This window comes from Tinamus guttatus, unplaced genomic scaffold (genome assembly GCF_059628265.1).
Source record: "Tinamus guttatus ecotype Peru unplaced genomic scaffold, ASM5962826v1 Tinamus_guttatus_pri_ptg000202l, whole genome shotgun sequence".
In the NCBI taxonomy this organism is placed as follows: domain Eukaryota; kingdom Metazoa; phylum Chordata; class Aves; order Tinamiformes; family Tinamidae; genus Tinamus; species Tinamus guttatus.
Window position 1 is genome coordinate 2,550,304 of NW_028288736.1, and position 144,179 is coordinate 2,694,482.

The window sequence follows — 144,179 nt, forward strand, 5'->3', positions numbered from 1 at the left end:
ACTCCCATATGGTTGTCTGAGTTCCCTCACCTGTTTGACCAGATGGTGGGGTTAACAACATAATACTGAATAAAGCAAATCTTTTAACTGTGGCTTGAAACTTTGCCACCTAACTTTAAAGCAAGATAAAATAATTTAGCAAATGTGTAGCAAATGTAACACTTCAACTGCTTATTAATCACATACTAATAATGTCGCTATAATCCAGGCAGGCCTCAATTATTTTAAATACTGCACTACTATCTATTTTGATTAATTGTATACGCTTCTCGAATTAGTTCTGCTTTAGGAGCAGCAGAACTCCTTGTTGTGGAAGCTGTAATTAAAGATGTGGAAAGCCAGGCATCTAACTTGGATTCTAATCTGGTATTGCACTAGCATATGTGATATAGCAAAAATTCTATGCAAGGTATCTGAGTTGCAAAGCAGTAGAAATATGAACGAGCAACAGAAGAGAGAGAAAAGTAGCTAATAACCGATCTAAGCTTAGTGAAAATTTGTTGGAAAACTGTAGCAGTTGTATACCCAGGCTGCATTATGGGAGGTGAACTCTGGCTTGGGGGACTATATTAGCCAAGAGATTGCCTGAGCCAGTTGTGAAGGCTTTTGGTGAGGACTTCTGTTTGTATTTCAGATTCATAATTACAAATCAAGGCTTTACCGACCATAATTGACACTTTTTTTTTGACAGCTACCTTTTCTTTTTCCCTGCAGAAAGGAAGCATTTTTCTCAGATTTTTTTGATCCAAAGCATCATTTTCTGTTCAATAGCAGTTTTAGCCGTTTATTTAGCCATAGGATTTATGCTCACTCAGCTTAAGTGCTTAAGTTACAGCCCTGCTGTAACATTTCCTGACACCCTCCCTGCAAGATGCTGGACTCTGTTTAACTATATTATGTGGGTAGTTCAAATGATACTTGAAATGACCAACCTACGATAGTACACATGTTTCCCAGTAGACTGCTGATGTGTGGCCTACACAGAGAAATACCTGTGGCCTCTCTGTTGCTGGGTGCCAATGAAGAGACGGAACTTTTGTGAGGCACTCTTGCTTTGAATGGTCCCTTCAGAGGAGCTGATGTTGTGATGTGAGCCCGTGGTCTGCTTCAGAGTTGATGTTGACTTGTGCTGACTTGTGTTAATATTCATGTCCTTTCTTTCTGGATTTGGAAGCCCAGCTCCCACGTTTCAGCCCCTTGGAGAGTGTCTCTTGCTTAATTCGTGTGAACAGTATCTCTGGAGCTTCTGTCCCCTACATACTGTGAACTGAGGTAGCTGTAATAGCTGTAGGCAAAATGAGGTGGTAGTCCTTAGTGTTGAGTTTTCAGAGCAGAAAGGCAGAGAAATCGTTATGATTGTTAAGAGAAGTGCAAAGAATAAGAAAAACCTTCTAAAAATGCCTAGGAAGCTCTTATCACCTTCTGTGTGCCCTGGATTATTAAGATAATAATTACAAGGTAGTATAACTATATACCCTCAAGATTTAGGATGAGTATTTCTACATCTAAAATTCAATAGTTCCTCCTAGTGAAAATCGTCATCTCTTTGCCATTGTTGTTGTTTTGTTGTTTTTCATTCTAAGCACATTTGCCATTATTCTTAATACTGCCTTTTCATTGTTTTTTAATTCAAAATGCTCTTTTCGTGGTAGCAGGATATGTACTTATTTAGTTGTCTTGACTGCCTGATTGAGTCCAGAAATAATTTCTGGAAATATGCAGATGAGGAAATCATGATGGCATGAGCTGCTGAGGGAAGAGCTCAGCTCTGGACTAAGATGCCTCAACATAGATGTTTGGGTATGGATGTTGATATGTGAGGTCTAAGCACTCCTCACAGTCAGTGAAGGCCAGCTCAAGATGCAGTGCCCCTAGAAAGCTTTTACAGCTCACTGGAGTCTCGTAGGGCTCAATTTCATTGTCCACACGTAAGCATCTGTTGCTGTACGAGGTGATCCAGGGCCGGGCCTCTGGCTGCCACTTGTACAAGGGTTTGAGCCTCCCATTGGTCCATTGTTGTATCTGTCAGTCGTGTGCAGCTGTCCTGGATGTCCTGTGAACCTCTCAAATGACACTAATTGTATACATTCATGCCACCAGGAATTGCAGTTCCTGATTATAAGCAGCTACTAAACCTGATAAATAACCAGTCTATTCAATCGCTCCCTACGTTATACTAACGTCTGAATATCTTACGCATCTGTGTGTAGACTGTACTTTTTTGAACTGAAACCCAGATGCAGATAGTTTCCCCAGAACAACATTTAGAATATTTTCTTGAAAGCTTTAGCTGAAAAACCTCAACATTCTCTGACTTCTTGTTCTTTGAAGATTTTTAAAGTCTTAACAGAAAACAGAAGCTGTTCACATACAAGTAGAATAAATTAAAATTCCCAGTTTCCCATTAAAAAAATGTGGAAATTTCAATCAGCCATGATAGTAAGTAATCTTTCCAGTCTTGACTATGCCCATGAAAAATCCAAAATGAAAAATACTGTATGTTTTGGCTGAAGTAATGGCTTCCTGGTTTCAAAGAACGAAATTTCCATGCTGACAAAAGAAGCACTTAGAAAGCTTCTTATATCATGTAGCTTCTGATAGCCATGTAAGTCCATGCTAAGATCAAAGCACAATTATAATTCTTTTTGCACTAAGTCTTCCATTAACACCTGTTCTTTTTTACAGTGATATTCACGAAGTACTCCATTTTACTCAACTTGTACGTCATTACTGCATAGAAGTATATTTGTAACAGATCAGTAACCCCTCCTATCTTTTTATCTTTGAATTGACTGACCATTTTCTTCAAAAATACAATGTGAAAGATAATTTCATCTTATGTTTTATTATTTTAAGTAAAAAAGAAGCTTTATTATTGCTGGTCATATTGCTGGTATTCATGGTATTTGATATTCACTTGATATTTGAATTCTAATATTTTTGGTTCTACATATGTGTGACAGCAGAGAACATGATCAAAACTATAAAATTTCTAGCATAACCTTTAAAAGATAGAGTTCTTCATTATTATGTTTTTCTCCTTAAAACAGTATCAAATATTATGTTAGCTAAGTTTCTGTATAAAACAATAGGTGTTCCAATATTAAATATTTTTATAAAATTCAGATTCTTGCTCCTGGGTGACCCTAAAATACCTAATGTACCTATGTTTTCTTATTTGGAATGCCTGTATGTATTTAGAGTGACCTGTATCAGAAGGTTTTCTTATCCTTGCAGCAGTTCTGTACAAACAAATTCTGACCATACATCTCCTATTTAACGTAGTGAAAGTATAAATGTTTGTCAAAGAACAGAAGTTAGTTCCTACTCTAAAATTAATTCCATGGGGCATGCAGTCCTTGTGTAGAGAGAAAAGGCTTTTTACTTACAGTATTTTTCTTTAGAAATAAAACTCATAAAGTATTAGACAGCTGCATTTAGTATTATAGGGGAGGAAGGCAAAATGCTCCTCTAGGAAATCCTCCTTCAGTAAAATTACTAACAACATGCAAGATCATTTTGGAATAGGGGTTCAGTGCAACTTTATCTCAATCTAGCAACTGCTTTCTTCCTGTGGTCCTGTGTGCTCGCTGACCTCTCTCTGTTACAACATGATTTCTCTCTCATGTCAGCATACTGACCACTCTTGCCTGCGAGGCTTTGACACATAGCAGCCCCTTCTCTTGGCAGCCATTCAAATCTTCATTAGAAGTGGGTGGTATATGATAGATATTTATTTTCGTGAGATTCTTATTTTTCTGTGTGTGAAATTACTGTGAAAGTAATGCTATTTCAATGTGAAATTTTCCAGTGTTGTCTATGTGATAAAGGGTTACTATAGCAATTCTGGTGACAAGTATTTGCATGTGTCATTTTAAACTTCAAGTTTCAAGGTCTGTGATGAGTATTTCTAAACTTTCATGGCAAATACTCTGATTTATATGGGAATGGACTATTACTGGCCTGTTGGTGGGAATTGTTTTAACTTTTGTTTACTATACATACCCCTGTATAGCACTGTTCTTTGTAAAGACATGAGAGAAATAGTCATCATGACATAGACCATAGTTTTGTGCTAGCAGCAACATACGTAAAAGATCTGTTTATTATTTCTTAAAGAACATTGTGATGGAGGGAGAATCCTGGACCCTAGAAAGACATGAAAATCTGAGAGCAGGACTGGAAGGCAATTGTTAAAAAGTTTGCTTAAGGTCTTGTTGTATTTCCCCTGGAGTTCTGGCAGTTTGGATAGCTGTCTAAACCCCAGGATTTCTAAAGTATTCCTCTCAGTAAATACGTGTCATTCAGTTACAGAGAGGTTGATACAGTCAAGTGATGTGATGAACTTAAAAGTCCTAATGGTCTTTAAAGCTGTGGTCAGATTACCTGATAACATGCTATTGCCTAATGCTACATTTAAGTGAGGATAGGAGGTAGCCTGGCTTCTCCAAAACAACAGAGAACTTGAGCCTTGACAAAATCTGAAGCTATGAAGGCAGTGCATTTACAAAGTTAAAGTCAAAATGCTTTTCGGCCGTTAGACCCTTAGTTTTGGACTTACTTTTGTTCTGGTCACCATAAATAGAAGTTTAAGTTCCACAACCTTGTTCCTGACGGTTTCACCTGAGATACACCTAGAGCCTCTCCACATAGAGAAGGAAAGAGGCAAACTTATCAAGGGCAGTAAGAGTAGAAGACTGGAGAAGTAGTTCAGGATTATTCAGTCTAGAAGAGATGACCTTACTATGGCCTTTTTCCCTGTGGGTATCTTGCTTGGGCGGCATGCTAGGTTTGAGGAGGTTAGCAGATTTTGTCTGCGCATCACCTTGAGATACTCTGTGCTCTACAGCTGCTGCTCCTGAAAGAAGCCCAGGCCATCAGCTGTTCTCACCCCAAAGAATGATCTCATGGGGTGTTTTTTTTCTTGTAGCAGCTGGTGCCCTAAGCTTCTTTGTAAAATCCTGTTCCTGCTGAAGGACGGAATGACTTAATTTAGATATGAAAAGGCCTGTTTGCTCTTTATGCGTTCCAGGTCACATTTAGCTGTCAAACTCTGAAGATTTGATAGTTAGCAAAAAATATGTACAGTCACTGAGATTTTGGCCTTATAGGCAGATATGGAATAAGGTTGTTTATAGCACACACACACATATATATATATATATATATATATATGTTTTTAGGATTACATTAGGCCATTATTTCCTTGGGGTTTATGAAATTGCTCCAATACATTGTGTGCATCTTAGTTTCTTTGCAATTCCTTACGTAAAACTCCACTTACGAGGGAATCCAAATTTGAATTAGAATGCAGTGTAAACTCTTGGGATGCACCATATTAAGCTTTTCTTTCATTTAAAGAGACTCGGCTCTCATTTTTCATATAAAGACTTAAATTCATTTTTTAATTTCTCACAAAGTGACTTCACTAACATGTAAACAGTACGGTGTTTCTAACCAGACTAACACTGAAAGATAGACAAATATGTGAAAGTCTGTTTCTTATTTGTGTCAGGTAACAAGGTTAAGTACTTGCTCTCAGTGCAGCTAACAACATTTTGTTATCAATTTGAAGATCTGAAATCAGTCTTAACTGAGACTATCTCATAAATAAGTTTGCACCAAGTCTCATATGTATTTAACAAGCAGAGCTTTACTATTTATTTGCCATTGATTAGTCAACTTCCTTTTAATTCTAAGCTACAATATAATGCTTAAGCATATTGAATTGAAATTCAGTGTGATTTTTTTTTTCCCCAGGAAACACTAAGCCCACATTCTCTTGTATACCCGAGGAACAAAATGACGCTGTCATGGCCTTTCATTTTACTTTAGTTCCCACACAGAAGCAAGGATCTAGCCCTCTTCTCTCATCAGTTTTATAGCTGTATAGCTCTGAGTCATTTTGAACCATGTCAGAGGATGTTTGAGGTGGAATCATGCTCAGGACTCCCTGTTGGCTGAGTCTGATGTGTACAGAAATACATAACAACCCCAAAAATGCAAGAAATGTGTCTTTCCAGAGAAATGAATGTACTTAACTGACTTGATGTGTCACTTTCTCTGCTTTCTATATCATAAAGCAGAATTTAATTTTGCTGAAAAGAATTGACTACAATCATAAGCACTTTGAAAGCATAAAGCACTTCAGTTTCCTCTGGTAGGCTTACATGCACGTGTTGTAAACTAGGATAGCTGTGAATGCCTGATGCTAAATGCCTGTTCAGTTAAGCAGATGGCATTGATGCAATTCTTTGTGCAGAAGGGAGAGCACAGAAGTGGCAGTTCAGGGACAAATGAGGCTGGGCTATCACTTGTGTCAAGGCTGGAGAAGCACCACACGTGATTTTAAAGGTCTGAGCAGAATAAATTAGACATTGACAGGCAAAACTACTGCATCATGGGATGTTGTGGCTCTACTTCCAGCATGTTGTTTTACTCGTCTTTTCCCCCGCTTTGCCAGGATGTGCAAAGCAGCCTCTAATAGCAGATTAATGACTTCCCTAGAGTACCCTACTAAGGGAATCTATTTGGAGACAAATGAAGCCTTGTAAAAACCTGGTTGATCTAATGTCAAATGGCAGAAGTAGAGGTCAGACTCTCATCCTAGCTGGTCCTCTGTGATGTTACCCAGCCTCGATAGGCACACTTTGGCATTGCAGTTTGAGAAGTTATCTCTAAAAGGCTTGTGCTGAAAAAAATAGGATGTTCCACAGTATTTCCAGGAACTGGTAGTTTATTTCATATTTATTTACCTTACTCAGAAAAGTACATGATTTGAAATTGATTAATAAAGCAATTATGTATTCAAACTAGATTTTGATTTTCCACAAACAGAACCATAAGAATATGCAACAAGAGAAAAGACCATTTGTTGTTCACAATTCTGTAGAGACGGCTCTTCATGCAGCTCTCAGCTCTCCGTGTCTTTCTAAAATGGGCTCTGTTGCTAGGGATGTTTCTTCTTTTTCTAGACCTGATGAGCTCTACCCAGAGTATCCATTTAACAGATTGGAGAGCAGTTCTTGGAACATTCTCTGTTGCTTGTCCCAGTGCTTTTAGATGTTCATTCCCTCATCTCTTGGTTCACACAGTGACCATTTATGGTACTGTTATTCTGAAAAGCCAAGTCCTAGAAAAAAAACAGAAAAGCCTTGCTTATATTTAGTCTTATCTATTTATGAGGTATTACGATCTTTTCTGTATGGTAGCTTCATTTGTTCCTGAGATTAGTTGGTTTTGTCTTTTTTAATAAAATGAAACTGGAGGCCTAATTCTCTCAAATACATTAGCATAAATGTTAAGGTAAATTACACATTAACATTACACCTGTTCATCTAGGAATTGCACCATTCATCTAGGAATTGCACCTGTCGTCTGAATTCTAGTTCTCACAGTGAAGGAAAAATGACTTGTAATCCTTAATTTGGTATAACATTCCTTAGTTTAACAGAGTACATAGGAGTACAGCAAAGCAATTGGAAGCCTTGCAAGCAATTCCATGTGCTACAGTTACAATGCGAGATGTACAAATACTTCTTTTGAGGTGTTCTTGAACTATATTTTTGAAGTATAATTAAGAACTATGAAATAGTTCTTGCATTTCTAAATCATCTCCTTATCAAATGAATTTTTTGTTTTCTTCATCCTGTTTTACAGATGGCAAAAATACAGTAGTCTATTTTGTTAGGAATTATCTCAGAGTATTGCACTATATTCAGGAATATTATATAGTATTTTACTATCCTGCTGCACTTGTTTTTAATTCAATGTTGACCTGTTACTAGCTAGTAAGCTATTAGTCTTCCTGATCCTCATGCTGTATTTCAGCTTTGAATTTCAGTTATTTGTTGCAACTTCCAGTAATGTCACTGATCTTAATTAAATGAAAAATTATAAAAATGTGCATTTGTAAAGCTTACAGTGATTTAGAGATAATGCTATCTCAATGATATGATGACATCTAGGACCTTATTGTGAATGCACTAGGAAACACTGTCAGACATTCCCTGATCCCCTGTTGTCAGTTCAGAGCCTTGTTGATTTTCAGTACTGGGAGTATTGGGATTCTGAAAGCTACCTGCAAGGCTGCCAGCTGTAATCCTGTTTTGAAATGTTAAAAGTGAAATATTTCTATCAGTTTTGAAATACCCAAGTGCTTTTTTTTTGAATCTAACTTTTCTGTTTGAAGCTTCAAGATTTTATTTTCCATTTTAAAGTGCAGTGACATTTTGTAAATAAAAATTGGACTTTAAGCAGCCCTACGTTCACCTCGAGCTCATATGTTTTAAGAAATACTACATGTTCTTTGTATTAAATTACTGCTGGCATGGTGTGGTGATGTACTGTTCTTTTTTGTGAGTATGGGTTAAGTTTGTAGGAGTGCAACTTGAGGGAGAGAAAAATAGAAAACATTCCCATTCCTTTCATCAGTGTCCGGTATATTGCTACTAGTTTTATTAATGAGCATGGCATGGAAGTTGCCATTCTGCTGTAATCCAAAATTCTGCATATGAGAAATGCTTTGGTTATTCCTGCAATATCACACAAGTTCCTAATAATCTTTATTGCCAAGATCTGTCAGTAACATTAAGAGTTGTGAGCTGCTGAGAAACATATAAAAGGATAATGTATTTTCAGAAATGTGGTACAGTTATATTACACAATATCTGTTAGTGATCATTTGCCAAAAATAATGAATATCCAATTCTATATGCATATGTGTGTAGTTTCCCCCACAACAATCTGAACTTTGTAGATTAAACTATTAGTCTTGATGAAAAAAAAAGATTGGTTTTAATAAACTTTGCCTCCTAAATTGCTTATTTTTTAAGAATGATGGTGCCAGCTGTAAAAATTATAAACATATCCTTATTCATCTCAGTTTCATAGATGCCTGTGTATAAGTTGATATAAAACTTAAATCTGAACAGTTTTTGGAGTGGCTGTATGAAGTATGTTATTGCAGCTAACCCCTGTTGTAACTGAGGCAATTAAGGAAGAGATATTAAAGGCTTGTTTTTTTCTGCTAGCCTTCATTGGTCTTATATTAATATGGATATTGTTCTATATGCTAATTTCTATGTCCTTTAATTTTTATATACTCATTGACCTCAAATAAATTAGGTAAGAGTATGGGTTGACCCCTTCCCACCCAGATTATAGCTATGATGTACAATGCCTTTGCCTCCTGCAAAGCTCATAGGTGGGGTAGACACAATTGCTTAACATCCAGTTCTTGTAAAAAGGTTTGTTTGGGTAGCAATTCAAGTTGTGATTAGCTACAGAGCAGCCATTTAAGGTACTACTAAATGTGCAAGACAGAGTGGGAAGGAAGGAATGATAAGATTGTCAGGGGAACGTGTGGCAATATTTCACTAAAATATGTTTATCTTATTCTGTAGCATACCCTCCAGTTAAAAAAGTTACCTAGGTTGTGAAATAGTTGTCCTACTAACCGCTCACTATTAATGCAATCTAACACAGCTCTTCCTTTACCATTGCCTTTTAGAGTAGATGAGTAGACAACACTAAAAGAATACCTAAATCCTTCTTTCACCTTCTATTAATTTGAAGGAACAAATGTGTCTTGTAGTGAGTAGTAAAGTCTGGAAAAGAGAAAACATGCATTGTTTGAAAGAGAGAGAACACGGGATGAAAGGCTTTTGACATACTGAAAGAAATCCAGAGTATCACTACTGAAGTATGTATGGTTACTCTGCATTCACAAGCCTAGGTATAAAAATCTACCAAAGGAAGCACAAAAAAATATTTAGTAGTGTTTTGTTGTTGTTGTAGTTGTTTTTTTTTTTTATTCTCAAAAACTTGGAAAAAGAACTTTATGAGTTTGATTGGCAGGAGGGGTATTTTTTTTCTGCTTATTTCTGTTGTGTTGGGAAAGAAAGCCAGCATATGCTTCATGATCCCTGCAGTTTTATAAGCCCTAAATTCCACTGGACTCTAGTGGTCTTCCTTTTAAGTCTCTTTTATTATTGTGTATTTCCAAACTTTTCTTTTGGTGGTTTGGAACATATTATTTTCTTCCATAAAGAAGACTGTTTTGATCAGTTTCAAGGCATCCATACAGCTGCTTTGAGCTGCTTTGAGCAGGGTTCAGAGGATATAATACCTTTGAGCAAAATAGCTCTGCATTAAAATGGCTAGTTATTGGTACAATCCTCTTGGGAGAGTGCAGAAACTACCCTGGAGTTGTATTGTGCTGCTGCTGTTCCAATAAATGGGGATAATTGGGAGGTTAAGCAGCCCTAGTTATTTTCCCTCCTTTGTTTCATAACCTTTTTAATGTTCAGTGCAAAATAAAAGGTGTGAAGTCTGTGGCAATAAGAACTGTTTATAGCTATAACTCCTTTTCCAGTTTAGTAGTTTGGCACTACGATAAATGTAGTTCTGACAAAAAAGGTAAAACCGTCTGCTTTGATAACTCTTCACACACTGCTACTTTTTATTGTAAAATTTGTAAGCAGACTTTTATTCCTTTTTGTCTTCTTCTCCCACAGACATGCAGTTTTACAGTTGTTCTTTGCTCTGCAGCTCGTATTTCAGTAGGATTACCGTTGACTGCAATGAATATTTATCACTGAAAGTATAAGATTCTGTTGAACTGCACTTTCTCTTATTGTTGGATCTTATCAACTGCCCATGACTCCTAATTAAGTATTTTCGTCTATTGATAACACTCATTTTTGCCCACTTCATAGTTACCATGTTTATATATTGATTTTTTTTCTGTCAAAAAAAAAGCATTCAAATACTGAGTGAATGCTGGTATATAACTTAACACTTAAATTCTGCCACCAGTGCATGCACACAGACATGCACACACATATTCCTGTTGTAGAAAATATAGCAGGGATACAAAAATAATCTGGAATACCATGGAATGGGGCCCCAACTATCTATTCTCAGCATAGAGAAGGCAGAAGAGAGAGAGGTAAAGAGGGTCTGTGAAAGCAAAGGAGTCTAAAATAATCTACCTGATTTACTGGAGGATACTGAGTTAGTCAATAATACTATAAGAAAAGAGCACGTGATACTGTATCATGTCCCAGGTGGCCATGGAGGGTAATGAGGGGATGTTTTGGGCAACCAGCATGCTGGTGTGCTGGTGATTTTTGAGAGCAATGCCGTAAAGCTGAAAAAACAGCCAGTCATAATCTCATCAAGAACATTGCTTGAGAAATGAAGATATGTATCTAAATTACAGCTATTGTAATGTATGCCTTCACTTTCTTGACACATTATAGGTAGGTCAAGCCTTCAACTTCTGAAAATAATATATGCATTGGTGTAAATCACTGAGATCTGAGTGCAATTCTGAGAATTTATGGCAAGAATCATTTGCATTCACACCAACAAGAAAACTGTAACTGTGCAGTTTATCTAGATTGTTGTGTTCATCAATTTTATATCTCTCTGATCACATCAATTTGCAGAGTTTTTATTAAGCCAGACATACATTATTGTGTTAAATATTCAGGTTTCCTCTTCCGTGCATTGGAATATTGTAAGAAATAGAAACTACAGAGCATAAGGAGAACAGAGGATTTTGGTGTTGGAATTTTTTTGTTTGTTTATTTTCCAGGGCATTACCTTAGGCCAGTCATATCCTGGGGAAGAATGTGAAAGAGGAGGGAATAGAATTTAACATGTAGAAGCTGTGCAGCTTTACTGGAAATTCTTGCAAGCATTTGTAAATTTGTTGCAATGTGAGATGTTGACACAGTAAACTAACAATTGTAGACACTGGCGGCAAGCATGGATAATTTTAGTAAAGGCCAAAACCGCATAGCTCAAAAGCATGCAAAGTGGGGACATAAGACTAAAATGGATGCAGAAAGTTTGAAGTATGTTGTGATTCTTAATACTCTTGTAACTTCATATCTTATGATTCAATTTATTTGATCCTCATGTTTTGCAACGACTAGGGGTTAAGCGGGGAACTAGGTAAAGGTAATTCCAGAGTCAGGAACTTGTAATTTGATAGAGGTGAAAGCCATGAGCCAAACTGCAATGAAAGAAAAGTTTGACTTAAAACAGAACAGTTGTTAAATGTTGAATAAATGTAGCAATCTATTAGATGTCATTTACTTGTGAAAATATGTTTAAGTCTTTTTGGTAAATTTATTTCCTTGTTGAATTTGACTAGATTCAAAGGCCTGATTTGCTTTTCTCTTGCTTTCCACAAGGCCACCCTTGCTTGTGCCACCACCTACATACTTACAGGGCATGCAGTAAATGCTTATAGAGGTGAATGCACTGTATGGTGTTTTATCCTAAACAAAAGCAAACCCCGCATGCTGGATTGCTTGCTGGATCAGCTTTCCAACCACCAGGATGCTTTAGCCCACAGCTGTGGCTGTTCCGTAGCAAAGAGGTGCCTGTGTCTTCTGTAGTAGCTGCCTGGACTGAGCTGCCACATCCTAGGAGCTCGGGTTCTCTAGGAGGACCAAAAGTGGGCGGACCCTGCTGGACATGGTGCTGCCATTGTGCGACCTGTTGCGATCTGTTTGCCCTAGGCGCTGGCAGGGACACGGGCCTACTGCAAGTCACTGAAAACTTTAACTAGGCATTCCTCTGCACTCCTGTGGTAGCTCTCTGCATAACCTAGGAACATTCCTACCACGCAGGAGTATCCCTTGCTCTCCCCAGTTCCACTTCCCTTCAGTGGCTGGGGCCTCTATTATAAGTCATGTAGCAACTTTCTGTATTACAGAGGTAGACTTATAGGGACGGGAATATGTTTATAAAAAAGAGATCATTTTACATTCCAGAAGGTTTATAAAAATGTTATAAATCAAATATTGGCTTCTGAGGAGATTCTCTGAATATAGCTGTCAGGAAACTACAAAGGTGGCAGTGACTGCAAGGGCAGAATTCAAAAACTGGTGCCTTTCCATTAATGAATTATATTTTTGTGAGTGTGAAAAATCATATTATTCATACTTAGATAAATTTTTAGTTAATCTTAATAGGAATATTGTCTGAGCAAAGACCACAAGAATTGGTTTCATGTTTTCCAGTACAATGTGTTCCTGTCCTACTATTCCTTGTACAGCTATTTATGGTAATGTAAGGATTTCATCAGAAAATGGAATTAGGATTTTGATAACTTCCTTCTTGAAAGAAAGAAAAAAAAGCACTTGCCTGAACATGGACCTCACCCTGATTTCAGCTTTGTTTTTTTGGCTTTCAGGTGCCTGGAGGCCTTTCAGTCAGGTTTAGAAGACCTTATTTTGAAAACAGTAGTATTTGTTGCCTAATTATGAATGCAGATATTGCAGGTGTTTGTGATTTACAAGGCTTTACTTATGTGAAACAGGCTATAAACTTGCTTTAGAAATGTATAGTAGTCTAGGGTAGATAATTATGCTTTGAGAAAAGAGCCTCTGTTTCCAGTGAAAACACTGTAAAGTTATTTCAGAAATGCTCTGACCTCAGCCGGTTCATATAGCTTGCATGAAGTGCTTTCACATTTGTGCTGCAGCTAGCAGCTTGATCTCTGCCATCTCACAAATGAAAGCACAGAAATCTCCTTGGGAGAAAAGGCAGGATGTCTACACTATGGTCTGCAAAGTTAGTGTTATTTTACTCACTCTGTTCTTTGTGTCTGTACCCTTAAACAGAAGACACTTTGCCCTCCTTTAAACAAATCAGTCTCCTAATTCACTCCACCCTTGCAAACCTAGCTTAGATTTTCTTTCCTGCCTTCCCGCAGTCTGTGTACAGACACTAATAAATTCTGCAGCAAGACCTTGGGAGAATTTCTCAGCATAAATGGAAGAGGATGTCAAAGGGTACGGATAGGAATTTTCTTTTTTAAAATTGCGAACACAATAGAGAACAATTGGAACAGTGGGAGAAGAGCCAGAGATGGGTGAACAAGCCATGAAAGAATTGCATTAATATTCTTTCGATTAAACCCCACTGAGTCTCTTCACTAGTATCTAAGAGGGCTATTTTTGTTTGGAAATTTTTGTATTTTTAAGACCCTTAGTGGAAAGCAAAAGTGTTGCAAATGCAAGTGCAGAGACTTGCAAGACTGTTCAGACTATAAATGCTCTTGTAGCCTTTTGAAAAACTGTTTCTAGCTTCTCTACAATACATTTGTCATATAGTGATGAAGACTTTGTATGAAAAACTTATATACTGAAAGGGCAACTTAATAGAGACAATAGTTTGTAGGACTCGGTGAGAGGAAACATCAAAAGGTTGTAATTACTGGTTTTGCCCAATGGGGAAGAATGATGAAAAAAACAAATGTCCAAATATGATGTACACAGGTTATTTTTCAAAAACTCTACACAGAGAAGGGAGAAGAGAATAAAAATATGTAATTCAGTCATATTAAAAAATGTGTTTGGGGGATGGATTGTACCATCAGAGAACTCTTAGGGAGAGGTCCAGTAGTCCCATGCTTGGCTGGCCAGCCCCCCTCCAGCTCATCTCAGCGCCGGCAAGCTGGCTCAATGTGAGTAGCTTCTTGATCTCTGCTGCTGTAGTTTGCATCAACTTCAGTTGTGGAGGGCAGCCCTGAGCCAAAGCCTGTCCTTGGGCATGAGTGGTGTTGAGCATCTGGATGAGGGCACTAAAATCTCCCATCATCACAATAAGATCCCAAGACAACATCTGTCTGCTCTCTTGGTTTTGATTTATACTTTCATGTCTAAGACCCAAGAAATAAATTTATTTGCAATTTGCAATAAGATGTTCATAGTCAGAAACAAGATGGTAATTTAGGGAGACAGAGCATGGCCACAGCATTTACTTATTTTCTGTGTTTCCTGTATGAAAGCAATAACAATCAGCATTCAGTGGTTTTAATTCTTCTCTTCCTGTAGTTAATGTGTTACTGTTGGTATAAATTTGCCTGAGAACTTGCAAATTGGATGTCCTGTGCAAGTTTTAAAGTGGGCCTTCTGAAAATGTGCCCACTTTTAATGTAATGGCGTCCTGTCAAAGTATCCAGGGAATCAGCCACGAACAGTGGAAAATGCCATATGCAGTTTCCGCTGTATATGTTTAAACCTGTGCGTGGAAAGGGGCGATTGGGAATGATGTATGAAAAAAAGCATTGATGTAGAGAACGTAAAGGCGCCACAGGGTCATTGCCATTTAGTAAGTGTTTTGTTTAGTTGGTTATTAAAGAGCAAAGGTTCCTGCATGGCAGTGCGAAGGGGCAGGGGGCACCATTAATTGAGCAGATGGTCCCCACTTAGCTCGTGGGGAGCACTGTCCTTCCCTAAGCAGCTGGGGCAGGTCAGGCAGCAGACTTGCTTTCATGGCCTTTGCGGCAAGCAGGAGAGATGGCAGGCTGGGGAAGGAGAGGCATATGCTTTAGCTTCTTGAAAGATTTAGCAGCAGATGCCTTTCTCTGGCATGCATTAGAAGCCCTTAAAAATGAGCAGAAAGTTGGCTACAGGAGGAATTCTGAAAGACGAGCATGTGGTTCATCACATCTTTGATAAACAGCAGACCTACCTCTCTTCCAGTTGCATTTGTGTGTACAGAAGTTTTTGCTAGTGTGAACTGTGAAGTGGTCCCCGTATGCTCAGCTCAACAAGGTTGCTCTCATATCTAACTGGGTTGCTGTTTGCTTTTCTTGTTGTTTCCCCCTTACACACACACACTCATGCACGTGTTCAGGTGGATGCCTGCTTCCTCTTGTAACATTGGCCCTGCTGACTCGAATGGCTCCTTCTCTTTGCTTGCAGCTGTTCTCATATATACCTCAGCTCCATTGTAATGAAACACCTGCATATCTTTCAGAAAGCTGGAGGTAGAGTCTGCACTGTGTAACCGCCAGGTCTCTGCAGGCTGCTAGCGTTTTTACTCATAAGACACTGACCTGAAAACTGGTTTTGTAGAAACCTGGTAGGAGCTTTCTGTGAAGGTTCTTAATAAGAATAGTAATACTCTCCTCTGTAGTACTGTTTTGGTTTGGTTTTCTGATGGTATATAACAATCACTTATTTCTGCAAAATCACACTATACAAATTTCTCATAAAAGAGCTCATTTTACCTAAAACAGCATGCTCAGACTAAACATCAACTTCAGTTTGATGTTCGCAAAGATAGGAATGAAAATGCTACTCTTAGAATTTCTAATCCATTTTTCTTTGGCAATCTAAGCTAAGAAGGGTGCCAAAACACATGGCAGATTTATAAGCTTCTAAATTTATTAACTTCACTTGCAAAGAAGTTTTATAGTCTTAGAAAACATTTATTATCTGATACGAGATAAACTCTTGTCCCTAATTGAAGTCAGTACGAATTTTGCTTTGCTTCTCCAAGTAATCTGATTCAACACACGGGGCCAATGCACTATTCAAGAATTAACCATGCAATGCCCATCGCTAATACTGTGAAGAAGCGGTCCCCGGAATACCCTCAGCATTTGGCATGGAAAACTGTAAGGAACTATACTGTCATGAACAAATCACGGATTTCTTGCAATATTCCAGGACTTTATCAGGATTAGTAAGTTACCAATTTAATTTTTTTTTCTGTTTATTTCAGGGCCCTCCTGGTCCAAAAGGTGAGAAGGTGAGTTGACATGTGGGTGATGCCTACAAAGTGAATGGAAAGCCCGCCCAGCATGAACTAAAGACACAGTTTATGTTGACGCAGTGTAATGTTAGATTATGTAAGAGAGCTGGGTAGCACACAGATGCTGTGTTAAACCTATCATCTCATCTTTCCACTTTGCAGGGAGATCAAGGTGATCAGGGCCCTCGGGTAAGCATCTTAAAAAAAATGTTACACTTCCCCTTCGCTGAGTAGGCAATTAGTCATTAGTGCAAAACTAAATTAGATACAGTGTCTGAGCTAATTATGCTTATTAGCTGCATTTACCCTGCATGTTGAAGTAAGTGTCTGCAGGACAGTAATGACCACATAGTGTCTGAGAAGATTTGAGTAACAATAGTAAGTAATACGTTAAACTATGCAATTCTTACAGATGGAAACCCCTTTCACCGTGATTTTGCTCTGCTGCATAAGAGTTGGCTTTCCTAACCAGACCTTTCAGTTTCCCCAGCAATGTTTTCATGCCTTGCATGGGCTCTCACAATGCAGAGGGCAGGTGTCTTTTAATAAATGCAATTCTAGATTTCATGTAAAATGTACCCAATATTAAGAGAATGATAGAAAAGATTATGTATGCATGTGTTAGCTCTTTTACCTGAAATGTATGTATTTAATATAATAATAATAGTATTATCACATCTTAAACATATTCACACAGTTAGATCATGGCTTTGTGGTGAAATTACAAAGGTTCTTTTAATTTTTAATATTGTGTTTGTTTTAACAAAAGGAGTACAGACGTGAACACTCTTATAGATTGTCTGTGCCAGTTCGTTCTTCTTTACATCTGTGCTTCATTTAAAATGTATAGTTACATTGTTCTAATGATACAGTGGCTCTGTTTAGTAATTTATTTATATTTTTTACTGTAACAGTATGTGCCTTGGATTTTTTTTCTATCAACTATGTCAAATGTTCCTGAGTGTATGATATCATTTAAAACCTTTGTTCTTAATTTTATTTTGCAGTGAATAAGATTATTTTAAGTTGAAATGTATTTATCTGATTTCTTGGTGTTATCAAGTGTTGTATTCCCTGTAGAGTTCTGTCAGGCCTCCTGTCACCCAGGTGATAGCAATGCATGTCATGGAGACAGAGGGCTTGTAATAATTGCTTTATTATTTCAATTTAAGCGCAAAAAGAAGAAATAGAAAAATACTTAAATAGAATAGTGAGTAGCAGTGAAAGCAACATGTTTTTATCTAGACTTAACATACATAGATTGAAGAATCTGAAGTCTATAGAGATTTCCTTTTAAATTATAAGAAAACAAGATATATCTCAGAAGCTCATGTAGTCTGTATCTTTCAGTGTGCTGTTTGCTACAGATGTCATGGCAAATGTAAGGGGAGTGGAGTAGAGTCACCGTAGCCTTGGAGAGGGTGATCCTTTCCAAAAGCATAAGTGCTTGTCATTAGTGGGCTTGTATTCAGTTAAATTGGTATTTATGATAGCAGATTTGATGGAGGTGTCAGAGAAGGATGCAGGAATGAATGAATAGTCCATTGTGAGTAGTATTACATGTTTGAGGATATTGGAGTGTTGGAGAAGATCCTATGGAAATGCTCAGAGGCATCAAAGCAGGAAAAACAAGTGGAGAAATATGTGGTAGACTTCAGAGCCAGGGCTAGAAGTGCTGGCTGTACCTAATAAAAAGATAGTGCAGGTTCGTTCAGTGTTGCCTTGATGGCAGAGTGCCTGCAAGGGCTGCTGTGTCCCCGTTTGCCAAGATGTAGCCCCTGTGTTGAAGGGTATATTCACTGGACCATATAAATCATAGCTGTGGCTGTTTGTTTTTTTTGGAAAATACAATACAGCTAGAAAGCAAAAATGTCCAACTGAAGGAAGTCACATTTGTGGACATCAAGTTAAAGTTAATATGTGTACAGCAGGAGGTGCCAGTTGAGATCAGCTGAGTATATAGGGCAGTATATATAGACATAGTATAGCAAAGAGGGGCGGACAGCATCTTGTGGTCTGGCTGAAGCATCACTAATTATTTAATCCATGCATATTGTAGTAAAGTACTTCTTTTGGGAATACTTAGGTATAAATTGCTTAATGTCCAGTCTTACGGGTTTTTCCTTTATCATTTTGCAGCATGTTTGAATGTCTTTTGCTGTAAACTTTCCTTCCCCTGCCTCATCGCCCGTGTACATTTCACTGTTTTCATGGTACAGTAGTTTTCTGATTACTGTCTTCAGGGTGACTCTACTGAACTGTCTGTGCCAGAGGATTTAACATATAATTAATGGAAATTGTATGTATAAGCCAGTCATGCACCAAATGAAACTAAGCCCATTTAATCCCTGCTTGGCTACCTTTGCGCATAATTTTCCACCCTTACCTATGTAAAATAGATGCTATTGGAGGTGCCACCGTACTGTACAATTATGCAAAAATATTGTAACTGAAAGTGACTTTGGAATGACATATGTTTGGATTTGACAAGCTTCCAAACAGATTGGGTATAATATCTAAAAGTCATCGACATTTTCAAACTAATTCATCTTTCAGATTTAAGGAACCTACGGGGGTTTTTTTGTTTGTTTGTTTCAGGGAGGTTGTTTCTTCCTTTGTTTATTTCTTTTATGACAGTTTGCCTATTATTTTAAAACTTAGTCTTACTTTAGCAAAGATGTTATTATTTCATGTCATTTTTTATGGCTTTGAGATTTCAAAAGGACCCATTAGTCTTTACAAAAGCTGCTTTATTTCCTCCAGGCGTTTTTGTTAGTAACAGAAACCAAAATAAAATGTAGAGACTTGTCAGGTCAAGAGGAGACCCTGAAGCTTTTAAAATCCTGCTGAAATGAAAAGAAAAACATATCTGAAACAAACAAACAAAAATGCTGCTTTCTGTCCTCACATATACCACTTCAAGTTTTCACCATGGGTCATGAGATCGATAGCTCCTTCTTTCTCAAATGATTACAAAACTATAAAAGCAGTAATCAAATATTTTAAAGCTTTCTTTTCATAGTCATTGGGCATACGGAGTGTACACTCTATTTTTTTGAAAATCTGTTTTTCTTTGAAATAGCTTTGATAAATTGATGAATAGTAGGGACCTGAGCATGTCCAGAGGTCATGAACTTGTATTCTTAGAATAATGGGTGTGATTTTTTTTCTTTTTCTTCCTTTTTAAAGAATCTGAGAGGTTTTCTTAGATATTTAGAAATGATCTGCTGAGCAGCCTCATAACTGCACTGCCATGTTACTTAATTTGGTTAAGACCATCCTGCTTGTAGAAAACCTGAGCTAAAGCAGGATGCGACATTCGGTAGTTGGAATAATGTAGAAGTTCTTGCTTTGAGTGTGAGTTTGAGCAGCAAGTTAACATGCCCTTTGACCTCGTGGGACCACAGATAAGGTACTGGTGGTTATGTTCAAAAATCTTAATGTTACTTGAAGGAATTTTTTGTTGTTGTTTACACCTTATATGTTTATATCAGTCTTCTTCTCTACTTGTTACTCTAATATTCTAGAAGACAAAACATTGAGGTCAAATGCAGGACTATATTTCCTCAATATCAGTGTAAGAGACACTAATTTTAGAATGTCTTTTGTGTACTTTTTGCAGAGGACATGGCTTCATGACATGTTTGTGGACATTGGCATTAGCGTACTGAGCCATGACCTTTAGCTTGCGGGCTATTAGAGTAAGTGTTGATGTCAACCCACTACTCAGTTCTGGTTGCTGAGCTATATCACAGTTTAAAAAAGCCTTCAAAGTTTTCTTAAAGAAAAGACTTCAAAGGATTTGTTGCAGAGATTTTAGTCTAATTAATGGTAATATACCTTCAGAGGTAAATATTTCAGAACAGACCAACTTGCACTGACCATCTTAATCATTCTGCTGTCATCCTTCAGGAAATGACATAAATGTATTCTTAGCTTTGAAAGATGAGGTATTTCTTTTTTATCAGAACTAGAAAACATCAGCCAGCACCTGGCTTTAAATTAGTTTTGGTCTATATACAATCTGAAGCCACCCAGAAGCCATACTTCGGTAGTTTCATAGAATTTTTTTCTCAGTATGTTTAAGTGAATTTCCTAACAGCTGAATCTGCACAAAACTGATAGCATCTCTAAAATGTCTTCAGCAGAAGAGATTAAGTTCTGGAAAAGAAAGGTATTCAGAAGCTTATTTTACTCTGTTAACCATAGTTGACTTGAAGATTCAACAGATTCTTTATATACTGTTAAATAAGTTAGGGTCAGATAGTAAAATAATGTTCCTTTTTTATTTAACTCCTTCATTTTTCTTGTTTGTTTTGATTGCATTTGCTTCATATTTGCTGCCCAGGAGGGAGAAATGGCAGGTTCTATCTACTCTTCTCTGCTGGAAAACTATTGTTTCTGCTGGAAAACTTGTTTTCGATGTGTGTATATTAGCCTTAGTTACTATGTTTTGAAGAAATATATAATAAATTGGGCGTTTTTCTGCTCTTACTGACAATAAATGGAAAACCTCTAATGACTTCACTAGAATTCATTTTAAACCTAATTCATAAATCTGTTCATATTCTTGTAAATTAGAAAATACAGTCTATTGAAAGATGAATAAACCATGATCATTCTTCCCCTGCTTTTAAATTCATCTTGCCATCTAGTAGTTTTTGTTTGGAGATTGATATATTTATTCTAGAAATCAATAGTTTTGCTTCACAAAATAGAAAGTAATGTATAAACTAATCATATGTCTTTCTCTTCATGGTAGCAAGAATCCATCAGAATCTTTCTCTTAATTTCTTTAATAAATACTGCTGAATTTTATCTGTGTCAATAAAGGGACTGCTCGGATTTCATTAGCATAAACTAGCATAATCTCCAGCTTTTTCTTTCCTGAAATTTGGTAATGTTTATTTTCATTTATATGAATACACAGTCAAAAGCTGGAACAAAGGTGATCATACAGTGTTGATATTCTCTAAATGATATTCTAAGTGTGATTTTCTGGGCTATTATGGTTAACTCAAATGTAATTGACTGGCTGAAAAGAAACTGTGCTGCTTTAAATGCATGCTCCACTGGTATGACTACCCACCTAGTTAATTTTTCTGTCTTTTATTGTCCTGTATGTAAAACTATTATAGTTTTGGTTATAAATCATATCTAACCACAGCTTTAGTTATAAACTATACTGTTATTTTGGCAGAGTAAGACTGAAAAGCTTACATGATTCCTTCTGTTAATGCAGCTTTCACAGAAGTGGCCTTCTTGGGAAAACTGTCTGACTTCTGCTTTAATGCCAATTTACTTGTGAGCAGTTAATTCAGCTTCTGAGACTTTTATTTCCTTGTCTGTCAAAAGCCAACAGGGGTATTTGCCTTTTCCATTCATGGGTCTAATTATCTGTTCTGCTTGGCCAGTTCTAGGCTGTTGTGGTTCCACTGGTTTCCATTAAGTTGAAACTAGGGTAACAAAGTGGAGCAAGGTTAGTATTTGTAATTAGAAGAGGTTAGGAAAGAACTCAGATTGCACTGACTGCCAAGTTTATGTCTAAAGCATTGGGACACATGGGCTTGAGCTATGCCTTCATTCAGAATTCACTGGCATGTTCTGGCTTTGGGTGTCTCTCCAAGGCCGAACTATGCCTTTTATGTTAGGCACATGAGGTACTGCTAGGAATGCAGAACAGCTGTGACACTCGAGGGAGAGTGCCACATACCTGCTCCCAAGATTAGGATGTTGTCATTCCCATCTTAAGAGCTAGGCAGTGCATGTCTTCACTCACCACCAGTGGGTTTGTGTCTTCCTCTTTTCTAGTAATGCCAAAGGAATGGTGAGGAAGGAAGTCTTGGCACATCCTGTTCTCCTCTTTTTACAGCCTTGTCCCATGATCCCATGACCAAGACAATATTTTGTGGACATTTTATTTCAAAATGCAGCTGTCCTGCAAAAGTGTTCCAGTACCAAACACTTAAACTTGACCAATTTGATCAAAAACAACACATTAAGAATTTCATAAAAGTGGTTTGTATCTGCTTCAAGGCTCTAGAAGGAATAAAATGAAGAGAAACACAGTGAGCTAGGACAGAAGATTTTTGCTGTGAAGATCAGCTTATTTTTTGTGTGAACCAATCCATCTTGAAGTAAACTGATTCTTACCACCAGTTTCAGGGAAACTGGCTCTGCCTTAAGGAAGGATATTCTGTATAGGTCAGAGTGTGATCGCTTATCAGAAGTCATAACTGAGTTATATGTGGAAAAGGTATTTCTCTCGCTGAAAATTCATCAAATGCTAGCACCAGCTAGATAAGTGCTGGCCTTTTCTGATTTTGTTCATTTTGAAAGGGCAGTACTGTGTCAGGTAGAGTTCACTGCAAAAATACAGAGGTGATTATAGAAAATAACACTTCAGTAATGATCCCTTTCTAGCCAGAGACAGCCTGTGCTAGTTCTTAAACATTTTTTATTATTTTAATACAAAGCCTGAACCATTACATAATGCGTGCAAATTAAAACTCCTTGCTGAATGACCGCCTAAGTGAAAAGAAATTCCTGGATGCTTGTCTTTTTGCAGTGCTCTGCTTTAGCTAGCAAATTTGCTAATGGAGAAAGCAGGAGTTATGATAAAAGGGATTATATAAAAGAGCTCCCACTGAGAGTCCATGGCACTGTACCGGGTGATACAAACACTGTATTCCCCAGGGCAGGTACAATAATTAGCTGCAGGACTGGCGCTTGATCGGAGGGATTAATTAGGACTTGAGGTGGTGCTGGTGGGAGGAAAAACGGCCATAAAGATTGTCACGATCACTCTGGCCTGAAGCCTGTGTGATTTGATGTGAAATAGCAGCAGCTGGCTGTAACCTTAGGAAGTGCAAGTGAACAGCAGGTGGTAATTCCTGTCTCATTTGCCATGTCTTCACAGGAACATATAAGCTTGTGCAGCTTGGATTTATTGGCAGGTCGGAAGGAAAATCCTAAGGAGGCTTGTGACATTTACTGAAGTAAGCAAATGCAATAGTCAAAACGGAGTATGTGCAGCATAGTGTAAAACTAGTAATGCTGATGCTGAATGTTGCTTACTTATTATACAGTAAGGTAGTTATGTTTTTATGACATTAACCTCATGTAGACAGATGCACAAAATCAAATGGAGGGAATGATATGTTCTGTCATCCTCCAGTTTTCTCAGTGGCCATCGTATGGGAATGGGAATGAGTAGGATTTCCATATGTTTCCAAGTGGGTAGGCAGTGCACTGTTATATAGCTCCAGATCTGTTCGCCTCCACCAAACATCCTGCTTTGCTGAGGGCATTTGGGCAGACATTCCTGGAAGCAGTGCCACGAGTGTGTTAATTTAGAAAATGTAACCAACTGGCACATCAGGGTGAGGATGATTTGTCAGCAGCAGAATTTAGTGGTTCAGTGGTCGCTGTTGATCATTCTGGTGTTTTGTATTGTGCAAGGACTTCCCAGCGTGTAGAACAAGAGCCCTTCCTCTGTGCGGTTCAAGAACCAGACCAAATAAAGAGAAAATTGAGTAACTTTAAAGCTGTTCTTAATGATGAATTCAAACTGAGAAAAAATAAAAAAGGCCTAGGGACTATTGGCTATATTTATAGCAGACTGACAGGAAAGGAAGAAAACTCATTTTATGGGGAGGATGGTTCTTTTTATGCCCTTTTAGAAACTCATTGTATGCCAACATTATCTCTCATGGATGCCAGAAGATGCACTGCCTTCTAAAGCCTCCCACACATGCAAAAACTATGCACCCATTATAATGTCCTTGCTGGGTTCCATTTAGTATTTCCATCTTTCTGGTCTTCTGCAAATACATGTTACATATGGGGAGATGATATTAGCATTATATGTTAGCATGTTAGCATTAAATTTCTGTGACGATTAAGTCTGTGATTAGGCCTGCAGTTGTGCAAAGGAATAAAAATTTTGTCCTACCTGGGAACAAGTTGAAAGAAGATTCTAAGTGATTGTTGAAAAGCAGAGCTGTCCCCTGTTCTCAGGTGTTGCTTATACAGAGAGAAGGCTACCATACTGTAAATGCTCTTGAGCTTGTGCGTGTGGTATTGGGAAGGCTGGATATGGAATGGGAAGTGCTTGGTGTGAATGCTCTTGGTGGAGCTGCACAAAACTGTCAAAATACTTCCATTTCTTCTTTTTTTTTTTCCTCACAAAATGGTATATTTTCAGATTAAACTCTTTTCCTAATTAATATTTAGGTCTCTTCATATTCAAAATTAAATAAATCAAACCTAATATGTCTTGAATTTCCTTAAAAAAATCTGAATACATTTATTCAGAGATAAGTAAGAAAGTTACCATGTTGCAGTGCTAAAGGCCGATGAATAAAAAAAATATGAAATGGTTAAAAGATTTTATATTTATCCTTTTTTTTTAATAAAGGAGGTTTAAGATTTACTGCTTAGTGCTCAGGTTTTTGTCCTTTTGTAGACTTCTTGTTTGTGTTCATTTTCAGTACATGAGTATTGTAGTTTTATTGAGAAGAGGAACGGATGATGTGCACAGCAGGAATAATGAGTCACAGATGTAAAGATTCTGGCACACGACCATCTAATAACTTCTTTAACTTATATTCCATAATAAGATAAATGCAAATTTGATACATCTGTTTTCTAAATGATGCATTGTTCCAGTCTTAGCAATGTTTCAGGAGTGTTTCTTTAAATGTTTGGAGTTTTAGCCTTTTTTGGTTCTGCTTTCTTTTTGTTTCATTTGGTTTGAAGGAGGACATTTCAGGTCAGGAAGAGATTTCAGGTGAAATGTATTTAGCCACACCTCACTTTGTCAGGAAGAAGTGGGATAGCTGGTAAAACTTCCATGGGCTTCCTACCTACAGGGTCTCAGCTTCCCCTTGTCTCACTAGGGTACATGAGGAATAAATCTGCTGAAAGCCTCTGAGATCCACCAGTGAAGGACATGCTAGATGCATCAGAAATTTGCTATGCCTTTTTTTTTTTTTTTTTTGTAAAGATCAACATAATCTTTGGGAACAAAAGGATCACTGATGTTGTAGAAGGGGTATTCAAGTAAAGCACGTGTTTGATATGTTGGAAGAACCTGTTGCAGCTATTGCCTGTGGGCACTTTCTGCCAGGCATCCGCATGGCGCAGCTCTCTGGCCAGCTGCGGCTTGCAAAGGGCTCATCTGCCGTAGTGCCCCATATCGCCTGGCACAGCACTGATGCAGGACTCCTTAGAAATCACTGGGTCAGGCAGTTGCAGCCTGCACAACCTCCCTGTTTGGAGTTGCCAAGTTGCACCCTGGCTGCCATGTGTGCAAGGCCTCCCAGCAAGGACTATGCCGTCCGTGCCTCCTCACAGAGGTTGTGGGGTACCTGCGTGCATGTAGGCTACTTAGAGGTACTAGGCTATGCTTTATGCTCTGTTCCTCAGCCTGGTATCTTGCTGCCATGGCTTGGCTTTCCATGAATGAGCCTTTGAGAGCCTCTGCTTCAGACAGACAAGTCTGTGAAAGACAAGGCTGAAATCCCCAAGGCTGGGGATTTCTCTGTGTGTACCACTCACCCTCCGAAGGCTTCTGCTTTATTAAAAGGTCTAAACCCCATCCTCGAAGGCAGTGTAAGAGAAGTGCAGAGCTGAGAGCAAAATTCACTTCTTGGTAGCCCATGGTTATAAAGTTCTTCTTTGCCTGTATCAGTACAGCACAAGTTCTGCATATGTTAATAGACAGGTGATTAGAAACCGTATGTACCATACAGTGTTTGAAGGGGAAAAATTTGCCCTGGATAAGAAAATGTTGCTATGTGTATAGATTTAACATATTGAACTTGGCCATTCTGGAATATCCTAGATTTAGTAGTAGTGTTGTTCAGTGTTTATAATTGTATACGTATTACCAGTCTATGTGCTGAATGTCATATGTTAAACAGAACATGAGGAGTTGGATGGTAATTATACAAAGTGCTTCAAAATCTGTTGTCACTGCTGTCAAGTTTTGCAGCAATGCAGAATCAAAGCTTTCTACGTAGCCCTCTAAGTAATTTTAACTGAAAATCACTCAGCTGCTTGGTAGCCTAACAATTGTCAAATGGTCATAACACTTCCTTTCAATATTAAGGAAAGTCACCTCTGTGAGACTTGCCTTCTGAAATCTCTTTATATTTTTGGTATAAAACCATAATTTTTGTTTGAACTGTAGTACAAACCTAATCCTGTTTCCCATATGACAAAGAAGCTGTTACCTGTCAGTAGGATATGTGGGACATACTAAATGTAGTGTTTGTTTTGTTTGTCTGTTAGTAAATTGTCTCTGTGATGTTTGTGTTGTGCTGTTTTGGTACCATGTTATGCTGTGTCCCTAGGGTCTGCCAGGCTTCCCCACAGCTGCTGCTCTGCAAAGTAATCAGATCCTCACCGTCAAGGTTTGTGGCTGACATGTACCTGTTCAGTCAGGTCTCTCTATCAGCATAAAAGTGCACATGAAGTCAACTCTCACTGATTTTGCATGGGTGTAAGTTCTTCTAATGCAGAGCATGAGACCGAACTGTAATTGTGGACAGGGTTACCCCATGCAGCACCTACATTCCAGGTGCTCTGGATCAGTATTTTATATTTAGATGAGGTTTTGCTGTAGTTACGCTTTACTGAGGCACGCAGGAGTGTGGAAAATGACTGTGAAATGTATATTGGGTATACGTAGAGTCCATTATCTGCTTGATATGCTTCAGAGGTTCAATCTGTGCATACAGATTTTTCAAAGTGCATTTGCAAATTAGCAGGAAGAGTTGAAGCAATTTGGTTAAGCTGGGACTTCAGTCCTTACTTAAATGCCACCATTCTTCATGGCACAATATGCTGGTTGGAAAGTCTGACTGAAAGTTGAACTGGTGCTTTGTCTCTAGAAGCTTTGCTGAAAAAAAAAAAAAAAACAAGAAAAAATGTTTTTTTGGAGCCTGGATGATGGAAAATTTGAGTATGAGGAATTCTCACAAGAAATCTGTGAAGATTCACGGTTAACTCGCTGTACGTGATTAATCTATCAGTAATAAAACATCCTGTCCAGTCTAATGAGAGGTTATTTTCTTCAGTAGAAAAGGCACAGTTTCTGTCAGACAGAAGCACCAGTTTATTTTATTTATTATAAATCTAATGAATATATCTTTATTTCTTTCTCGGGCCTTCTGATGTCTATTCTTCAACTCTCTCATCTCTGATCTTCAACCTTTGACCTCACCTGCCTGATCAGATGGTGTTTCCTAAAATCAATCATGGGTTTCTCTCTGCTGATCAGCAGCTCATTAAACGCCGCCTCATTAAGGTAGTGCTTAATCTTGCTGGACTCTGGTTCTTCTTTACGTTCGATTTACTCTTTGCTGTACCGTTTTGTCAGATGCCTTCTCATAGCAGGTTGTTCATTTGAAAATGTTTTGGAATGAAACAATTAGTGAAATTTATCACTTAAAATGCTGTGGTCAGCTTTTAAAAATTAATAGGTTTAAGTCATTAGGGGAGTTGGCTGGTTATCACTATCAAATGGCACCATAGAACTGCTTACATATTGTGTACAACTTTTTGGAAAAGCAGTTGTTTTCCATCCTCACTTTTAAATGCTTCTGCATCACCAATGGGCTTTGGAAAAATGCTATATAAACTTCACAGTTCACACAGAGACTTTTTTTTTTAAAACTAAACTTTGTTGAGGTCGTGCCAATCTTAAACAGTTTGCCTTCTTGATGAAAACAATTACTTGCTTATTACAGAATTACAATTATTTACTTATTACAGAATAAGTAAAAGATTGCTAGGCTGCTCCAAATTTTGGTGCAAGTCCTGCTGCAGGACAAGCAGTTCAGAATCTGAAACTCCTGCTCTGCGGCTGATTGCAGATATTGACAGGTACAACATGCTGCTCTTGAGGGAAAGTGCTATCTCTACTGTAAGTGGAAAAGCCAGTGACCAACTTATGGCAGCTGCTTCCAGCTAGTCTTCCACTTTTTCTAGATTAATCGGTGTCGTGAGGTTGATGCCTTTAAAGTGAACTTCTGATAGGTTTTCTTGTTGGTTTAGGGGGACCAAGGACAAGCTGGACCCCCTGGGCCTCCAGGGCCTCCAGGACCCAGAGGTCCCCCAGGAGATACCGGCAAAGATGGTCCTCGAGGGATGCCTGGCGTACCGGTGAGTTAGTCTGCTGCTGTTACAGTGTCCAAATTTCTCTTGTACCAGCTTGCTTTCCAAGAAGTTTTGTGAGGTAAGATTTGTGAATATAAAATAGAGAAGTTCAACCACAGGCAGACTACATGGCATACCTGAAGAGAGAGAGAGACATACACACTTCACATCAGGGCCAAGACTAACACCTAGGTTTCTTGCCTGACATTCCTGACAGTTTTTTCCCACAGATTCTACCCTTTCTCAGTTGCTCGTTCATGTTTTAATAGCAATAGCTGTGTGAAGGGGGGCCTGCCCCACTATGCAAGTAGCAAATGCTTATACTCCAGCTTTGAGATTAAGCTAAATTTCAAACAAGGTCATTGCATGAACTGTTCTGACTTCTGGTTTCCTTATGATTTAGCCTCAAAAATTCTGAAATTCAAATAATAAATTGCTAAACACTTTCTGTCTAAAGTGCAATAAAATATTCCAGCTACTTCATTCTATGAATCGGATTCTGCCATCTTTACACAAGCAGAACAGTACTGTTTTCTTTGGCTCATTCTTCATATTTCGTTAGAGCTGCCAGCAGAATCCAGCATTTTGTGCATTGTTTGTTTAGGCACAAGATCAGACCCACAGCCTTTTGGCACGCTGTGATCTGATGTTGAAAAGCTTTTTAAACAGATAAAACACGTGGCTTTTTTTTTTTCCTCCAAATATGTTTTTTTTGTTTTAGATTTTGTGACCCATTTTTTGTTGTTGTTTATTTGAAAGAAGTACCTCTTTTCATCATGAATCTCCGTAAGTTAATAACGTGGAGGTCACAGGTGATAAGACAACTGAAGTGTTACATGTATATATGGCTGCACACACACTTGTAAGAAAAGATCAAGACTGTGTATATGGACAGCACTAGAAACAGACAGTATTTCTGAAGAAAAATTAAAGTGTATTATGTGAGGCCAGGACAGGAAGGCATAAAATTCCTCTGTAGGGCCTGTTTAGGCCAAGGAAGAAAATGTCTAAGCTCCTGTTCTGCCCCTGTTCTGCCTTTTTTCAGGTTGCCTAATCCAAAATGTTATTAACCTTACCAATCTAATGAAACATGATGATAATACTAAGGCTGTGCTAAAACTTCCTAGGAAAATCCAGTAAGGCTTTGGAATTAAGGGCTGTGTAGTACTTAAGTTTCCAAACAAATTTGCCCCAAAAAGTTCAAGAACAAGGTTATGAAATGGTGGTAGAAATCTATTGCTGTCATTCACAATCCTTCACTCTGACTGCCTACTCATTTTCAGTTAGTCCTGCAGCACATCCTTGTTTTGGACCTCACCTGGATAATCCCATGTGTTTGTATAATGCAGTCCTGTTTGACTGCATTCATCATAGTTGCTTCTGGTTTGGTGTAGTGATGTGTATTGAATGAAACCAGGAGAATCAGCTGTTACACAAAGTACTGCTAATTACAGCGTACCTGGGTTGCTTGTGTTTTTTTGCTTGCTTGTTTTTTTTTTCAGCAAATGCACTGAAAAGTAAAGCACTTTAAGCAATGAAATCATTCCATTTTATAATGTTCAGTACTAATTCTGACTTTAGATGGCAAGTGAGAGTGTCTTTTTATAGTTCTTTTTTTTTTAAACTGTGGCTATCTTAAGCCCTATAGCATTATGAAAAATCAGTTTACAGTACTGCTAGAATCAGGTACAAACAAGCACTCAGAAACCACCCAAATGGCTGATTGACTCCTCCTCAGTTAATGTTGCTGATCCTCAACAGGCTTGTTCCTCTGTGGCTGTGTGATTGATATTTTGTCATGTAGGACAGTTGTAAAGGAAATACGTGGCCCAAAGGTAGTGACAGCTTTGTATTTTTAAAAGACATGTGGACCTTTCAGTTGAAGAGTTGTCCCAAGCGTTCAACAAGCAGTAGCTGTGAAGGATTATGAGCAGAGATATTTTGGCATCCCACAGCTGGAGGAGAAAGTCCTCACTGTTATCAGCTGTTATTATGAGACAGTAATTTTTCTCCTTTGGAATTCTAGCCAAAGCAAAAAGCAAACAGAGAACATACATAAAATCAAACAAACAAAAAACAACCCAAAGAATGGCCCTTCTAGCCTGTTCTTGTAAAGCAAAGACTTCTTTAGAATCTTAAATTTTTGTCACCTCCTTACCCATGCCCATATACTTGCTGTGTATCCTGAGAAAGTCAGGAGTCAAGCTAGCAATGCCGAGGGAGCAGCTCTAGCTGTGGCCTTTGTTACTACTTGTCCTCAGTATAGCAGGGCTGAGAAGCAGTCTCTATGCTCACATCTCTCTCTGTGCCATTAGTGCCTCACATGCTACAAGTGTGTATTCTACTCCAGATACTTAAAGCCTGTAGGGATGAGGATCAGTTAGTTTCTGGGGCAGGAAATCTTGAGAGCTGAGGATGTGGAAATATTAGGGAAATGCTATTGAGCCTACTGGCAGCAGAGAGAGCACCAAGGAAGGGTAGGAGTATAAGAAAGGTTTGTGCCAGCTTCTGCTAAATCTTTCTTTGGATGTCAGTAGAATAAAATGTTGGGACTTGAGCAGATTTGCCTTTGTATAGAGCAAGACCTACCTTTGGTGCCTCCTCTCTCATACTCTTGCTGTCACCAGGCAGCAGCACAAGGACTTGGAAATTTCAGTACTTCCAAAAAGAAGTAGAAGGAGAAAAAAAAGCCTTTCCTCATAATTGAGCAACAGAATCTTTTGTAAGCCTTTGAAATCCTTTCAGTGTAGAGATGACGTGTCTCACATCATCCTGAAGCTGACTTCAGCCTCGGGGATTGCTATATACATCATGCAGTTCGCATGCGGGAGTGATCTGCAAAGTGCAGCAAGCTTGGGTAATTATCTGTCTGCAGCCTGTGCTTGTGTGCTTTCTCTTTCCTGGGTGTCTCAGTATGTTTGCAGGTGGTACATTGCTGCTTCTGAATGCAATGCACACATGCCCGGAGAAGCAGCTCTGATTCTTTTTAGCTGTCAAAAGAATTGCATTGGCACAGTGCTTGTCATTTTTTGACAGTAGGCTTTCTTCTGCGACAAAGCTGCTAAAGATGATCCTGCAGCTGTGTTGATGCAGGAGCACGTGGGCTGCCCTATGAACTGTTGGGCTTGCAAGGCAGTGATCTGTAAACCATATCACTGAAATGATCAGAACTCTGTTTTTGCGTGGGTATTTTTAGCCCATATTGTATGACTGATTCATTTTACTGGCTCTGTAGAAAGTTATATGTGTACATGTGGGGAAAAAAGTGGACAAGATAATTTCTGACTTAATGTAGAGCTGTGCCTATGGAAGGAGAATGCACAGGAAAAAATATGGCTTATCATTTTGAAAGCCAGTACAGTTATTTAACTACTGAAAATAATTATTGCATGGCTTCAAAATCACTATATTCATGGGTTTTTCAACATGATAATTTGTAGCAGTAAGTTATGCTTACTGACTGAGGTGATGACACAGGCTAGTAAGTCATTCTGGAATATGTATACGTCTGGAATATGTGATTCTGGACATGTGTGAAATAACCTTTCTCTGTGTCCTTTAGCACCAGTGATTGGAATGGAATATAATAATTGGAACCAAGGGACTGGGAGTCGTGACATCAGTACTTAATCGTTGCTTGGAGAACTATCCAATTAAAAGATAATGAATCAGTACTTTGCTTTGTCTGTGATTTGGCCTGTTACTTTAGAAAGAAAATAAAAATACATATATGCATACTTGATGTGCAATTAACTGGCATATTTGTGTAAGAATATAAGAATGAAATTTTAAGACATGTTGATACTATCAGTTAGAAAACTGAATGTAAGAAATATTACTTAAATTTGTTTTTCTTTTTTCCTTTTTTTTTCTTTTTTTAAGGGTGAGCCAGGAAAGCCAGGTGAACAAGGATTGACAGTAAGTAGTCCTCTTTTCTAAGAGTTTGCTAAGAAATTTTAGCAGAATTCGTATATGCTTTTTAAAAGGTGTAACTCCAAAAAGCTTTATGGCTATTTGTTCCTTAGCCTTTCTTTGTCAAAGACTATTTGAAATCTTCTCTGTGAAGAAAACATGAGAAAGACAAATTTTCTCTTCTAGCATACAGTTGCCTGACATTCAAGGCCAGATTAGGCTAATATCAGCTTGCAGAAGCAGAGGAGAATAAAAAAAGATAGGTGCACAGCAAAGCAAAAGAGCCAGCTCAGTTGTTCCCCACTTGCAAAGCCCCACGCCTGGAGGTTCCCATTTGTCACTGCCTCCAAAGTTGAGCTGTTTCCACCTTGGGAGCAATGGAGAGCAGAATAGCTGTCTACTTGCTTAAAGGGTAAAATCCCAGTTATGGATGGCAACAATTCTGGCCCCTTTCCTGCAAGAACAGTGAATATGCAACTGTGCGTACTGAAACTCTTAGATTATTCTTCCTGATACCTCCTTTTTTCCCCGTGTGTAGGGGAATATAACAAAGGAATATGTTTTTAAAAAATATTCAGATATGGGAATAGATGTTTTCTGTTGCATCAAGATCTAATTAATCCTATTTATTTGGAAACAAATTGAAGCTCCACTGCTTTTCAACCAGCTTCAGCCACAGGGTAAGGCATCAGAAATTTCTGACTGTCACATATTCCCAGCCAGTGAGGCATGCAGTGTTTTTTTTTTCCCCTTAAAATCTCCCTAAACACTCATGGTCACTCCTGTTTTTCTATGAGAGATGACAGAATTATAGCCCATGGCGCATGGTTTTGATTCCTGAATGCTTCTGAGTGGGAAGATTCTGAGCTCAGCAGTCTCATTGGATATAGTTGCTCTCTGTTTGAATTCATGAAGTTTTACACAGGTATGATGGTACATTACTGCTGCAAATTGCAGAACATTTTGGATTGCAATGGACACATATTTGTCACAGAAGATGAAGCTTAGATTCTTAGATGCTGAAATATCCAGCTGTGATCAGGTAGTTAAAATCCTGTAGCTTTTCATTTAAGGATAATTATTTAACAAAACAAAACCTAAGGACTCCCAAAGGGAACACTGAGAGTTTCAGCAAGTTTACTGTGTTATTTTTAGTTCTGTCCTTTTGATTTTTCATTGCCTATTGTTAATAATGTGCATAATAGCTATGTAGGTTGTTTGCTTGCTTCATTTTGTTTGTAACGCTCTTCTGTTTGCCCTCTGGATCAAATTCGCTCAGGTACTATAACAGATTTTTCCTTCTCTTCAAGATTAGATCTTCAGGATCACAAAATTGCAGAGATTATATTAGAGCAAAACAATGTTGATCACTTTTTATTCCCCACGCTCAGAGGATTCCCATTATTCTAAAGTAACAAGCTCTATATAAGTACGAAAGAACTGTTGCTCAGCTGTTCCTGTACCTTACTCATGACGGTGTGATTAAACGGTGTTTTGAAAAGCAAATGAGCAAACTGAGTTAGAAGAAGGTTCCAAATTACTTGAATTCCTAAGCCCCAAATGCCAGGTCTAAAAGTATTCTGGTTTTTAGTGTTAAGTTGTGTATAGATCAAGTACAGAATGTCAGAATATCAGGAAGGCAATTAATTTCTTTTTATTTCTCTTACTGCCCTTGATACACCTTTTATGCCAGTACAAATTTTCAGATTGTCATCACTGTGGAAGTTGCTACAGTTACTCATGTACTCTCCAGCTTCTTCTGACGCTTTCCATCATGTATTTCTGTGCATTTCCATATTTTAAGTGGAGATGCCACTGCAGAAATGCACACTCCCACTGATGGAGTGTGCATTGGTTTTCTGCTTGCCCACATCTTCAAGCCACATCTTCAGTAAGAAACTAAGCACTGTGGCTTGTGCTCTGGTTCTTCCAGGATTGAGCCAGAATACAGTCAAGGTGAGCACTAGATGCTGTGAAACAAACCCTACAGTTTGCATGTGTTTGCTAAAGTTGGTGAAAGTCAGGCAGTTTATATCCTGTAGGATCATACTGTCATTGTCATTAAAATCAGTCATGCTGTTCAGTGAAAAAGAGCTTGCAGGCCTGAGCTCTATCTTGCAATGATGGTGTTAGAAGTTGGTTTTATTCAACAATGTTTTGTCAACTGTATTTGGTATTTTTAGGTGAATGTACAAAACATTATTAGAGCTGATAAACTAAGCTTAAATCTCTGGACCAGCAACTGCACAGCTTAAAATCACTTGATTTTCTATTTTCTGTTCTTCTAAGCAGAGGAATAAAATTCTTGAAGAGTGAGAGATAGTAGATAATGAGATAATAGCATGTTTTCTAGCTTGTGTCTCTGAATGCACCACAAGCCCTTTACACCATGTTGAGTAACGTGTGACATACTCGCACAGTGTGTGCCTCCATTCACAAAAAGTTTAAAACCTTTGAATGCACATGGAGTTTTGGGAAGTGTTCACATTCTCATTTCAGCCAAATAGGAAATTCAGTCTCTGGTAAAGACATGGTAATTTAGTCCAACTGAGAATCTGCTGCCACTTCCTCCCCTGTTTTCAATAAAGTTCTGTGTCAATAAAGTAAATCATGTTTCAGATGATGTTAGGTGAGAGGGCAGTAATAACTCAGTGCCTTGCTCCATCTCCGGCAGTGAAGGTAGATACAGAGAATGACAGTGTCTGAGGTCTCATGAGGCAGCTCAGCCTCTCTTGAGTGTGGAAAGGAGTGTGCCTTGAGGATGGAATGGCTTCTCTTTTTTTGCTATTTACAATGTAAGTGTGTTTGGGTTTGAGTAGGGTTAGGGAAGAGTTGGGTTGAAAAACCCGTTGTTGCTTCCAGAGATCTCGTCATGCTCCGTTTTCAAGATTGCCACAGTGCCATTCTGCTTCTATTGCTCCCCTGTGATGTGGTTGTGGAGAGCTGCTGTCTCCAAGGTTTTTCAGTTCTATTTGTATGTCAGGAAGGAACAATTTCCTTTAAGAGGCAAGTAGGGAATGAGAGAGTACAGTTGGCTTTTAGCATGATGGAGGCTTAGGTTTACATTAAAAAGGAGTATGTATCCTTAATATTAGAAGGGAATATAAGAATGGCTAGTTAGTTGCAGGTTGTGTTTCTTTTGTAGGACACTTACAAGCACTGAACACCCACTCTCAAAAAATGTGGGAGAGATCTGAAGTTTTCCCCTGCCTTAAAGAGTTCTTGAAGGGAACTCCTAAGAACTCTTGGATGAGTTCTCTCATTCTTCCTTGCAGACAGAAGTAAGAGAATGCAGAGGGAGGATGAGTGGTGGGGTGACACCAAAGGGGCAGGAAATTTTGAAATGTCATGGAGAACTAGCAAAATGTCTCCTATACAAGAGGCAAGGCCTGTAGTTCGCCTTGCTTTTCACCCTTTTCTGTTAAAGATGTATGCTACTTCTCATAATTCATCTCTCTGCCCATAGGATCTTCCTGGTCTTTTCTGGCAGTAAGGACTTTTAAATGCCATATGAAAAATCTTCTGCTATATCTTCGTTTTTAGATGGAACATGAACGAATTTCGTGATTCTTCTAAACTTGCAACTTGAATAGGTGCAAACTATTAATGAGTACTTAAATTGTGGTCAGTGACAAGAAAACTCAAAAGCTTGATACTGGTAGATTTCACACTGTTAAATATAGAAGACACTGCTTGGGATATTCTTGTTTCTGATTTACATACTGGAAGGTTTTTTTTGAACATTATTCATGCTTTTCGTGTAAAATAGTACACAGTGGTAAAAAAAAAATGTGTAATATTAAAAAAAGCGCGGTGATTTCAGTCCCTTGTAAAATAAGTCAATCTTAAACATGTTTACTGTATGAATCAGCCACTTATTGTCACTGAAAAAATACTTACTAATATTTTCGCCAGAAATTGGATTTAAAATCACGTAAGTAATTTTACAGCTGTTTGCAAGAGCAGGACAGTCCAAAACAGTGACAGCACTCAGGTAAAGGAAGGGCAGCAGTGACAGCACTCAGGTACAAAGGAAATCAATATTATATGACTAACTGAAACACAAAATCCCTCTGCTTAAGATGTACTGTTTGCCAAATAGCAGTTTTGTGCTTACTCAGGCTTCTTGGGCATGTGTTCAATAAAACCAGATCTGGTGTTATTGTTTTTCCTAGTTATTCAAAAAAAGGAGGTCTGACCTTCTTCCCAAGAATATGTGAACAACAACAGAAAAGAGCAACTTTGCAGTTAACTGTGCAAAGCATATTTAAAATGAATTAATACTGATTTTTAATCTGATGTAAAAAATGAACAAAATGAATGCTGAGAAAGCAGAACTGACTGGGAAGCTGCTCACTTGAATTCACCCTTTCAGGTCCACAGCCAAGGCTGGATCTGTTAGTCCTTGTTAGTTCCTTTGAGAAATTGTTGATATTTTGTTTTCAATAGGCAGAGGTTTGCTGCAGCGCTCTCTGCTTCACTCTGCCAGCACATTCATACTAATTTTTTCAAGGAGCTGTTCTCAGTTTTTTTAGCTGAAAAAGTCTGTAACAAACTATCACAGTCAATGCCTCAGTGCATCTTAAGAAAAAATAGTCTTTGGCATTTTGTAACCTCTGTACTTTAGTAACTGTTGTGTGGAATGTCAGAGCAATGATTAGGGGAATGATGATGATGTTTGTTGGGTAAAACATAGCGTTGCATCCTGATACCTTTAGAGCTATGTGGAGAGATACTGAGCTATATGCTTCTCCCAGTCTTAAAAATACTTGGTTGCATAAACCTTGTTTTTATACTGCCAAGCAGATACATTACTGCAGATGCACAACTGGCTTTTAGCTAGTGTCAGAAACAGAAGAACTTCGATCTTCTTAATGATGACTGATTTGTCATTATTGGGAGAAACAGATGGGATGGAATATTAGAAGAGGGGGAAGTTTGAATCTTCCAGTTAGTAGTTATATCTGTTCCAAAAGAGAAGAGAAAAAGTCCATTGTACAGCAGAAAGTTTTACTTTCCCTTGATACATCAGCTGGTTCCAGTCTAGTCTCAGACTGCTTTTGCAATAGGACACTTTTAATTGGTCATTTTTAAGTCGGCTGCAGTTATTATGTTAATTGAGTTGTTTTTCCATTTGCAGGGACCTCAGGGGCCTGCAGGACAAAAGGTAAAGTATGTACAACAGTGTTGGGGAAGATTTATTCTTCCTGGTGCTAAATTGTGAGCAGAAAAGGTGGATGGAATTAGCTACTGTACCCCACACGGGAGGAGTTAGGTTGGGCTCTGAACTTTGCTTTTGTGAAGTGCAACCATATGATGCAAAACATAAGATTTCTACTTTCCTCATTGTAGGAAGTTCAAGCAATGCGAAGCAGACTGTTTTCAATCTGTCTCTTAACTTTTAGGTGAAAAGGTTACTACAATTTTCTCATTCATGCACTAGTACAACCATGAAACCAAAGTTAAAACATTGTGAAAAGTGGGGAGATAGAGTTTCTGATTAAATGCCTTACTCAAGTAGATCAGTGCCATATGACTAAAAATCTGACCAGCAGAAACAAAGGACGTAGGTGTTGGTGATAAATGATATTCGGTTGGCTGTGCTCAGGTGGTCTGCTGGTGTCTTCCTGTTTCTTCAGGAACCTGAGAACTGACTTCCTGTAAATGATTTCAGCATTATTTACACTTATTAAAACTGACTGCCCCAGTTTGATGGACTGAGCTTAGGATTTACAGAACTGTGCCATTAAAACAATCCTAAATATATCGGCAATAGCAGCCACTAAGTGGCACTTTTCCAGCGTCTAACTGCATACCACCAAGGCAGATCATTTTCAAAAGGCGTTTCAAAAGATGAAAAGTGTTACAGAAAAGATGTAATAAAATTGTCGTAATTTATGTAAAGAAACAAAAGAAAAGAAAGCAATAAGTAGTTCTAAGATGTGTGGGAAAGGTGTTCCCTCTCTTTTTCTCTGTCTGAGTTAATATCCGCTTCTTTAAAGCGAAGGCTTGTTTGCTTCTGTTAAAGTAGAATTTTTTGAACAAAAGAAAGAAAACTGCTTATATATAAAAAGCATACAAATAAGTGCAATTTCTGTCAGCTATGAGCAGGACAGAGCTCGCAAATTGAGGGAGAAGGCTGTGCTTTGTGATTAGAAATGTAAGAATGTAACATTAAATGCTGCCATTATAAAATTATTCCTTAAGATCCTGGTGGTGTATTTAACCTGTATAGCATCAGCAAAATTCATGTGATGATGTATTTTTAAAAATATGATAAACAACTGCTTTCTTAAGGGTGTGATATAATCAATATTATTTATGCTTTCTAGCATAAATAGAAAAAAAAAGAAAAATCAGTAGGTGTTTAAGGCTGTTGACAGCAGGAATTTGATAAAATGAAGCCTCATTCATTCTGATGGCTTAACACCCTCTTTCAGCTTTGTCTTCTAGTTTTCTGGGAAACTGATACAATATGTGGAAATATTCACTAAGGCACCTTTGCACTGGCTAATAGTCATGGCCTTGCATCTGGTAAATAGAAGCAAGGGCAAAATGGAAGCTCCAGGAATAAGGGGGGAACTGTTGTGGGACATGGGGGCAGACTGAAATGCCAATGTACTATTTTTTGCTAGGGTTCCAGTGTTACTATATGGAAGTCAACCAGCTTTCTACTGGTCTGCAACTCTCTTACGAGATAGTGCTTTTTGGGAGTTCAAATTTGGAGGTTTTGGGGTTCTGTTTTTACAAGATTATTCCATCCATTATTCTCACATGTCTATTCATTGATGAACACACATCCATTCTGGATGCATTTCATTTTGGTTTTTGTGTCATTTCCTGTTCCATTTGTAATGATACTTAAAACTGACGTGAATAAAAGGGAGAATGCCATATACTGGTTCTTGGATCTGAAAGCAAGCAGGGCCTGCAGGACTTCATAGGGTGCTCATTTATATGAAGGATGATGAGCATCTGCACATTTCACTATTAGCAAAGTCTCGGCCTTTTCCCAGTCCCCTGACCTCTTTTTAGAGTGTCAGCCTTTCAAGCAGCTGTCACACTCATGTGACCTGTTCATGTGCTTAGAAATGAAAAATAACAATAATTCTTACAACTTCCTTGCTGCACAACATCGTCATTATAAAAAGAGAAAGCTGTGTAAACCCATAAAATTTTTCTCTTTTCTTCATGCCTCAGGTTTTCACTGGATTTCCGTATTGAGAACTGCACAAATTACTACAATAGAAACTGTCTATCATACAGAAACTTAAAAGTTGTGTGAGAGCTTTGTAAAAAGACCCCTCCAATGTCACAATTCAGTGCTAATACTTTGATTTCCTTCTTTATGTCTGCTCCTTGTATCTGGCCTCTGTTGATTTTTCAATTTTGATTGCAGTATTGCCAAGGCAATTTAAAAGGATAGCTTTAATTTTCAATGTCAGGCTAAATCGTTTAAGATTTTCTCTTGAAAGCTTTAAAATAGATTAGTACTATCTCTTATTGTGCTTCAAGTATCTCTTGGAAGGATGGTTTTGGTCAGGAGCCATGTTAGATTGTATAGATCAGTCTTCACAGTTTTCCCAGAGCATCACATGGATTGGCATTTTAATTCTTAAATTTCTTGTAAATGCAAGCATTTAGAAAGCATAGCTTTCTAAAGCATAGCTTTCTAAGCATAGCTTAGAAAGCATCCACCAGCTTCAAATTTCCTTCTGAAATAAGATATAGAGTGGGACAGTCATTAAATGTACGGTATAAAAATATGTCTAATTAGTATAAAATATAAGCTGGGAAGAGATAGGTTGACTACAAAATATATGAAAAATGTATTGTCCTTCTAAGATATGCAAGCATTGAACATAATTTTTAAATACTCGGATTAAATATTTCATGACCTGCTTAATAATACTCAGATGAAATGTTTCATGACCTTAATTTGCTAAATGTAGTGTTTGTTTTCCGCCCAGGGTTCTGTTGGAGTGCCTGGTGTACCAGGGAGAGACGGGCAAGTGGTGAGTTCACTTGACTCACTTTGTGTCTGTACGTAATCGATTAAAGTCAGTCAAAGCTCATCCACATCAGCAACATGGAATCCCACGTTTTGATTTCAACTACACATAGTCCGATTTGTGTTCCAAAGTCACTTTTTTTTTTCCTGTTTTTTTTTTTCTGTTTTTTTTTTTTCACTTAAATAGGGTGAAAGTGTAATTGTTTAAACTGAAGGTTCGCTTTTCATATTTAATGATGACTAATGTAAACCAGAGAGAAATGTGCATTGGTCGTTTACCACTTCAGACAGTATATTGAGAAATTACATTTTTCTGCAGGGTTGCCTTATTTTCTGTAAGCTCAATCCTGTGATGTAAACAGTTAGGTTGCTATGGGGTGTTTATACAGTGCCAAGCACAGTATTCATGCAAACTATAAATAGGGAATAATAAGACACTGGAAACGCAGGTGCAAAATAATAGGAAATTGAAATTGGTGAGAAAATGCAGAGAAATTTATAATAATAATAATTTAAAAAAAATCCTCAAGCACGGCTGGGAGGAAATATTAACTTCAGCAAGTTTATATCATGTTCCGATGTCATCAACAACTTGATTCAGTGTTCAGAACAGCTCTCCATAAAGAGAGGTCACAGGAAAGCAGCAAGGGTATTTCACAGTGTTGCTAGGGTGGTTGGCAGAGCTGCAGTGTATAGTTTACATAGTAGCTCTTCCCTGCCTGTAAACATTATTATCCTTCTTTGTCCTTCTACTGCTCTCACAAGGACTAGCATTCATGCTGAACTTCAGAAACACTTACAGGGAATACTACAATAAAAAGTTACAGTATAGTCCGTTCACTGTGTTTAAGGAACAATGAATGATAGTGTACAAAATTTATATTATTCAATACTGATTTTCAAAATGTTCTAACTGCTGCCTAACAACAACAAACGAGATTAGCTATATATGACGCACAAGAAATTGTAAGGAAATGTTACAAAAATAACTTTGCTCTGAAGACTTGAGATCTTTCCTTGATGTTTTGTGCCCACATTGAGTTGTGTCATGAATGGTAGACGGTAAGAAACTTTACTCACATGAGTATAAAAATGGACCTCAGTGAAATAACTTAAATGTGCAAAATTTATTTGATTAGAAAGCATCGCTTGGGGAGATTTAGATTTTTTAAGGTGTTTTGGTAAAGTTCATATACATCTGTTTTTGAAAAAAACAGACACATTTGCTTGTATTCAGCTTTCATGAAAAAGAAAGAAAATGTGCAGTGTGTTTGATACAAAGCATCTTTAAATGTGTTTTATCAACTTTAAATTTCAGCTTTAAAAATTAAAAAAACATATATTTTAATATTGTCCATCTGTACACTGCATCATGTCGTGAAAACAGGGCCCTCCTTTTGCGGTTTGTCCAGGCATGAGACAACAACTCTGTGTGAAATAGAAGTTAAAGGGTATTTCTCTACCAGTCCCTGTGTCAGTTGAGTCCGGTATTGCTGAAGGATAACATCACTGAGCAGTACATGGAAATGCTACTCCATCTTTGTACCCTGAAGATGTAAACAGGCTTCATTCTTGGAAGAAACCCAGATTAATTTTTATTGCGGTGCATCATTGTTGCAGTGTTCATTGAACAGCACAGTTCCTCTGGTTTGCCCAGGGAGGTTGTGGAGTCTCCTTCTCTGGAGATCTTCAAAACCTGCTCAGTTGCAGTCTTGTGCCATCTGCTTTAGGTGACCTCTCTAGAACCCTCTAGATGACCTCTAGAGGTCCCTTCTAACCTTAAGCATTCTATGATTCTGTGATTCTATGATTCTATGGTCCAAGTAGGAAGCAGATTAAAGGAGAAGTGCAGAGAGGGCTGGTCATCGCTTGGGCTGGACAGTACCTTGCACCGAGTGCTGCGCTGCACTGTTGCCATGAGGGAAGGATGCCAGGGGAGTGTCCTGAGGACAGCTTCAGTCCCCGGCCTTGCCATTCTTGTGGAGGCAGCAGTGGCCCTTGTTGTCATTCAGCCACTTTCCTGAGTGGCAATTACTCAGCTGTTCATGGACGTAGAAAGGCTATGACTAAACTTGTTAGTTAGGCTATGACTATGTTAGAGGCGAAGTCACTCTTTATGCAGGAGACAAAAATTGCATATCCTGACTCAATCTGAAAGCGAAGTGATGTGCAGGAAGCAATTGATTCTGCAGCTGAACACCTTCACCGCCAGTGCTACTAAAGAGAAACTTCAGCATGAGGTAGCCACACATTAGCCATGGCCTACTGAGTGGAAAAATACGTAAGGTTAGATATTTAACTTCATAGCCTCTTTCATTTTACCAGCTTGAAAGCCTAATTAAAATTATTGCATGAAATAGCACTGTGGAATGTCTTGTTTTCTTTCACATGGTATCATTCCTTGAACAGCAGTGTATAGTCTTTGACTTTTTAAATGGCATCTCTAGTTTTGCTCTTCTGCAGACCTATGTGGGCCTGAAAAATATACATGCAGCATTTTACACCTTAGTTTTAATAAAGGTTTGACAAAATTAAAAATCAGCAATAAATCATACCTAATAACAAAAATATTTAAAAATATTTTTTGTGCAAAGTACTGAAATGATCTTTTGAGACCAATATTCCTGAAATAGCATTGTGTTTAAGTATGTAGTTGGAGAAGAACTATCAATTTGCTAGCTTTCAAAATGTTAGATATCGTTTTGCTTTATAACTGATTTTGGAATTGGCTCACCATTGGGATGGCTTTGGTCTGTTTGATGGGTGGTTTCTGTTTGTTTGGGGGCCTTTAAGGCATTGATGGGATTGTTAAAATGTCTGCACATAAAGGCAGATTCTGCCATGCCTTCAGGATATGCCAGGTGGAAAAGGAAGCTCCCTGGCACAAAGATCTGTTACTGTGCACTAGGAATGTACACGGAAGGTTGAGTATAGAATAGTTGGTGTGCTGAGCCCTTATTTTTAATCTTACTGCTCTGATTCCTTGTACTGATGATACAGTGAAGGAGATGCTGTGGGTTTGACTGAAGTGACTTTGGAGTAACCTCTGTGGTTCTGGCCCTTAGAAATAGAAAAGGATAATCCCCCAAAGCAGAAAAGCACAAGGTCATTTCTGTGCTGCCCTAGATCTGCCTTTGGTCCTTCATTTTCTCAGAGATCATCTCTAGTGTGATGATGTCTCTGACCAGGACATGAAGAGCCAGAAGTGCAGAGGTGGCTATAGAAGACATGTACGGGTCAGCAATGAGACTGATGGTACAAACAGGGATTTATTCTGATTGGGTAACAGCCTGAAGTTTTCACCTTTTTTCAAATAAAATAAAATGATTCTTATCTCCTGTTATTCTGGCTTTTCTAGCTACGCTGTTGGATCTTGACATTTGTTGCACTGATGCATCAACCTGGGAAGAAATTGCAAGCTTGGGACTTTGATTAGAGAAGCCCCTGAAAGTGTCAGCAGAAAGCAGTTCTTTTAAAATGAAGGGGACAACAACTCCTTTGGGCAGGATAGTAAGGATAAACAAATGCATATCCACATGGCCTTTTTGCTTCATTTTGTCAACTGGCAGTTTTCTTGCAATGCCTTTCAAATCGGTCCTTTAAGGCACTTCTTCCTAATCTCCAGCAGCTTCAAACCTTGGCCACTCTTACTCCAAATGCCTCCCTACAGTATCAGTCCAAAGCTGCTAACAGTACAAAGGAGCCTCGACAAGGCCTGACTTAAATGGTTATTTAATTCCTGCAGGTTTCATGGTAGCTTTTTCTCAGGATTGAAAAATCTCCCTAGTGTTCCACATTTAACATTTTTCTCCAGCTTTGAAAATATCCCACTTATTTTTCATAAGAATCACAATCATTTTGTTTAATATCACAGAATAGCCCAAATCATGGTGACATAATATATTACATATTCCCATTACCTAATTCAGAAGCAGAATAGAAAGGAATTTTGTAGAGAATCAGTGTTTCTGTCTGTGATGTGAAAGAGACTGTATAAGTAAGAGAGAGAAAAGCCCCTTTATAATAAAAAAAATTGAAATATGTCTGCTGTTGCAGATGTAAACAGCTTTTATCTCAACTCTGCTGTAGCTTTTGACTACTCAGTTCATCATAAAATTGCTAAGTTGTGTATAAAGGCAGAAAAATTGCATCTACTGAGTTTGAATACTCTATAAAAATGGTTTTCTGAGTGTCTGCTATGAATGCTATGAATTACTGGGGTTTATGTAATGTTTCTAATTTGACTATCACATTAGCATTTAATTAGCATTTATCACATTAGCAATTAAACTCTTAAATAGTTTTTATACATTTATAGTAGTAAAGGGCTTATAGAACTACCCTACTTTAGGCTTTTTCAGATCTTCTTTTGCATGCCCTTTTAACATACTCCCTGGAAGTGAAATGTGGTTGTGTAGATGAGGGTTACTTTACTTGTGAAACTGAGACATACTTCTATAAAAAGTGTTACTCAGTTAATTGTCACCTGTAGTTGTTTTTAATAAATTCAAGTCACTTCTTTATCATATTCCTTAAAAAAAAAAAAAAAGTGTCTGTGTTTTGCTCCTTAAATTGAAAAAATAGACACCAGTATTAATTTTTTTGGGGAAAAAAAAAGTAAACAATTGTCATTGTTGATTGACTTAGGAGATTTGTTTATGACTACTGCAATTGTGAGAGAATATATATTCTGTTAGTGTATCCAAAATTGGGATTGATGTTACTCAAAAATGAAAGCTTTAGGTTTTTTAAATGTACTTTTCAGCCAGTTGTATTAGACTATGTAAAATAAGCAAGCAACCTAGATTTAAAAAAAAAAAATCTCTCCAAACTCTCCCATTTCTGAAACTGGCCTTTCTAACATTTTTTCCATCATCTGTCTTCTATGTGAGACCAGAAGCACAAATGTCAAAATCACTTAAGATAAGCTTTTCTTGCGGTATTTTTTCTTAGGGAAGAAAAAACAATTGGCACACTTGCTAGAAATACTATGTTCTTAGTTGCCAGGTTTTCAGAATCAGAAGTCGCAGTTTTGTTACCCATGCATTTTTACCTTCCTCTGTAGAATTGTATACACAGTAGAGCTGACTAAAATTAATCTACTCCAGTAGATTAAATAAGGTGGATGAGGGCCCAATTATGAAGTACTTAAACTGAATTTTTTAAAATTTTTGTTTATTATTATCTGCCCAAAATGGGACAGTAGGTGAAATGTTGTTAATATACTTCATTGTGTCCTCCTTAGCTTCATCTTTTGTTTTCTTTGCCTTTAGGGTGAACCAGGTTTGCCTGGTGTAGCAGGAGAGAAGGGAGCCACAGGGCTTAAGGTTAGTATTGAAAATGGAGTAACATCAGGAGCACACAGTCTGTGAGTGAATATAGACCACAGTCAGACTTTCTCATTTGCGTTCATATCCTGACTGGCTTTTAATGATCTGCTCATTCCAATGATCAGTGTTGTAAAAAGCTTTACGCACTTCACCATAAAGAAACATATTCTTCTGCCGTGCATGTGTAATTCCAGCCAGTGGCACTGACGCATACACATTCACTGTCAAATGAATGCAGTATGCTTGAAGTGTTTGGGAATTTGGGGACCTTTTTAAAAGGCTTTGTTTGTACTCCTTACAACGTGATTCAGGCTTCTTTTCAAGAAGTTCTGTGGTCAATTCTTTGACGAATGTCAGGGTTAAGTCTTGAGGGCTGAGTCTGCTATTATGGAAGTTAACAACAAACCTCGTTAGGAGCATGTCTGTGTCTGTATTTGTTACAGCAAAATGTCTCTACCTTTATTTCATTGTTAAATTATTTGTTTTGCTGTTTTAATGTTTAGCAAGTGAAATAGAATGTGTGAAAAGAATTATGATGACTTTGAGAGGAGGTTTGCTGTGTCTGAGGTGATGAGGTCTGTGGGCCTTAGAATGATAATACTGAATTCTAATCCCATCAGCTGCGAGAGTCTCTTTGGTGCCTATTTACTGCTCAGCTGATGCTGGGGATCACATTGCTGCTGACAGGCATGGGGCAGACTCTTTGCATTTACTGACTGGCTGCTTGTCCATAAGGAATGAAAGCAAACCATTTGGGAGCATAACCTTTTCTTACTTTGTTTATAGAGAAAGCCAAATTATGGCACTATGTTTAATTCATATTCACAAGTGTATTCCTTGTGTTGCCCAGCGACCATCAGCCATTAGGAGGGGCAGAGATGAGCCAGAGTGGCCAGAACTGCAGAGATGAGTTGTCAGGGTCAGACTCGGGGTATAAAAGTGCATTTGCCATTTAACTAGTTACAATATTAAAACATAATTCTAAAAAAAAAAAAAAAAAATATTTTTTACGGAGAATGGTAGGAGCACTAAGAGCTCTTTGAGTCAATAAAGAATTAGTTCAAGATGCATAAGGCTTTGTTTCTCCTTCTTCTAAACCATTAACAGAATCATAAGACTTTCCCCCTCACATTTGCCCTTCTGATTATTTCCTTTGTACATTTCCTGAATAAGGAGAACTGAACCTAGGAGTCACCTCTGTCCTAGTAGGTCACTTCACAAAGACGTATGTCTGTTTGTCAGGGCTTAATCTAGAATAAAACAGGACATCTCCACTCCCTCTCCCAGAGAAAGGTAGGCCTTACGTACAAGTCGTTTATCTTTTGAAATTGTCTTGAAGATGTATTGTTTATTGGGTTGTTCTATTACACTTACTGATTTTGTTGTTTCATGAGAATTGTATTGTGTTGTATTTTCTCATTTGAGAGTGTCATCAGATTTCTGCTTGGAGTCATTAGCTGACATTGCTTCTTTAATGTTAGGGAATCATCCACTGTATTAAACAAGTTCCAACTGCTCTCCTGCGTCTTGCATATTAAATAAATTATCTGATGTTTCCTGATTTTGCATATTACTGTTTGTGAATTTCGTATGTTAGTAACTTAAGACTTCTGTGCTCTGATTATGTTGATCAGGGTGACCCTGGAGAGCGAGGAGAAAAGGTAAGGCATTTTTCACTTCCTTCATTTTTGTTCTGTTTTGGAGAACTGCAAGTGCACTGATTCTGAGTTTAAAAATAAACAAACAAAAAAAATTACTGCTACCTGGAACTTCAGAGCTATTGTGCAGGCTTTATTAATGTCAAAAATACTAATACAAGTTACTTCACAGAATTCAGTGGGATCATACATGGACAACATTGGACATTCATTACAGGCTGCACAGTTGATGCAACTAATCGCAGCTACGATGAAACTCAGAAAAATGAGCCTGCCTAAATGAAAAAGCATCTCATTTCTCATAACTTGGTTTTGGTGCTCTGTTTTCTGCAGGGAGTAGTCTATTGTACAAGCAATTAGGTGGCAATGATAACCTAGAGTCTAGATGATACAACCTTTTAATTGTTTATTTTGGAGCACAAATAACTAACTTCTAACATTGTATTTTTTTGTATTTCCATCTGTTAAAATCATGGTATTTCACCACAAACATCTTTTGGCTCTCCTTAAAAACTTTAATTATGAATGCCCTCAGGTTGCAGAATCATGTCTAATGGACTCAGAATAACATTCCTGATAGTTACCCTTGCGTGTTTTCATGTTTCATCAGGCTCTTAATTAAAGTGCTGCTAGATTGTTAGTTTCCGTTGTGTTAGAGACTATGATAGAGAAAATGAGCTCCAAGTCCTCTGAAAGAATTTTACATTAAAATGTTCAGAGTAGTATGAAACATACTGAATAAATACTGTTATTGGAATACCGCTACTACTGGTATATCACCAAGATCTACTCAAATGTTTTTATTTAGAGTCAATGTTTATCAATATTTTTAGCATTTTAAATATTTTTTGAGCCTCCCAGGAACCTTAAGTCCCACTGACGTTTTTGGTCCAAATTCTTATGTTGAAGATTTATTTTGGTGTTGTCTGGTGTTTTGAAATAGCTGAATTAATATAGATGGAAATTGTTTTTTTTATAGAAAAAACCTGGAAGTTTCTTTAAAATTTTGTTTTTACAATAGTAAATACCTACCAAGCAGTGAAAAAACACAATGCTCAGATAATATTTTTTAATAATAAATAAGGCCTAGAATTTATTTACAAGTAATTACTGTTTGGGTGGTTCTTGGAGGGGTGAAAGTCAGCAAAATTTTCCTAGTTTGTACATAATTGATGGGGAAATACCTGAAACTGAAACAGTGTATATCATAAATCACCAATCCTAATAAAAATTACTGAAGTTAGGCTTTGATGAGATGCATTTAGGTGAAAGTGTTGTGTTGAAATAAGATGTATTAGTAATTTAAATGTTGGATCATCATGAAATCATTCCTTCACCACTTAAACATAATGACTGCAAAAGTCTGGAGACCAACAAGATGATAGCTATTTGGTAGTTCATGTTTTTTGTGAGTCTCTACAATTGTTTATAGTTATAGGAAAGATTGCAAAAAGGCAAAGATATAGCAGCTATATAAACTACCCTTCTTGAGCATATCACAGGGAGATTAACTACCAGATTAGTACAGTTAACTTGCTAATCATGTTTGAATACTGACTTATCTCTGAATACTGTGTGTCTACACAAAATTATTTTAAAACAATATGTATTTTAATTATAGGGTGATGCTGGAGAAAATGGACCCAAGGGTGACACAGGAGAAAAGGTAGACTACTGATTAGTAGAAAAGAAAGCATGTGTTTTAGGCATATTTACAGCTTAACAGCTAATGAAAAAAATAATGTGATCAAAAGGAATGTGCCTTTTAAACACTTTCCTTTAAAGGAGTCGTGTGATTTGGGACAAGTTCATACTGTGAACAACAGAGAAAATGTGACTCTTTCATCTAACTAAGCATGAAGTTCCTGACTCTCTGCAGCAGCAGCCTTGGTTCAGGACACACGAGCACAGCTCTAATCAGTGCTGCTCTCTGTGGAATGCATCTTGTACAGCAACCTGGAGTACAACTTACTAGGCAGTTTGTACTGCCTCTGGGGAGTTCAGTTGTTTTGTGCTACACCCTCACTGAAAGCATTGCCTGTTCTGTGTTCCTTTCCAAGGAAGGGGCCAGAAATATGGTGTAGCTGTAGCTAACATCCTCACACATTTTCTGCTGGACAGAATTCACTAAAGAATAGACATTGCAAAAATTTTATGTGCTTATTCTATATTGTAGAGGAAAAAAAAAATAAAATGAGCTTGTATTTTTAAATGTACTTTAATTCATGTAAGTCTTAAACCTTATTTAAGCAAAGTCAGAGCAAAACCTTTGTTGTACAGAAAGACAGGGTCACTCATAGTGGTCTTTGGTGACAATATAAGTTTATGTATTCTTAATGTGTATTTTTGTGTAAAAGTTCTACATAGCTTATTAGTATTATTTTGGAATTCCTCTGCTGCCTCATTTTAGTTACTACACTGGGGCAGAAGTATAAATAATTTCTTCTTTATCTCCTGCCTGTTTAATTACATAACTGACTAACTTCAACTGACTTCAGAGTAGTGTAAGGGGAAATTTTTGGTAAATTAATCAAAATTCTGGTTGGCCCGGCAATTAGACCTCTCTGGTGCTATCATATGGAAACAGGAAAGCTATGAATTCAATAACACAAAGGTATTATGGGGCATAGACTAAGATCAACAGTTAAAAATAGACATTAGATTTAAGAATAATATGTTGTTTGAGGGCCCAGAGTTAATTTAAATAGTATGTAATCTGCAGTCATACTTACTAACCCAGATGGAAGTTTTAAGAACTTGGAAGGTTATGTGCAGATAAATGTCTTCTTGATCTATTTTTATGTGATTTAAGAATATAATCGCTAGGCATATGTGAGATTGTTGTCAGACAGATAGTCCTTGATGCAAGTAAATGAAAAATTTATAATCTCCCTGGTAAGTCTAGTGAGGCTTTGCTTGCTGCTTTTCTTCTTCATCAGCTGTGAGTGGGCAGGCATCTATCCGTAGAGCCCATCCTGCGCTATGGTCTGCAGTGCTCACATTTCCCTGCCTGGGGTCTTGTTTAAGGAACTAAAAATATTCTCCCTCTTTCAGTGGAAAAGCCTTTCTTCCTGAGTATAGCGTTATATTTCTGTGTGGAACTTTAAATGGTTCAGCAATCTGTTTGGGATCATCTTGTAGAAAGTATAGGTCACCATAAGGCTTTTTATAACATCAATACATTCGTTAGATTTCTGTAATTCAGAAGTGTCTCATCTACTGCAGGCTTCTTGTAATGTCAGAGATGGGATGGAAATGCATGCTATTTGCGTGGAGTCCTTTGCTTTAGCAGTGACAGGCTAGCATCAGCATCTGCTGCGTGAGTTTTCAGGACAGAGGAAGCAGGACTGTGCTTACTTACTTGACTTTCATTTTTTTTCTCCTTGTTTTTTTTTCTTGCCTGCAAGACGATCTGCCAGGCAGAAAAAACATCCAGATCTTCTAGAAAAGCTACAGCATAATGTTTCTGAAAGATAACTCTGCCAACAGCACTTCAGTAGGGAGCTTAGGAGGATGCATTTTGAAAGATAATTTAGGAAGGAGCATTAATCTTCGTGTCATTACACTACATTTGTACTACAAAGCAAGCAATGTATTCTTTACTGTTCTTGATCATAAGGGGAAGCTTTTGCTGTATGATAATTTATGTTATAAGGCAGACGTGAATTTGCCTAGTAATTGCTAATCACGTTTATGTGAGGGGAAATCAGGATGACTGTGTTACGCTTATATTTAGAATGCATGCAAAGTAGGCCCTGCCACCACCCGCCCTTTTCTTTTTCTATGTATTCTTTTCTATATTGTGTCTGCAGTTTTCCCACTGGGATCACAATCATTCTCACGAAGCAGTTGACTTACCTTGACTACTGCACAATAATGTTGGGTTTTAAAGGAGCTCAGTAGGACTCTGGAAGTCTTTCAGTGGGACAGGAGTTTAGCACAGAAAGTGAGGTCCTTTTCAGTTGTCTTAATAGAAGCAAAAGGGACTGACTTACAACCAGCTTTATTGATGTGTCATGTTTGATATAGTTTAAATTATTTGTTTTTCCTTACTACACAACATGTGCCTTGTATTTGAGTGACTCTGAAATGTCTAGAGCCTTTGATACATAATGTAAATTCATAAGTACATAAGTATTGAGAGTTTTTGACAACTAAACACCTGCAGAAGGGTGCAACATTTATTGCTCATTTTTTAAAGACTGTTTTTAAGAGATCTCTTACTCAGAGATGAGATTGATGCCAGTTCTGTTATCTGACATGTTTATCCACATAAATATATGCTCAGGAAACAAACCATAAAATTTATGTAGAGAAAGAGGCCATTCTCAAAATCATAATGCCATGCATAACAAATTTCATTCACAGATCACAAAACTTAAAAACCTTTCTTTAAAAGGTAAAATAATGTTCCTGTGAAATAAATACTAAATTTTCATTTATATGGTGAGAGAGCACTCAAGTGACAACAGTTTCATGCTTGGTCTTGGAATGGGTTCCTATTTGTGCACTTACTGTAGCTTTGTTTTCTGACCTGTGGCACTCAGTGACTCTCCAAAACATGAACTTGGCTAACTGGTTTTGACCTGTTCCTTAAAAAAAAAAAAAAAAGTGAAATCGCCTTTCCTGAGTTGCCCTACCTTGGAGACAGTGTTAATGCCAGACTTGAGTTCATTGTTCTACTCTTCTGCTGTAGTATAAATACCAAGTATCTTTCTATGTGTATTCTGCTGAATTCTTAATTTCCAAACCGACTCATTCAAGCACTGAGAACATGCTGTACCATAATTTTTTCTTTAATCCCATATTGGTTTTCCTTCTTGCATGAAAATGAACTGTAGTTCTGTTTGTCTTGTCTCCACTGTGTCCATTATTATCCTGTAAAATGTTTAACTTGTGTAGGTCTTGTGAAAATTGTATGAAGAACTGAAAGCTTCCCTGGCTAAGTCACTTGCTGATCCTCTGAGCTTGTGCCTATCGCTGCCTATCAAATGTAGGCAGCCTGGCAAAACACAGGAGAATCTTTTGAAAGCCAGGTATTTTCTCAGACCAGAGCTTTCCTGAATACATGATTACTACACTTCTCTCATCCTGTAACATGCACACTTAGCTACGTTAACCTATCAGTATGAAAATGCTGAAGAGCTGTGGAAAAGAGCTATGACCTGTCTTAATGGTAAACACACAGATCACTGGGTTTTTTCAAGGCTAATCTCCATTAGCACAGAAAGCTTTGTCAGATGAGACGTGACACTTGCCATGTGTAGAATTTGACTAAAAGGAAGGATCACTTATGCCTTTGTAAATGTCAACACATGATTTTTAATGTACTTCAGCATTTTGTGGTTGGTGAAGCAGGTCCTATCTTCTGGCTTTATGCAGTATGTGCATACAAAATCTGCAATTATTGTAGCTAAACTGTTAGCTGTAAAAGTTAATTATTATGGTATTTGGATGAATGTAACTAAATCCCTATGCATGTTCTTGAAAGCAAGACTTTTCCTTTTGTGAATCACACTGATTTCATATCAATGGATTTCATATCAACTATGTAAGAATAACGTAGTATCACAGAATATACTTAACCTTGTTATATAGTTGTCTTGCTATATAACTGTGCTGTAGCCTTGCATGTTTTGTTATGTTTGTTTCCTGAAAATCTTTGTATGTCATATGTGTGATTATTTCTTGTGGATTTTTTTTTTTATCAGGGTGATCCTGGTTCTTCTGCTGCAGGAATTAAGGTAATTTAGTGCTTATAGCAGTTGTATGGAGAAAAGAGGAGTGGCTGTTCTGCATTATTTTGTGATGCCCCAGACATTTCAAGTACTGTTAATGTTATGTCTAACCCTACTTTTTTCAGATTTTCTGTAATCTCTTTCATTTCTTTTCTTTTAGGGTGAACCTGGTGAATCTGGACGGCCCGGACAAAAGGTATTATTTGGAAATGTTCTCTTACTGTTTTCCTCTCTGTCAGATTTTGATCAATCCTGTTGCACAGACATTAGCAGTGGCACTTCCCTACTGTTTTGCACTAGGATGAGTCCAAGGCAGAACAATTTAACAGGCCAATTAATATCCACATTTGGTTTATGATCATTTTTTGTTTTAAAGGCACTAGAATGCTGATAGTAATTAGCATGAAAGGCAAGGTTAAAATAACGCACCTCTTCTAGAGACAGAGCACTTCTGCATGGAAGGTCTGCTGTGTTGCAGCTGGTAAAACTAACAAAGAATGGATGTGTTCCTTGAGTGATCACAAGCTAACCTTGCGTGTTTGACTGAATATTAATCTCCCAGTTATATTATTGCATCTCCTTAAGAAAAAATAACTATTACTCTTTTTGGTGGAGTCTCATACATACTCGTAAGGGGAAGCAAAGTGACAGAGGTGCGCAGTGTTTGAAAGGACAGAGAGCAAGTAATTCTGCTCCCTTCCTTTCTAGGGAAGAAATTCCCCTGGGTGCTGCACAGCTGCAGCTGGTTTTACCAATAGATCCAGCAAGAGCTGAAGGTGGGGAATTTTTCCTTTGAATCCATATTACTCCAGAGTAAGGTCTGTACCTTCAGCTGCCTTTCAGGAGAACAGGAGGCACCATCTCTTTCCTGGGAGAGCCAGTGAAAGGGCAAAGAGAAGGCACAGTGACACGACCAGATTTCTGATTTACAGGACTTGGTTTCCTTCTACAGCCTTCAGCACCGCTCTCACCTCTTATAACATTGAAAATTTCCTACTGCTGCCAGGGTAGGACAGAGTCAGATGAAGGCTGACTTCTCTGGTATTCCAGAACATAAACCCGAGAAGAGCTAAAATGTATAGGGAATGTCAGTACAGCTATAGTGAGTTATCCAATACTCAAGGCCTTTTGAAAGAGAGAGGAAAAAAAAAAAAAAAGAAGGTGTTGAGTCATTTTGCCTGGGAAATTATAGTTCCGATCAATTGTAACAGTCTAAACAAAGATGATTATGGTTGCAAATTCACTTCTTCAGTACAGTGCATTTTTAATCAGAAAAAGTGATCAAAGTAGTTTAAAGCTGTCTAATCTACAGAATCATTAAGACTGTGCTCTGCTTATGTATTAAACTAGAAGATGTACTTAAAAGCCTGTTGACATTCATACCCTCATTAGCTGGCTGCTGTGGAGGCAAAAACTAGCAGTGATTTATGAGCAGGCTGCTGCATCCCCCAATCCCCATGCACTCAGGTTTGATCTCTTTGATGCAACACAGATAAGCAAGAGGCTACACAGATAAGAGGTTTTATATTATCAGCTTTTTGAGGCCTAATATATTATTTGCACTCCACCCCACCAGTGCCAGTGTGCCACCTTTCTGTCCCCATAAACTTCTGGCACTTGCTTCAAGTCTCTCTGATTTCCTTCTTGCCCATCTGCCCTACCTGGCTTCTCCCTGAGGCAGGGGTACTACAGATCCCTGCTAGGGGATGGATCCAGCTGTGCACGACGGCAAGCAGCATCTCTGGCAAATTCCCTTGGAGCACCTTGTCCAGAGGGCACCCACGGGTCTACTCTTCCACCCTGGGCTTTGGAGGCCCTCATGCACCCCAGCCAGAGGCTCCTTTCCCGGACAGAGGCAGTCCCTGCCCTCAGCCTCACTCTGTCCTTTTCCCTCTGTTGTGCCCCATTCCTATTTCCTTCCAGTATCTTCCTCCTTCCTTCCTTATATATTACTTCTTCCACTTACTCCTTATCAGTCTTCTACATCTTCTAAGGACAGATAATTATCGAGCTGCCCACCTGAGTGTTACTTACCTGAAATGGGTTGTGACAGTGTTTGAGTGGTATGACAGGGCTGTGCAGGCCCTCTGCATTGCACAGGACTTCTAACAGCTTGCTCTTACCGCTCCAGCATTTAGCTGGATTTAGTATGCAGCCTCTCTTCCTTTAAAAGTCATTCTTTTTATAAAGTGTACAAGTACCTTTTGTTTTAAGGAGGATCTAGAAAAGACAATATGCATTCATCTAAAGCATTAACTGCAATGAAGCAATAGTGATTTAATTGTGTTTTACATTCTTTCATTTATCTTTGAGAAGTATTTTAATTGTTCTGTGTTACTTTGAATTTGAACTGGTTTTGGTGGATCCTGTATGCTTGTGGTGTGTGTGTACAGGGGTTAGCGCTGACCCAGGACTAAACTGTGGCCAACTGTACCAATACTAATAGATTTATCAGTTACAATTATCAAAATTATATACTTGAAAGTGAAACTTGGGCCTTCCCCAGTTAGATAAGAAAAAATAATGGTACAATGTCTGCAGTGTCTGTGTCATTGGCACTTATCTTTTGCACTCCAGCAGGAAACTGAAAGGTGAGAAATGGAAAAGTTTTGGAGCTACTGTTTGGTCAGGAATAGATGTAATGGAGGCTATTCAAAGACTCACGCTATTGCAAGAGTGACAACCAACTTCCAGCTTTAGAGCATAGATAAGTAGTGCAGCAGCAGCAGATCAAGTTCTATCGAAAATGATGCCCCAGCCTCCACTGTGTCTTCTAGCTTAATCATTTCAGAGTGGATTATTATTTTCTGTGGTTTTCGGCAGTGTGAGTAGTTAAAATTCTGCAGTAACTGAAATGGACAAAAAAGCTGTTACCACATCCTTCTGTAACATGTAAAATTACTGTATTTGGAATAGGAATTTGCCAACCCTCCATTGTATTTTTCAGTTTGTGGTAGAATTTAATCTTATTAACTCTTCAAGTTTATATAATATGGCTTAACTACAGCCTTGAATGTGGATACTGTCTATTGTGTATACATATGTTTATGTTTGGATGTATATGTGAATGTATGAATGTATTTTTGTGTGTATGCACACACACAATATTTTAATAGTGTAATCTATAGGGATCAGCCCAAGCTACAGAGTTGGACCCTGGATTTCTGTAAAGCTCAAGAGTTTATGAAACCTGGAGTACAATTTAACTTGTAATAACGGTAAAAGCTGGCTTCAGAGTGGGAGCTGAGCTTTGAGAAAGTTCAGAGAATTTTCAGATGCAAGTTCTGGTCTGAATCCATCTCTATATTAAAATAGAATCTCCAATCCTTAAAATAATGTTTTCCTCACATATTATTTTTATTTTTTTTCTGTTCATCCCTTTTATTTCCCTAAGCAATATCTTTCTATTTAGCTGTTTTTCTATTTTTTTTTGTCTTAGAATAATATGAACTTTGCTTCAAAATGTATACATTCAGTTTTCAACTTCTGTTACAAATTTTCCTCTTGAAAATGCAGTAATGTAGCTTTTTTAAATTAGTACTTTAAATGAACACGGCATTTCTGAGTAAAACAATAGCAAGGTACATTCCCACGAGCTTTCATGACACTGTTCATAGATAAATGCCGAGCACTGAGATGATGCTGCAAATAGGTTTATAAAAATGATGGTCCACTGTAACTAGGCAGTCCCACCTGAACGTTACAATTCAAGCTAAGCTGTTTTGAATTGCTTTGGAGCTAAGTCACAGTTATGCAGCAAAACATCTAGTTCATCACTGAAAACAGAATTAAGCATCTGTTATAAGTGGGGAGCTTCAGTGACTGTGTGAAACGAAGCAGTGCAGCTTGTTTTCTCCTCTTTCAGCAAGGGCTGTTGCTGAGATTTCCTTTTTGGTTTCACTGACTTGACTTTTCAGTCTGGGTTTCATCTTATCTTCCTGGGTTTGCAGTAAATATTTAAGTTCTTAAATGCACTGCGAGGAAAGTCATGTTAAGTCGCTCACTATGAAAATTTCAGTCCTACTGCTGATTAGCAGTCATCTGTGCTCTTTTATCTTATTGCAGAATATGCAGGGATGCTCACTGGAGGGTAACCATAACTGAATAATGTCTGTAATATTATGTAATTTTCCTGTGTAGGGTGAACCAGGCCTTCCTGGGCTTCCTGGACTCCCTGGGATAAAGGTAAATAAACTGTAGTCTCTGTGTTGTCCTGGGGGGCACCACACAAAAGAGGGAGGGTCTTCCTGAATGTGACTGAAATGGACTTCTGGTGCTGGTGTTCACATATTCAAGTTCTTGGTTTTGAACAGGGGTGTGTGCAGGAAGATTTCACAGTGAAAATTCATTGTGTTTTTAACAATATTTCTTAAATTAAAGTGTGCAGTAGAACATCACCTTGCCTAGGAAATAAAACCCTAATGCTTTTAAAAAATCTAATATAATGCTTTTTGTTTTTTTCAATTTTATATAATGGTAGTTAGTCAGCAAAGTTTTACTTGGTTTGCACTTTGGTGAGTACTTTCTAGTAGCAAAAGTCTACAGAAGCTTCTAACCAGAGAACTATAATCATCATTCACAGGCTTTAGAGAACTGCCTCTATCAGCTAGAATATTCTGTGCTCCTATTACACAGTAGTGATTTCCACTGACAAGTCAAAATATTTTAATAAAATTCTATTCAATATTAGCTACGGTGCCTGACGTAATACCTGGTTTAGTTACTGGCTTCCTGTTTGTCTGGGATCTTTAGGTAAGCTGATACAAAAGACATGTGGTGATTTGAGTTCTAGCCATAAGTGGTTGCAGTGGGAGTTGCAGCCACTTACACAGTCTGAGCCCTAGCTGTAAAGTGCTGCACAGAGCAGATATCCTGAATGAGGGCTGATTAGATTGGTTGCTTCTCTTTCAGAGCAAAGATTATTCTTCAGAGAACAAAATCTCAGAAACATTTTCTTTGCATCCCAACATGGGCCTGTGCATACCCCAGGAAGTAGTTTATATCATCTTTCATTAACAGAGGTAAAAGCCAAAGGCAAAATCCTCATCCTTTTGGTAGGAGTCAAGATTTATCTCATGCAATGTAACAGTTGCAGCAGTTTTCTCAAAAGACTTGTGAATTGCCACAGTATTCGAGAATAATGTCCCTTCTGCGGTTCTGGTAAATTGCAGGAAGAATTGAATGCGCATATTAAAGTTTGTATGTTGTAGTATCTGAGAATATAGTTCCCAAATAGGTTTTTCATTTTCTGGGAGAAAAAACCTATATCGACTAGTGATGATCATGGAGGAGCCAAGTTCTTTACAGAATCAAACCGTGTGTTCATAAGCACCTTTCACAGTAACCCCTGGTCTGCTTACTTTGCTGGTGGAGGTCTGTTGGAGGAGCTCTGTGTGGATTCCATGTTCATGCAGAACGTGCCTATCCATACATATCATCAACAAGTAAATAGAAAACTCTAAATTTAACTATATGGTCTGGGGAGTTTGTGGCTGTGAGCCCTTACTTGTCTGTGATGAAAAAGCTTAGAAATGCACCTGAGCAGGTACAACTGAAGGCAAAATGGGAAGTGAAAAGTAGCTGAAGTGTGGGAGTTTTGCCCACAATGAAAATTTGTGCCAAAATTCAGTGAGATACACTGGAAAAACGGCAGTTCTCTGAAGAATAATATAGCCCAGTAGTAAGTCTTTAGGAAAATGTTGTCTTCTACTCAAAACCTTGGGCTGAGTTAGGTGATTTGGTGACAAAATTCCCTCCATTGCAATTTTGCATCAAGGTAACCACCTTGATATTATGATGTAAAGCAAGTTACCAGAACTTGGATAGGAGATGGCAGAGCAGATCTGTGGTTACAACATTCTTAGAGGACAGTGCTTGACTCAAGGCATTTTTAAACTGCTTAACTAAGGTGCCCATATTAAAAGCTTCAGCTTAAAGGTGAGCCTGTGACAGGAGAAGTAGTAGCAGAAACCAGTGAATGTTTGGACTTAATAATATGAGCATTCATCAACAACAAAAACAAAATAGTCTGGCCTCTTTTCTCACCCACCTTTTTCGACAAAGAGCAGATTTGAAGCAAAACTGATGTTGGTTGAAACTAGCAGTGACCAGATAAAAGACTTGAGCATGGAAAAAATCTCGTTACTAGGGCTTGCAATCTACTTGTGTTTTCCTGGTGTTATTACACAAAATTAAAAGGAGTCTTATTTGCAGTGATGATTTCCTTCTTCCTGTATGATTTGTTGTTTGTTACATTTCTTCAGAGTTCCCATCAGAATTTTATAAAACTCACTAAAATATTTCTTTGTTACTCTAATAGTGATATGCAGTGGTGGTATAATACAACAGAAATAATACAAACCTCATGCAAACTCATTACAGCATGTATGAGGTTGCCATAGTGTTTGTTTTTCTTAACGTTAAAATGCTTTAGAGACTTCGCACATGTTCACATACCTGTATAGTAGCTCTCAGCAGGGATTTTGCAGTCCAGCCCCAGGCTTTCGGAGATGGACATGTGGTGACCCAAGCTGAGTACAAACAGGACAAAGAGACAAGGTTCTTTACAAGGTAGTGGCTACTTTGCCTCCTTTCCAGTGCATAGCAATTACATATTCTCATTGTGCTGGTATTATTTTACTGCAGTAGTATTCTGTTAACTTTCTGTTGTGTTATGCATGCACACGCATGCACTCTCAGAAGTCTTCTGCAAAAATTTCTGTTGACATCTCTGGCAGTTTAGAAGCATTAGGATTGCTACTATACTTTGTGATCTTTCTTCAGTATTACTTAGTTGAAATTACAGAATGTTCTCGGAATTTGTGTCATCTTATAATGTTCTAGAAATTTAACATATCTTTCATGTTTTCAGGCTCTTCAGCCTTAAGTTGTAAAAACAGATTTTCCAAATAGTTTTGAGTGGTTAGCCCTAGGTGGAAAGTGCATATGAAGTGCATTAATGTCTGCAGATGACTGGACCTAGCTTAAACCTATGTTCCCCAGCCAAATAGTCAAGGTACAGAAACAATATATTTTCTGGAGTTTAAATGAAGACTCTACTCTGCCTAAATTTCAAAGTGTTTTTGTGAGTGTCCCCTAGTTCTTTGTTGTAAGTCATATTTTACTGTCAGGAAGCTCCAGGAGGTAGTTCTTCTAGTCTTAAATATAATGGATAATAGTCCCTTTAAATCTTTAACTGTCAGTCGAATAACAAATTTGCTGTCTTCTGAATGAATCTGTCAATAGTCACAGGCTGATGAAAGGTTGTAGATAACTGCACACATCCTGAGCACTATTTACATTAAACCAGTCTATGAAAATGTAGTTGCCATGTCAGGCAGTGGACCATATCTTTCCAGCTGACTCTCATCTATCTTCTTGTGGATACAGAACATTCCTAAAGCACCCAGACCAGTTTTCTTGAAAGAGTACCCAAACTAAAGGATTACTAAATTCTAATCATTGGGAATTTTTCAGCTACTTGCAATACCCTTTTCAGTTAATAAATGTACCTTCCATAAAGCCCTCTAGAGCTTGGTTGAATGTGATATTGTAGTCTGAATGGATCACAGCCTCAGAAGGGCATGCAAGTACCATGGTTGAATTCAGAGTATGCAGCAGGGTCATTATAAATTATTTTCCTAGACTCATTCCCCATGTGCTTGCAGATGTTTTGGGAGTTCCTCTTGTTCTTTTTCATCTTTTCAGTATCATTTGGTGCCATGGAGGAAACACAAGCACAATCAGTTATTTCAAGACAGTGATGAAGCTGTGTGTGACATGCTGGAGAAACTTTACCACCTGTTGCTGTTTTGGAATGGTTGGAAATTTAATGAGCCCCGAATGTGCTCCACCATGTCATTCAGGAAATGAGTATGGCACTTAAACACGGAATATTAACTCATCACTGCAATAGCTCACAACTGACACCAAGGATACACAAAATACCTTCGATAAAACACAAACTTTGTCTATTTCTTTTATCTCATAATCTTTATGTGCTAATGAGAAGCATCACTCACTAAAATGAAAAGTATCTATTTGTAATGTCAGGCATCTCTAAAAATATCAAAATCAAAGGAGAAGTCAGGAAATATGAAAATGTTGCATTTGTGTGACGTTTAAACACTGCAGTCCTTGAGCCCATGACTGCAGAAAGAAGCCTGCAGCAGAACACAAGCTTCTTTTTAGTAGCAGCACTTTGCAGCTTCTGGCTTTTCTTCAGCATTTCTGGCATTTCTCTCCCCTTACTCCCCTCCTTTTTTAAGACCACTGGAACAAAGTCAATAAAACTGGTATTGAATGATTTGACAAGGAAAGAAAGACTTCCCCGGCCTTCCACATTTGGGAGGGGGTGGTTTTTGTGCTCTCAAATCCAGGAGAACTGGCTGAGCCCAATAGATTTGCCACTTCGCAACCAATTCTTTTATACGGTTACTCTGTACTGACTTTACCTGGGATGGTACCTGAGGAAGAGTTCAAAAGAACCTGAATAAGGATATGGGAATTTCAGCTGTGTCTTTTTTCTTTTAAATGAAAGAAAAGCAGTTCTGATTTTGATCTATATTTGAATTTTTTTTTCTCCGTAGTTAAAAATCTTATCCGTGATTCATAATACTGTGGAAGGACTGCTCCATACTCTCTCTCTCTCTCTTTTTAAAGGTTTAGTAGATTTGGTACTCCGTTCCTTAGTCTCCTTAATCTTTTAGAAACTATAGAAGAGATATACTGTATTTTTTTTTTGTCTGTACGCTTTCGTTTGGTGTCTGGTAGCACATTGAAAAGAATATAAAGTAAATGGCTGCTTCGAGTGTTTCATTTTGTAGCTTAATGCTATTCACCACCTAGACTTCAAATGCTTTTTCTCCCAGGAGTGCTTAGAAAGGTTGATTACATTTCCCTAATGCATTTTCCTTTTTCTGTTTTTAGAGAATCCATATTTCTATTTTTCTTCCTGTTCTTCTCTGCCAGGGCTTGTGATCAGGAAACTTGCCCTTCCTATTCCTTTCTCTTCCTGTTGTTTCCAGGAATCAATTGTTTTTGTCGAGGCTTAGATTTCTCTTTATCCCATCAGTGGCCATGCTCAGAGCTCTATTCCAGACTGGACTCGGGAGCTGGAAAGGGCCAGCTGACATTATGATAGATATTTCCAATTTCTGGATACAGAGAGCTGCTGAGCATGTTTACTGCAGCAAGTAAAAACTCTAGGAGTTTTTACTCATACCTCATACCTACTTTATGAAAATGTATACTCCTTATATGCATTTGCCTCAGTGGGCATGTTTATTGAAACATTAAAGTGAACTAATTTCCACCCTTTCTTAACTTGCATGACAATATTCTCAAAAGTGGGTCATCTCCTGGAGTAGAAGAAAAGGTGCAATGCAATCTAGGTAAAATAGTGACAAGTGCAACATAATGATGCATGTTCTCAGTGCAAATGAAAATTGATCTAAAAAATAGGATTTAGTCACTTGCATGTGGAGGGCTAGTTTTCAAAGTAGGTCCATGCATGCATAGGATTTCCAGAGTGGTAGTACAGAATCTAGCATATATCTGTATGCAGACAGTTATGTACTTAGTTTTGTTCCTGTCTTCCTAGCTATTTCTTTTCCACATGCTGTAGGAATAATCACTCACACAGGATAGACTGTGATTTTCCAGACCTAATTTTGAAAATGAAGACAAGAAAATGATATTATCACTGAATTGTATGCTTGGGGCAGGAGTGTTTACTGGTCATTCTTAAGGGTATATGCAGGTCTTAATAATCCATCAAAAACTATATGCTTCAGTTCATGAAAGCCTTTATTTTCTTTCTTGGAAAAGTCTAAAACGTAAGTAACTGAATAACAGGCTGTGAAGTTTCTCCTTTAAAGCTATTACTAGTTGGAAGATTGAGCTTGTGAGGATCTGTTTCACAGCATTCATTACAGCATCACTTAATTTTTCTTTGTATTGGAAAAAAAATCCAAATCTAAATTTGAATGCGACTGAATAATCTGTGAATCTAATACTCTATTGTATTCAGAAATCAAGTATTCTGTCAGCCACAAAAAAAAAGACTTAAGTAAGCTGAAAATATTTCCCAGACTCAGGTGTAACAATTTTAGATGGTCACCATTGAGTGCATACAGCAGCATTCATCATTTTGAATAGTAACAACAAAAAATCCTTTGATTTATCACCTAATATTTCTAAAGGAAACTCATTGGGACAGATTCTAATAATTTAGCAGATCAGTGCAAAGAATTAAAAAGGAAGCTCTCGTTACATGAAGTGTTTTTATTCTTTTAATCCTCAAAGTAGGTACCATGTTGATGTGAATTATAATTAGCTTTAAGTAAGAGGTTCTGGATATGACTAATGCATGAGAATTAATCAGAATTATTCCTGGTTCTTTTAGCACCCTTTCAAATCAGCGCACACTTTTCAAGCAGGCAGAACTTTCAAAAAGCAGTGGAAATTAGGTTCACTAAAAAGCAATCCATGCTGTACAAAGGAGGGCTAGTTGCAGAAGCTTCACATTTTGTACAGTTTTAAAGGTAGTACATTTCACTCTTTAACTCTTAGTGAGTCACAGTGGCTAAATGTGCATTTAGAAATTCAAAACAAGAACCATTTTTTGTAAGTTTAGAGACTGACATAGCAGTAAAGATATTTCTCCAGATATAATCAGTGAGTCAGACAACCTGTTTAACTGGCCGTTTTTGGAGGCAATTCCGAGTTGTTGTAAAAAAGCCTTAGCAAAGACCATATGAAATGGATAAGGTTTTTTTATCAGATTTCCTTTTACCTTACTCATTTCCCTCTTATGAGCTGAATACTGGTGCTTCGGGGATCATGAACTTGAGACTACATATGAGGTCCTTTAAAGCCCTTCCACAGTAAATATATATATATATAGAGAGAGAGAGAGAGAGAGAGAGAGAGAGGGATATGAGGTGCACTTCTCTCTGACTTGTGTAGTCTAAGGCTGGTTGAATTTCTGAGAAATCCCTTCCCTGGACTTGAGCGTCATGGCCTTGCTAAGCAGAGGTGGGCCTGAGAGGGGCAAGTGCAGCTCCCCTGATTGCTGCGGCATCGCAGCTGCTTTCAGGACCCCTGAGCACTGGACCCTCCCTCCTCTGCAGAAGAACAGTGTCTGGGCTAGAGGGCACTCTCAGAAACAGCAGATGGCAATTTCTGGAAAATCAACACAGGCGACTCGAATCAAATCCTGTCCATTATAACCCCATTGCTGCTATTCAAGTTGCCACACATTTGGGTTTTTGTTTGCTCACTAGCTTGTCTTTTAGTATTGCTGCTTCCATGGGATCTTTCAGAAGCATTAAAGGAAGAAATTGCACCATACTGTCTATGCTTTGAATATGCCTACAAGTAAGTCTAGGTAATATAGAAGACAAGCACGCCTTGGTCTCCTTCGGAGCACGTGCAGCTCCTGCTGTTCTCTGCTGCCTGCTTGGAGCACCGTGGGTCTGTGCTGCGGGCCCTGGGTGTGCAGCAGGCCTGCCCATGGGAGCAAGGTGATAAGTGTTCATGGGGACGTTTGTCCCAGTGCTGCATTAGACCTATGTTGCTCATAAACCTGTATCAAATTAGTAGTGATTAAAAAGCAATTAGCAAGACTTTGGTCTTCGTGCAAGTCCACATTTTAGCCAATGACAGGCTCTATCAAAGTTACAAGTGAGCAGTGTGTTTTAGGTCTAGCCTTTAATATCAAAATTAGTCTCTGCTTTATTCTGTAAAAGCTTTGATCAACCTGAAACAACCCGTTACGACTGTGTCTACATAATAATCTGCATAAAAATTTGACTGCTTCCAAAGTGAATTTCATGTCCTTCTAAGTGCTTTTTTAAAAATATTAATTCTGATGGAGTTCACATTGTGCTTGGTACACAGTGTGGCAGTTCAGGACTCTTTTCAATTTCACGCATTCTGCATTATCAGATAAGAGACAAAGATTGGCTTTAAAGAGGTTTGTGGGAGGTAGCATTTAATTTATTTTGTGACCCAGTAGTAATTCTGTATTTGGCAAATGCATAAAGGTGAAAATGAGAAAGCATAGAGGAAGACTCTTAGTCTCTTCAAAAATCATCATCTCAAGCCAATAAAATTGTTCTTAAAAATGTAAACAAATTGCTCCTATAAAATGGAAGCAATTCACAAGGCGGTTGTTTTCTTTAAGTCTCAGTTGCCTGTGTTGTATGATTGACACAATTGCCCCAAGCCCTAATAAATGAACTCAGAATGCTGAAATTCATCTAGTTGACTTCCTTTGCAGTGTGACATTTCCTGAGCAGTCATTTCATAATTATGCCAAAGGGTTAAACTAAAATGCACAAGGAGTCATTGTGCACTGATGTAAAACAGTATTTCAAAGGGAGGAATTCCTTGCTTTCCCTTCACATTCTACCTGCTTAGTATTTCTCCTTCTGGATATGTTTCCTGCCCATGCCTTAGAGCAGCTTGTGGTAGATTCTTACTAGATTAAACTTTGTTTTAATGGTAAAAAATTATGGTGAGATGTTTACAAAAGCATTATGAATTTTGGTGAGACTGATTCCTTGCATTCTTTTTAGCATTTCACAGTAGTTTGGGAATAATACTGAGCTTTCTAAAGCAAGATGCATAGGAGATGCTGCAATGATGCACACAGCTACAGTGATGTCAAATCAAAATGTGGTCCCAAGCCAGCCTTTATGCTTGCTTTGGTGCAGCAATGTGCCAGCTGACTGCCATGTGCCTAAAACAAGAACTAAACTCCCTTAGTCCTTGGCTTTCTAACTCCATCGCTTTGTGACTCTGGTATCCTGTTTGTGTGAAAAACTGATAGAAATTGTTTCTCCATGGCTTCTGCATTAGAGGGGCATCAGCATGCCTCACTGCTCTCTCACTTGTATTTTATGCAGCATTGGCAGTTGCTAATCTTGATAGAGACTCATTTACATTCTTGTTACCATGAGGTGGAGAGGATAACATAAAGCCAGAGACTGGCAACGTTGGCAGGGCACAGTTGCAGATACAGTGGGCAGGTTGGATGGGCACTGTGTTTGCTGCTAATGTCCCTCTGCTGAGCAACCGAGCCAGAAACTGCAGAGCCAAAGCTACTCTAGTTGTTACCTCACTGTGACTGATGCACAAGTGCTCACTTACTGGGTGTTTCCAGTTAATGTCTTATGCTGTGGGTTTACTCCAGAGATTTCAGATCTTAGAAGGGGCTGTGTTTCACATCATGTAAGAAAATGTGTCACATTTTTACTTAAAAACTTAGTTCAGATGGCAAATGAGATCTGTCCTTTAAGCTACTTGGCATCACGGCACTAGGTAGCAGGAGATTTCACATTCCTCTTAATGTAGTCAAATCCTAGCTCGTGCAGTTTTTATCTGTGATGACAACATGCTGTTGGATCATGTTCAATTTGGCATCCATCACAACCCCCAGTCTCTCTCAGCAGAGCTGCTACTGGGCCAGTCAACTCCTAGTCTCTACTGACACATGAGCTATTCCTTGCCGTGTGTACTAAAGTTGTCAAGTATGGTGTCACAGAAAATCTGCGCTCAGCTTATGCTGATGATGCTACCAGGCTCCTCCATTATCCATTCCGGTGGCTGTTGCAAAGCACCTTTCCGCACCTTTCCCTTGCTTCTTTGCAGGGGAGGCTGGCACTCTTGAACTGGGACTTTTTGTTGTTGTTGTTTTGTTTTTATTGTTGTTTGGTTGGTTTTTGTTCGGATGTTTTTGCCAGAACACATTTTGCAGTAAGTAGCCTATATATCTTGAGCCAAGTACCAAAATCTGACCCCAAAGCTGGGCATCACCTTGTGATTAGCACTTCTAAGCCTTAGCACTGAAAAGATTAAATCATGTAGTCACTGTGTGTTTCATGTACCAGAAGTCACAATTTAGCTGGGCGAGAAATTAGTCTTTGTAACCCTTGTGTTAAAACAATTTGGGGCTGTAAAGTAACTTGCTCTTCTAAAATAAATGAGTGCTTCCTCTTCTAAAACAAATGATTGAAACTTCACTTACTGACTTGAAAATACTTAGCTCTAACCTGGTGCTCCTCTTGCTGGCATACTATGATCAAGACAGATAAACTGTAGGGTCATTTTCGAAAGGCTGCAAGAAACAAGCTTCTGCATGACACATTTAATTTGTTTCTTGGTCTCTTTTGCATGGTTTGTTACTATCTAGCAATTCTAAATCAGGCCAGCTAGAACTTCATGTGGGAAAACTTACTACTAAGTTTTATTTTTACTCTTATTGCTTAAACTATTGAGCTTGAACTGTGAACTTGCTGTGGCCCTGCTTGTAACCATGGAAAGAGTTCCCTATTTCACTTAGCTTGTTAGAGACCTTCCTTACCTTGAACTGTCAATGACAGATGTTGATAAGAGCCCAGATAAAAATGCAAGGATGCTTCCCCCTTGCCCAGTACAGCATACCTGAACTTCTCTGCAGGTGACTGCATAGCAACTACATTATCCAACTGCCATATTCTCTGTTTCCATATGCTGTCAGTAATCATTTCAGTGTAGGATTATAACACATATGTGTGTTTAGCATTTTAAGGAGGTACTCACTGGAGATTTTTAAGTCATTACTAAGTTCAACAGTATTGTTAAAAGGCTTATAAGTAAGTTTTTGTTAGTTTGACTATCCTACTGATTTCTAAAGAGTAAATCTTGATTTTGATTTATGTGGAAAATGTAAGAATCCAAATCAGGAAATATTGTTCAGGAAAATCTGTGAAAGAAAACATAGGGCTTCTTATCCTGCCTTATTCCCCCATTCAGCCATAGAGGTAGGTCAGGTGCTTATAAGCTGGCCTAATGCTGCTGCGTTGCAGCTCGGCTTAACTCCTCCTCCTCTTTGTCTTTTACGTTTGCACAAATGAATGGGCAGGAAGAGGGCAAAGCAGAGTAGGATAAGAAGCTGTAGTGCTTTCCCAGCTGCTCACTGGCCAGAGAAGTTATCTGGGTGCAGGAAAGTGAAGCAATTCACTTTCAGAAAGAGCTGAGTGCCGTGGTGCTGGGAGTCTCCACCTGGCATTTCACTTTGGAACTGCTTTTTTTTTTGGGTGATGTAGCTCTTTCCTGTGAAAGAAAAACTGTACTGTCTGCCTCTTCTTTAGTCATTATTTTGTAATACTCTCACCCATTTGCACATCTGTTATGTGCTGCAGTATAAACTGCCTCATAACATACAGCCAAAATGAACTAGTCTTTTTAATTCAGAAATCACTCAGAGCCTCCCTTCTGCCTCAGTGTTACTTTGATATTTATTTGGTGAATTAGACTATAATCCAGGTTGCATGTTAACAGTCCTTAACCTCATAAAAACAATATGTGATGCCTTCTACTTCATTTGCAATTCATATGCTGTGTGATGGCTTGCTATAACAATTTATACTGATGAAAATTACCCGTAATGAAAAGTATGTCTGTGCAAGCATTGGGCAATTCAGGGAAAGCACTATTGAAAATAAACATTTATAATTACCTACTGCTAAATAAATAATCTAACATCCTCTCCTACTTTTAAAGGGTGAACCAGGTTTTATTGGTCCGCAAGGAGAGCCTGGGTTACCAGGGCTGCCAGGAACGAAGGTAAGGTTATTTGGCAGATGCTTTGCCCTAGAGGCAAAGTCAAATTCAACTTGCTTGGCATGTAGCAAAGATTGTGTCTGTGCTAGTGGTATAAGAATTTCTCTGAATCCATTTTTGTAAATGCCCTGGAAAGTTTAGAGTTCAGGGTAAAATGAAGTGCTTGAAAAAGTGAAAAGTCATAGTTCATGGATTAGCAAACATTTTCTTTTCTAGTGATGCCCTCAAAAAATGTGAGCACAGATGCTATATCCATTTCTGACTTGTTTAAGTTCATTGGTTACTTCTGTTTAATGTCAGGCGTCCCAGAAGTGAGACGTGAGGCAGCTGTGACTGTCTGACGAAGCTCTATTTCCATAATCTTGTTAAAAAAGGCCGCGGGAGTGTATGCAGATATTAGAACACTGACGCCACACACTTTACTTAGAAAATACATGTTTTCTTCTGGGGAGTTTGTTTCTTTTACCACATTGAGTTAGTTGTGTACTGAAGACAGTGCAGTTTTGGGTCATATTTTATATCTACTGCAACAGGGTGACAAAGGGGATACAGGCCCTTCTGGAAAGGGTGAGCGAGGTGACCCTGGAGTTCCTGGACCAAAGGTCAGTCTGATTTTTACACTGGAAATGTTTTGTTAATTTTCAATCTGTGAACACATCTTTTTTTGCTGGAAAACAAATAGAAACCTGGTGAGTGAGCTTTTAATGGTAATATAGTCAATTATCACAATTTAGTCCAGAAGGCAATGGCAGTTTTGTGTTCACAGCTGTAGAATTACAATCTAAATGAACTCTGTTGTTGGTCTACAAAGTAAAGACACTACTCACGTAAACCGTCATGGAGTTGACCTAATTTGTAGCGCTCGCACTTTGAGCATGGAAGTCTGAACACCTTGACCATTGTAGCTCTCAAGTGGAGTGCAGAGAAGATCCATTTTACATGCTGCTTTCTAATTCTGTATAAGAGAGATCATACTAGCTACATTTCAGTGTTTTCTTAATGTTTTTCACTATGTAGCTACTATCAGGCTTTACTTTCCTAACACAACCTGAGAACCTTAAGGCCCTCCAGCCAGTTAGCTTCTTTTTAATTGGAGCTTATGGGGAAAAAGCACGGTAATATTTTAATCTTCTTATCTTAGGATATTTAACTATCTTATCTATTATTTATTTATAGTATTTCAGGAGCTATGGAATGAATGTGGCTCATTCCTGCAAACGAGTGCTCATGATATCTACTGACTATTAATTCCAATGCTGCTTTCCTTTTGAAGGATGGAATCTGTGGCTTGTGCATGCTGATATGAAGGGATCTGTCACTCTAGAGGCTATTAAATTCAGGGCCCTTTCAGATTCATGATCTTGATCATGTGAAATGAAGTGTTTGATCCTCCTGATTTGTACTGTAGTTCATTGTTACTAATTTCTTTTTCTTTGCACTCTCATTCTTCTATCATCTTCCTCTTGTCCATCTTCCTTCAAACAGGGGAGAACAGGTGAAGCTGGATCTAGAGGCCCCAAAGGGTCAAAGGTCAGTAGTAACAACTCTGTCTTTACTGCAATAATTAACTGAGTGGTATCTGTGATTGAGTAACTTGTAACATCTTACAGGAGCTTCACTTATCTTAAAAATACACTGTAACAGTTCTGCAAACTACAGATGCAATTTTCCTTATAAACAAAACATTCTGACTTTCAGTTTTAGCTGTTGGAATCAAATCCTGTGTATTTCAAACACTGTGATTATAATTTTTCTGATTATTGTAACAACTATTCCTTTGTTTGCTCTGTTTTTCCCCATTCTGCTTAGTTTGTCAGTGGGTAATCTGTGCAGGTTAACCCACCCAAGTGCCTCAATCAGCTCCTGACTGTGCCTGTGGAGCATAAATAAAATTCCCAGGAAGCTCATGAGCAGATTATCACATCAGAGAGAGCAAAGGAGTAAAGGAGTCTCTTAGTAGCCTCCAGTTCCTTGGTACCTCCCAAACACACCAAAAGGATTCCCTTTGTATCAGAAAAGACATACAATTTTTCAGGAGGTCTGCCTGCATAACTACCTCGAAAATCTGGCCCACAGAAGTCAGCCTAGTAGTTAGGAACTTTATTTTTGAGCAGCTCCAATGCCATGTATGCCTCCTGCTGCCCAGACAACACTGAAAGGAAAGATGGATGGCACCAGTTTGATTATGTCTTGCCATCAGTCTCCTTTCCTTCATTGTGTCCATGAAAACTTTCTATTTTCATTTTTTTCTGTTAACCAGAAGATGAATTAGTCATTCTCCCCCAGGATATACCAAATGTTCTTAGATCTCAACAGGAGCCAAAGTAGTAGCTCTTAACTAAATTGTTTTTAAGTTAAATAAAAATATTTAAGTTTGCTATGAAATTTCAGAAGTGAAATGAAGTCACTGAAAGCTGGGATATGAATACAAATATAAGTATATTTGAAATACCCTCCACTGCATGAAACATACTGCTAGTAGCCAACAGGAAAAAGCTGAGAGCAAGATGGTAAACGTCCTAAGCCTACTACAGTAAAGGTGTAAAAGAATTCTTTAATGCTGAAAGCATTTGTAGTCTCAGAGCAATGAGGTTTAGAAACTTAGTCATGATAACGAGGTTTTTGCATTTAGAAACGTATCTTGGAAAAGTTGTTGAATGATTTCAGACTTAGGCAATTGACTGATTTGATTTCTATAGCTTTCCCTTGAGGCTTTTGATAATGGTGGCATTAGGAATAGTGAAATTATGTAAATTATTAATTTTGTAGCCTGTTTTATGGGGAATTCTTTGATATTTTTTATTCTAGCCCAATACAGCACTAAGAATTCACAGAGAACCAAACATATGATTGCAAATACTACCTGCAGATTTTGAAGGAATTTATCTTATCATTAAGATCTACATTCTGTTAATGAAATGATGAGAGGCCCTTTAAACTAGATTATTTAAAACAAGCATATTGAAATGAAACAACTACCTAATATATTCTCAGACTACTACTTTGTCTTCAAATATCCTTTTTATATAGGGTGATACAGGTGGCAAAGGTGACACAGGATCTGTAGGTCCACGGGTAAGTCTAATTCTCATTTCAGCTCTTTGTTTTGTACTTATAAATTCAGTCCACACTACAGATTGAAACTGTAGCAGCAACTCCAGCTAAACTGTCAGAATCAGTCACTTAACTCTGGTGGAATGTGTGTTGCTAGCTGGCACTTAATAACAGTCCTTCCTATTATTTGAAGTGGTGTCCTGCTCACAGTTCATGGGCAAGTGCTACTTGCCAGATGTTCTGACATTGCTCACAGCCAATATGAAACTGGAGTATTGGAACTGCTTAAATATTTAATCACAGTAATTTCATAGATTTGTGTTGCCTGCTGCATCCCAATGCACTGTGCTGTGACTTGCTTGTTTATGCCTATCTTTAAAATAGACTGTTTTGTCATAAAACAAGCTTGAGCTTCACGCTGTTTTGCAGTTTGTAGTAATACATTAAATGCAACAAAGATTCCAAGGCAGCACAATCAAGTCAAAGCATATGTGAGTAGTTAAGTGTCAGAAAGCAGCCCTTTCAATGCTAAGTCACGGCAAGCATAGAGAAAATATCATTGCAGTAACTATACTGAGGGAGGCTTTTTACTAGCAATCTGAGCTGCAGCAGGAAGGATCAACACTTTTTTCAATTCATGTATTCGTGTGCAGGCGAGCTATTTGTGGTTCTCAGCAGTGTAGAGAGAGCACAAATAAAAACTTGAACTCACATCTGAGAATATAGAAGTTCTGAAAATTCCTTAAAGCCCATATAAGTACGTTGGGCAGGACAGAACGGTCATTTAGGGTAATTCTTGGTTGCTGTCTTAAAAAATTAATATGTGGTAATTTATTGCAGGGGCCACCTGGGCAGAAAGGTGACCAAGGTACAACGGAGATAATTGATTATAATGGCAATATCCATGAAGCTCTGCAGGTATGTAAACATAACCAGTCTGGAATGGCTTTGTCTGGTCTGGGGAAATGAAGTTTGACATCACTTTTTTTTTTTTTTTTCTTCTGCGTAAGCCATGAAAGTACTGCGCACAAAGGTTTGCTGAGCTTATTAATGAGAAATTTCTTCCTATTTTTGGAAACCAGGTTTGCTGTTTGGTGTTAGACAAACTATTTCCTTGATAAAATTTAACTGGGTGAATTCGTTTCATTTCCCCCAGAGCATACTGACCTCATGTAATGAGAACAGAGCTGAATCATTGCTGGCTGGTGCTCATAGAGTCTGGTGCTCACTGCTGAATTCGTGTAATAAACCACATACACAGATTCAGCAGAAGCGTCTGCTTTTCAGTTCAGGTAGTATAATATTGACATACCTTTTCTCCTCCTCCTCCTGAAAATGCAAAGAGCGTATTTGTGATCAGGAAGCCAGGTCACATGATGCCATTAACAAGATGTGGATTCAATCGGCAGCCTGAGTAGAGAGGCTGAGCACTAGTGAGCTTGCTCACTTCCAGAAAACTAATTTTGACTTGTGTGCAGAAAAGTGCGGAGGATTAAAGTAGGGTTAGAAAAAGAATGAGTGGATGTTCACATGAAAGCAGAGGAATGATTTACACTGCAGTAGCCTCACATGCAAATTCTGTGCAGTATAACATCACCAAAATGAATGGGTTTACATATGTGCAACTGAAGACAGAAGTTGGACAGAAGTGTATATCTGATCATTCTCTCACTAAAGCTGTTGGTTTCCCCCCCCCCCCCCGCCCCATTTCCTAGGTGGAAGTGGATAATGTCTGGTCAAGCATTTGTTTTTTCAAGATTCTCCTGAAATTAAAAATTTTCACTGCCTTTACTAAAATCCCAAAGCCTGTATGTTGTTGTTAAGGCTAAGCCCACTCCTCCAATGTGTTCCTGCATGCCATGTGTGGGGGAGCCTACACAGGCAGGCTCTGAGGCTCTGTGTTTTATCCCTGTTCTCAAGTTTCAAGGGAATTCACCTACCTTTCAACTTTTAAAATCACTGTCTGAGTTAGATGCCTAAATTAGCCTGAAATTAATGTTACATATTATCCAGCACGGATTTAGCAGTGCTTTTAGCCCCCATAACTCCTGTATTCTTTCCTTCTACTTTAACACTGGCATCAGTATTACTCCCAAGTGCTGTGTAACAGCTTGTCAGAAAAGCTGCAGCATGTAGAGAAGCCTTAATAAGGGACTAATGCCTACTGCAGTGACTGAAACAGATGAGGAGGTCCTTATACCATCGTAAATCATTTCAAATGTCATTGCCTTCTGATCGAGGGCAGCAAATAATTGATATCGATGGGAATGGCTGTGCAAGGACAGTGTAAGTAAGATTGTATAGGATCAGTCAACAATGTGCTTGCCAACTCCAGCTCAGTCCTTTTGAATGGCAAGTACCCATTCCCAAGCCTCCTGGTGCCAAATTCTCAGAGGCTCTGGGATTTGCAGCTCTCCTGGAGAAGCTCATGAGAACTCTCAGTGCTCAGCACATCTCAGAAGTTGGCCAGTTGATTTAAGATGACGACAAGAGTTCGGAGGATCTGGGCTGTCTGTCTGCATTCTTAGAGAATTTAGTAATAAATCATCGAGCTGTGTAGGAGCTTTGGAACAATTCAGTTTCTCTGTTTTGTGCCTCCTGCAGACATCACAATATGCTGGGCAAGTTGTTTAAACATTTTAAAAGTGCGTGTGCACACATACACGTATATGATTTTGCTTAGTTAGTCAACTCTTACTTGACCCTCTAAATTTTATGAGAACCTTCATGTATGTAAAGTCCTCATTCCATACACAGAAGCCAAGCAGCTAGCACAGCACTGGGTGTTAAGAATAATGGGTTTTGCTTTGTTTTTTGGAGACATGATGTCTCACAGATGCAGCCTAAGTCTTGTGTTGATGACAGTTGTAATAAGCAGAATAATTTATATCCCTGTTCAATTCTGGTAATGGTGTCTCTCATTAATACATTTGCCAACAGAGGATTACCACCCTAACTGTCACGGTAACTCCTATTGCATGACTTGCTGTGTTTTGTAGAAGTTGTCTTTTGTGTTGTAACTTGTTCATAATGGTGCCAATTCAGGATGTATCTTCACTGAATGTTGACCCAGTTTATCATCAATTATATTTATTTGCTCACCTTTAACTGAGAATACACTGTCAAAAGCAATTCAACAACAGACCCAGTTCTGCTCCTGCTGAATTAATGGCAAAACTTGAATTAAAGAGAGAGACCAGGAAAATAAGGATCTCAGTGTTGTTGTAGCTCAAAATTCAGGCACACAGTTGGTCTGGACTTTTTGCTTTATGCTCCCATCTGTTTGTTTATCTGGGGGTACAGCATAAACAGGAAGCAGGATTTCAATACCAAATAGTTTTCTCTTGCCAATCTGATTTTCAGGAGGGAAATTTGGTTCTTTTAAATTGTCCTGGGAAGAAACTTCATTTGGGAGTTGTCAGACTGGATGCAAATTATTTCTCAGAAAGGCCCACTTCAGTTCACTATAAAAAAGTAAAGCCAAGTAGAAAGTATAAGTATGGGGAGTTCTCCTGCTCCAGCTATCAGACCTTAGAAATAAATTTAAATTTTCCAGCTCTTCTAGGACGGTGCAGAATACTGCATGTTCCAGTGCCCTTACTCCAGTCAGCATTTTGGCAAAGTGAAGCTACATCAATCACACATAATCTCTGAAAATAGTGACACTAGTAGTCACTAGAAGATAGTGACTAGTAGTTTATAATTTTGCAGGTTCAGGTTTCCATTAAAGCTACAGATGTGGTATAATTAAATTGTTATTATTCTTTTTGTCTCAAGTTCTTCTCTGTAAAATTGTCGCTAGCTGTATTTTCTCAATTCTGCAAGTGCTTTCATTCATTGACGAAATGAATTTTTAAAAAAATGCCCCTCACTGTGCACCATCCAGACCAATATTTGGTCCCTATGTCCTCAGCCTTGGACAAAATGCATGCAGTAGTTAAAACTCCCTATGGTTATTCTATATAACCCTCTTCCAAAGCACTGAGCATCTCTCAGTGGAAGCCTCTCTGCAGTCAGTAGTTCGTTCTGCCCATAGGTTACCCTGGATCAGGATATCAATGCCAGCCCAATGTGGCTCATTGCTCTCTCTGCCATTGAGATGAGCTTTGCCATTTCATCAATGGGAACAGCGGCACCTTATCATGAAATATGAACTTGGAATGTTATTTTAGCATGTCCTGTGGGTTTTGTTTTTGTCCTTTTTTGTGGTACCCTTTCGTTTGTTGAGAGGTGTCATAAATTAACTTGTTCATAACTGGTATTAGTTCCTCTTGTGTTAATAATCTAACCCATTTTGTTAAGGTAGTTATATTAACAGTCAACCTGTATTTCCATGGCAAGTCCTGCAGGAATATACTTCAGCACTGACAGGTTTATGTGTTTCTGTTTAGGGTCCACCAGGACCACCAGGACCCCAAGGACTGCAAGGGTCAAAGGTGACCTTTCTTATTTTACTCATCATGTGTTAAGAGTGGAGGTGTTTTCCGGATCTTTCACTGACAGTTGTACACGTGTACATGGAGCTCTCCTGTAAAGCGCATTTACCTATAACATTACAGAATGCAATATGTTTCAAACCACACATTCCAGAAATCTGAAATGTAGCTTTCTGGGAGAGAAGCTGTTTAGTTGCAAAACACATGCTCAGTTGAGAACCAGCGAAAAGAATTGTTACTGATGCAGGGGAAGAGATCCTCTGCACCAGTATGAGTGTGTGTCCATGTGGCTTTACACTGCAGTGGTGCACACTCAAATACACAATATTTTGTAATCTCAGAAGAAGTGATCATGCGCCACGGGCGAGCAGGAGCGTGGCTGCAACCCTGGATCTGCTTGTGCCATCTGTCTGGGGCTACGCACAGGTGCTAACTAGTGAGCAGCCCGCACGGGTGTGACCGATACCATGTGCTGCACTAGTCCATAAAATTTAACTTCGGAAATTATCTGTGCTAACAAGAAATGTGTTAAAGTAGTGGACCTTCCTTAAAATGGATTTAAATAAGTTAAGTTTAGTTAGTCTTATTTCTTAAGATATTGTATTTTCAGATTTGTGTTTGGAAGAAGGAAATTGCAGCAGTAATTCCAGGCTCTTTGAAGAGTAAATAGATGTTTCTTGAACAACACTAGCATTTTAGGCTTCATCCTTAGGATATAAAGAAATACATTAGATTTACAGGTGTTAACTGTTTTGAAAACTTGCAAGAAACTAGGTTCTTCCTTCTACACAAAAACTGAGACTGGAATACAGAGTTACGTACATAGGAATGTTTTCCTGCATGAGGATGTGTGAAGCACAAAGCTTTTCCGCCCCCTGGAGAGTGATGTAAAACCAGGAAGAATCGGGGTGTGGGAGAGGTGGTTTCTTCCTTATGGGTGAGGGTTCCCATTCAGAAGTAATGGTGTAAACCAGAATGCAGCCCAGCAGGTGCTTGTTTCCAGGACCATGGTCTACACCCATCAATATTTTCTGCTCCTCTGGATTCCACTAGTCAGGAATCAGTGGACATGGTATTGCTTTTGTGAAGGTAGGCTCCTTCTCTGAGGGACTTATTTTAGCCAAGAGAAGAAAACATGAAGGCTTTGCTATCCCACATGTATCTAGGGCCATGATTCTGCACTCATTCTAGTATTTGTCAAAGTCTCCATTGGACTGGGGACTTTTCACCCGACATCTCAGGTTTCTTTATTATTACTTTTTTTTTTTTCAAGTATTATTAATTTTTGGAAAAAAAAAAAAACTCATGTCATTGTCTGGCCCTTCTGTAACTCAAAGATTATGGACTGGCCTAATCAGCTAGCCAGGTTATTCAGTCTGTTGAATATAGGTATTTGTTATTTCATGTTCTCCGTGGTGTGGTATTCTTTGTTTTTTTTTTGCTAATTATGGCAGCTTACTAATCTTGAGACATTACTGATGAACTTAGTTCATCTAGTGCTGCATCTTTCTACTGGTGCCTGGGACAATTAGGGGATGCTAATCCAGCTCCCTCTCATCTTTTTCAGGGTGAACCAGGATCCCCAGGAACTCCAGGAGTTGATGGGGAGCAGGTACTTCATAGTTAAGTGGCCTAGTGCAGATCATACGAGCAACCATGAGTTATTTCAGGGGATTATTTTTGTGAATAAGTTGTAGCACACATTTCATAATCATATGGTCATTATTGTGTTGCTGCAGAACATGTGGTTGCATAATGGCTGCATTTCTACTTACTAATTGCTGGATAAATAAATATATGATATCTTAGGGTCCTAAAGGCTCAAAAGGGGATACAGGTGAACCTGGAATGCCTGGAGAAAAGGGCAGAATTGGACTGCCTGGCTTGCCAGTGAGTATGAAAAAAGAATTTATTTTTCGTAAAATGCCTGTTTTATCTCTTCTATTAACAGTAATTTTCAACACTGCTGATAAATTGAAACTGGGACAGAAAGCTCTGGGAAAAAAAAATGTAGGCTTGTTCTGCATTTAATATAAGAGGAGGCATAGGATTTTCAGAACTTTTCATTCTACTTATGGTCAAACAAACTACTGCTTTGGAAAGAGATGAGCCGGTGTGCTGACCAGATTTGTTTTCTCTTGTACAGATGTACAGCAAACTAGGGGCAACTATAGATTTGGGCAAATATTGTTCAGGAGAATGAGCTATGTTTTGAACAGTCAGGAATTTCAGATGACTTAGGTTTTCTCTTAGATTTTTGGCAAAGTGAAGCTACATCAATCACACATAATTTCTGAAAATAGTGACACTAGCAAGGAGTAGTTTTTAATTTTGCATAGAAAAATGTTTCAAAATGCATAAATATTTATAAATGCATAAGAGAAAATGCATAAATATTTATAAGAGGTGCATTCTTCTTATTCTGGTACATACATATATACACAAATTTAAGTATTTCAGTAAAAATACAAACAAATCCATAAGTGTATCCATAGTTCAATAGATCACGAAAGCAGTGTCGATGTAAGGACTTCTTATAAACAACATGCCACACACCCATCTCCGTTTTAACTACTCATGAGTATTAATTTTAATTGATAGCTGGTAACATAAAAGCAGACTTTTACATTTGCTAACAGCTACTGTTAAAGTTATACCATGATAAAAGCTTTCAATTCTATTATACACATGCTATGTTCATTCTTTTCATAAAATAATTACTTACTAAGAGATATTATACTTTTTAGGTTAAATGTTACTACCAATAAGATTAAAATTTTTTATAGATACTATTCTGTAATGCTTTTGTAGGGTTCCACTGGTATGAAAGGTGAAAAAGGAGATACTGGTTTGCCTGGTGCCCAAGGCCATTCGGTAAGTCTCACTGTGCAGTGTATACACTAGTCCAGCAATAGTTCTCTAGCTTTTAATTCTGAAGAACAATTCATATCTTAGTTGCCTTTGATGTCTGCTGCACCTGTGCTTTCAAATGAATTTGCTCTCTGAAGAAGCACGATCCTTACGTTTTTAAAGCTGTAAGGAATTCTGGTCATCAAGCTCAATACTGTTTAAGAAATGCTAAACATTTAATTTTGTATTCAAATTCCTATCATGAACAACAGTCCTAGCTTCAGTCAAAGCTCTGTAATGAATCAAAGATAAATGCTTTGCAAGATGCAGTAGAGAGATGAAACTGTTTGGTGGGGATCTCAGAAGGTGCAGTGAGAAACAGCCTAGACTGACTTCAGCCACGTTGGGAATAATGATATGTGACCCATTGGCATCAAATTTTTAGGGGAAGAAGCTCTGATCTCACATATATCTTTGCCTGTTCACAGATATTTTTGCTTCCATTTTAATGGAGCGATTACACTTACGGAAATGTGTTATTTTTCTGTGCTTGTCCACTTGTAAGTTTTTCAGTCAGATATTCTCCTGATCTTCAAAGCATTGAAAAAACATAAAAATAAAAATCTTCCTGGTTTACGGGTGATAAGTAACTTTACCTGAGCAAAGTACAGCAGGAAACTTCAGAGGAAAAGCCAACTGTCTTGTCCATGGTGACATGAACTCGGTATTTAGAGTCACAGATCTAAAGAATTAAAGTTTATTCACCTCAGAACACCCTGGACACCCTCTATTTCAGCAATGTCTGTGCGTCTATTTCTCTGAAATGAAAATTAATTTGTTATCACCTACCATGTTGATTTTTTAAACTCACAGGTCATAGAGCACACCTGCTACCTCTTCAGTGGTGCTTTTGTAAAATTGCTTTTTTCCTGGAAAAGTGAAATCAATCATCTCACCTTGTTTTCACTCAAAAGAAGCATTGCCTTTTTTCAGGAGATTGCACAAACAGTGGAACTCCCTAGTTTTGTTTTTATTTTTGTCTTGTATTGTGAAGTGTGTTTTGTTGTCACTACTATCAGCAGCAGTTTGGGTAGCAGAGGGGCTGTACTACCTCCTCCAGGCAGCAGGACTGGCTCAGCATCCTTGCTGCCACCTCAGAGTTGACAATAACACCTTTTGGGGCATTAAATCCTGGGACAGAGGTGATGGTAAACTGTGCAAATGTCATCAGGTAACTCTCTGCCATGGATTTGCTGGGTGAAGCACAGGAAGACCGCACAGAATATGTATGCACTAAATGCTGAGCAGCCTGATCACCTCTTTTAATGATGTCAGGCAATTTTTGTTAAGGGGGTCTAAATGGAATAAAAGAGAGAAAGGGCAATTTTGAGAATGTGCCGAGCACTACCATAAATATTTAGAATCTTTGCATTCATTAGTATTGAGGAGGAATAAAATGACACAGCATCCTCTTTGGTCCCTGTAGTTTATTTTTTTTTCCATATGATGCTTCAAAAATGTATCTTAGAGCCTAAGAGTAAGAATAAGGAGACTTATGTTGCCATATTGCATGTTTTTTCAAATGAGAATAATTCCCAAGACCCTTTCCAGACATGCTGCCAGTATGCATGCTGCATTATTATGTTTTGAAGTGCCTGCCCACAGAAGGAGGGTCAGTCTAGTTTTTGCTATTCGTGAGGGAATTATTTAGTCTGCTTCATTTAATGACATTGTTTTTTACCTGTAGATCGTAGGACCACCTGGACCAGCAGGGCCACACGGTCCTCCAGGCCCTATGGTAAGCTTGGGTGGAAGAAAGGTCTTAAGCCCTCTTCTCATTGTAATGCCTGTTTAAAAGAGGTGCTGTGAGAGCATGTGACCTTTAGAGAGGGACCTTTCCTGCATGTTTTAAAGTCTCTGGGGAGTGGAGAAATGAATGCACGTACCTGTCTTAGTGCTAACACTCCAGTGGTCTGGTTTATTTTTTCTATCAGGTGTTTATGATTGCTTTATTGAAGGTGACATTTCATTTGAGAGGACAAAAATATAACTGCAAATTGCACGCACCTAAAGTAAGATACACCTAAATTTGTGGCATACTTTCATAATTCAAACTGGGATTTTTATTTTCAGGGACCTCATGGACTGCCTGGCCCAAAGGTAATTTAATTGCTGTCTTGAATTGCCATGTTGTTCATATCTGTAAAGTGCTGTGCTTTACTCTTTAATGCATGCAGCTATGTTTTGTCTTATGTCTCATTTATATAGGTATTTCTGATATTCTTAAACCTTAAAGCATATTTTAATATTAACAGACATCCTTTCTTTTTTTCTTTTTTTTTTTTTTTTTTTTTAACTTTTTGTGATTGTTTCTGATCTGTATTTCTCCTGAGCATAGACTGAATTCAGTTTTTGTGTTAAAAATTGTGATGTGGCACCAAATTATTTAGTTTCCCATTTGTGGGCAAGCTGTACAGCATTTCCCAATGTAATTGGAGTTGCTTCAAATTGCACTTGTGAACACAGAAGAAAAGTGTGTCGTACGCTCAGAAAATGGGGTCTGATAAGCTTCTGTCCCTTTACGCTCCTCTGTGGCACAAATGGCCTCTCAGCAACTCCGGAGCTGGGTTCTTTGCTGGCCAGTTCTTCCACACTTAGTGGAAGTTCCTGTCAACAGCTTGTTGTGTTTTGCAACGTAGAATCTCTGGTCAGGCAGGTCCATCTTAATTGTGCCTGGACGTTTTCTGCGGCGTACATACAGTGTAGGGACTCTGGAAACCCCTGAGAAAGCAAAGCGAACCTTTTAGATGAGGGAGACAGGAGGAGATATTTGCAGGCTTGCAATATTTTAATTTCTTCTTTAATTTACGTATCAGTAACTATCCAAGAGGAGAGTGTTTTTCTGTTTAGTTTTTGGTGTTTAGATTTTTTTTAAGGTGAGAGCCAGAAATACCAATACCATATTTGTTTCATTAGGAGAATATTTGTACCCTAGAAGCTTGGGTCATGAAGTGAGGTCTGTTCTGTCTTAGCACCAGACCTGTCTTACTTTAGGCTTTTGGCTGGAGACTTGGGTTTGTGGGATCTCTCAGGTCTGTTTCCAAAACTTTAGAGTTTTCAGTGCTAACTGCTCTGAATGTGACACTCAGTGAAACAGAAAAAGAACAAAGAAATGGATATTTAGACAGGGGCAAAGGGGGCAGAAAATATGTGGATATTCTTCAGGCAGCAGAATGGTTTTTTTTTCATAGTAACAATGATAAAGTAAAAGTATGCGATATAATGTTAAATAATACATCAAAGGGAGACCTAGGAACAAGGCCATAGGGAGCAGCCTAGATGAAAACCCAAGTAAAGTATTTCTGTGTCCCAAAAGAGGCTGGCATGGTCAATAGCCTTTTGACTGGACAGTCCCCAAGCTGAGGTAATTTTACATGTGAGAATGATCTACTGGCAGTTCCAGGGTCACCATTTTCCTCCTTTTAACAGTTAATGTAATAACCCATACATGGTTTTTACAATCACCAAAAAGACAAGTGCCGTCGTTTAAACTTCTCTATATGAACACAGAAACTACAGACTCCTGAAGAACCTTGACGCAGCATAACATATTGCTTCTTTTAAGCTCGTACAGTTTAATTGTGTATGCTTAAAGGTTTAAAATATCTTTATGTAAGATTTTGCTACAAATTCCAGTTTGCCATAAGAAAAAGATACTGCCTCCACACAAAATGTACTTTTCAGGAGAAAATGCAGAAATCTGTTTTGAAGTTTATTCTTGCAAATGTGTTCTTTCAATTTGAATTATCAGTAGGATCATTTGAGATATAAAGAATTTCAAAAAAAAAAAAAAAAAAAACAACCCTCACAATTAAATCATCTAAATATTCACATAGTGATTAGGAAATGACTTAAGAGAATCTGATATCCATCAGTTTCCTGTAGTATTTTCCTACAGATTTCAATTCTCTGAGGGATACCTCTGAAGTACTTTTGCACAGTACTATATGTATATACACACATGTGTATATATGGTGAGTGTACTGTATGTATGTATGTAGATTGGCAGTCAGCTGAGAAGGTTGAATCTGTATCCTTGTTTTGAACTGGAATTTGCAGCCATTTCTGAGAGCGGTTTCTTCTATCCCAGCTTAAATATCCGTTATCGCACCAAAAATTTGGCATTTATACTTTTACGTTTAGGGTGAACCAGGGTTAAATGGTCTTAAAGGATTGAAGGGTGAAGCAGGTCAAAAGGGTGACAGAGGGCCCCTTGGTCTTCCAGTAAGTAAAAAAGCCTATTCAATTTCAGTGCAAATCACAATTTTTTCTTTCTACTTTCAACTCTGGTTTACACAATAGCATATATCAAATTATACCATGTTCCAACGGAACATCAGTCTTGCTTGGTATTATCCAGAATCTGTCCTCAGTAACGTCCTGTAACACCCATTACATTTTTTTTGTCCTGTGTCAGTTGAAAGTGTTCAGTGTCACAAAGATGCCATCACCCCATTAATCTTATCATTATTTAAATGTTGTATGGTGTATGGAAAAGAATCTTCTTTTTCTTCCTTTTTTTCTTTTTTCCCCCATATTCTCATTTTTTTATCCCATTAGACCTTTTGTAGTTAAAATGTAGAGATCTAGCTGAACAAAGTTAAGAATTGGTTTACGGAATTTTGATTTTTCTTTTTTTTTTTTTTCTTTCACTATGGAAACTGGCTTTTTATCTTGCCGTTATGCAATGGTTTTTGCCTGGTATGCTTTAGAAAGCATTCTGACTGGCAGGAATTTTGTTTTAGATGTAAGATGTAAGACATTAAAGATTAAAATTTTCAAATGAAAATACTATGGTTCTCGCAATTTAAAATAATAAAGCAGAAAATACTTTGTGTGCTCCTTTGTGCATTTGAAAGCACTCTACGAAGAGTAAGTTCTACTTCTTCCTCACAAAAACGGTTTATTTTATCTGTTGCTTTACCATGGAGGTAACTATGTGATTGCTTTCTAATATTAAAATGGAGGAGAAAAACTTACTTGATCCAAAGAATCCTAAATTTCTGATAAGCAATGCAGAGGCTGTAAATAAAATCAGCTTCAATGAGCACTTTCATTTATTTGATGAATTTGGCCATTTTTAAGTTGACAGTTATAGCTATTTAAGGAATGAGTTTTTCAGTTCTTAGCCAAACTTTCAAAACTGAGTAAGTGGGAAAACATGTTTTAGTTCCTCCAGAAATATTTATTCTAACCTACAGGAAAATATTGTTTTAGTTTAACAAATTATATAGCTCTGGTTATATACTCTTACATAGTTTTGCATCTCGTTATTTTTTTTTCTAAATGTCATTTTAGATTGCAAGTCCAGATGTTTTATTTTCAAAAAAAAAGGTTCATTATCACCATTAGTGAATTATTTATCTCTTCTTTTTTTTGGCTCACATTGCTACTTATGTCACTTGCCCGCAGTTCTTGGATGGTCCCTTGGATGTGCTGCTTGGATGGCTCTTGCCATGTTGGTTGGTTATTCACATAAAATCCAGCAGAGGTCATCCTGTCCCCAAGGATGCTAAAGTCAATAGCCCGAAGTGCTGCATGCTGCACACATGCAGTGCCTGAATGTGCTTTAAAATTGTAGTATACTGAAAAAACAGGAAATCGGATTGTCTCCCCGGCTCTTGGAAATGAATGAGGCCATTGTTGCCAGGACCCAGAGTCTGCTGGCTACATAATGCATTTTTCTTACATACTTCCTCATTAGTGTATATTTTTCTGTCTTTGTGTAGTACAGAATTTGGCATTGTCATTATTTACAAATGAGAAAGTGTGCTAACAAATTACAAAATAATATTTGTGTGTTAAGGCTCAAAAACACCATAACATGTGATGTTTGTAGCACTCTGACACATGCTCTGATCAAATGTATTCTGATGTGAAGCCAGAGATGTCAGAGGTGATGTGAGAACAGAATGAGGCTCCTGATGTTTTATGTAATTTTTTAACTAACACTCTGTAGTAATGTGATACCCATTCCAGAACGCTGTCACAACTTGTGAATTATGTTTGTTCATCAGCACGACTTACTAATCTCACGTTCTTGTCATTCGTGTTATGTCCATCATCCATACCTCCACCTAATCATACAGGGAGCATCTGGCTTAGATGGAAAGCCAGGAGCCCGGGTGAGTCCCACGTGTTTCTGTGTCAATCTTTGTTAGCAAGTCCACGCACTTTCCAGCCGTTCTGCCTGCTGAACTCACACTTGGCACACAGGAATGGAGGCAAAACTTCCACAAATTTTCCACGTTGAATCAGAGGGCGCCAGAAAGCAGACCCTTGTGGCAATGAGTGTGAGAGGAGAATGTAATTCTCTGGATGTAGAAGGAGCTCTGAATCTTAAGAAGGCAGTTTGGTACTGATTTTGGGTTGGATAGCTGTGCTGCAAAGCTGGCTTGAATATAGCACAGGATATCCAACCATATTTATTTTATTCCTTGATATTTTGTTCCTCCTTGATTTGCACTAGCCTGGGGACTGAGGCTGTGTCCCAGTGACTGGGTCTGCAGGCCTGTGTAGGCAAACCTGCCATTTGAATGAAGCATGTTGTATGTTGTCCTTTCTTTTACTTGTACTTATTTCAATACCAGCAATGAAATCAGCAGTGTGCAGTGATCTGCTTAAAGCAGTGATCTGAAGTGGTGTTTAAAATAAAAATAACATCTTGGTGGGGTGCTTATTTCCCCAGTAAGAAGTTTGGTTTACACAAGGAAGCATATTTATTTAATGCTAATATTGAATCAGTGAAATGGATCAAATCTGTTGGGGTCTTGCCTCAGGAATTCTCATGTTTAAAAGAAATGTAAAATTATCTGTTTTTTATAATGCTAAAGAAAGGGACAAAGTGAAAAAAGCGTGGAAGTATGTATCTGAAGGCTTCTGTAAGTCTGGTGCTGATCATTGCTACATGCATGAGTGTGTCCACCTGTGAGGCACACATTTCAATCAAAAAAAAAAAAGTGTTTTTTTCCCCTCAAAAAAACCACATTTTTGACTCTTTAATTCCTTATTAAATTTAATACCCTTGTAAATCTGCTGATTTCCAGGAATAAATTCCAATTCAACTACAAGAGAGATGGGTTACCTGACAACCTGAGTGCTTATAGGTAAAATTTTGAAAGCTAGATGGATTTTTTTCCTAGGCCCCACCATAATCAAATCTGTATGAAAACTGATTCCATGTTAGTTCTCAGGTAGAAAATAGCTATTAAAACCAAAAACTTGTAAGAGCAGGACATCTTTCTTACCTTCTCTGTTTGCTCCTTTAGGGTGTAGATGGCCCCACTGGTCCCTACGGCCCTGCAGGTCCTAAAGGGGAGAGAGTAAGTATAACTCATTGAGTGGGCTATTCTTGAGAAGAAAGTGGCACAGGGGCAGACAAAATGTCATGTGGCTACTCACTGCATGCTTAGCTGTTATGGAACAAAACAATATCTCATCTGTTTAAGGATCCACCCAGAACTATACATGTTTTCAAATTATTCACAGTTACCTGTTTAAGCTATAAGGGATGAATTTGTAACTAATCTCAGAGGCACTGGTATTTTGCAATTGCTAATTAGTAAGAAGCTTGCAAGACTCTTTGAATTCACAGTTCTACATAGAACAGAATTTTGGTTTCATTACTTTTACACATAGGTTGAGGGGGAAAAAACTGGAACAACAGAAAGTCAGATCATTAGAACATCAGATAGTCTGATCTGACTGTGTACAATATATGTACGCCATGGCAAAAAAAAAGAGTATTCCTTAACTATTTTCACATATACGTAGTTTCCTTATCTTGAAGAAATTCTCTAGCCACTCCAAAAATTTAAACTTACTTTCTGTTTTTTAAGCTTAGATAGGAACCCTCCTATTTCATTTGAGATAATCCCAGCGTTTTTTTTTCTTTTTTTCCCAGCAGAAATAGGATAGGGCCCTCTTGTTTAATTATGTGCCCCTCAGCTTCAACAACACCCCCTTTAACTTGTACAGGAAAACAAAAGAGGATACTTCCTACTGTCTAAAACCCTCCAGGAGCTCCCAGTGGAGCCCAGAATGATGGCTGTCTGAATTTCTCAGTTCAACACAACAGCTGTGCTAGAACAACTTGAGACTTCTATTGAGGCCACAGCCATATGGCAGAGGTCCAGGTAGCTTTAGCAGCCATACACCTGAGGCAGATTTGCATGACTTGAGAATTCCCTTTTGCAGAGTTGCATAGTGAGAAGTAAACACAAGACCCACAGCACAGTCCAAAATGGGAACAGTGGCTTGTAGCTACTGCTCAAGTTAGCTAATGGTCTGAAGGATCTGTTGTGGTACCTTTTTCTTTTTTCCCTAGGGAATTAGGGACTCAAGTCTTTTTCTGAATAGCCTTTCCTTTTCAGGAAAGCCTCAGCCTTTCCTGAAAAGCCATACCTTTTTTTTTTCTTTCTTCCTGTTGACTCTGTGGAAAGATGACTTAACATTTATTCTATACTTCAGAAAATAGTTTAGATGAGATATACATATAGAAGCATATGTAGATATTGTACCTTTTATTTTCTGCATTATGAAGTTTTATCTTGAAATATGAGATATGCCTACTACTGGTTGATTTTTTTTTCTTCAAAAGCAATGTGCTACAATATAAACTAAACTTCTAAACTACAAAAAAATAACCATAACTGTTCTTTCCTATGAAAGGGTCCCAGGTCATAAGAAGCCATACAGCTGAATCTAGAATCTGCTCCACCATGGCTGCTGCTAAGTAGTCATTAAAAAGGGACAGGAACAGCTGAGATGTTAATTGCTTCAGTAGGGCAAGAGAGATTTGTGAAAATGAAGAAACTATAGCATGCAAGAAATGTCCATGCACTCCCCATGGTTAATAATAATAACTCCAGCATGGTTATTGCTGCAGTTGTTTATACGGTAATTATTTAATACTGTTCAGGAGGTAGACTTATTTGTGGCATAGTTATGTAACTGCTACCTGGAGATGGTGTCACTATTTAATTAACAAATAGTGCATTCTTAATGACATTTTAAAGTTTGCACGTACATATATTTTTCTCTGCAAATTTCAGACTTTATCCTTTAAATAAAAATGGCACAAAGCTTGCTGTTGCTGCACAGGATCGTATTTTGTCCTTGCTGATAAGAAAAAGTATGAGCTGATATTAACTTAGAAAAGCACTAGGGAGTCCTAAGGTCAAACATAACCACATTCTTAAATCCATATTATTTAAATTTGAAAACCCAACCTCACTTTAAGAGGATACAAGTAAAATGCTGTTCACTATACATTTATGCTTCTTTAAAAGTTAGGGGAAAAAAGTCTAATCAAAAACTAATTTCAAGAAACTATTGCCTTGATGTCAAAGACAAAGGGTTTTGACCCTGTTTTTGGCTCACAGACAGGTAAGATATGCAATGCTGACATTGCTGTGCAGGTTCTGTACAGGGAGAGAAAATGCATCTTTTTTCTTTGGTTAAAATATTTATCACAAGTCCTCTGGAATCTCCATATCAGTTTTTATGGAAACAACAAATATGCGGTTTTGTACTTGCAAATTGTAGCTCTCATTCACCCATGTTTCACAATATTGAACTGAAATAAGAGGCGAAAGCAAAGACTACAATTTCTGTTCTTTTGACAATGGTAACTTGTCTTATGAAAACAAATTAAAAACTTGCTTGAACATTGTGAATGTCCATTTTCCTAACAGAAATAAGTTACTGGGATTGTTGAGGGCAGTATGCCTATGACAGTCCATTAACTTCATAAAATCTGCAAATACTGAGGACCTCATCTGGTATTCCAAGCACATTTCAGCATGTGCTTTGTACTGGGATGAAAAAAAAAAGTCAGATACATTTTTCTAAATACATTCTTGCATAACAGATGAGATTACTTCCCCAGACTGCTAAACTGTCAGTATTTTTATGTCTGCCATATGTTTAGCAATGTTACTGGCCTTTCTTGAGGATACTTTGTACAGTTGTATCTGCTGTTTAAAATAAAACATGATACGCAACTGGTCTTGACGTTTCTCAAGTTTTGATCAAACAGTTTTGTAGCTATCGTCTACGCAGGTCACCACATTAGTTTCTTCTTAAGTAAAAGTTTTAAAGCTGTAAGAGATTCACTACTTTATAAATCAGTTGTTACTTCCCAACGCTCTTGTAAGCGCTGCCCAGAAACAATCAGACACAGACATCTAATCTCCACTAGGCTGCAGGGAGCATGGAGAGTGTCAATAGAAATAAAATGTGAAGTACCTAAAGCACATCAAATGTCATTTTCCCTAATACACTCATTGTTGTGGTGATTATTCAACATCAGGCTGAGTCTCAATTTATTCTGGTGTCTGCTTTTTTGTATTATGCAATCAATACAATCTATACTTAAGTTTTGTACATTGTTAGAGTTCATAGTGAATAAATCTGAACATTTACACCTCTAATCTAGAATCTTACAGAACAGTTAACAACATAGTGCAAAGTATGGAATAAACTTCACAATATTACTGTTAAGAGCATTGTCTGCTATATCAAAGATTTGTTTGACACATTATTTTTGCTCATGACAGTGGTGAATCTCAGATGCTGCATTACATCTTGATGTGGTGTATCCTCAATTTTCATTGCATTAGACTTTTACTGAACTCAGTGTTGCAGCTGTTACAAGTTTATAAGTGAGCTGTGTCAGTTCAACCTCAAAAATATTTTCAGGCACTGATTGTGCATTGACTATTTTTATATTGTCACCCATGCCTGTACAATGGAAAAAAATGTAATATTATATGACCTGAATATCATTTGGCCAATGAGCAATGCATACCTTCTCTCTGCCCCTAGTCATTTAGCAAAAATGATCTTTTCTGCCCCAAACAACAACAACAAAAAATTTAGGAATGTACAGACTTTAACTTAAGAAAAAGAAACCATTTGTTAGAGATTGTTTCTACCTATACTAGCCAGTGTTTTTGTCTGCTTTTTTAATAATCTTTTTTAGGGTGAAAAGGGAACTGCTGGTGATCCCGGACCCAGAGGACCATATGGCTTGCCTGTAAGTTGCATGTGATTTGTACACATTGCATCTTTCATCGCTCCTTGATTAAACTATGTGCACTTTATGGCAGCTTTTCACCTGACAGTGCAATTAGTTGGAAAAAGTAAAGAGAGATAATAAGTCCTGACAATGCAAGGTCACCGGCCTGTGTCACAGGCCATGATTCTTGCTCATGCCTGCAGTTATGCAAAAGTAATGGAACAGATCTGACCAAAAGGAAACCTGGAGTTCAGGCACTTCTTTTTCTGCAACGTGTGGATTCCCTCCTGCCCTAATGATCACCAGAGCACTTTGGAGCTACAAGAGTTCAGGATAAAGGGCAACTGTGAAAGCTGTGACTTTATTCATGCCGATAAGCTGTGCAGATTTTCTTGCTGCAAAGCTTTTTTGCCATTATATTTTTGTTTTGCTTGACAGAGTAGGGACTCCTAGTTTTATTTTCACATGTGTGTGTGGTAGTGAGGAGCACTTTAAAAAGCTTGTTGGTTATTAGTAGGTAAAGATGGTGTATTTTAAATCAACCTTTTAAATAACTTTATCTGTTCCTAAAACATGGAACTTCATGGGTAGACCTTCTTTTGGAGTGAGGACAGCCCCACTGACTAGAATGATTTACGCCAATTTGCGGAAGGCTTGGTCAAATATAGGCATATGTCTGTTCCATACATGGACATACAAGAGAAGCTGTGCGAATAAATGTGTTTGGCAAGGCAGCGCCAGCCTCCCTAAGAAACCTGCAGTGTTTCCATTTCATTGTTTCCCTACCCTCTCCAGTCTGAATTGTTTGAGCCAAATGAATCTGAGCTGGAATAGGATTTGTGGTTTAACTGGATCTGTTTAATCGGATCAAGAGTCAATGACTGGAAAAGGTTTTCCGTCTGTGGAATGCTGGACTAATTGGCAATGCATGATGGTCTGAGGGGTACTTTAGTGAGTTAAAAAAAGGTCACATTTCTGTTCCTCCTTCTTGGGAACTGAAAATGAATGATGGGCCTTTTTGGTATTTTTTGGCTTGCTCCTGGAACCTGTATGCAATCTGCAGCAAAACTTTACAGTCAAGTTATCAGTTTCTGGAAATGTTAAACACTAATAGAAACGTCCTGCACCAATGGCAGTGCTCTGTGTACAGTCTTAGCAACATATGCTATTAAAGGGCAACTGGCATCAAGACGGCCCCTGGTATCAAAGTTCAGGGATGCTAACGCAGTTTATGTGGTTCTTTGGCAGGGCAGAGATGGCGAGCCTGGCCTTGATGTAAGTAGTATCCCTGGGCAATGCGCTCAGTAGTAGGTAAGCCTCTCACGAGGAGCAGCTTGCCGTGCTGAGCGCGTTTGTTTCCATTCAGCGTGCATGCGGAGCGCGCAGCGAGGCACGGAGCGCTGCGCTGGCGGCCTGTCTGCCATGAAGAGGGCAAAGGTTGTGCACAGCTGCACAGGCCTTACCTGCAGAGCTACATGTAGGGCTGGGAATACAGGCAGTTGGGCCTGTGGAAGTCAGCGGGATGAACCACTGCATTTGGTACGATAATGTTTTCCCAGGCAAAGCTATGGCTCATTCTGAGCAGAACAAGGAGGCACTAATGTCTGGTTAAATAAATTAATCCCTAATTAGGCAGAGTGATTGCATACCCCATACACAATATGTATTTCAAAATAGAGGCGCTTTCCTTGGCATGCTAGAAAGACTTAGTGAAATCCTTTCACTCTAGGCCTCATCTGAAATCCCTATTTTGGAGTCTTTTCTGGAAGTTACATGTACTACATAACATCGCCTGTTGTCATTTTGAGTGATACAATTTCTTTCTGTTGCTGGCAAAATGACTGTACTTAAATAGCAAGACTGACTTTTCTCACATACTCATGTGCATGCGTGTGCTTGTGTGTGCCCACACACATACATATGTACACACACAAAGCATGTAGTGAAATGGTCTTTTTATTTTTTCCAAGAGTATTTGGAAGGTGAAACTGCACAGGAACAAAAGCCAACCTATCTTTGTCCATTTTTTATAGGGTTTTCCTGGTCCTCGAGGAGAAAAGGGTGATATAGGAGAAAAGGGAGAAAAGGTGACCTAAGTGCTATTAACTGTTGTGTGATTCCTCAGCTCAGTCAGTGCAGCTGTCTTGATTTTATAAATTGTCCCATTAAACCTGATCTTTCTTTCCACTGTGTGCCAAAAGGCAGGTTACAGTTATGGGCTAAGCAAAGCACATGTGTGTTAGAAGACCACAAAAATTTAAGCACAGAAGTACTATATCAACACATGCCAAAGCAGAAAGAAGAGAAAGTTCTAGTCACAGCTGGGTTTTAGGCTTATTTTCTTCAGTCTATCCTATGCTTATTGAAAGTCCTTGTCAGACTGCAGTTCTTAATGTAGACATCACTGCAATGAGTCACTGAGATGCTAATTTCATCATGGAGACATCAACTCTGACCCTTGTCAGTATTTCTGATCCCATTGTGCCAAATGGATAAGGACAGGTACTATTTGCACTATTGTTTTTGGCATTGTCTTCCTTAACAATTCAGAGAAATAAATACTTACGCTTAGTGGATGTGGATTAAACAATATGCTACTTTCAGTACCCCTCAAAAACTTCCTTAAAATGAAAGTTAACAGAAACAGCCTAACTTCATTTTGGCTGTTTAGATACAATGCCTTGGAGATATACTCAAAAAAAAAAAAAAAAAAAAAAAAGGCAATTTAGGATGAGCCGCAGGCAGAGGAAGCTCATGAACAAACCTCCACCAGTCCTGAGCCACGTTCTCAGCTCCCTCATACTTGCTAAAAGCTGCTGAGTTAGCACTTACACCCAAACCTTGATATAGAAGTCCATATAATATGGCAGGTGATTTTTTTTTTCCAGACCTTTTTTTTTGCTTAGCTGACACATACAGATGCAGTTTAGAGTAGGTCCACATCCCACCAAGGAATCTCTGTCAATAATCAGGAGGAAAAAGTCACCGTATTGGTTTAAGGTACTATAAAATGTGCCCTCCACTCTGTCCCTTGTTATGTTGCTCGTACAGGGATCTCAGAGGTCTCTGATGTGTAACACAGATTTTGAACAGCTCTTTAAGCTGATGCAGTCAATAGTGTGCCCTTATATTGGGATGAATGGGGAGGATTATTACATGCCTAATCAATCCCATTGAGGCTACTTGAAGACTGTGTCCTGTATTTTGGGCCTTTCAGGAGGTGGGAATAGAATAGGAGACCTACAGTAGTTCCTTCTATCCTAAATATCTGTGAGTCTGTGCTTCCATGTACAGCTTGAGATAGAAGAAATGGAGCCAGCAGAGCCCCGGAAGATCCCCAGAAGCAAAACTGGGAAATTGGTAAAATAGCTGGCTTATATGACTCTTATTTCATGTGAAAACAGCACAGGAAAGATTCATGCACTCAGAACACATAAATTCCTGGTATTTTTAGTGTCCTAGAGTCCAGCATGGCCTATGAAATTCGATCTGCTTCAATAGAGATAAACCAGTTCACATGCTGAAGACCTGGCTTTTGATTTCTTGATTTCCTGGATTTTAAATATTGCTTAAATATTGCACATACAGATTAGCATATTAGCACAGATTAGATTTAGTAACCAAATTTGAATTGTATTGCAAAAATAATTGTCATTACTAAAATTTCAATGTGAGACAGGGATGCTTCTTTTTTCATAAAAATGTTTCGATAAGGAATAAATCTTCAGTTTTGAGATCACAGCCTAGACTGGTGATTTTTATGGTAGCCTGTCACTAGTTCTGATACAGTGAAACCAAGTCAGTGTTTGCATTATAATCTCTGTGTAACTTGGCTGAAAAAAAAAAAAACAAAAAAAACAGTGGTCTAGCTGTAATTATTCACATACAGTTATAGTCCAGGAGCACACATTACAAAAATACTTGTAAAATTGGTTTCCTATTTTTAAGTTGTATAAATAGAAAACAGTTTCTTAAAAATCTCTTAAATGCTGCACTCTAAATCTGAAAAAGAAAATTACCAAAAGATAACTGGTAGTTCAAATTTCACTTTTTTCAACTTTTCTCTTTTTAAAAAGGGTCAACAGTTAAAAAAAACTTACGTTGACTGTTAAGAAACAGTTAAGAGATGGCGTTGCATGGAGGATAAGGGTGTCCTGATCCAACTCTGCACAAATAATGTTGACAGAGGTGTCTGGTGTGTAACAGGCCTAGCTGGAAAAGCATTACCCTCCTCCCCACAGCCTCTGCGCTGATGAAAATTTGGGCCTGTTGGGCCTGGAGAGGCTTCCAGCTGTAACTGTGTTACAAAAGTGCCGCAGCTTTAGGTTTCTGTGCGCACTGAGGCAGGACTGGAAGTAAACATGTTTTTTTATTATTTTTTGATTATCCGTTGGATATGCTTGTATTTGTTCCCTGCGGATCCTCACAGTTCAGGGTAAGGAGGTTCAGCTTAAGGGAGAAGTCAGTGCATGGAAAAACTAGTAGACTGCTCAAGGAATTCGGACTGCTCTTTTCTCTATGCAGATTATTGATGAATGCGTTGGTTGGAATAAGATCTGAGGTTTGCTCTACAAGATGGAAGTTTAAATAGCCAGCTGCTGACTTGTAACTCAGCAAGTCAATGAAATATATATCTTAAATACATATATTAAGAGTTAGAAACACTGCTTACATATTTTCAGAATCATTTTCAGAATATGTCTGTGCTTGTGTTACACCAAGCACAAATAACATGAGATTTAACCAGGAACCTGTAGGTTTTCTTTGCTACAAGCCATATTTGTAGATATGATATGAAAACTTAGCCAATTTACAATTCCTGGCTCATGTTTTTTTATTATGTTATAATCTTACAACTTGCTAAATAAAAATATTTGGGTTGTTTTCCTCATAAATTTTAATTTACAACTTTTTGGCACACAGAAAAGATAGATGAGGAACTCTGTTCCTGTGTGGTCATGAGTACAGTATGTTTGGTTTATGATATATTTTTTAATTTGTATGTGAAATATGCAGTGATATTACATGAATAATGTACTTTCCTTTTAAAATATGTTATAGCTATTTTTATTGGTGTGAAAATGGCTTCTGTTAATTGATTAAGTCTTTCTGTGCTGGCATGGATCTAGTTTAATATCAGTTTACTATGTTTTACCAAAATCTGTCTGTGTTTCCAAAGGGGCATTCCTACCTTCTCCTTCTACCTTCATTCCTTATAATTCCTGTCTTTTTTACCCTTTTCCTCACAAATTAAATCCTCCCAATAGCCACAACCTCCCTTGCTGGTTCTCCAGTGCCATACTAATTTTCCTTTGACTATTTTTTCCTATTTCTTTGTGATACTCCTGATTTACTTATCCTTTCTATCCCATTTTTTACAATCCCGTTCCAATTTGTTTCTTTTTTTTAACAGAAGCTTTTTTGATTTTTGTCAAACTCAGAGCGAGCCTGAAATTCATTTACCATTGTGATCAACTGGTGTGATATCAGTTATAAAATGAACTCTTAAAACATCATATACTGCTTGAAGGTGAGGTCATCTTTACAGATAGATTTGAGGGGAGTAGAGAGAGAAAATAAAGAATAGCTTTACTATGTCAAATTTCTGTGAGTAATCTAAGCTTTGGAAATCTCATTTTGAAAAGAAAACTCAATGCAAAGTCAAGGGACTGAATTACATGAAAATAAGTAGATGAAATGTTTCCTGCAGTAGAAGGAGCACTTAAATGTTGGAACATTTAGACACAAGAGTGTAATTATCACTTGTTTTTGATATCAGGATATTATGATATCATTGATAGTGCCACAGCATCTCTCCAGCAAGCAGTTTGGGTCTTTTGATTCCTATAACAGGGCTTGAAACAAAGGCTCACATTGTATCTGGAGGAGTGTCAGTGTGCCCAATACCAACAGCAGCAGTGGGACAGTGTTTGTCCCGAACTCCATCAGAAGGCCCAGATGCAGGAGACTTATTTAGCAAAGGATGCTCTGGGTCAAACTTGCCCTTGACAGCCCACCAAGAAACTTGGCAGGATTTTGTCAGAAATTTTGCAAGCCTTGCCAGCCAGGCCTCAGCAATTTTCAGAAAAACTAAAAATTTGGGGCTTGTAGAGTTAGAAGTTAACTAGTAACAAATTTGCTAAGGGACCTGCCAATTTCAGTATAGGGTGCATCTACACTTCAGAATTTGAGAAAATAGGAGACACCTGATTTTAGATTATCTGGTGGCAAAGGCTTGTAGGCCTGCCTCTATCTCAAGAAATCAGTCTGCTATTTCAAGCCCTGCTCTAGGGTTCAAAACTTTCATAATAATGATATGAAATATCAACACAAAATAATACCAACTGATTGCAGTTCTTTGCTTGTGATCATATCATTTATTTTTCCACACAATGCACCATCCAAACCAGAACACAGTGGTAAGTGTCCTTTCAGCTCTCCATTGGCTTAAAAAGAAAACTCCAAACTTTTGAACCAATCTTACTTTTTTTTTTTTTTTTTTTCCAAACGAATGAAACATGTTTTATCCAAACCATTGTGTCCACAGGGGGAAAAGGGAAAGAAAGGCAAAAAGGGGCCTAAAGGGGAGAAAGGAGAACAGGGTGCTCCTGGATTAGATGCACCTTGCCCATTGGTACGTCTCACTTGTGTATTGGACAAGTCGATCCTGCTGCTGTAGATTGATGCAATAAGAAATGAGGGGAGAGGAACAAGCACCAAGTCGAGTGTGAGCTGTTACCATTGGTCAACAGAACCTCATCTTGAGGTCTGGAAATTGAGAATAGACTTTGTGTCCTCCTAACCTGATATAAAGTCCTTCGAGCAAAATCCCAATTTTGTTATTTTCTGCTGAACATGTTGGAAGGGAACCAAATCTGTTGTGCAGCAGTCAGTGCCTCACAGCTTGCAGGACCAGGGCTGTGAGCTTGCTCCTCTTGCCTCACCATTGTTGTTTGTTTACTCCAGCTAAGTCAATACCAAAGGCATTTCCTTGACAGTAACATTGCAAGTTAATCTTTACAAACAGGGATTCCGTGGAATTAAGGGGGAAAAAGGGGAGCCAGGCCAGCCTGGCCTGGATGGGCTGGATGCCCCTTGCCAATTGGTACAGTATTTCTCTTTCCTACCAACCCTGCATGCGGTTCCTTTGTTTGTAGTCAGCCATTCTCAGTGTAAAGTAATGTTTTTCTGAGCAGATTTTACATTATTTACTAACACATGCATGCGCATGAATAAACCAGCTGCTTCAGTGATCATAACTGTAATGAGTGAACACACATTTTTGCTGACACCTTTAATCTAACTCTTGGCAGCCTTTCCCATATCACATGCCAATTTATAAGTTTGTGTCCTTCCTACATTTTTCCCCAAGAGTTGTTTGTTTTTTTCCTCACAAAATGTCTATTGCCTTACTCACCCTGAACGCAAGTCTTTGTAGCAAACCAGCACAATGTCCACTTCTAATCAAGCCTGATGACTTCTGTCTGCACTGGCTCCCTTCACACTTGCCTGCCCTGGAGCTATTCTGCACCCTGGACTTCTTTTCAAGTCTGTGGAGTCTTGGGTACACGTATTCAAGATTTGGTTAAGATGAGATTTGTGTAAGAAGGAGCACCTCTAAAATCACACCAAGGTTTCCACTAAGCAAAGCTGAAGCCTGATCCCCCAGACCTTATACAAGCAGTACTTTAGCTGCCTGGCCCCTCCATCAAATAGAATTCAGATCACATTACGAAAAACTTACCTGAGGTTTGTAAGAAGATAACAGTCTGCAGCCCAATCCCTCACTGTCTTTGTTATTTAACGTCTTCAATTTAATGGTCTTACCCTTGGAACTTACCTTCCTGAAACACACACAACACTCCCCCACTTCCCTGTTAGCATGAATTCGAGTTCCCACCTATACTAAAATTCTCCTTGTTTACCCTCTCCCTTGTACCAATCTGGCAACACTGATTTTTATTTAATAGCAGAGTAAGTTCAAATACTTTCCATTTCAAAAATGAACAGTACATTCACATTTCCTAAAGATACAAAGTTTTTTTTATTATTGGCAGTAAAATTTTATCTGCATGTTCTGATACTGTGTGGTAGTTGAGCACGGTTCTCCAAGATGAATGTTAAGTAGACTTTATTATCAACTATGACATTTCTAATTTAAAGTTATCAGTGGATTTTATTCTTAAATATATAGTCCATGTTATATTTTGTTTGTTTCCAATTAATGATAACCGTATCTCATATATTTTGTTGGGGGTAATCAAGCATGCTTTCATAATGTAAAAATGTGTCTCTGTTCCTCTATTATCATTTGTATCTGGAGATTCATAAACAACTACCGATGAAGGAAAAATATTCCATTCATAGGTAATTACTAGAATAAGTCATTAAGCAGACACTGCTCTTCCTTGCTTTGGACAGCAGGCCATTCCCATCAGCTTATACACACTCACATTAAAAAATTCTCATATTAATCACTATTTTGAGCATATCTTCATGTAATAATTATTTCTCCTCTTTATTCTAAGAAATGTCAAGGCCTCATTTATATTTTCTTCTAGCTTATAGTCTAGTGGCATAATATATGTTGCTAATGTTTAGCATTTAACTCTTTGACGGATAAGCCCTTTATAGCTATTTAAATTGAAATTAATTCCACAGCACAACAGATCTGCTTAACAGATCAAATATTTGCTGTGATCTTAGTAGACATACAGAAATGCCTGAAAGCAGGGTGGTGGCGGAAAAGACATGCAGTCACTCTCACTAACATAGCAAATTAGATGGCCTTGCTGTTCAAACTCTGAAACAGTCAATGCTGCCTCCGTCCTTATCTTCAAAGATTTCTTTCTGCTGTTTCATCAGGAAACGTGTGCAGGGCCGAAGCTTTCACTGCTTCATTTGAAAACTAAGAATGAAAGTAAGCAGAGAAAGATTCTAGTAGAATTTGAGTATAACTATCTTATCACTGGCTTAACTTTGTACTAGAGGGCCATGAAAAAAAAAGCAATACACTCCAGATAAAAGTGATAACATTTTCGCTCATAGATCTGGTACATTCAGCTAGAGATTGTTAAGAATGACAGCCCAGATTGTTGATAATGCACAGCCTGAGCTCTTAACAGCAATGGGAAAGTGATTAAGATGGTCTTGCGATTAGATAAACAGTAGTAATGATTTAGAAAAAACAAACCTTTCTGGCAGGGAGGCATGTATGTATGTATGGTGTAAACATTCTCTCCTTTGTTTTTTTCCTTCACCCTGAGAATGAGAGATAACTGTTAAGTTAGGAAATAGTAGTGATTTATTAGCTAGAAAGGCAAAGTTGCTCCAGCTGTTCTGACAGATACTGAGAAACTATCTATTATGCAAACCTAACTGTGTTCTTCTTCACTCCCTAACCCCAAAACAGGGTCCTGATGGATTACCAATGCCTGGCTGTTGGCAAAAGGTAGGATGGGCAGAGTTTCTTCTTCCTGGGGTACACAGAAAATCCTGTCACAGTCATACTGCACAGTGTGCTGATATACTTAAGAATCCCTTTGACAGTTCAGTGTATGCGGCAACATTTAATAAGACTTTTCCATGACAGGATTTGGTGTTACAAGGTTGTAAAAAAATATACACAGAAGTAATAAATCATTGAAGCAGTATTTAAGAAGAATTGGCAGTGAATTTCTGGAAATTCAAAACTTCTTTTTTAATATGAGAAGTCATGCATCCTTTGGTTTCTGCGCATGAAACACTGGTTGCTACTCTTTGTAAAAGCTCATGGATATGGTAGCTCTGTCAACTAGATGTACTGTTCTTTTATGGACTGTTTTTTTTCTGGAATGCATTAGAGAAAAGAAGTGCATCTTGCCTTCTCTTTGCTTTATCTTTCTATTCATGTGGTACATTTTCCTGATGGTTTTATTAGATCTTACCATTATCTTATGTCCTGTTAACTGGCAACATTATTTGGTAATGACTTAACCTAGACAAGGTTTAAAAATATTAGTATGCAGAGCAAAGCTGTAAGTGGGTATTGGCACACTAATACACTAGAAAAAATAACCACAAGTGAAATTCTGGATGTGTATAAACCAGTGACAAAACAGTTACTGAATTAATTGGAGGCAAGTTTTTGCCCCAAGCCTTTTTCAGAACTATTTCCAGGTTGTTATTTCCCAAGAGTAGCCTCTGAATGATGAGAATGGTTGTGTGCAAAATACTTTGTTTGAGAACTGTCCGTTCACATGTTGCTCTGTGGGTTAGAAGGTGAGTGTAGGCTCCAAGCCAGGAAGTGCATGAGCTGCTATGAGCAGGTGTGCAAATCAGGCAACTGACAAGTGTCCTTACACATGTGTCCTTACACATGTCTAGCCAGAGGGATGGTAAACAGCATTTGTTGAGCAGTTATTCATGGTACAGCTAGGCACCCCACATAGGCAGACCACTATTTTTTCCTATTTATTTGCTTGCTTTCACATAAGAAAATTTAGATCTATTTGCAAAGACCCAGTAATTAATGAGCCACCAATAAAAAGGTATTTTACTTTCTGTAGCAAAAATGCCATTTCCAATTTTAAAAAAGAGGGAAGGAAACCAAAGGGCCAGGCAAAGGAGAGTATTTGTAAACCAGTTCTTACTAAATGTGCTTGTACCTTCTATTTCTTTTTTGTGTGTCTTTTGATGAACAATAGTTTCTGAAAAGAGTCAAGGTAGCTGAGGGCCAAATGTAATACTCAAAATCTTATCAAGTTACTAGTACTTCCACGGGATGATGTGTACACTCCTGCGCATCCTGTTGCTGGAAGGGAACGCAAGTCACTCCACCTCTCAGGACAGCTCCTTTTACTACACAAAGCCAGTTAATTGGTAATGAAGAATTTCCTCCTCTTTAGTCCCAAGAGTGACTGGAGCAGATTGGCACATTGTTTTAAATTGTTCTGCTTTCAAAAAAAGTTGCTGAGAAAAATAAACAAACAAAAGCCTAAGTAAGTTGAAAAACTAATTTTGATATATATACACACACACACACACACACACACCCCTTAATTATACCAAAATAATTATTCCCACTAAGTAGAAAGGGAAGTTGCCAAGCATCTTTTGTAAGCACTGCCTCAAACAGCTGAAAAAACCTACAGTAATTACTACTGTTGTGGGCATATCTGAAGAATAGCTGGTGCTGAGAAAATGAAGATAAAATTCTACCATATCCATGTATTTATTGGAATAGAAATTTGAAATAGTGATTTACTAACCTGGTCAATCTGTATCTCTTTTTATCTCTTTGCAGTGATGACTCTAACCTTACAAGCATGAAGTTGTGTATAGTGCTCCACTTTTTGTATTTATAGTTGAAAACTGAAAATTTGATTTTACAAGTCTGAGATATGTTTACATGTAGCTGCTTCTACTTGTTTGCAGTAGTCCATGTGTACATTTTCTTTCCACTTACATCTGCAGTTAGATGTTATATAACTGCAGGAGAAACCTGCAAGACTCTCTTGAGAGATCTATACAGACATTGATAATAGAAATCTGATAATTTCTGTAAATCCTTATATTTTGGCTTGTGGACCTGCATGGACAATGAGTGCCATGAACTAGTTTACAAGAAATTGTGACCAAATAAGAGCTAAATGCTATCAAATGTACTGTACCAGCTGCCATTGGAGTTTACTGCCTTGGCTTCCGTGTCCATCCTAAATGCTTCACTGATTCATGCCACCATATCTGCTTGTACCGCCTAAAAAGCATGAGTTGTGTGCCAGACCTGCTTGTTGTGTGATCACGTCACCTGCTAAATGGCTGCTCACTGTGACCTTTGATTCAAACTTCTGAATTGTTTCCTTTTGTCATCTAAAGGGAGTCACACCATGGCTTATTGCTAAAAAGAGATAAAGCAGAGGAGAGTAGAAAGAGGCCTTGAATTTTTGGGGAATGCAGTTCCAGCTGCAGGTGGATGGCTTCGAGCTTTGTGGGTCACCTTCGTGCAGACCGGTCCTACCCGTTGATCAGCATCGGTTTGCCTTGCGCTGCTCACGGTCATGAAGACATTGGTGACAGGACCTGCCGACTGCTTCATCCAGAAGGAGAGAAGTTTGGAGAAGCCAGACTTCGCTGTAGGTTGCTTGAAAAGGTTACAAAGATGCTGCAGGGATCACTGGACAGCAGATGCTGCTGGAGACCAGAAGCTTCTCAACCTTACGATATGTGCTCTATGTACTGTGTTTTAGGACTGCTGAAAGAAGCATTTCTGAGACAGGGGGAATTGGAACATTCTCCTCTGGCAAACTGTGGAACTGACTAGTTATGTATGTACCGTAGCGTGCTTTTTCAGGTGATTCAATTGTTGACTTTCACTGCAGAGTTTTGGAAGCTGTGGTTAATTTTATTTTTATCGTAACAGTTTCCATAAAGGATACATTTCAATAATCTATTCAACATTTGTGATGATGGCTTTGAGGAAAGTAATTCAAATCATATGTTTGTCTTGTTTCAGTATTAACAGTTTTTCTTTTTACAGTTTTTGAAACCTTTAAATTTAAAAAAGTGTTTATTTTTAGGTTTCATGGGCTGAGTTTTTTTCATTTTGTTCTTATTCTGCTGTTGCAATGACTTTGGTGTACGTTGTTACCCAGAAAACACTAGAGAAATGTCGATGTGGTTACTGTTGCACTCTTGTCATCATTGTACACTGTAAGAGGTGTAATTATTTCTCCATTTCTGATCAGATGACTAGGATTTAAGAGAAACATGGGCAACAATTTGCTTCTTTTTTTTTAATTACAAGGAGTATCTAATTGATGCACATTTGTAATGTTTTGCAACAGGCATTTTATATGATCTTGAGTCTTCATATGGTGCACTGTACTTAGTTAAGAGATTAGTTTATGAGATGGTGCCATATTTGGCAGAAAGAAATTCTTTTCATATCACCTCAATTCCTAATGCATAGCAGGATGGTAATTATTTTAGTTACTTTTCTGAGTGTTTTGTGTGTGTGTGTGTGTGTGTGTGTGTGTGTGTGTGTGTGTGTGTGTGTGTGTCCCTAGAGCTGAGGAAGGCAGCTTGTTTCCATCCATGTGTGGGCAGCTTGTCTATCTGCAAATGCACAGATTCCTTGACTGGTCATTTCTGAGTTGTGTGAAGATGAAGCCCTGCTGTGGTTGCACTTTCCAACATCACTTTAGAATCCCAGATCAGTAGAACTGCAGCTCTAGTGCTGCTTCTCACCTTGCTAAATGCTGATTGTCATTGTTGTATATCAGGGACAAAAACATCCTTTCCTGGAGGAAAATCTTACACAACATTTTTTAAAAAAATCTCAAAATTACTTTTGAGGCCTCTATCTAATAGCACCCTGCTAGAAAAATAAAGTTTCATATATAGATAGATGGATGGAAATTTAGAGAGATACACAGAGAAAATAATTTTTAATGCTCAATTTCATCTTTCTCACAATACAAGATAAACAAATGTTCATAGATATGAGGAAGAGTATTTTCTTTGTTTAAACTAACTCAGATATCATATTGTGTTGCATAATTTAATATAAAGTTTGATTAATTAGAATGGTACAGTACTAACAGCAATAAAGACTTTTCCAGGAAGGGGAAAAGAGGAGCATCATATAAACCCTTCTATTTCTCAATTTTATTATTATACCAGTTTCAAAAGAACCATTTCAAAATCAGAAAAAAACACAAACAAAAAAACAAGTTGAGGAGCAAGGTACCACGTCAACTTAAAGGAATTTCTTTAGTATTAAGTGTTCTGACTTGAATTATACGCACATTATAGATGCATGTTTTTGTAAACTATCAAATAATGGCAACTATACAGTAACATAAGTATATTCTTTAAATATGTCCCTTGGAGTATTCGAATGCAAGATAAAGTAGGATGTATACTATTTGGCTAGTCATTTTAGCAATTCTATATTGCGAAAGTCCACAAACACAAATCATTTTAAGAAATAGCATCAAAACCTATCAAATGGATCAATAAAACTGGTGGAATTTTTGTTCATGGTTTCTTCATTTAAAAAAGACAATTTAGATTCATTACTGTTAAATGTAATTTAACATTATTTTTACTCCAAAACATCAGTCAAAACTTGGTTTTCCTTTAACTCACTGACTCCAAGGCCTGACAGAACAAATACTTACATATATATATATATTCATTTTCTTTATTGCAAAGTAATTTCTGTACTTGACTGCTTCCAGACAGCTATGCTGTTTACCTCAATTTATCTTAACTTCCTAAAGCCTCTGTATTGTTTAGTGCCATGAAAAGGTTAATCCCTTAAGTCATAGTGGGTGAACAGCAGATACATAATGTAATTTGACAGGTTAAGCTAAATATATAAATTTGATATTAATATTTGCATAAAATATTTGCATCACAAAGATTTACTTGGTGAAACCCAATAATACATAGAAGAGTTGCACATAGAGTACACAAAAAGTAAACTGGGTTTAATATTTCATTAAGAAAGCACCCTGTGAAGACTTGTAATGTTTATTTTTCTAAAAAAAATAATTATTTTTGGTGCTAATGTATCTTTTTTTCTTTTGATGACAAAGCTACCGTTTGAACCACCTGTGCGTTATATCTTTTAGTAGCATTCCTCCAATTAGATATGATTTGTTTTGCTTAGTTTGCGCATTCACTGAAATGTGGCTCCTCTGCCAGTCTTTTTAGTTGTAGAAATGTGTTGGTGATATTACTCCACGCAGTTTATATATCCTTGACTTTTTCAGATAGGATTAATTCTTATTCTTTTGAGAGCTTTCAGTATTTTTTGATACCAAGTTTTGTAAACATCAATTACTCAAATATGTAATAATTACATTTGTGCAGAAGTTCTGCAACAGAAGCAGTAACTCTACTGAGCACTGTTTGAAATACACTTAAAGCACGTAGTCTTTGTCTTCATAGATTAGCTATGGGGAATATTTCCTTCAGGATGCTTTGGACACCTTTTCGTTTTTCCCTGAGGTAAAGCATGAAACATTAATTCATGAAACAATAATATAATGTATTTTTGATTTATTTTCTTATTTATTGCCAATTTTAATGTCACTTTGATATTGTAGCAAAGCAGAATGATGATCTTCATCCTGTTGTTTTATATTCTTTTTGTCTACCATGTAAGTATTATGAACAAGTTTCAAAAAGATCAGATCAGGCTATCTGCATCCCTATGAAGTATCCAGCTTAAAGAGGGTTTGCCCTGAAGATTCATGTGCAATGTGGAAAGTTAGCACTGGATCCACTAAGCACAACAGTAGCAGAAAAGCGTGTGTATTAGCGCTTGGTTACTCACCCAGGGAAGAGCAGGGCAGCCCCCGCGGCCCACGTCACCCTTCGGCGCCAGGGGGAAGACGGTGCTGGTGAAGGCTGCGCGTGGGGCAGGAGACCAGGTTGGAATCCTGGGACCATTGACTGGGCCCGGGTGTGCAGCAGTGACACGAGGGAAGAGATACAGCCTTCCCTTGGAAAGCACTTTGGATGGGAAGCGAATGAGAGGTTATTCAGTAACAAGAAGAATATTGTCCAATATTAGTGTTTTGCCCAAATGAGGATTACTTCAGGCAGTAAAAAACTGCAAAAATTCTCCTGAACGTGATTAAGATGTTACAAGACATGCAGAACTGACCTTTCCTTTCAAAAACCTCTGCTGCTTGACCATCTTAAAGGGAGATTTTAAATTGTAGTTTATTACCTTTATTTTCACACTTGAGTGTCACACAGAAGTACTGATGTCTGCAAAGGCAGCAGTTAAAAAAAACAGTGTCGTTTTAGAGATTGAAAATAATGGTTGAACTTCAGTGACGAGAACTAAGGCATGCGCTTTGTTTTCTTTCCACCGCTTGTTATCAGGAATCTGAATGTTGCTGGAATTTGCAAATGAGTATTTTCTTATACCCTTTGTTTCTTAAATATTTTACAAGGTGACAGGACTCATTAAATGATGTTAGTAAAAAGTGCCTGTCACCATCATTCCTGTGAGAGAATCTGAAAAAGATACTTCACTAAGCAAGTGGAATCTGTAGTTTATGAAAAGGATTTGGAGTGTTGTTTTTGTTTCATTCTGTATTTTTTTAAATGCACCCAGTTATCAATGCTGCTTTGAAATTGATTTTCTTTGGAAAACAGGGGGCCTTAACTTAACCTGGGACCGTTAGTGTTTTACTTATTTCTATTTAAAAATAAATTGTATAAGTTTCCCAGATACTATTGGTACTTGCACATTTTTCTGAAGTATTATGAAGAGTTGGGTTGATGGAAGAATGTTTTACATACTGTTAACATATATATGGATATTCTTATATTAATGTACATGTTTGGGAAAATATCACACAACTTGTAAAATGTTACTAAGATGTATGTATCTGACTTTTTCCTTTGGAAAATATTATATATTTTTATTTGTATTTTTTACTTTTTTTAAATTCATCTATATGTGCAGTTATTTTTGTATTGCAAATGGCCTCTTACATGCAGTAGAGGAGATTAAAAAATACAGAGAGGTAAACTGGCAAGGATTACACTGCTTTTGGGGAAAAGAACACACAGGTCAGTCAATCCTCAAAATAATATTGTGTGTCTTAACACTACACATATGGCACACAAACTCTTTTGCCTAGTAGTGTGAACAATTGCAAACTTTAAATTACCCATTTTAATTTGTTATTAATTACCACTTTATTGTGGCTGCTGGTCCTGACTTGAACTGAACCTGATTAAACAGCATGCTTTTGTTTTTAGTATTAAAATTTCTCCTTAGTTTTCAGTTGAATATTGTTTTGTTTTGAGTTTTGTACTTCAGTATTTGTTTCTTGCTTTTGAGAAGTTGATCTTCAGAATTATTTTTACACTATTTATGATTTATTTTCATAATGTAAAAAGTGTGTAATTATTAAAATATTAATCCAACTATTGATGCTGTTTTGCATAGTTATAAAATTCTCAGTGCTGGTTCAAAAAAATGTTCTAGTCTGTCTGGACTGGAAAAAAATGTGTTGTGCTAATTTGTAGCTTGAAGTTTAGTACAGGTCATGCCAGTTGGCGTTCCCTGAGCACTTCTCAGGGAGGATCAAGAAACAAAATCAGGGCACTTGCAGCATGTTCACTTTTCCTACAGCGCACAATAAGTATTAGATCGCTCTTCCTATCCCAATAGGCCTTTTCCCTTCAAAGTAAGTCCGCTCTGTCATCTTTTCTAAACAGCACAAATTGCCGAGGTCCACAGAAAGTAAGAAAGCAAAGGCAGAAGCTTCTGCACAGCACTTAGAGCCTCCTCCCACCCTAGAAAGGCTGCAAGGGTGGACAAAATTGCTAAGGCAAGTTCCCAGGCAGCCTGGCATACAGAGCCCTAGAGCTAAAAAGCACCAGTAAATCACTTCTGTAATATTAAGCAGAAAAATAAACTCTGTGGGAGATACACTGTGCCTGTGTACACCTGTAAGGAGTAAGAAGGTAAACTAGAGAATGCAAAATTGTGTAACCAACCATAAATCAGTTTTGATTAAAAGCAAAATATGGAGCATAGTAATTACTGCCAAACAGTATCTTTTCAAGCACCCCAATTTAAGCAGACCCATTTTTGCATGAGTCTTCCTGAGCAAAGAACATTTTGGGGAAAATCAAAGTATTGGGCAACAGTAGTAATATATTCTATTATTCAAAGCATTAGCTAACTGTTCAGGTTTTCTCCATCCTAAGACATTTCAGACAGATACAAATGTCCCCTGTTTTCCTCCGCTCTTTTACTTCAAAATATCATGTAGACAGAGCACAGCCATGCTGCACACGAGGTAGCTGTGAGCCCTTGGGATGCACATGGAATGCTTATTACCTTACCCCCCTCCTTACCTTTTTCTTTCTTTTTTTTTTTAAGTGGTCTTTTTTATTATTATTAAGGTCACCATGCATCTCCAGCTCTAAGCTTTGCCAGCCTACTACCCTCTCAGCTAATCCTTACCCATTTGTAAGGAGAAGAGTACAGAAGTCACAAAAATACAGCAATATTTATGTGCTCATCTCATGCAGCTCCATCTAGTGATTCAACTATAATCACCATACACAAATAACAATTTTAAATAAAGAAAACAACAAGCAGCTGACAAGACATTCATGTTACAGCTGGTATAACCACACCCAAATAAGTAAATATTTAGAAAAACAAAATAGTAACCAAGCATGTAAGTCATGTTCTGACAAGCAGCACTGCTCTGTATCCCCGCTGTTTCTGTCCCCATTTGGTTGGCTTCTGTTAACTTCCAGACTCCAGCACTAAAACCACTTTCTCCCCCTCTTCTGAGTGCATTAGAAAAATACACTGCTTTTACAGTGACACGGTAACCAGAGACACTGAGCAACCATGGCTCCTACTGGTATTGCCCCTTGCATCCACCTGGAACTAAAATGTCCCTAGCAACTTTTTGCAGACTTTCGGGAGTGCTCCTCTCTGTGGTGTATTATGACTGTTTTGGAAAAAAAACAGCCTGGATAAGCCTGACAAAAACAAATTTAGTAACAAAAATGCATGTACTAGAACAACACACACACACACACACACACTTCACTGTAACAACAATTAGCTTGAGGCAAAAAAGAGAGATGCCCATATAGCAAATTAGCCACTTACTTACTTACTTACAAAGCTGGAAACACAAACACTGTCAGCACAATTAGCACTCAAAGATTCTCTACAAAAGTTACTCAGGACCCAGTCAGTGTGCAAACAGCCCTGGAAGGCTCCGCTCAGGAAGCACCGCTCTCTTGGTTCGTCTCTACCCCAGCCAGGCATTAGGCAAGTGCTTGGTGCACCGAGCACCACAGCCCCTCACAGGCAGATAGAGCTGCCCAGTGCCCCCCCCACCCCAGAAACAAAAATATGGAGCAGAAATCCACTTCACCCAGCACCAGTCACACAGCCCTTTAAGAGCCTAACACCAAAGAGGAGCTTTTTATAGTAAATGTGGAGCAGCTGGTTACCCTGCAAAGCAGCAGGTGGGTGTAGGATGCCTGTCTTTACCTTTCTGTACTGAAAAGGAGCTTCACAGGAGAGCATTTACCATTTGCCAGCTGTGAATGGTCCACTTCTCAAGCAGGCATGGCAATACATTATTTATTTTTCACAGGGACACTTAACTCCTTAAGCAGGAGTTAGCCTAGTTCCTTAATAAGGTGAGACACCTTCATTGATTACTCTGAATGGCTCCTAGAAACCTTTAGCTCTCTTCATGAGCCAGACTGCTCATTCCTGGTACCCTGCTAGGACCAAGCACTTAAATAAGGAAACAAAAAAAAAAAAAAAAAAAAAAAAAGCAATTAAAATGCTCAACAAGCAAGCAGCATAGAATGGAGAAAAGAGCATGTTTAATTTAAAACAAATAAAAACCCTATTTTAATAAATCTCTGTCTTTTGGGAAGTAGTGGCTAGCATGTATTCCATGCACATGTGAGAGGTGAGGCAAAGAGTTAAGAACCCTAAGCAAAAGAAGTGCTGGCAAGCCTATGTATCAGGTGACTATGATATTCTACAGGCTCTTCTCAGCAGTTGGGGAAAAAGCCCTCATCAGCGCTGAACACTAACCTGCCAAGCTTTCCCTGCTGATTGCATCGAAAGACCGTGTACAAATCATGAGTCACAAGGGAGGGATGTCCTTGCTTGCTAGTGTGCTTCTGTGGCTATTTCCATGTTAGGCACATCCCATGGTAGCAAAGCAATCATCTGCTTTATAGCCACCTGTTTATTTCACACACCAGCCTGAGTTTTCCTGATGAACTTGGGGGAAATCTCTTCAAGCAATTGCTTGCTTAACTGAACAAGTTTTCAAGGGCTCGGTCCTGGAACAGAAAACCCTGATCTAAGCCGGCCGCACCAGCTGCTGATATGCCTTTGTGCTGCCTGACAAGAGCAGTGGCCCAAGAATCGTGGGCCAGTATAAGTGCAGAAATCTTTCAGCACTGCTATTCCCAGCAGTCCCTGGCGAAGGATAAGGATGTGCTCACCGCCAACAGAGGGCAGCCATGCACAGAGTGGAAGGAAAAGCATTTGTCCTTAAATGCCTTCAGAGTTATTCACAGACTTGCATGCAGGGATTCACTGGGGAAACCATGTCCTGGTGCTAGTATTATTTTCTTACACTATTTTTACAAAGGATCTGCAGTTAGGTCCAGTACTTAATGCATATGGCTCAAACTACATCCACCATTAACCATCTTTTTTCAGCTACGAGAAAAATCAGGCAAAAGAGGAAAGCGCTGCAGACAGAATTCCTGAGAGGCTCTGGTCTAAGGCTTGACTTGGCTGTTAGATCTAAATGCCTGGTCTCAATGCGAGCCCATCGGAAGGCACTGGGCACTCCCTGGGGTTTTCCACACTTTCCGCCTGGCCGTGGCTCTGAGGGCCGTTGGGCTGGGCCGAGGAGGCTGGCTGCTCACAGTGTGTGCGTACTGCAAGAGCCCACGCTTACCTGGCTCTTAGCGAAGATGGAGAGCTGAGGTTTCTGACAAAGCAGGGATGCAGGAACAAGCAGCAAAACTTCAAAATTAACACTGTCTGAAGAAGAGAAGGCTCAAGAATACACCTGTGAAAGCAGAAACGCTGGTGCTATAGGCTAGAGAAGCAAAAGGAACGTTGTTTTTTTGTTTGTTTGTTTTGTCAGAGACATAAAATGCATGCAAAAATTAAGAGCTGTGTTTCCTCATCTGTAAAAAGGATGATGACTTAACTGGCTACCAATCTAGAAAAGGCAGCAGCACTCGGAATCACCTAACTTAATCATCTCGCTCCTAAAAGCCTTCCAAACACAGCGCTGCAGGTAGCAAGAACACAGGGCGCAGGTTTTGCTGCTGTCAAGGAACAACCTCCAGGGGGACGAGCGGGCACAGGCTGGGCGGAGGGGAGGAAAGCTGAGCTGCTCTCCCAAGTGTTTCACCTGACACTTGGAAATGAGATGCACAACAAAGTGAAAATCAGCCACTTGTCCTATGGAAACGGTGTCCTCCTTTTCTCATGACCTTTTGCTTTCGAACATTCCCCACAGTAAGAAAGTCAACAAGGAGTTCATTGCTCTGCAACTTTCTGTGCCTTGCTGTTGTACAGCCAGTAACAGAGAATTTAAGCAGCACGTGGAGGAGCACGGCCGGCAGCTGCCAGCGCCATGTGACAACTGTCTGGGCAGAACGACTCCAGCCTGCACACACACAACAACCCCTGTGAGCAACCCCAGGCTGTGCCCTGCATGAATCCAAAAAAAAAAAAAAAAGTGTGGGGTGGAGTCTGGAAGGAGAGAAGGAGGGAGGAAAGGAGGAGTTCGGGTACAGCATAAAACACTGCGGCTGGTGGCACAGCACAGGAGGGAAGGCAGGATGGGGGAGCCCTACAGCAAGGCAGAGACCCTGGCACTGCGGAGGAAGTACATCGGGTAGGGGCGACTCTGGGACACGCTGAACTGCGGGGCCAGGCAAAGGCTGTGGCTGCCGGGGTGCCCCATGGGGCCCCCAGGCTTTGCTTCTGTCCTAGGCGGAGGGGGGGGGGGGGTGGAACCCATGCGCCGTGTGTGTGTGTGTGTGTGTGTGTGTGTGTGTGCGCGCGCGCGCTTTCCAAAAAAAAAAAAAAAAAGTAAACTCCTCTGATAAGGCATGTGTCCTCCATGGAGATGACTGTACCCAGTAGGACCCACATGGCACAAACTGTCAATTTTGGCTAAGGGAGTAAGTGCAGATAACTTTTTTTTCCACAGAAGTTCAACCCAGAACTGTACTTGACAAGATAGGCATCAAGCTTCAAAGCAGAAGCAGCCCAAGTGCAAGCGCGGGGACCATGACAGGACCTTGCTCACCTTGGGAGCGGGGACGGGTTGGACACACCTTGGCGGGGGCGGGCGGCTCTGGGCAATTGTGCTCCATAGCCAAGGCGTGAGCGCTGAACAACCGCAGTATCTTCTGATGCAAAGCGGCTGAGAGCATCTGTAGGAAATCTGAGACTTCCCAGTTAAGCAGCAAGTCCATATGGTGGTGGCTGAAGGAGGAAGAAAATAACAAGTTAGCTCTTTAGTTTTACTCTTTAGTTTGCTGTACTGATAGCTAGATGTTTGGGCCACTACTAATTCCAGGGGAGGAAAATGCAGTCACTTACACAAAGCACATAAAAAGCTACTTCATTTTTCTAACAGAGATGATAGCAGAATAAAGACAGAATATGGTATATGATACTGCATAGTTAGTTTGTGAGGAAACTGAATGCTCTTGAAAAATAACTTCTATGTTATATGGAGTTCAGGAGATTTCTTGGACAAGAATAATTGGGGGAAACACAGGGAGGTGCAATTTAGATCCGAACAATGGTCCTGGCTATGCATGTACCTGATCGTCATTGTTGCAACACTATTTCCTCCAGAAGGGGCAATTTTAATTCCTACATCAGTAGGAGTTGACACATAGAAAATCAGAATGTTAAAGTGAATGCTGATTGTTTACAAGTTATAGCTTAAATACGTAGACTATATAGAAAACTAACTCAACGGTCATAAAAAATCAATGGCTTCATAAATCATGATTATTATGTTATCTTTTGGGGCCAGCTGCACATTACTGAAGTCTTGCCTGGCAAGGATGATAGTGCTGAGCCACGCTGAGCACAAAACAAGAAGCTCTCACAGAAAGGACTGACACCTACTAGAAGGGAAAACTGTAGTCAGAAATGACCCTTGAGGACTTTGCATGCCACTTTTAAAGTGCAGCAGAGGAGTTGTCAAATACATCAGAGAAAATCTGTGCGACAGGACTAGAAACTCTAAGAGAAGGCACTGACATGTAAGAAAAGTTCTTTGAGGCACATTCAGGCTCAGTAGTTGACAGTCTCAATATACCATATAACATGGCTGCAAATTTAGCATCAAGTTACTTGAAAACAGCTATGTTTATCTGAAGGCATGTAAACAATACAGAAAGTTCAGAACTCTTTCCTTCTGCTCAAAAATATCATTCAACATAGTAGTATCACCAGAACACATTAGTGTTTTGCTCTTGAATGTGACCTCTATACCGCACAGCCTCCCATTACGTAATAAATTTTTGGCTATAGCATAAAACAATTCCTAGCAGCTTAGTTCTATTCCCAGAGCGCTAATTGACTATATATGTTTATGAGGCATGTAAACAAACAGAACTACATCCTAGAGACACATGCAGGCATATAAGGCCAAGGAATGGCTTTGCATTCATTGCGCTCCCATGAAAACACTTGAAAATCTGAATGGAGATTTGAAGTCACCCTTATCAAAAGACCTAATTCTGTTCCTGCACAGGTGCTGGGCAATGTTTTTTACTTCAGGGGCAGCCCCATTTGACCACCCTCTAAGCCACTCACAAGCTCTTTGCAGAGAAAGGCAGCCATCTCCTGAGCGGCAAAAGATGAGCACTCTCCACACTCATGGCAGGAGGGAACCACACAGAGAACTACAACAGTGTTCTTCTATGCATTTTATAGGCCTTCCTGCAAAGTTTTCTTTGCCAAGGACCCTCTGAAGATAGTGCGTGCTCAGGGTCAATACATGTTTGATGAGAATGGAGAAAAATACTTAGACTGCATCAACAACGTTGCCCATGGTAAGCAGTTTAACTTGTAATACCGCTTGCTCTATTGCTGGTGTTTCCATCATTTCTAATAGGAATCATAAGACACTTCTTCCAAGCACTGTATATTCACAGTGCATCTCTCAATCTCCCTGTGCAGCTCAATAACTAACTGCTCGCTAGCAATAATTAATCATTTTCTTCTGTAGTTGGTCATTGTCATCCACATGTGATAAAGGCAGCCACAAAACAGATGGAACTGCTCAATACCAACTCCCGATTCCTGCATGACAACCTGGTTCAGTACGCTCAGCGTCTCACAGCTACCTTGCCAGAGAAACTCTCCGTTTGCTATTTTGTTAACTCTGGGTATGTCTGAGTATCTGTGTTTTCATTATGCCTATTTTGTGCCTGTTTAAAATGGACACTCAGAAAAGCTTTGTCTAAATCTTAAATTGAGAATAGTAGAACTTAGTGAAAGCAACAAAAATACTTCCTGTACTTATTAGAGGATCCTTTGTAATTCAGCTGTCATGTTTAGTATGATGACTCAACATAAGAGAACAAAAGCATGAAACTGGTCTGCTGCGTGTTATGTGAAACAGAAGGGAAAAAGTAAATCAGACCCTGCAAATAGGTGTCTATACTCTGTGTGCAAATACTATCTGTTAACTGACACAGGCCTTTTTAGGGAAGCAGTGCTCCTTTAGTCTAGAGTCACTTTGCCAAAGGAGGTAACCTGTAGGAACCTGAGCAGAGAGGGGCTGCTACGAGTCAGGTTTAAAATTGGGTTTGTACTATTGGGAGTAGGTTTGTCCCGTTGGAGCAAGCTCTGCAGGCTGTGCAGAGGGTAGGAAACGCTGCTGGTACAGGCCAGGGTTGCGCAGTTGCATTGTTCTCTCAGCTGCTGGCTGCTCTCTGCAGTGGTCTCATTTGTACCAAGAAGAGGTAAATTTCTACTAAACAAGTAAACAGGGGGAGGGAAATAAAGCATCTCTTTGTTTGCTGTTCATACAAAGCGCTGTGTTTACTCCCTCTCTACAGGGCATTTCACAGTCTCAACCCAGCCCTCTCATCTGTCCACTAACAGAGTCTGCTGTGTTGACTGGTTATGTCCATCCCTCTTATGTGTTAGAATAAAATTTTTATAGAAGTTTGCTACCATTTTTATGGATACATGGTCCTCTAGCATCTCTTGTTACGCAGGTCCGAGGCAAACGATCTTGCTTTACGACTGGCTCGGCAGTACCGCGGGCACCAAGACGTGATCACCCTCGACCAGTAAGTGCCCAGCACAGCTTATGCAAGTGCACAAGCAACTGCTGCCATTTCTCCAAAAGGGGCTTTGCAGCAGATGAGCCGCCTGCTGCTTGTACTGTACAGCCCATGGAAAGAAAAGCTTTGGTGCTCTGCTCTTCTACTAGGACGGGTCAGGAAACAGTGCTCCTATTCCACATTTAACCAAGTTTTGAAGATTCCTGAAAAAAAAGAGCTTGTCAATCACCACACAAGGCCAGTCACCTGTTACAGAGCATTTCCCACAGAGACACTCCCAAGTAATTTAGGTCAGGGACTTGAACGTTAGCGTCAGTTACGTGGCAGCGAGTGCTCTCTGCACTGTTCTGGAAGACGGCTTTCTGGCTGGCTTTGCTGGAAGTGTTTCTTTTGTGCAAATAAATACATATACAATGTTCTAGAGGAAAGATTGTGTAGTTCTGCAATAGCGCTGACTGCCTGCTGCACCAATATTCAGCTCTCCTCCAATCAAGACATAAATACACACACAAAACCAAGTGGTTCAAAAATCAGGAGGAACCAAGAGAGACATAGCGAAGGCTCTCGGGCAAGTCTCTGGGCTTCCCTGTTTCAGAGGCAGCCATTATGCTGGCTACACTGGTGAGGTCTGGATCTTTTCCTCACACTGGGATCACAGATTTCAGGAAGAACAACTGCAGGACTATGTGTCTTTGAGCAGCACATGGCTCTGAATGGATCAGTTGGATCCCTGTTAGCTCTCCTTGGCTCACATGGCGAGTCTTGGAGTTAATGAGAGTCACTGCAGACAAGAACAGCCTGATGAGTCATTTTCTCTAATTGCAAACTCTTGTTCTTCTCAACATCACAGGTATTTCTTTGCCCAAGGTCCAAAACTTGCCCAAGGTCCTTTGCTTCAAGTTTATGGTTGAATGAAACTGTTTATTCCTTGGACTGAATGAATTAAAACAAATCCCTTCACAATCAATGCTACTGTATTGCAAATACAGTCTCTTATGCTTGATTATTTATGGACACAGTTGTAAATTTAGCTCTTCCATAAAAGTGGTGAAAAGTGACTTTGATATTTCATACTCATGCAGTGCTTACCATGGCCATGTTACATCTCTGATTGACATCAGTCCCTATAAATTTCATCAGCTGGAAAAAGACAGCAAGAAGGAGTTTGTGCATGTGGTAAGTGTGGATTTTTTTTGCTTTTTGTCATTATGTCATTATTATTATGATGCAACAATTAACAACTTCTGTGTAAATGTACTTTCATTCTGTTTTGCTAATGTCAAAATACATACTCTTGATGTTTTATCAGTGGATTAAATACAGCAAAATTGTTTGCTTTTGGATTTCTAAGAGATTTCTTTAGCCTAGAGGCTGAATTCCTGCCTAGTGATATACAATTCCCAAGTCATTGCATTGTACCGTTGCTCAGTTTGAAAAAAATACACAATATCTTTTGCATTAATCAAGCTATAGAAATGCAGGACTTCTGAATCTACTGTCAATGGCGGGAAAGACAGAGCTCATACGCACAGAGACCCCTGGGTAAAGAGGTTATGGGTATCCACTTCATCAGCCTAATCTTATGAAAACAAAAAGCACTCTCAGCCCAGAGTTATACATAGTCCTTTCCCATCTAGATCTCTGCACACTCCCAGAGTAGCCCCTTTTTGTATTTTTTTCCTCTCCTTTAGCTCCTCAACCTCTCCTAACACCATTTACCAGTTGCAGAAATGGATCTTTCTGCAAGAACCGAACATAAGATCAGGATTTGCTATTACAGTCTAAGGGAAAGGAGGGAGGGTCTTGAAAAGGTAGTTGAGCCAGATGGTTCTTTCACTACCTGTGGCATGTAAAGCTGAACACACTACAGGGGTGTGTGAACACACTACAGGGTTCCAGTTTAAGATCCTATAAATATTTTGTGTAGTTCCATGTAGAAATTGAGAATGTGCTAACTCTATTAAGTATTTGTGTGAAAAGACATGTCCTGTTCCAAAACCATAGAGGAATACATACATACATACATATATATATATACATATATATAATAAAACAAAGCAAACAAGTAAAAAACAGAAAGTAAACGTTTTGCAGAAGCCAAGGCTTACATTTAGAAATTCAGAAATTTTGTTTTTTTCAGGCTCCCTGTCCAGATATCTACAGAGGAAAATATAGGGAAGACCACCCAGATCCAGCAAGTGCTTATGCTGAAGAGGTGAAAAAGATTATTGAAGAAGCACAGAAGAATGGACGCAAGGTATGTGTTTTGTGCTCTACAAATGTTGAAACTTCATCTATTAAGGGTAGCATGAGGGGCATGAAACGGGATAAAATATATGTTTCTCTACGCTCAGTTTCCACTGCTTACCCTTATCTTTCATTTTTCTGTGATGGCCTCTGTATTCAAAATACATCTTTTTTTTAACTGATGCTCTTACCATAATTTTTCTAGGGATCAATGAAAATGGTAAGATAGAATTGATAATACAGTTGTAAATAAGCATCTGAAACCAAAATCAGCCTAATTTGCTATTTTAGGTTTGGAATCAGGCACAGGCAAACTTTGAAGTCAGCTATGAAACTACAACAAAAGTTCTAGCAAGGATATATGTAAGGACCCAGCACATAGAAAGCATATGCTAGCTAGATAATATCTTACTACTAAGTTTCTCATTCTACTTGCTTAAAACAGCCTTAGATTACCTTTTAACCATATGCAAGATAATCTTGATAAAAAACAGATGCTTCCTGGACAGCTTTACTTAAAATATGTGTTAATGTTTGGTAGGATGACACTAGCATTTTGAGACCTGCAGGGCTTGTTTCAAAGCCCACTGAAGTCAGAGAAGACTTCAGTGGATATTGGAACAACATGTTCCCTTCTAGTCCAATGGACTTATATCACTCTTCTTTTAGATTCTTCAGCTTTTTTTTTATTCTCTACTAACGGATAGTTTTGTCTTTTTTCTTCCTTTGTTTCCTTTCTTTTGCATATTTCTTAGGTTTTGGTGACATATACCTGTGGCAGGACAAGTTGTGCTAAAGGCTAAGCCTCACATGCTATGGGAAGCTTCGTACTCTTTGGCCGTAGCATGCCTCTTCAAATATAGTGTACGGTTCTTTACACGTTACTGCTCGGCCTTGTTTCCAGGAAGACTGCGCCAGCCCAGAGAGACCTGTTGATGCTCAGGGAGGGGTTCACAAGTGGTGTGGGATGCAATCCCTTAAATAGCAGACTTATGCTGACTTTTTGGGGTAATATCATATCTCTGCTGCATAGACATGTTGAAAAGAAACAAAATTTTTATGTTCCAGTATTTGATCTGCTGCTCTTGCCCTTCCTGACTTGAAATAACTGTCTTTTTCATTCCTAGCAACTGGAATTATTTCACCTGTAGAACTTTTCTTCTCTTTTGTCAAGTGCCTCATGCTGACAACGTACTGGTTTCATTGTCTGCATTAGGCAGAGGTGCCCAAAGCATAGCCTCAGGTCATCTTCCAATTCAGGTTCTGCCCATCTCTTCCTGGCATTGTGGACTGACAATAAAACTGACCACAATATATATCTATTACCGGAAAGCCTTGATTTAAGCAAGTTTTATTCACCTCTTGGGGAAAATGACAAATACTGTTATGTGCCTCTTGTAAATTCAAATTTGTTCAGAAATTTACAGAGATGCTATGAGCCTGAAACAATATTCACTGTTACCAGTAAGCATCTTCAGCATCAACAGCTGTAGGACCAGGACTTAACTAAGGTTCCTGTATTCCTATTAAGCTGCAAAGATGACCCTGGCTACTGCAAATTTGGGCACCCCAGATTAAAACATATATAAATTCTCTAGCTATAGCTATTCTCAAGCTGTCCAATCCATGTGTGACTAAAGACACACTTTTTAAATGTTTATTCCTAGACTGTTTGAGATTTGTGCAAAGCCCAAATAAATGAACACAGCTCTTACCTGAACTTGTTTTTTGTAGATTGGTGCCTTCATAGCTGAATCCATGCAGAGCTGTGGAGGCCAAGTAATTCCACCCGTGGGCTACTTCCAGAAAGTGGCAGAGTATGTACAGCACTTGGGCGTAACTGGAAACTTAACCAAAGAAACAAGTTTTCACTGTAGGCGTATCTAGTCAATTTGGCTATCTCCCACTCTTAGTTATCTGTAACTTCTTTCTATTTTGGAAGAGTAGGATTCCACTTCTAACTTTTATGGAAAATCAGCTGAGTGAAAATAAAATTACTTTAGCTGGATAATTATCTTTCCTTTTCTATCTTTAATCCTCAGGCCATAAATTTGGTGGAAGATGAAGTTGAACCAGCAGAGAGGTAGCCCTGCAGTACCATTACAGTTCCCCTATTTTGCATCAAAATATCAATTTTTTTTTTTCTTAACATTTAATGAACTAAATGTATTATCAGTTGAAATTTATAGCTATGCTTGGTAAGTTTCCAATCACAATTGCACACTTCATCTCCACATTGTCACATAAAAGCAAAACATTGGCTTGAAATTGAGTCATTTAAACAGTCATAAAAAATAGATGTGGATATTTGTCAGTATAACTGGAATTAACTGTAGGTTCATTCAGACCACATTAAGAGCCAGAACAATAAAAGACATAAGTACTGTAGCAAAGGAAATCTGTAGTGCATTCACTTGTGACCCAGAGCTCGCAATATCCTTGAGAGTAGGATCCTGGCTGCACAGGAAAAAATATACTCTTAAAAAAAAAAAAAAGAAAAAAAAACACCCACTTTTTTAAACCTGACTGATGGGATGCATTCCTGGGGCTTTGGCCACATGAACAGGTTCTGAACACAGTTGTCAGGATTACAGTATGGAAGTTTAGCACTGAGGTTGTGTTTCAGGAAACAAGCTCTTTCCTTTTTTCTTAACCTGGTCTTGTATCTGAGAATTTCTGTAATATAAATTCCCTTGTTCTACACTAGCGACTTGAGACTAGTTCTGCAGTTAGTCTTTTGAACCATTTTGCTTGTTTTCAGACATGTGCATGCGGCTGGTGGCATATTCATAGCTGACGAGGTCCAAGTTGGCTTTGGAAGAGTTGGAAAACATTTTTGGGCTTTCCAACTGCAAGGTGAAGACTTTGTGCCTGACATTGTTACCATGGGAAAACCCATTGGCAATGGCCACCCTATGTCTTGTGTAGTCACAACAAGGGAAATTGCAGAAGCTTTTGGTGCCTCTGGATTGGAGTATTTTAATACAGTAAGTTTCTAGATTAAGGTTTCTCTCTTCTTTTTACTTTGGTCTACATTTAGTGACTGTATGAGTTGTTCAGTTTATAGGGCTAGAGATAAGGACAGTCTGCTAACACCTGTATCCAATTCTAGATCCTGTGAGCCTCATGGTCCAGGTTTGACCTCACAAGACAGTGACCCTTTGCCAGGAAACATCTGAGCTGCATGCCTACTATAAAGCAGCAGTTCTTTTCTTGTTTATTGTGTCCTCTTTCACCAACTCAAACTGAGCCTTCCAACCAGCTACCATGACTTCCCCGATTTCAGTTAAGGACCTATTTGCATCACTTCACTGATTACTCTTCACATAAGCACTATGCCCACAGATGAAACAAGGAAAGCACTGCACAAAGCAGAGGGAACTGGGCTGCACCCATCCTTCCCTCACGAGCTGCTTGGCCCAAAATCATCACCCCTTTGAGCTTTCCCTACTCACGCCAAGCTGGAGAGGGCAAGGGAAAACTACAAGGACAGTCACAGATGAGTGTTTCTGATGGGTTCTGTGTTTTATTTTCCTATTTCTCTTTGCTATCAGTTTGGAGGCAATCCAGTGTCTTGTGCTATTGGTTTAGCTGTATTAGAAATAATAGAAAAGGAAGACCTCCAAGGAAATGCTACACGCGTAGGAAATTATCTCCTAGAATTGTTGACCGAACAGAAACAGAAGCATCCCTTAGTGGGAGATATCAGGTAGGTGCCTTATGGTGTATCAGTGTTTCAAGGAGAACAGCAGCATTAATTGTGATAGAAAAACAATGAGGGTACGGGGCGGGGCCAGAATTATGTCATGGTCACATTCTATCTTTTTGAAATTGGACTAGCCAAAACTCCTACCATAAGAAAACCAACTTTCTAGTAAAAGTTTCCATTCTTCTAGTTAGTTAGGATATTACTAACTTGTTTGAATCCCTGGTCCATTTCATCTGGAGATGTTGATATGTGTTTTTCTCATCTCAGGCTAGTACCAAGGTAACAGAGCTATGAATTGTCCTGGCTAAGTTTCCCCATCAACTAACAGACAAGTCACCATGAAAGATAATTAGCAACTGCACAAACATTAGGTTCTTGTGTTTTTTTTTTTGTTGTTGTTTTGTATTTGTTTTTCCTTTTTAAAAGTGTTCTTGATCATCTGTCTTCCACAGCATCATGGTTTAATGTTGTCAGGATAAGAGGGGAAAAAAAGCTTTCTTTCATTCTTAACTGTCCAAGTAACCTTAACGAGCCGGTTAAATTTATTTATCCAGAAATATGGAACTGGCAACTGGAGTGAAGACAGAAAATGATGCATCTACAAATGCACAGTGCAAAAGACAGAAGAGACAGTCTAGTCTCCTTCTGACTCCTTCCCCTTTTGGGCCCCCGGAATGGAAATGCAGTTGTTAAATCTATATTTGTAGCAGAAGGCTTGGATTACTGACTGTGGATTTCAAATTTGTTTCTCCTCCTTTGTACTCTAGGGGTGTTGGATTGTTTGTTGGAGTGGATCTGGTGAAGGATCAGCAAAAAAGAACACCAGCCACAGCTGAAGCCCTTCATCTTATTTACAAGTAATTTTTTAAGACTTTCATAGCAGTTACTTATTAATTTCAGTTTACATCTGTGTGGCTTTTGATAATAGAGTACGAGAAAAAGCAAAAAAGTTTGATTTTTAACTGGCCTGAAGTGTCTAGCAGAACACAATATAATTTTGTAGCTGTGTTTTACAAAGCTGTTTAATTTTTCCACAGGCTGAAAGAACACCAAATCCTTCTTAGTGCAGATGGACCACACAGAAATGTACTAAAATTTAAACCACCGATGTGTTTCACTAGGGAAGATGCAAAATATGTAGTGGACAAAATTGATGTACTTCTCACAGGTATATATGTTTTTCAAAGAATACTCTTCATTCATTTCCAAATGACACTTTGGAAACACCACCTGCAGTAATCTAGGCCATTACATGTAAGGAAAATCAATTATGCTTTTAACTCCGTGTTTGAAATGTTGTTCCTAATGGCATTTCTTATAAGTATACTAAAAAAAAAAAAAAAAAAACTCCATACATAGTTCATCCAAGTATTTACTTACTATTTTCAACACAGACACAGACCTCAAAGACACTGCTAAAGCACTCATCAGACTTTCCACGGTGCTCTCTACCTTTTTGCTTGCTTGTTTTGAACTGACCTACTTCAGTATGATTGTCTCACTCAAATTTAGCCAGAAGGTTTCCAGACTCTGGGGACCAATCCAGGAGAAAACAACAACAGGTGTACTATTAGCATAAAGATTCTCCAAGCCTTTCCTAGATTGAATGCTCCCTATCTCCTGAGAAGATGGAAACAAATGGAGTTAAGACTAGCTGGAACCTGCTGGAGAAAGAGATCATCCAGCTCTACAAGGTCTATCTGAACCCTTGTACCACAGAAGTTTTTTGATTTCATTCTCTTCCCAAAATATTCACAAACTACACAATACTTATATCAATCATACATCCTCAAAATAACATTTTAGGAAGTACTCATTTTCTTGTATTATTCTACTGTGTAATAAATGTATAGGAAAATAGTTTATCAGATATCTTTGGACCTCAGTCAGCTACTAGGCAGACTGTACACTTTCCCTGATTTTTTTTTTTTTTTTTAAGAAATGGAAGCGGCAACTGGAAGAAAGACAGCAAATGATGCATCTACAAAGGCAGAGTGCAAAAGAAAAGTATGTCTTGAGTTTTTTTTTTTTTTTTTTGGAACCTTAATCAAATAGGTGATGGGAGATGCAAGTATGAGTGGCTTTAGTAGAACATGTCTTCATTTTTGGTGATGTAAGCAGTTCTACGCACTGAAACCAAGATTATAATGGAATCTTTTAAAAGCAACCCGAGAGAATCGTGTTACTGGGGCAAATCTAAAAAGAGCTGAGCATTAGAGACCTAAAACAGGAAACATCTTACAGACAAGCCCATAGCCCCAGGTCACTGCACTGTATTGCTTATGAGCTAAGCAGGCCAGAATGATACTAGCTCTGGGTATGAAGCACTACCAAAGTGTGCTTGGCTCTCCACGTAAGCCTTCAGCCTGGAAGGCCCCCAAGCTTGCAGGCAGTTCCAAGGGATTTGTTTCCCTGGTAGGTCTGTAAGTGTGACTGGCTGCCATGCATCCAGCTGGGACTTCTTAGGTTGCAGCACCACGTTTGGACAAAATCTTATGTAATTTCTCACACTCCTAAAAATACACATCACAGCCTGGGTTTTCCAAATACTTACTGAGCTGGTCTTTGGAAAGTTTTCCAGGGATACCATGATGGCAAAAAGGCAATAGCTCAACCGCTTGTGGATGTAAAAATTGAGGCAGAGATTCTGTGGATTATTTGCTCTCTGAATAATATTAGATTTAGGGTGCAAAACTCCTCTTACACACAGCTGTACATGCTTAGTTCAGTCTCACTGAAGTTATGCCATTACAAGAAGGGTGTCAGACAGAACCAAGTTTAATAACAGCCTGTTGAAAGAAATGTTCCTTCACTGACATTTCATGCACCTTCATGGACATTTCATTTGTGTTTTAGACAAATGAAGAAAATTCCCAAGCTGAGTCTACTAATGAAAGCATCAGCCATATCAATGGAGCTGCCTGCAGACAAGAAAATGGTTTTTGCTCTGATAAACGCTCATTGCCAAGTAACAGAATACAAACATGAAGAGGAGAAGATTCCATCTTCAGTTTAGATTTGTTTCCTGTTTGCTATTGAGACAATGAGTGCAATAGTCTGAGTCCTATGATTTGTCTGAAGCCTGGTCCTACCTTTCTTAAACTGTTTAATTCCTATTAGCTTCAATAGCAATTTAAAATACATTTTCAGACACATGAAAACTGCACCTGAAATATAGATGTGACAGAATGGACATGTGATACCTAATTTCAGTTCCTTGGTGTTGACTGAAGGTTTGACATAGGCACAAAAAACTCAGTGAAATCTGTGGATTTACCCATGTTACACAGAATCTGAACCACTGCTTAACCATCATGCAAGTACCTATTAACCTATTATACTTAACATGCTGCTTTTAGAATATTTTAAATTTCAATATGCAATATTGAGATGTTAATTACTTCCCATGTTTTAATGGCTGAATTCACAAAAACAATGCTTGAGAGGGAAATCATTGTCATCTTTCAGTGTGGCTTTAGGTCCTATGGACCAGAGTCCCAGCTGATGTAGACTGGTGTAGCTTTGTTAATGTCAATGATGCTCCACCAAGATCTACTACAGTTTGTGGAGACACAATGTTTATGCAAGGCACCCTCACTTTGTGTTCACAGGAAATGAAGAATTTGGATCATAATTTTCTATGGATAAAGCAACTTTTATAGATAACTATTTATACAGAGTAAGATTTTATGAATCTTTTTGCAAGTTTATATATCGAACATTCTCAGTTCATAAAACATGCAAGCAGGGTGCATGTAATTTCAGATACACTGGTTGACTTTTGTCTGCAGGTCTCTCAAAAATGAGGTTCCCAAGCACAGTCCAAGTCCAGCTCACAATCCTCTGGCTTTCAGATGTTTTGAAAGTGAAAGGAAGCAGTGTCCCATCCTTTCCTAACAGTGCTGCTACCTTTCATCATTGCAGATGAAGGGTCACCTATTGGTTGCATGGGATCCTGCAACCCATGAGACACAATTGGCTATACTAATCTTGACAGACCACTAAAATGAGGGGACCACCACATAGCATAGACATGAAACTGCTTTGCGGTCTCAAACTAGCTGTGCTCCAGATACCTTCGACTTCCTTGCTGCCTTGTTAGTGCTAAATTTCAATGAGAACACACACGTCCTCACTCTAAGAAAGGTTTTTTACAAATGGTATGTACTTCAGGGAAAAGACAAAAATATATCTCCTGCTTAATTTTCATATCCCAAGTTCTGCTCTTTGGTAACTGCTGCTACGGACTATATTGATAGGACTGAAATATACAGTGAAATATATACTGAAAATACAAAGCCTTACCTAGCTTTGCATTTTTCACCATTTGCCGTATTAATGTTAATGTGTAACTGTGTAACTTCTTCCAACATTGTCAAGCTAGCTTATTTCCTATTTCATGATTTTTAATAATTCCCTCAAATAAATCTCTTACTAGTAATTAAGAAGTCCTCCACAAATGCCTTTTTATTCAAAAACAAAACAAAATAAAGAAAAACAAACAAAACTATTACACCTATTTGATGACAAAAATAACTCAATCTTCGGTTTGGAGTGCTCTCCATACCACAGCAGAACAGGCTATGTTATACAAGCAACACCTACCCTCCCAACTAGACATTGCCTCAGCCATGAGAGTTCTATTTCTTTTGTGGCCACACTATAAAATGGATTGGAATCCTGGTAACTCTTTGCTAGAAAGTGCAGCAGGATATAACTTCCAGAACAAAACTCCCTGAGAGCTAAATCAACATAATTTGGAGGAGAAAGGGTATTTTCTTCAGCCTAGACAATCCATTGAAAGACTAAACTGTCGCATGTTTCTGTGGCACTTTAAATTGAGTCTTTAAAGCATTAGTGCGTAATACAGAGAGAGCCATCTAGCCCATTTCATTCCTTTCCTTCTGGAGAACACTTGCCTCTCCCAAGTGCTACACTGCTTCTCACCATGGTGCGCATCCAAAGGCTCACTCCTTGCCTGGACTATCGGCCACTTACATTATACCTCATTCAAGGTGTGCAGAACAAGCAGCACACAAGGCCCAGCTAGCAAATGCAAGTACAGCTTCCTGGGAGAGTTAAGCTCAAAAGAACACCAAACTAGGCCTGAGCCTGCACAAGAAAAGCACCAGAAAGGAACAGAGCGGGCAATGAAGGAAAAAATACCACTTACTCTATCCCAAGATGTCACACTCTGAAGCAATTTTTATCTTCACTAGCCAGTTTTAGTTCATAATCATATCGAAAGCTGAATCTAGTTAATTCTATTGCATTCTCCCAGATTATCAACTTTTCACCCATTTCTATATTGTATGTTTAAGACTTCTGAAGTAAACTGATTGGCTACAACAAGGGGAAAAAAAAGAGAGCTTGCTGCAAATACTTATTAAAGAGCATTGTGAGAGTCTGCACCTACTGCCAATTAATTTCACCACTTAAAAGCAAGCAGGATTGAACCTGCACGGACCTGAGAAACTGTGCCATAAGGCACTATTCTGAGGAGAAGAAACCAAATCAAAAGTTGCCATGTCAGTGCAACATCACTGATCCACCAGGGATATAGAGCATACTTCATGTCCTCATCTGGAGCAGAAGAAAAGCCTCAGCACCATTACACACTACACCAGGAATATCCCAAACATAAGTACTAGAGAAAAAGCAGGTCTGCATTACTTACAGAGCAAGAAAAACTAAGCATACCAACCAAAAATCCATATCACAGAGTTGTGATTGGTTTTGGTGGCTTAAAGTCGGAAGGAGGGGGAGTAGGAGACTCAAAGGCCTCGTTAGTATAAATAGGGCTCACTTTCCTTCTCACCAGAGGAGACAGGCATACAGTATGGTACTGTACATGCACTACTCCAATATGCAATAACTATATGGAATGAGAAAAAAAAATGAAAGAAAGCAGAAGGAGAAGAATAAGAAAAAATGTGTTTCAGTGCAGCTCACTAAAGGTTGCTGGCAGTCTTCAACAACAGACAAAAGCAAAGTCTTGCAATAGCATCAAATGCTGGAAAAGGTTTCCTAGCATCAGCTTAGCTGTTGATTAGTAACATGGCTCAGCAAGTGATTTTACATCTTTACTTCTGTACTTACTCCCATCTACAAAAGCAGATATAATAATCTCTGTAGTGGTTAGTAAACGCTAATCACCTTATCAAAAGCAATCACTCATTTTATATATGACTGTAAGTCACAAGGTACAGCTGGTTCAATTTACTAATTTGCAGTTACCCCGTTATATTCCCTATTTGTTCATGGTGTCATCGGGAAACTGAGCCCATTTACAAAGCCAGTGATGATTACACTAAATACCACAAAGTAACAAGGAGACAGATACGGCGCAATGGGGAAGGCAAGCAGTCTGGCTAGCAACCTCCCAGTAAGCTTACAGATCCATAAATAAGTTTTCAGCCAGCATGGAGCACTTCTTGAGTGGAAAGAAGGCTTTGGGTGTCTATTCCTTGGTTTCTTCATTCCAGTCACAAAGTAAGGCAGGAAGAGAATTCATTTAGAAAAAATGCTGCTCACATGCTCCACTGGCTTCCTCTGGAGAACAAAGCTTTCTGCTCTAGTACTTACAACCAATAGGCAATTCAATTAGTCTTTTTCTACTCTCTGTTAGCCCTGACACAGATCATATAAATCATAAATAAATTAGGCTTTAAGAACAGACTATATTCATCTTTTAAGAACAGTGTTATAGCATGAATGAGACTTACAAGTCTGCGTGAGATAGGACCAGATTCCCTTCAACGTCTTGTATCTATGCAAAAATAATCAGGACATTGAATGCTTCTTTATTGCAGAGCCAAATGAAGATACTGTTACAGGTGGTAAAACTCCAACAAGGAGTTTCAAGCCAAATTTAACACCAAAAGTTTTTTTTTTTTCTGACATAGGGATTCATAGAGTTCAGTGTTATCTGCAAGCACTGTATAAAAATATTCTCCAGAAAATGCATATGGCTTTACATTGAGTTCTGATGACTTCCCCTGCATGTCCCTTTCTGCCCACTTTTTCCCTCCATCCCCACGATACAGTCCTGTTCTCTTGTTCTCAATCCTAGCCTACACTATAAAACTTTTTTCTCCAGTTAGGACCTGAGAAGAGGGGGTGGGTACACACGAAAGCATACTAACAGAGTAAACAGTCCCTTATCTCAATTTTTTTACTGCTGTGGCTGTATTTTCAGATACAGCCAAACAGATTTTCTCCCCACTTCATTTTGTCTTGCAGTGTTCACAAAGTTACCAGTCATCTATCTCCTCCCTTCTCATCCCTTAAAGGTTTGCTAGCTATGGATAGCATTGCCTTCCATATAAAATAACTTTTTAGAAGAATGATCTATTAGGAAAAATAGCTGCTATTTATACAGGTACTATTTTTATAAATGCCATGCGTGCGTGCATTATTTATATAGGCATGTTTATATGTATTTTTTCTATGTATGCACAAACACAGAGGAACACATATACACACACACACATTGCATAAATATTTATCTGTTCAATAAACACAATATGAAATGGAAAATTACTACGTTAACTCTCATTTAATAATGCACTATACCATGAGAAATGAGCTCTTGCAGAAACCTTGCAACAAAAACGCTTTAGAAATTCCTGCAACATTGAAAGCCTACACAGCACCTCTAATCAAAAATAGCCAGGGTTCTTTGTCTAGAGTCACACACACAAAAATTGTTCAAAGCTCACAGCTACAATCACATTGTGACATGATGTGCCACCATGAGGACAGGGCTAGCTACCCTGCTGAAACCTGGCAGTGCAAGACCTTAGGTACCTGCCTTCCTGCCCTTGACCCTTCCTGAGGTGGAGCTCGGCTCCTCCCAAACTAGGCCTGGGGCTGTAAGGCTCTGCGCTCACACACTGATGTTGCAGGCTGGACAGTGTTCAGACATGTCCAGATCTTCTGTTCAGAAGCCTAAGACCAATAACACACACAGACTACCAGTTTTCTGAAAACAAAATATCTGCTTTTCGGCATTTAGAACTAAAAAAACTCTGCGAGCACATTAACTTCATCACCTATAGGAATACTGGCCAACTGATGGGGTACCTTCAAAATTCCCTAGATGAAAATCATTTCTCTACTCCCCTTTCCTCTTATACCACCACTTAAGGCACCTTATGAGCAAGGCACAACTCATTCTCCTCATGCCTTTTTTCCTGGTCCACCCATAAGTTGCCTTCTTTCCTTGTTTATAACCATGTTATTTGGTCAAATGGTGAAGGGATGTAAGTCAAAGGAAATAGCTCTTGCACATATGCTAGTAGTCCCCATGGTTTGCCAAGCAGTGCATTACCTCAAGACAGTCTGTTTTTTCTTTCCTGTTTTTCCAGACTGGTCTCTATAGAATTAAGTGCTTTATATTTACACAATAAGGAACCCAACAGCTTCCTCAAATACAGTACTCACTTTTACAGAATAGCCATTCACATCTGCATTTTCTATCACTCTATTTTTTTTGCCTTCTCTAAATGAACACTGCTTCATTCGCAATGCTTGCTTACAAAACAAACACTGCTTTTAGTTCCTGCTGAACACAGTTTGCAGCAGGCTGTTCAAGCAGGAAGATTTGAGGCAACTGAACCATAGGCACGTGGAGCAAAATGCCTTGGGAGAAAGACCACACTATGGTCTGTAGGTGCTAGGCTGCCTTAGGCAAGAAGTATATGGGACACACACACCTGTAAGCACCTTCTAAACATACATAGTACCAGACTAGACAGTAGAAATTCTAGGCAGCCAACAGGTATTAGCACCACTGTATGTCTGTACTTTTCTCCACCTAATGCCTATTTAGAGGGTATTATAGTTCAGCTAGAGTGTACACTAGGCTAGGTGTACTTAGAGCAGCACCCTAATACAGTGCCAGGAGACTCTTCCAAAGGGAATGCAGTGACAGCTTTCCCAAAATGGCTGAAGCTTTCTGGCAACACACGAGTTTCCTCTTCACGGGGCGCTGTAATAACCAATGGAGTTTCTAATGGTGCACCACGCCTGCCTTACTCTGCCTGTACTGAACTGCCAACATGCACCAATCAATCCTTCTGTACATTGATTTTCCAGCACATGAGCAATATATTTTACCTGATAAGAGACACACTTACATAAGGAGATCTAATTCCACTGGTTTGAAACGAGTTCTGGTTTCTCACATCAGCAGGGAATTTGTTTTTGCACTGCCTAGCTTGCAGAAACTTTTCCATGTCTCATCACTTGTACAACAGCAGTGGGGGAAAAAAGTCTCATGACTATGTTATCAGTGCATTTATGTAACATATTTACAGTGAATGATTACACAGAAAGGGTCCTGCTTAGTAAGTTTTGAGTAGCTGCCCAGAAATCATGCATGCAGAGCCAAATACTACTGCCATCTCCACTGATGTTTAAGCACTTTTCAAGGATTAACTAAAGGAAAATATGTCAAAAAATCATTCTTTGAATGGGGAGATAGGATTCCAATAGAAACATCAATGACAAATTCAGCATTGATTTGAAATGTGACAGAAACTGCACAGGGAACTTTATTTTCCTATTGCTTCAGATACCAGAGCTAATGTAATCTGAAGGAAGACTGTGCTAATGAGGCTAATACTGAACATACTCAGGGCAAACAGGACTGCACGACTTATTTCTTTGACACTTTTCATTGTGATTCGTCTACCTGACACACTCGTTTTATTCAGTTGTTCTAGAATAATTTTCATAGTTAATGCTCTGAACAGTCCTTATAGAGGATTCACTCTTTAAGTTTCAAGCTCTCCCTGAGTTCATTCCACAATAATCTTCAGATCAAGCACATCAACTGTCTGGCATAAATACTTAGACAAATACATCACAGGAGAATGGACAGTTGAGAATTGTTCATTGTTTGTGAAGCAGCTTATTTTTATTGCCAGCTCACAGATGTTTGTGGAAAGCAAAACCAAAATGAACGATGTCACTGAAGATTTTAACTAGTTGCTATTATTAAATATTTTTGCTACTTAACCAACTCTAATGAAAGGGCTTGTCTGTACCTGAAAGCTAATTCTAACCAGGGAAGTGTAAATGTATATTTCAACAGCTATTGCTGAATAAGTCATGTATGAAAATCTGCTCTGGAATCAGTCTGCCTTGCTCCACTTTAGATTAATCTTGAAGAGAGAACTGGAGATCCAACACATAACAGAACTGAGAGTTTTGATTTTAGGAATACTGGAATTCGGTGTTGGCTTTCCCTGTTGTCTCCTCTTTTCAGCAGACTTTTGGACATTCATTTAACTAGCTCTGCAGTAAGAACAAAGGGACTAATAAAAAGAACAGAGTGCTTTTGGAGAACCCTTTCATTAATTCCTGCTGGTGTCCTCAAATTGTAAGGGAAACATAACAAATTATGTCTGTACATTAGAGGTCTCTGATTCTCCAGAATTTTAGGACTAGGGCACCAAACACCCATCTGCAGCCTGTGTAACAGGCTCGCTTCAAATAAACCTGCAACACATAGGGAAAGGTTCAGCTTTGACACTACAGATGTGTAATGAATCAGCACAACAGCTGATAACACTGTCAGATTGCTCCATAGTCCTGCACAAGATTTTGGTCACCATGCTCTGTCTGTCTCTGAACAGAGACAGGATGGCTCTAGCATTCACCAGCTGTTTAGTCAGTTTGTTAAGCCTTCTGCTCAGAAGCAGGACAAGTGACATATTCATCTTTAGTACCACATGAGGCCAGTTTTCTAAACTGCCGACATGAAGACTTTCGCAACTCTCAGAAGGGAGAGATCACCTTCTTCCCAGAGGGCTAGGGCTCAAAAAGTCAGAGGAAAAAAATAATTAATCTGCATTAACTCATTAATGCAGCCACAGGTATTGCTCAGAGTACCTTGCACAACTTTTATGGGAGTGGAAGATTGAAGCAGCAATAGTTGATTCCTGGAGACTGATCAAGGCACTCTATATTTCTTTTTCTTGGCTACGTTCCTGGTTATGCTAAGCGCTGGTGCCCTGAACAATATGGCTGTTTGTATCTCAACCTTCTGCTAGGTAGGCACTGAGTCCAGTTTTCACTATTACATTCTTGACCGAAAAGTATATAGCTGAGGACGCAGGATGTGACAGTTTTAGGCTGGCTACTACCGTATCAAAGTGATCATGGTCATAAGTTACATAGACCTGATTCAGTAAAAATCCACCTTGCATGTTCAAGCTTGACAGATTTTGTGAGGAGAGGAGGGAGACTTTGTCCTGGCAGATGTTATGCCTGATCAGGCATAAGCTGTCCTCTTGCAGATGGCACAGAATCTATAAACTCTGCTCAATATGCTCTGTCCAGTATGACAGAAATTCAGCCACCTCCATGCATCTCATCTGTGTCAAATCATTGCTCCAGGATGCTCCAAGGGTGAACAGATCCAGCAGGTGGTACTGGATGGTGTGACCTGAGGCTGGGGAGGTAGCTTCCAGCATGTCCACTGCTGTGACTGAACTGCTTAATTATAAATCACGAGACTGGGATATGGGCAGCCTTGGGACTGCAATGATGAAGAGTGCTGTTGGAAACAATATCCAAAGAGCTCTTGAATGCACCAGTAACTGTGATTTTCAGTTTGAGAAATGAGAAAAAGACCAAGATGCAACAACTCTAGGAGTATACTGCTTCAATAACAGTATGAACTGAATTTTAAACGTGCAAACAGTGCACATGTAAAGCAAATAGTGTATTTTAAGATATAATGAATTCAATGTGCGATAGCAGTTATGATACTTAACTAGGCACATTAGAACTAGGCATATCAGAAGGTAGAATCATCTGATAATATAGCTTACCAAAAATCTGTTCTAAGATATTAAGGTTTGTCTGCACACTTCAACTTGTGTGTGTTTCATTTTAGGATTTTTAAGAGTTATTTTCTTTGTTTTTAATTTCCACAAAAACAAACATGGCCCATGGCCATTTCTTAATAACCACTTCAAAATACTTCACTGTGTAGATAACTCACAGTTCAGATACCTCAATCCCCTATAAAACTGGCTTTTGAACAGACAATACAACAAGCTACCTACACTTTTTCCAAGGCAGAAGCCCAAAATGTTATATGCACTCATCTCATACCCCGATTCCTTAATGCACACTCTAATATGCAGCAAATAACCTCTAATTTTCCAGAAATTAATATTTTTATATCAAGCTTTAAGAATATACACTTCTCTTTTCCCCTTCATATTCATGTTGGGGCTTTTTAGCTTGCTTAAGTACTGGTCTTGATATACTCTGGAAATTTAAAACAAAGTAAAGGTATGGAGAAAACATAGTGAATAATAGCCCCCCAACAGGCAGCAACTGTCCCCAAAGCACAGGCAGCTGGAGATGACTGCTGAGGAAGGTGGGTTATACTAAAAAAACAGACTTTGTACTGAGGAAGCCGAAGTTGGGACTTTGTCACCTCTGATACAAAGACAACAATCTCCAGCAGAGAGCACAGCAGGTACTTGGCAAGGATACATATTAACTCACTGCCCTTTCCTCCTCCCAGTTCACTTTGCTCACTCAGACGCAGAGTAGTAACTTTTTAAGCATTATCAACACCTGGACACTAGGTAGTTAACCTTAAACTGGAACCCAAGGTTCAGGACATCGATTAAACTTCATGAAATTTCTGTGTTAGATGCTGCATGAACATAGGGACCTAGCATGCTTTAAAATAATCCACCGTACAAGTTAATCATGGGTAAAATCAGGAAATGCCAGATGCGGGTGATCCTCCAAAGCTACTACACTCTTTTGCTGGAGAAGGCTTTAATATAATGGTAGTAGGTTTGTAACTATTGCTTCTTTCAAGACAGTATGTGAAATCCGTTGGTTTATTCTTTCCCAAACACAAAGAATCAAAAAATATGAGTTAAGACATCCAATAATCACCATGTTTGCTAAAAAAAAAAAAAAAAAAAAAAAAAAAAAAAAAAAGCAACATTTACTTCTAAATTACATTCTATAATGCAAACTTTTTTTTCCCTCCCTATTTTGCACATAATTAGAGAGCTTGTGCAGAAAAATGATTTCCAACAGTCTGCAGAGATGCAGATACCCTGCTCTGGAAAGTAACAGCATTCAATAACACATATGTGAGCGATTCTGGGTCACAGCTGTAGGTCATAAATGATTAAAACTATTTATACTATAAAACAAGCTAGAGATTCTCCTAAGGATTAAGGTATCCGCCCCCTTACCATTTCTTGCTACTTCCATACCTACTTTTTCTAAGATTTAATATAACTGACAGACATTCTTCTGTCCTTGTTAATTTAACATTACACAGGAATTTACAAACTAGTCTAGCAGCAGTATGTTGAAATTATTTAAGTGAACCATGTCATAGAGAAAGACAGACCTCAACACAATTTTTGTTGGTTGAGTCCATATCTAACGTTATTACAAACTGTGAAACTGAACAACCTGCTTACTTGACGTTATCTAACCTTAATTGAAATTTGTATAGAAAATTATATAACATCCTAGTAGGATTATAGAATTAGTGACTGTGCTTTGACAGCTCAACTAGGAAAGATGTAGGAATAGTAGACACAGAAAGGGAAAACAAAGTTGTACAAGAAATGTTATAGGTGCTTTGGATTCCCTAAAATAATATGGAATGCTTTTTTTTTTTTCCCCCCCAAGGTGATATAAAGGGTGATATAAATGACCGACATTGCTCTCTCTCTCTATTTTTTTTTTTTTTTTAATTTCTACAGTTCCCTGGATCAGGTTTTCACAAACTATGCTGGGACTACAAATGTTCTGCAACTTGGCTGCTTGATTGTTCCCTTTAGGGATAATAATCCATTTGCATGAATTTCACTGAAATTTTAACCAAAAAAGGCTTTTTATTCCAGGTTAATCAGCAGGCAGAGGAAATAGTGGTTTGCAAAGATACCTTTGGAAGTGAGAACACAACTTCTACAGTTGAACTCCTCAGGCTGATCTTTGCACACAACATACTTCCCATGAATTATTGTTTAGCTGGTTTGCTGCATTTAGCATTTACAGTTTTATTTGTTTGAAGCTTAATTTCTTACTGAACCTTGACAGACCTGGTAGAACATACAACACCAACCAACAGTAATCATTTGTTTGCAGTTAGTTACTACTATCAGTAACAATTACATTATAAAAGGCAAAAGCATTCCGTATATATTTTTATATCTATATCTACATATATACATATATATTTTAAAAGTTTTCCCTTTTTGTGTTGATCAAGGAATTTAAGTGAATTAATAAGCAGTGTGGAAAAGCTTGGCATTATTGTGGAGCAGAGATATGGGAATGTAAATAAATCACTACAGACATTTCTATTAGGACATGTTCTTTCCCCCCCCGACAGAACACGACTAAATTGTCCCTGTTTTGACTGACTTGCTCCAGAAGCATTGTCCTACTGGGATTTTCACTATGAAATTTCCTCTCTCCTACCCTCCCCGCCCCTTTCTTTAAAAAGCAAGTATCTCAATGTAAGCATTTTATCATAGGTCCTGAGGTACAAAATTTCCTTCAGCTGACATCCAACTCATCTTTGCAGTCCCAATTTTCAAACTGCACTGACAACAACTATCTATTCAAAACTGCATTTACAATGATCCATGTTAACTTACTAATTCCTTCCTCAGTTGTGTCTCCAGCCTAAATTCCCTTTACCTTCCAGCTCCTTTAAATGAATAGTTTAGCCAGGGGTTATAGAGATGACATAGTCCTGAATTTATCAATACATCAAGGCAGGGAATTCTAACCATCTTTTCTGGTCCTTTGCTCTTGTGAATTGCTGTAGCATTTGTCAGTGCACTAGTCTTATTAGGTACCTGCAGGTCACTGAATTGCTCTGCTCATTTCACCAAACCTTTTCAGGAGACCGTTGTTCTGGAATTTGGCTGTATAACACTTGGAACGCTGGAAGTCTGATCCACGCTTATGTGGCTCCTATAAAAAATAACTGTGATTAAAACACAAAGAGTAATGATTGGCAAACAGCAATCTCTCTATCACTCTGACAAAGTGCAATCACTGCTTTGGTCATGGGTAACAAAAAAATATGAGATAACAGTTTTTACAGGCTGGCATGGTGTATGCATGAGTATGCACATGCATGCAAATCACTATCTACCAGACTACATCACTTGCACAGCATATCTGCATGTCTCCTGGAAGCCAAATTCAATACAGCATTGCATTAGATTGGAAGTTCATTACTGACAGATTATCGAACCATACTAACAGATTATCAAACTTCTTAAAGAAGAGTAATTTTTTTCAATTTGCATTGAGTATCTAAAATAATAAAGACAGTTTGGTTTTAAGACAGGGAAAATCATTCACTCTTTAATTAGAATCCTAACAGGTCTCCTAGAAAATACTCAAAAATTTCCTAGACAGACTGCATGAATATACTGGCATCAGAAGGGCACTAGGCTATTTCCAGGTACTAAGAATGTACTTATCATGAGAGTAAGAGTTCATGGCTTGCCTGAAAAAAACAAAATAAATAGCTTTTCTCAGTAAGGGGCAGAAGTTGCATCAACAGCCCTTACACAGGAAAAATAAAAGCCAGGAAAGTTCCTGACCAAATCATGGCCATGAAGGCATGTAGAAGTGATGAGAAAGAAGCTGAAAAACAGCTGAATGACTGCAAAAACCTATTTCATGCTGCAGTCTGAGAGAGACCCTCCTAACTGCTTTATTCTGAACTACTGGGCGAACACCAATCTGAGTATGCCCATTTAGCAATCATATTTTGCTTAAGAAGTTGTTTTTTCAAACCAAACAGATTTGTTTGAACTATCAGTTCCAACAGTTTTTACTAGATTTTGCAAGTCCAGTGTATGTAAGAGACAAAAAACTTAAATACAGAGACTGACCTTTTCACTCTGCAAGCAGAGGTTTCAACAAAGTTGTATCTGACTAGAAGGTTTCAGAAGATTTCAAAAGTTTTGAAACTCTAGGAGGTATTTGTGAAATAGAACCTGTTTTTTTTTTTTTTTTTTGCAGCTTGTTCCAAAGTTGACATGCACTGAAGCAGAACAGGACCTGGCACTCCAATGGATGCAGCACGCTATGCTGACTCAGACACATTGCTAGAGCACTCTGGTTTACACAGACTAACATTCACAGTTATCTTTCGGCTAACCTCCTTACTTTGGCTTCTACTTTCTTGCCAATCACAAACTCAGACTTTCTAGCTAACCCTGCTACTACTGCTGTTACTATATATGCCTGCATTATTTATTTCCAATCCAATTTGCAAGTAATAGTGTAAACCTCACTACTACAATCTTTCTTTCATGATTGTATCAGACAGCAATATCTGACAGTTGCAGTTGAGGCAGTTCGAGAGGAGATGCGTGTGAATCAAAGATGGCTCAGAATGAACTATGTTCCAGTTAGAGGCTTTCTTAAAAACAAAGATAGATATGGATTGAAGATACTCTCTCAAAGACCTGGTTTTTGTCATACTGCAAATGAAAGTCAAATATGCAATAGTTTATCAGAAAGGATGGTGCAATCAGATGGGATCAGAAAAAAAAAAAAAAAAAAAAAAAAAAAAAAAAAAAACCTTCACCACTTTTAAACTCAGTTTTACCTGAGCTAAAACCACTGGAGCAACACTGATTCAACCTGAGAAATAACAAAATACTGTTATCTAAAAACAAGCACTTCTGAAATGTTCATGCAGATTTCAGAATCTCTCTTGTTGCCAAATTAATTTAAATATAATGCATTTCCTTTACTTAAAAATCTTTCTGAGCTCTAGAGAGGAGTTTAGAGTCAGAGGACCTCTCTCTTGGCACATGTAAGTGATAATGGCAGGTGTATATATGTACTTTGCAGTAGTTTCGTATTTCTCCCATTAGTATCCGTGTCATTTTCTATTTTTGAGAGCTGATCAAGTGTTTATTAGGCAAGGCTTCATCCCCTCCTTCCTCTGTACCATAACCTTGTAACCCAAGATGTTCCCTGTGGTATTAGGTTTGCAGTTCTCTGACCTTTTGTCCCTCTACTTGAAATTGTCTGGTTTTATCCTGTGATAGCTGCCAGTTTGGTTACACTGATAACCCTTCATGACAAGCTTTGTGAACTTCCCAGCAGAAACAGGAAAAGGAGATGGCTTACTTCAATTCAAATAGAGCAATTCAAGGTTGAGTCCCTGTTTGGTTGGGATGCTGTTCAGTGGCTTTGTGAAGTTGTCCTGGATGCAAACAGGGCCATAAAAGGACTTAGCATTTAAGTCTTCAAGTGGCTAATACACAAGTGACTCAGGAATTGAATTTGTGTCAGAATGACAGACTTTACTGTCCTTTTGCAGCCCTTATTCAGGCAAAATACTAGAGGGTCTCACTAGATATTCTGTTTTAGTGAACACAGAAGAATCAAGCCACCTATAGCACCCAACACATATTTAACAAGAAAAAAAATTCCTTTCCCAACTATGACACCCACCCTGCCCTGCAGAGAAGGAATCACATGACAGTACCATAGCAGAAACAGGAGACTCTATCATTCCCATACACCTGATCTCCAACTAAAACCTCTGGGAGCTTTATCATGGTGGCCACTGATAGGACTAGAGGAAACGGCCAGAAACTAAAGCACCAAAAGTTCCACAGGAACTTAAGGAAAAATTTATTAACAGTGAAGGTGACAGAGCACTGGAACAGGCTGCCCAGAGAGGTTGTGGAGTCTCCTTCTCTGGAGATCTCCAAAACCTGCTTGGACGCAGTCCTGTGCCACGTGCTCTAGGTGACCCTGCGTGTGCAGGGCGGTTGGACTAGATGACCTCTAGAGGTCCCTTCCAACCTTAAGCATTCTATGATCTGAATGTCAACTGCTAGATCAAACTGAATTCAGTTTGAAAGACTTGCATTAGTCACTAGCACTGATCAGTGCCAGTGTTTAGTGGCTTGGTTTCCAGTATGTAAAGACTAGGTGAAAGCTGGACATTTGATGCCAGTTGTTAGTAAGGGCTTCCTCCCCGCCACAAACTATCTAAAAGTTAAACATAAATTTGTGCACTCTGCACGGATTTCTCACAGGCAACTGAATTCATGATTCCAGACCCTCATTCATCTATGTTTCCATATTCTCATTACACTTCCATGTGTTTCATTTTCTATTTGATTTTTGGGACTACCACAACCTGTAGAACTACCTTTTGTACTCCTTTTTATATGCAACAACGCACTGGGGCTGAACACCATTCTCAGATTAAGATTAATGCATTCCCAATCATCTAACTAAAAAAGGCATGTTAAATCTCCTCTCTCCTTAGCCTAATTCTGACACAGTGAAACTTGCACCTTACTTAGCAGCTGCTCTGAAAGACAGGGCTACTTCCCCTGACGGCCAGCAACATGTTCCCGTCCTTTCCATCCACTAGCACTTGCACTCATCTGCACTATGGGCAACCAGAGTTTCCAGCAGGCTGGCTTCCTGCACTATCTGCTCTGTTTTCCTCTTTTAGTTTTTTGATTATTTGGTTTGAGCAAACTCACTGAGGGCTCAGAAGAACACAGCTCAACCAAGAAAAGCAGCACATTATTAGGTTAACTTAAACATCTTCTGTAATTTTACTTCCAGCATCTGTCAAAAGTAGAGTTTTAACTGGTCTAAAAATCCTCCATCTTGCCATTTTTTCATATTTCAATCTCTTACATTACCCCCAGATTTGGGGATAACACTTGTAGAATGCTCAGAGGACAAAACATGAGTTCCTTATAACACACGCACACACACACATCTTTATATACCCTTCACCTCCAAAATACATTTAATTACATTCAATGCTACATGAATTTTAGAAGTGTTTTTAAACATAACATTTACTATTTTATCTTTCAGGTATTTTTAATAAATTGCTAGTACTTTTCCCATGCAAGATTCTCTGCTTTTAGCCAACGTATTTCAGTTCTATTCAGCTGTTGAGCTATTTGAGGAATTAAAATCCCTTTTTATAAATCTGTGCCCTACAAATCAACATCTGAAATGCAACCAATTTTTATTTTCCCCATTACAGTCGTATTTCACAGCAAATTGCCTTTAAAAAAATACTGTGGGTGGACAAAAAAAGGAGCTCTTATTTATTGAGAAGACTCATTGGCTTTGATGAAGCATTCGTGACAATAACTGCTGACCATTCTAATATGTCCAGACACCAAAACATGCCAGTTTCCCCAATTAGTAGAAAACATATTGCAGCAGGGGACTTGACATGGCCTTGCTGATTTATTCTAGCCTTCCAGCTGCAAAGTCATGTCTAGGGATGCTAAAAGTAACAGACCTCTACACTAAATCCTTGGTCTCTCTACCCAGCCTGACAGTTAATTGGTAGTTAACAGTTAAGGCATTTCCCAACAGAGCCCTGTGATAAAGGAAAACGCTCATGGTTTCATAATGCATATTTCATGGCAAGTACTGTCTCCACCAGTTAAAGTCTACCTTTCCAGAGTTACAATAGGGTTTATAAAGCTTCACTCATAGAAAACAGTAGCTAATGTTTGCACAAATCCCAAGCCTTTTACTCACTAATATGACTTCTTTAGAGCTCAAAGTATCATCCTCGATAAGGATGAGAAACGCTGGCCTGGCTCTTACATGTCTGATAAGTGTGCACAAAACAGCTTAGCACATTAACAAAGGGCAAAAAGCAAAGATCGCATATGAAATTAACGTAGACAATGATCCTCACTAAAACAAGCTCTTTGATCATTCTATTCTGAAGAAGGGTAAGACTTTCAGGCACTGACAGAATTTTCTGTAGAGCTGGAAAGTACATCTGACACATGGCTCCTGTCACAGCAAATTTAAATTTCTCATCACCACCTACAAATCCCTGGATGACTATCCCTCTGCCCTCCTCACATTTATCCCTCCATGCTTAGTTTCACATTTCCCCATCCTATCCGCTCTACACAAACATAGTTCTACCATGTGCAACAGGGAACTCTATCAGCACTTCCCTACACAACAGGAAAACCTCAACCTCAACAAAACTTGGGGCACATGTGCTATATTTCTACATCCCAGTCACAACTGGGCCATGCCAAATGTAAATCCTAGATTCAAGTACATTCACCCCATAAAGAAGTAGGCATCTGTCAGGAACAAAGCTCTGCAGCTTGGGTATGACTGCATCCCAAATTAACAATTAATTGTCCTTCTAGACCCTGGGGGACGTTTTTGTCCTTAGGGATTTTTCTTTTCAGCCTAGGAAAAGAAACAATAATAATAGATTCTCCCACCTCCCTTTCAGTCCTAAATATTAATTCCGTATTAATTCTATATTAAATTCCAGGAACTCTCTCTGCCCTCAACATTTCTGATGGGATAGGAGGCTGTTGTTGTGTTTCTGCCTAGAAAAGATAATAGACATTCTACTGCAGTGAAGAGCTACTATAGCTTTACTACCACAAGGCCATTTGCCTTTTTTCCATGCAGAATTTACTGCTGTGCATGGCATCAGTACGAAGCACAATAAAAGGTAACAGACTTCATTTCACAGATATCTATCCATGGTCTGTTATTATAGTAGTACATCTGACTAGCAGTGTGCAACTGAACAGAAAACTCCCCCTCTTACTAAGTAACGTGATGTGACCATATACAGCCACTGAGAAAGGTTATCCTAGGACACCAGGCAGACAAAAAAACATATTGCATCAGCACAGGAATGGATCGGGCAGGAGCGAAGGGTTTTTTGTTGCGGCATGTTCCCAGGCACATAAAAGCTCAGAATAAACGCAGGGAAAAATCACCCATCGGGGCCTGAATAAAGGCCCTGGAGATGTGAAGAACTGGGCCATTCTATCAAGCAAGCTGGCACTTCTCAGCATACAGACAGCCAGGCAGGAGGGTGAAAGAACATGGAAAACTATGGAAGAATTTCAAAGAGAGCTTTAGAAAGTAATCTGAAACCACCATCTGACTGAGATAAACAGCACAGTTGATCAAGAATTTGGTGGTAAGGTTTCTCGGGATAAAATTCAATTAATGTGAAATCTATTATGCATGTAAGTGAAGCACTGGAGAGTCCTTAGCACAGACCAGAAACAAAGGCTGGTCTTGCCCCAAGGAGCTCACAAATTATATTGGGGCAAGCAGCAGCAGGTGGCTGCAAACAGATGGGCAGCACAGGAGACAGAGAGGCAACACTAGTCTGAGTTATCTCAAAGTAAAAGCTGAACTTTGATCCTGTAATTTTGTAGGACCCAGAGGAGAATTTTGAAAAAAAATAACGTGACATTTTAGCAGATGTTTATGGACACAAGCAAAAGGGCTGACAAAGGTAGAAATATGACAGTGCTTGTCCAAAAATTTAGCAAGGGAAAAAGATCAGCACACTGGACTCATTGGGCAGAGCTGGGAATAACCATTTCAATAATAAATGAGATGTAAAGAAGGGTGAAGGAGACACCAAAAAAGATCTTGCAGTGAAATAGTCTGCATCTCAGGAAAGGCAGATACAGTGCATGCCAACAAACTACTAAGCAGGAAAGGAAGTACTAGGTTTAAATTTTCGATGAAGTGCAAATGTAAATTTGTCCCTTTCTACAGACACTTTTGACAACAGCATTTTAAAAAAACCATTCGTACCCTGAAAATATCTTGAGTAAAACATTTATTGTGAAAACCCCTGCTGAATACTAGCTCTTGAAGCAGTGCCCAGTGCTGTCAGTAGGAGGGACTGACTGGCAGGACTGACAATTAGATCTAGATTTTATCACCATCTCTGCCACTAAGCTGCTCAACAGTTTTAGCCCTGTGATTTTACTGTTTCAGCATACCATCTAAAAAGGAGTCATATAAACTGCCATCTGTGTAACAGATACTAGTGCTCAAAAAATGTTCTGGATGCAAACATCTGTAAGGGTGTTGAAAGGGGTCTTTACCATAGGCACTGCCGCACACTTTCTTCCTCATATTGTCCTTTATGTCCCCTTCACTGTCCAAGAGACGCCAACAAGACATATTTATAATAGCCTATCATTTAAATTTCTATTCAACTGAAAAGAGGGCCGCTTGCTACCTGAAACGCAGTAGAGTGAAATCCCTGCTACTTTAAGTAAATGCAATGCTTTGAGAGGTCAGTGTCAACATTTTTTTCCACATTACAGAATCATAATATCATTGCGGTTGGAAAGGACCTTTGAGATGATCAGGCCCAACCATAATCCCATCACCACCATGCCTACTATACCATGACGTTTCAAAACAAGTGCCTGGCAGGGAAAGCTCCAGATTTTGGAATTAACTTTCCAAAGCTTTTTGGTTGTAAAGTCACTCTACTTTAAAGCCATACACAGAAAGAGCCTTGTGAAGGTCACACAGCTTTCTCCACCTCTCCCAATTAGCTAGTCAGATTTTTAATTTTGATTTATGAACATGAGCCATAATTTCAACAGCAACCCATTTTTATCTTTACACTTACTGTTTTTTAACTAGGCAGTTCCTTTTGGCCATTTCTTTTCCCTCCATGAGACATACAGTGAACAGGGTCAAAAGACTAAAGATTTTTTGTTTTTTTAACCTTGCTGAATAAATGAATAAACGCTGAATAATTTATCTTATTTTATAATACATCAGACTTATTCCTTTCACAAAGTATATATAACACCTGCTGATTTCTTAACTTAAGCCTGTACAGAGTGCTTTGAAATTTTGGCTAGATAATGCCATAGAAACGCAGGCTGTCAGCCTCTTCTATACCTAAGCCTCAAAGCTTCAACTGGACAGTGAGCTTAAGTGAAAGAAATATACAGAAAACCCTTTCACGTATTTATTTATACTTTTAGCAACTAGGAAAAATGGTTCTAAATACATCCTCAACTGTAATATTCCCTATCCAAAAAGCACCATGTGATTTCAGTTCTGCAGATTTAGAAACAGGTA

At 38.6% G+C, this 144,179-nt stretch overlaps 2 protein-coding genes across 2 annotated transcripts; both read left to right on the forward strand.

Moving 5' to 3' along the window:
* Nucleotides 1–37,753: 37,753 nt before the first annotated feature.
* Nucleotides 37,754–102,282, forward strand: COL25A1 (collagen type XXV alpha 1 chain). Its single transcript, XM_010226093.2, has 27 exons — nucleotides 37,754–37,810; nucleotides 40,614–40,658; nucleotides 45,928–45,981; nucleotides 47,619–47,645; nucleotides 49,264–49,308; nucleotides 53,354–53,386; nucleotides 53,541–53,576; nucleotides 57,521–57,565; nucleotides 68,930–68,992; nucleotides 69,523–69,591; nucleotides 70,475–70,519; nucleotides 72,020–72,064; nucleotides 72,884–72,961; nucleotides 74,984–75,007; nucleotides 76,435–76,479; nucleotides 78,047–78,091; nucleotides 78,289–78,369; nucleotides 79,291–79,353; nucleotides 81,077–81,127; nucleotides 81,463–81,489; nucleotides 86,658–86,711; nucleotides 90,374–90,427; nucleotides 91,658–91,684; nucleotides 92,443–92,496; nucleotides 97,437–97,514; nucleotides 99,822–99,860; nucleotides 101,694–102,282. The coding sequence occupies exons 1-27, from the start codon at nucleotides 37,754–37,756 to the stop codon at nucleotides 101,694–101,696; spliced, it is 1,287 nt and encodes a 428-aa protein (XP_010224395.2). The 3' UTR covers nucleotides 101,697–102,282.
* Nucleotides 102,283–111,767: 9,485 nt separating this feature from the next.
* On the forward strand, nucleotides 111,768–124,341 carry ETNPPL (ethanolamine-phosphate phospho-lyase). Its single transcript, XM_010226094.2, has 13 exons — nucleotides 111,768–111,849; nucleotides 113,916–114,034; nucleotides 114,211–114,370; nucleotides 115,208–115,282; nucleotides 116,359–116,452; nucleotides 117,417–117,533; nucleotides 119,258–119,340; nucleotides 120,285–120,510; nucleotides 121,078–121,232; nucleotides 122,000–122,089; nucleotides 122,270–122,400; nucleotides 123,172–123,239; nucleotides 124,089–124,341. The coding sequence occupies exons 1-13, from the start codon at nucleotides 111,794–111,796 to the stop codon at nucleotides 124,218–124,220; spliced, it is 1,506 nt and encodes a 501-aa protein (XP_010224396.2). The 5' UTR covers nucleotides 111,768–111,793; the 3' UTR covers nucleotides 124,221–124,341.
* The last annotated feature ends 19,838 nt before the right edge of the window (nucleotides 124,342–144,179 follow it).

Bases quoted from the DNA above. Each gene is read 5' to 3' on its own strand.
- COL25A1 (XM_010226093.2), top strand. From the start codon at position 37,754: ATGTTAATTGAGTTGTTTTTCCATTTGCAGGGACCTCAGGGGCCTGCA. The intron at 37,811-40,613 runs GTAAAGTATGTA...TTTTCCGCCCAG, and splicing joins AGGGGCCTGCAGGACAAAAG to GGTTCTGTTGGAGTGCCTGG. The intron at 79,354-81,076 runs GTAAGTCTCACT...TTTTACCTGTAG, and splicing joins CTGGTGCCCAAGGCCATTCG to ATCGTAGGACCACCTGGACC.
- ETNPPL (XM_010226094.2), top strand. From the start codon at position 111,794: ATGGGGGAGCCCTACAGCAAGGCAGAGACCCTGGCACTGCGGAGGAAG. The intron at 122,401-123,171 runs GTATATATGTTT...TTTTTTTTTAAG, and splicing joins AATTGATGTACTTCTCACAG to AAATGGAAGCGGCAACTGGA. The intron at 123,240-124,088 runs GTATGTCTTGAG...TTTGTGTTTTAG, and splicing joins AGGCAGAGTGCAAAAGAAAA to ACAAATGAAGAAAATTCCCA.